The sequence below is a fragment of the Cetorhinus maximus genome, chromosome 4 (assembly GCF_964194155.1).
Source record: "Cetorhinus maximus chromosome 4, sCetMax3.hap1.1, whole genome shotgun sequence".
Lineage (NCBI taxonomy): Eukaryota > Metazoa > Chordata > Chondrichthyes > Lamniformes > Cetorhinidae > Cetorhinus > Cetorhinus maximus.
Window position 1 is genome coordinate 114,769,380 of NC_135882.1, and position 121,896 is coordinate 114,891,275.

The following is a 121,896-nucleotide window of genomic DNA, read 5'->3' on the forward strand; positions in this document are numbered from 1 at the left end:
TGCCATGTGTTCCCCATTCTTAACTAAGTGTACTTTGTAGGTCTGTATAATCTCAGTGTAATCCTAATGTTATAAGTTCATTTGTGACTTCAATAAACCCAATGTTTTTTCTTGCACCAAAATCAGTTGTCTGCTGCACTTTGTCACAACTCCCAAATCAGTCCAAGGTCTAGAACCCAGAGAGTGAGAGCGATTCGGACCGCTCAGAAGTCAGAGGTGAAGCTGACACACACACCACCACCCCCTACAGGGTGTGCGGGAGGATCTGGCAGAGATACATGAAGGAATGTGTGGCATGATCTCCATGATGGAGGTGTCCCATGCGGAACATGAGCAATGCAATGACCCTCATGGCCAAGCACAATGCCTGCTGCATGGAGAAAGTGGCGGCTCTCATGGAGAGGCTCCTCCAGGAGAACAATCAGGGCTTTCTGAGGATTTGCTCGGTACTACAAGCCCTCACACTGGCAATGACCTCAGGTGGTCAGTGTCGGTGTGGGAGATGGATTGGGCACCCAGTATCCCAGGTAAGAGCTAGGCCATCAATGGTGAGCAGGGAGGTCCAAAGCGACCTCACATTGGTGCACGAGCTGCCAGTCATCTCTGCGGGCTCCTCTCAGGGCGCTCTGGATGATGGCAGCAGCTCTGCCACCCCTCTGCCAGTGACCGTGGCATCTGATGAGGCTGCACCAACTATGCCAGCCATGCCCCTGGCAGCTCCCTCCCACTCGGGGCCAGCACAGGCTCCACGGGCCAGAGGACGCCTGCCAAGGTCAGCAAGGCCAACAGGACAGCAGAGTGAGCAGGCTGCCTCCAATGCCGGTGCCAGCAAGGGGGGAGCACCTAGACGTAGCACCCAGAAGCGTAAGCAAAAATCACCTTAGGCACACCACAGGCTTATCATTAGTGGTTTTCTTTTGCTCCACATTTAAGTTGTTTTTAAGTTGGTGTGCTGTTCAACACCTTTAAATGTACTTTGATTTCTATATGCAAGTTGCCAATCATTAAACCTTTTGGTTCTCAGCAAGCCTCTGGGTGCTTCATTGGTTCTGCAGGTGGACGGGAACCCATGATGTTATGAGTGACTTGTTTGTCATTGAGCTTTACTGAAATAGCACATAGTTAATGTTCCTGACCAGCCAAATGTTGCTGTCAGGTATCGAGTGTGGAGTCTGCAGCCCTGGCATGTGTTGGTTGTTCATCTTTGGTCGGCTAGCTAAAGGAACGTTGGATCAAAGCCTCCCAGGTGTCCCTGCCTCCCTGGAGGTTGCCCAGGTCGGCGTCTATCCCCTCAGCGTTCTCCTGAACGTGCTCATCCTCGGACTCACTACTGGACTCATCGTCTACTGCAAGAGCATCTGCGTCTACATCTTCTTCCTCCTCTGCGTCCCCCCTTTCCAGAGCTAGATTGTGGAGAGCGCAGCATGCAACCACTATCAGTGACACACGATCTGAGGGGTATTGGAGTGCGCCCCCTGAATGGTCCAGGCATCGGAAGGGCATCTAGAAGACCGATGGTTCCCTCTAGCACAGTCCTTGTGGCTGTATGGCTCCTATTGTACTGCTGCTCGGCCTTTGTTTTGGATGGCAGAGAGGCGTCATGGGCCACCTTCGGAGGGGATAGCCCATGTCACCCAGCAGCCAACCATCTAGCCGGACTGGAGCACTGAAGAGCCCCGGCACCTGGGAGTGTTTCAGGATGTAAGCGTCATGGGAGCTGCCTGGGTACCTTGCACAGACTTGCAGAATCTGCATCCTATGGTCACACACTATCTGTACGTTCATGGAGTGGAATCCCTTCCTGTTGACAAAGGCACCGGGCTCACCTGCTGGTGCCTTGATGGCCACATGTGTGCAGTCTATTGCATCCTGGACACGGGGGAAGCCAGCAATGGCTGCAAAGGCTCTGGCTTGCTGTGTCTGACTGGCCTCGTCCAAGCTATAGTGAATGAAAGTCAATGCACGCCTGAACAAAGCCTCTGTCACCAGCTTGACACAACTCCACAAAGATCACCCACCGACCCCTGGAAAGAGCTGGAGGCATTGAAGTTGAGGGCAACCGTGAACTTCAGCGCCTCTGGCATGGGATGTCCACCCACACAGTTGGAGCTGATCTCAGGGCTGATCACCTGACAGGTGGAGGTCACTGTCTCCCTTGAGAGATGGAGCCTCCTTCAGCACCGCACCTCAGACATATTGCGGTAGCTGCTTCGCCACCTGTAAACCCAGGCAGCAGGATAGTGGCGTCTTCTGCGGCCCCTTCCGCCTTGGACTTCCCGTTGGCCCTGCCCCGCTTGTGCCTGCGTCTGTCCTCCCGGAGGTGGGTCCCCTGGAGGCTGAATATGGACTCCTGGCCTCCTCTCCCTGCCCCTCTCTTTCTCCTCAGAGGAGGTGCCTTCAACAGAGAGCACAATCCCCATTCCCAGGGAATGGGAAGGCTGTCTGATACCTGGAAGGTCCCAAGTGTTATGATTCCTCCAGAGTCCTGAACTGAAGCCTGTTCTATCTGTTAAAGCAGCTCTGAAGCGAAATGAAGTTTTCCTGTTCACACAAGCAAGTAGCAGTAACTTAAAAACGAAAGTTCTAACAATTCTCATTAGCGAACCCACTCACTCCTCTTATCCCGCCCGTGGATAAGGTTTATACAAATGTGGCCTACCCACTTGCCCATTGCGCCTGTGCAACGCACGGAAAATCACATGGGCTGTGAAAAATCGTATTCAATTGCTGCCTCAAGGACCTTAACTGGCCCATTAATTAATGGTGGGTGCGCCCGGAACTTATAGCGCGCCCGCCTACCAAAATATCGCGGTGACGTCGGGCCGCACGCCCGATGTCACCATGCGCCATTTTACGCGTCGGCGTGTCGGGCCCATCCCCACCCACTGACCTGAAAATTCTGCCCCAGGAAAATTCAGCAGTTACTCAAGCAGGCTCATAGTTGGACTATGCTAGAGTTTTATGAAAATGATGGATAAGCTAGATTTTCTTTTACATTTCACCAGTGAGGCAGCTTTCCTGCATTGGGACAATATGCAGCAGAATTTCTGCAGGGGTTTCCCAATCTCCCACCATGACTTCAGAAGAATATACGGTAAATCCCTATATAAAATACTGGTGTTATGTTTCCATCAAAATACTTCATAGGGGAAGCTGTCTCGAGCACAAAAACAGTGGTTCATTGCAACAGCTTGTATTTTACTGTAGGAAACTGCTGTGGCACATGCTTCCTTAACTGCAAATATTGCACATTCTTTATATTTGCTTTCTTTTGTAATCAAGTCCGTGGTTCTTACAGTTAGAAAGTAGCACTAATGATAAAACCTCAAGTTCCTTCTTGCAAAGATGCCTACTTCAAAAGCATTGCTTCATATTCCACCTAGACAATTGACAATCTGACCTGTAGTAACCTCTTCTTACTTAATTCACTGGCATTGATGCAAGGCAAATATTAAGGCTCCCACACCTTGTAGCTTATGGTTTGCAGTAATTCCTACAAATTCATTTAAATACTTTATTTCTAAATGACCTTTCCCTCAGACATTATTTGCAATAACATATTATTTACTTACGGCTGGCAAAATATAAGCCTTATCAGCATGGTATTGCAGCATTTCAACACTGTAGTAATATTGAGTAACACCACTGTTGGCACTTTGTTTAAATTAGGTCAGAGGTAATGATTGAATATATGGTATTTAAGTTATTCTACCAGCACCAGCACATGACTGATGACTAACAGCTGACTACAAATTTGAAGAACTGTTGTTGTCTCAAGAAGAAAATTCTGTAGGATGCCCTGGATCTGCCACTCACTCCAAGGTGCTGTGCAGGTTGCAACACTGGTGTCCAAGCATGTTTTCCGCCATTCCATGTAAGGTGCTCTGAGTATTCTGAATGGACTGCAGCGTGGTATACAGCCCCTGTGAAGTATGAATCCATTGGTGCGACAACAGTCCCTGCCCCTGAACGCTGACTCCCAGCTTCCTCTTGTTGCTGCTCCTCCTTTGCTCACACTCCACTTTCCCAGTTATGGGCCACTGCATTCATGAAACCTTGAGCCATGTCTGCTGCACATTTTCCATACAAGGAGGGTGTCATCTCAGTCCTAACAATGAGCACCTTCTTCAGTCCCAACTTCTCCAGCAGTACCTCTATATGAGAAAGGGCTAAATGAAAAAATAATCTGTGTCTCTATATAGCAGTAGTTGGTCATTCTAAGACCAATAATGTGATTAAATGCAGCTAAAGCGCCATGGTAATTTAAGCGTTGGGCCACTTATTATCAGGTATCAAGACCCAGATCCTGCTCAGCACCCAATGCCCATGAGACTAGAAAATGTGAGCTACAAGCATATTGACTTTGCCCACTGACTGTGTGGAAGGCCCATTAAGGCCCATTTCAAATGGACATTATTAAAGAATTTCATCTTTTTTAGGATGTTCCTCTTGCTCCTACACACAATCTTCCATCTTTGCTGAATCTCTCATTGTGTGATTTCCAGAGTCTGATCTGAGAATGGGGCAATTCTACTCAAGTCATTTTTGTTGCCCAACCCTCCCCCGATGTGATTGCAGTTTTAAGGGCCTCCAGCAGCTTTCAATAACTCAGCTCTGGGTCATTATGGTAATCCCAGCAAATAATACTGAAGTGTCAGGAGTGCCACATCAGATAAAACAGCCAACCTTGCATTATAGGGAAAGATCAACTGCTTGTCCCTGTTCATATTGTGTGATGCTTCTGATACAGCTGCATTAGGTGGTCCTGTGTTCATACAGTTTAAAGCAGATGGAATATGTTCACATCTGTGCTTCTTCTCACAGACGATTTCCCGTCTATTTTATGTGCAAAGGGTTGTTTCTTTGAGCCTTCTTTGTGGCTGAGATGCTGAGATGTGTACAGACAGGAAACCAAGGCTCCTGTTTTGTGCTGCTTTCAAGTCTGTCATACCCTTTCTTCATAAACTCAGAAATTATGCCACCCATTATTTTCCCATGACTGAATGTAGATTTAATGCCAATCACTAAATATCTGTACAAACACGTTCTTTACTATGAAACTACAGGCAAGATTGTGCCAGTGCTGCTCATTGTATGTATCATTCTTGTATCGGCTGTTGGTCAGGCTGCAAACTTCAGCTCCATAGAGTCACTGGTTTGGGAGCTACAGGAGCTAGGAGAAGGGAAAAATGGTAGCAGGTCTGCTCCTGGCTATGGTGCGGATTTCCTGTGCGTGTGCCAGGAGCATGCAGATTGGGCAGATCATGACGTCAGTTTGATATATGGGGAGCAGATGGGAAAGTGGAGTTGAGGCAAAAGATCATCCATGATTGTATTAAATGGCGGAGCAGGCTCATGGAGCTGTGTGGTCTACTCCTGCTCCTTTTTTATATTCTTATGTTTAGCGCAGGTTTGGCACACAGTCTTCCACTTTGGACCTCCCAGGAGCCTCCTGTTAATGCCCTCTATTAAACATTCATATGTTCAGCTACACGAGGGACAGCCACCACCCCATTACTTCCCCGCACCCCCATCAGCACTATTTAAGAGGATCACCATACAACTTTCAAGTGAGAAGCTTTTAATTTTCTATTGCTGCTGCAGGGTTAGTGGAAGCAGTGGTTTGAATTTCAAAGAGCTCTGAGTCAAAAGTCTGCTCCCAGTCATGTGGTTGCAGTTTCTCTTGACCTGCAGCGTGACAGGGAAATGAAATAGCGGCAGCAGAAAGAAGAAGCTGTTCACAGAGGGAGGAGAAGGAGGGCTCTCAACACCCACCTAGGGTCTTCAGAGAGCACTTCTCCACCGCCACCTCAGCTAGGAGCAGTGTCTGTCGTGGCTATACTTCACCAAGTAGGCGGTCATAAAACTGTGCCACCTCGTTGGTCCAGACATGCAGCCACACGGAAGGGCAAGGATGGCACTGTCAGTGGCCACTAAGATCATGATGACCCTCAATTTGAGTGGGCGCACACCCAAACTGATAGCACGTGAAATTGTGTGAGAAGGCATTTGTTTATTATATTTCACCCTAGACATTTCATCCCGCCCTGGATTGAGGTTGTAGCGAAAACATGAAGGCCGTCTGGCCAATGGGCCAGTCTGCCAACTATAAAAGTGGACAGGCCACATAAAATCACTTTCAATTGACCCCTTAATTGGTTTAATTGCCCACTTAATTGTGGCCTGGCGCGCTGTGCACGCCTACCGAGTGAAATATCACTCGAGTGCGCGATGACTTTGGAACGTGCGCCCAATGCCTTCTCACACAATTTCACGTGCTGTCAGACTGGGTGTGCGCCCACTCAAAAGATGTAAAATTTTGGCCCTGGTTTCTTGATTCAGGTGTATCTGAACCAGATAAGCCAGCCATAAAAATTCACCTAGCAATTGGGAATGAAGGTCTACATGGGCTGAACACATAAGGATTAACAGCAGAAGAGCTAAAGGATCCCCAAAAGATATGGACTACGTTGGATGCAGAGCTTGCAGACAGAATTATTGAGCTGGCGATCACATCCACTCCCATGGAAACATTCCAGAAAGGTCTGCTAGACCAGCTCAAAACATATAGCATTGAAGACTTACTCAAACATGAACGTAAGTATGAAGTGATCCTTGCAGGTCAACAAAGCTTACAGGCCCTAAGTACAACCCCAATTGTTGGCACACTTACTAGAACACGTAAACTTCGCAAGACATGCAGAAGGTGTGGCCTTCTGCATGCACCAAGGAAATGCCCAGCTTTCCAGCAATTCTGCAAGGCATGTGGCAAGAAAGGCCATTGGCAGCAGCAGTGCACCACAGCTAAGGCTGATGCAACTACAAAGAGCTGTGTGCTGATCCAAACAGACTATACACAATGGCTACCTTCATGCAATAAGAACGACCATCTGGTATCCTGTCAGAAACATATACCTGAGGTGATTGACAAACCAAAACATGACAATGATATGCATGATGAGACAAAGAGCAGCGAACACATGTTTTACACCATCAATCTCTTGGAATACATAGATGCCATCTCACCATCCGAAGTGTTTCCCAAGATTCAAATTATCTGCCTCACATTCCTTTTTCAAGCAAATGGGATTACGGAGGAAGAGAAGAGGCAAGCAATTGTTTGGCGAGGACAAGACTATACCACCAATAGCCTCAGCAAGAATACAACAATGGGCTTTAATTCTGGCAGCATATGAATACACTTTCATACATAGGCCTGGCAATCAGTGGAGAGTGCGAGAGTAGGACCCGAGGACAGGCAGCACCTAGAGGATCTAGTCTATCTATAGGATCTAGCATCTAGTCTATATTCAAGTAGGAGTAAGAGCAAAATAAAAGCAAGGGTCTATATTCTATTTAGTTAAGATATGTCTGGGGAGCTCAGTCCCCTGATTTGCACATCCTGCGCTATGTGGGAAATCCTAGACGCTCCTGGTGGTCTGGATGACCATGTGTGCAGGAGGTGCCTCCGACTGGAACAACTTGAGCTCCAGGTTTTGGAGCTTCAGTGGCAGCTGGGGACACTACGGTGCACTCACGAGGCTGAGAGGTTTGTGGATAGTACATTTCAGGATGTGGTCACCCCGCAGCTTAAGGAAGTGCAAGCAGAGAGGGAATAGGTGATCGCCAGACAGAAGAAGAGAACCAGGCAGGTAGTGAGGGAATCACCCGAGTGCATCTCACTTGCAAACCTTTTTTCAGCCTTGGAGCTTAGAGCTAAGGCCATGGCACTGTGGGTGGTCCAACTGTTCGGGGGGTGGTAGGAGGAAGTGTGGAAGGGGAATAGTGGTAGGGGATTCATTATGAGGGGAGTAGACAGGCACTTCTGCGGCCATAGACATGACTCCAGGATGGTATGTTGCCTCCCAGATGCCAGGGTCAAGGATGTCACAGAACAGCTGCAGGGTATTCTGAAGGGGGAGGGCGAACAGCCAGAGGTCGTGGTCCATATTGGGGCCAATGACATCGGAAGGAAGAGAAAAGCGGTCCTGCAAACAGACTTTAGGGAGTTAGGTAGGAAATTGAATAGCAGGACTTCAAAGGAAGTAATCTCCAGATTACTCCCGGTGCCATGCAGTAGTGAATATAGGAACAGGAGGACGGAGTAGATGAGTGCGTGTCTGGAGAAATGGTGCAGGAGGGAGGGCTTTAGATTCCTGGGGCATTGGGACTGTTTCTGGGGGAGGTGGGACCTGTACAATTGGACAGGCTACATCTGAACAGGAAAGGGACCAACATCCTCGCGGGGAGGTTTGCTAATGCTTTTGGGGCGGATTTAAACTAAATTGGCAGGGGGATGGGATCCTGAAAAGTAGTTTGGAGGAGAGAGAGGCTGAGATGGAATTAGAAATTAAAATGCTACCTTGCAGACAAAACTGTGTCAGAGCAGTGGGAGGCATTCAAGGAGAAAATAGCGAGAGTACAGGACAAGTATGTTCCCGTAAAGACAAAGGGGGAGACCAAGTTCGGAGAACCCTGGATGTCAAGGGACATAAATGTTAAGATTAAGATAAAAAAAGAATCTTATGGCAGATACCAAAGGCTCAATACGGCAGAGTCCCTAGAGGAGTATAAAAAGTGCAGTGGGAACTTAAAAAGGAAATAGGAAAGTTGAGAGAGTGCATGAGAAAGCATTGATGGGTAGAGTGAAGGAAATCCCAAAGGGGTTTTTTAAATATACAAAGAGCAAGAGAATAAATAAGGAAAGAGTAGGGCCAAGTAGTGACCATAGAGGTAATCTATGTGTGGACCCAGAAGACGTGAGTACAGCCCTCAATAAATACTTTGTGTCGGTCTTCACAATGGAAAAAGACAACGCAGGTTTAGACATCAGTGTGGAGGACTGTAAAATATTAGAGGAAATTAACATAGATAGAGAGGAGGTACTAGCTGGTTTGGCGGCCTTAAAAGTGGATAAGTCCACAGGCCCAGATTAAACATATCCCAGGCTGTTGAGGGAGGCAAGGGAAGAGATATCAGGGGCCCTGGCAGTAATTTTCAAATCCTCTCTGGCCACAGGTAAGGTGCCAGAGGACTGGAGGCCTGCTAACATTGTCCCATCATTAAAAAAGGGTAGAAGGGTAGGCCAGGAATTTACAGGCCAGTAAGTCCAACCTCGGTGGTGAGGAAGTTGCTAGAAAGAACTCTGAGGGACAGAGTATATCTGCACTGCAGGGACATGGATTCATCAGGAATAGTCAGCATGGATTTGTTAAGGGAAGGACGTGTTTGACAAATTTGATCAAATTTTTTGAGGAGGTAATCAGGAGTGTTGATCAGGGTAATGCATTTGATGTGGTCTACATGGACTTTATTAGCAAGGCTTTTGATAAAGTCCCTCATGGCAGACTGGTCAAGAAAGTAAGAGCCCATGGGATCCAAGGCAAAATGGCACCTTGGATCCAAAATTGGCTGAGAGGCAGGAAGCAGAGGATGATGGTAGAGGGATGTTTCTGTGACTGGAAGCCTATTTCCAATGGGGTTCCGCAGGGCTCGGTGCTGGGGCCCTTGCTGTTTGTGGTGTACATAAGTGATTTGGACTTAAATGTAGGGGTTCAAAAAGTTCGCTAATGAAAATTGGTAGGGTGGTAAATAGTGAAGAGGATAGCCGTAAACTGCAGGAGGATATCAATGGACTGGTCAAGTGGGCAGAGCAGTGGCAAATGGAATTCAACCCAGAAAAATATGAGGTCATGCACTTGGGGAGGGCTAACAAAACAAGGGATTATAATATGAATGGTAGGACCCTGGGAAGTACTGAAGATCAGAGGGACCTTGGTGTACATATCCACAGATCCCTGAAGGTAGCAGGGCAGGTAGATAAGGTGGTTAAGAAGGCATATGGGATACTTGCCTTTATTAGCCGAGGCATCAAATACAATAGCAGGGAGATTAGGCTGGAACTGTTTAAAACGTTGATTAGGCAGGAACTGGAGGGTCTGAGTATGAGGAAAGATTGGATAGGCTGGGATTGTTTTCTTTGGGGCAGCGAAGGTTGAGAAGGGACCTAATAGAGGGACATAGATAGGGTGGATAGGAAGGCACTTTTTTCATTAGTAGAGGGGTCAATAACTCAGGGGCATAGATATAAGGTAAAAGGCAGAAGACTAAGAGAGGAGCTGAGGAGAAATTTTTCAACCAGAGGGCGGTGGGAGTCTGGAACTCATTGCCTGAAGGTTGAGTCAGAAACTCTTGTAACATTTAAGAAGCATTTAGATGTTCACTTGTGTTGCCATAGCCTGCAGAGCTATGGGCCAAGTGCTGGGAAATGGGGTTAGTATGGTCGGATCTTTGTTGGCCGGCAGGGACATGATGGGCCGAATGGCCTCCTTCTGTGCTGTAAATGTCTATGAGTCTATGAGTCTACAATCAAATCGCAAACATCGATGCCCTTACTCATTTGTCTTTACAAGAAAATGATGAGTACATTCCAGTTCCACAGTAAATTGTCTTACTGTTAAATTTCTTAGATTCCTCGCTGGTATGCGCTCGACAGATCAGAGACTGAACAAATTGAGACCCGGTCCTTTTTCAAGTACGAGAACAAGTGCTGCATGTTTGGTCACAGGAGCCCATATCTGATTAAATGAAACTGTACTTCAATAGAAGACATGAAATAACCAGCCAGGATGGCTTCTTATTCTGGGGGGCATGGGTGATAGTTCCAAGGGGGTGGGAGCCACTTTTAATTTAATTATACAGTGCCGATCCAGGAATTTTCCGAATGAAGTCCTTAGCACGCAGCTATTTATGATGGCCTAGGATGGATGGTGAAATAGAGAGTTTAGTAAAACATTGTGTGCAATGTCAGCAACTGCAAAAGTTGCCAGTGTGAGCTCCATTACACCCATGGGAGTGGCCAGGTAGATGCTGGGTGTGGTTACACATTGACTATGTTGGACCTTTCCTGGGAACAATGTTTCTACTCATTGTCAATGCCCATTCAAAATGGTTGGACGTATATAAGGTGAAGTCACCAATGTCGGCTGCTACAATTGAGAAACTACGTCAGAGTTTTGCCATTCGCGGATTACCAGAAGTAGTTGTTTCCGATAACAGCACAGCATTTACTAGTGCTAAGTTTCTACGGTTTATCAGCTTCGACATTATCACTCATGTCAAAATTGCACCGTACCACCCTTCCTCAAACAGACAGGCCAAAAGGGTGGTTCAAACATTCAAGGCAGGCATGAAAATGCTAACTGGCGATTCCTTGGCAACCAAGCTAACACGCTTTCTTTTTCATTGCAGGACTACCCTTCATACAACAACAGGTGTCACACCTGTGGAATTATTGTTGAAACATCGTCTCAGGATGAGATTGAGCTTAATACTGACGAATTTAGAGGGGAAGGTGGAAAGGAGTCAGGGAAGCCAGAAAACCAGACACGACTGGTATATTCGCGAGAAGAAATTTACCGTGGGAGGGACAACATACTTCAGGGAAGAACTTCAGGGAAGGACCAAAGTGGTTACAGGGTGAAATATGTGTGGTGACTGGACCTCTATCTTACCTTGTGGAGGTGGAAGGAAGGATCATCTGTAAACATGTAGACCGTTTAAGGAAGAACCAAGATTTGGTTCCACCAGTGTCTATGACCAGGTCTGCATTTCCTGTTGAGGATACTCAACCCAGGACTGACATGTCTGATATTTCTGTAAGAGTCGAGGATACAGAACTGCAGGAGCCCACCGAAGCACCTGATGTTCAGACAACTCCAGAAAAGGAGGTTCCTGACAAAGAATCTGAAGTTATGAAGCTATGAGGTTCTACATGTACCAGGAAACCACCTGAAAGACTGAACTTATAAATTCCTTGTAAACACAATATATATAGCCAAGTTAAAGGGGGAGGAATGTACTAATTATGGTTTAGTTTAGTGTGCAATGTACCTTTAAGAATAATACTTGATCTGTAGTAACCAATAGGATAATAGTGCGGGCTACCTCAGCAGTCAGTGTAGAGATAGAGTTGGAGTTGAAAGCACATATGTAGTTGCTGCTGAGAACATTGTAAATGAACTTAATGTTTCCACCCAAGAAGTGTCTGCAGATCAACTCTATCATCAATAATAGCAACTCGGCCACTCTTACAACACCAGGTGACAAGGATTTGTTCGGAGCCAAAACCCATTGAAGTCATTACACACAAAGGCACAACTGCGAGGCATAACCAAGGACAAATCAAATCCATTCCGGCTCCTCAAACACTATACTGTCCTATAACATCTAGGACAAGATTCCAAATGCAACCAGGAACAACATTCAAGAATGACAATCTCACAGATCACTGTGAGCAATTAAAGACACCTCCAGACAAGGTTACCATTGAAAGGTTTGTGTGTACCAGCAGATTACCTCTATACTTCAGAGGCTCATAGATTCATCAGTTCTATACACTTATGTAATGGTAACTAAAATGAATTTGTATTGTAAATAGTTATACTTCCTTGGAAGGGGGGAAAGTTTCCTTTAAAAGAAAGTGGGATGTTGTAATATTCCTTTAAGGGATTGCAGATGACATTACTTGAAGGAGGTGTGTCATTCGATCCAGTTTGTTTCATTTTTGCTTTCAGCAGAACACACACACACACACACAGTTCTGCACCTCTGATGACTTCAAGATTTACATCCATGTATATATGTTCACATATGCCTAGTCTTAATAAATGAGCTCACAACATGTTTGCCCAATCATTATGAGTGATTGGTGCCTTGATATCATTATAAAAAAAGTGGCTGCAAGTGTCAGATTGATGCTGCTTCTTTCTTAGAGGCCTGCTTTTCTTCTGGGCCTTTATTCTCAGGTACCACTCACTGACCAAGCAGCATGTAATGATTCTCAGAAAGCATAATGTCCAGGGGGAAGGTTGGGGTGAGGCAGGGAGGGGTGGTGGGTGGAAAGCAAGAGTTGCATGGTTACACAGTCTGCAGCTGATACATCATACCAGATTGCAGTTTGAGAAGGTGCATAAGGCAGGAACATATAGTCATCTTGGATGGCAACAGCAACACCAGTTGGCATGGCTTTAATCATGACCACACCGATATTGCTAAGCACCGGCTCCCCCTGGGGGTGAGGACGTGCATCTTTGCCTACCTCCTGCTGTTTCTTTGTGGCTGTCTCCTGTTATGGGCCATCTTCTCCTGCAAAAGAGAGGAAGAGTGTCAGTGAGCATCTTGCAGTGTGTTTGGCTAAGCCTGTCATAGCTGAGAAGTTGGAAAGTATGTGGAAGCTGTGAGATGTGAATGTGAGTCTTGCAGCTGTGGTAGGTGTAGGGCTTGTCGATGTTAGGCATGAGTCATGATTGCTGGAGATTGTTGGTGAGTGAGTAATGGGGCTATGGTACACTGAGCAGTGTGTGAGGTCATGGTGCGCAGGGTGACTAAACGCCCTAGATTTTATGGGACCGTCCCATAGTTGAGGCAGATGTCTCGTATCCCGGCTCATTTGATGCCTGGACTTTGTCTCATGTTTTCAAATCATCGCTTTGGAGACTGCATCTGACTCTCCACTTCCTGGTTTCCAGATTTCTTTGATTTGGGCACAAGCGCAATATGCACCTATGCAAGGGCATTGTGCTCTCCCCCCAGTGGCCCACTCCCACATTCTGGACAATATCCCCACCCCCTCAATCCTACAGTTCCCCACACTAAATTGTCCTTATTTTTTACCCTGAGAGTTAATCACCCTGGTGGTGTGGTGGGTAAAAGATGCCATTTGAAGGTGCATGAACTGACCTTGAATACGCGTGTGAGGCGATTGAACTTATTCTGTCACTCTATCCAGATCCTCGGGGCCAGACATCTGGCATTGACCTCATAGCTATCTGCCCCCACTGCCTTTGCAGTGAATGTATGGAGAGCCTTCTGGCACCCTGTGGGAAAAAAATGACCTCTCTCCTTCTTCCTACCTCCTACACTAAGTCCTCCAGCACTGCATCTGAGACCCTTGGAGAACACAAGAACACAAGAAATAGGAGCAGGAGTAGACAACATGGCCTGTCGAGCCTGCCCCGCCATTCAATTTGATCGTGGCTGATCTTGGGTTTCAACTCCAATTTCCTGCTCGCTCCCTTTTTCCTTTGATTCCCTGAGAAACAAAAAAGAAACCATCCCAGCCTTAAATGTATTCAATGTTGAAGCATCCACAACCCTCTGGTGTAGAAAATTCCAAAGATTCATAACCCTTTGAGTGAAGTAATTTCTCCTCATCTCAGTCCTAAATGATTGGCCCCTTATCCTGAGACTGTGCCCCTATGTTTTAGATTCCTCAACCAATGAAACAATCTCTCAGTGTCTGCTCTATCAAGCCCTTTCAGAATCTAATGTGCTTCAATGAGATCGTCTTTCATTCTTCTAAACTCCAGAGAATATAAGCCCAATTTACTCAGCCTCTCATCATAGAACAAGCCCCTCATCCCAGGGACCAATTTAGTGAACCTTCGCTGTAGTGCCTCCAATGCAAGTGTATCCTTTCATAACGTGGAGACCAAAACTGTACACAGTGTTCCAGATGTGGTCTCACCTGTACAATTGCAGCAGAACTTCTTTATTCCAGTACTCAATCCCCTTGCAATAAAGGTCAACATGCCATTTGCCTTCCTAATTGCTTGCTGTACTTGAATGCTAACTTTCTGCCTTCCTTGTATGGCCCAATTCTCTTTAAACATCAACACTTACGAGTTTATCACCTTTAAAAAAATATTCCGTTTTTCTATTCTTACGGTCAAAGTGAATAACTTTGCACTTCCATACATTATACTCCATCTACCATCTTGTTGCCCACTCACTTAACCTGTTTATATCTCTTTGTAACCTTTCCATGTCCTTCCCTTGCCTTTCCACCTAGCTTTGTATCATCAGCAAATTTAGATACATTACTCTCCATCTCTTCATCTAAGTCATCAATATAGATTGTAAATAGCTGAGGCCTCAGAGCTGATCCTCAGGGCACTCCATTGTTCACTGCCTGCCAACTTGAAAATGCTCTATTTATGCCCACTTTCTTCCTCCTGTCTGTTAACCAATCCTCTATCCATATAATATGTTACCCCCAACTTCATAATCCTTATTTTGCCTATTAATCTTTTGTGAGGTACCTTATCGAATGCCTTTTGAAAATTCAGGTACAGTATATCTACTGGTTCACCTTTATCTACCTTATTAGTTACATCCTCAAAAATCTCTAATAAATTTGTCAAATAGGATTTCCCTTTAGTAAAACCATGTTGACTTGTTCTAATCATACAATGCTTTTCAAAGTGCTTTGTTCAGATTTCCTTAATAATAGATTCCAGCATTTTCCCAATGACTGATGTGAGGCTAACTGGTCTGAACTTCACTGTTTTCTCTCTTCCACCTTTTTTGAAAAGCAATGTAACATTTCTCAAGGTCCAATCTGATGGGACTGTTCTTGAATCTAAGGAATTTTGGAAAATCATACCTAGTGCAACCACTATCCCTGCAGCTATCTCTATTAGAACCCTAGGGTGTAAGCCATCAAGTCATGGAAATTTGTCGGATTTTAGTTCCTTAAGTTTCTCCAATACTTTTTCTCTGCTGATATTAATTTCTTTAATTTCTACGTTCCTTTTAGTCCCAAAGAGGAGCTCCCTCTCTGGCCTGTTTCTCCATTGATCTGGTTTCTTACTGCTGAGAGAATCGCTCCCATCCACTTCCAGCACCTGCTGTAGCAAGAATCACCTTTAGGAAGTACGGGCTAGCATTAATTGATGCTGAACGTGCAGTCACTCAGCAGCATGCTTAGCATAGGGCTGAACTCTACAATGATAGAGATGAGAGGGTAGTACAAAGTTTGCACACTGCCTGCATCATTTCCATCAGGCATATCCATATCACAACCCTCATGTCCATTCAAGGGCTTCTCCAAATTTCAGCCCATTGTGTTCTGTGGCTATTTTGTTACTGTGTTCTTGCTTCTTTATTGTTGCCGTTTGTTTACTTTTTTGTCACCATGCAACAACTTGCTCACTCTAATCGGCTACTCTCACTGCCACTTTTGGTTAGAGCTGAAAGGGGATTCAGAAATGGCCAAAGGTGACTACCCCATCAGTATACCCTGCCTTCTTCAACCGTCTCCTTCAGTTGTGTACATTCCTGGATATTATGATTAAGTTCAAGATTGGACAACTATTTATTGGTTTACTTATGTCTATTTGTCTTTTCATAATAGATTCATGTAACTCATATATCCCAGTGACCTGCTTTGCTCTAGTTTTTACTCTTTATCTCTAGATTTCTATAATTGGCTCAATAAACTGTAATAAATGAATTGCTGCAATGTATAGCATTGCTAATGTAAGAACGATTCCTTCCCCTAAGAGGCAATTGTTTTTATGTTTGCTTTTGTGGCACTATCTTGCACTAAAATTATGTCATGGGATGCCATTTTATGAATGCTGAATGTTCTGTCTGGAATTTTCTCTTTTATGTAGACAGAATTCCTGAGGAATGCAACAAATAGACAGTTTTGCAACCCTAATGATGTGAAGTTGAGAATGGTTAGCTGTGAGCAGAGAGCAGTGCACTTAGCCAACTGCCTATAATTTCCAGCTCATTTTCATAATTAGCACTTTAGTTTGTTTGCCGAGCAACAGCTCAAATTTAAAGTAATGTATCTACATAAAGGTAAATGGAGTTCAACATGGACTTCTTAACCTCTACCAAAGTGTTGTGCTTGAGGGGAAATTTGCGACCACCATCCAAATAATTTTATCTTGCACTAATCATCAGCACAGCTCTGAAAACTATTACATTTCTATTGTTGCAAAATGGAGTACATGGCACATTGGGTACACAATCCCTGCTCACTGCCAGCAATCCCCCATACTCTCAATGGGCTTATCGCAGGAATACAACAGAAGGACTGTAGTGTTACAGCCCCTATATCTGAGGTTGCCTCTTTTGAAGTTGACATTCGTGGGAGGCGATTTTCTTGTCTCTTTTGCCCTGTTTTCTGCTTTACAACAGGTTGGTAAACAGAACGAAATTGTGTGGCTGATTGATGAGTCAACTTACGTTTAGTCCCCACCTGTTCCAACTTTCATGCGGAGCTTGAGTTAGGCTTTATCGTTCCAAAGTGAGGAACTTCAGTTATGTTGATGGGTTGGAGAAGCTGGGATTATTCTCCCTAGAGAAGAGAACTTTTTAGAGGAGATTTGATAGTGGCATTCAAAAATCATGAGAGTAGATACGGAGAAAGTGTTCCCTTTGGCAAAGGATTGAGAACCAGGGGACAGCGATTTAAGATGAATGGCAAAAGAACCAAAGGTTACATGAGGAAAAACATTTTTACACAGCGTGTGTTTAGGATCTAGAATGCACTGCCTGAGAGTGTGTTGGAAGCAGATTCAAAATGGAATTGGATAATTACATGAAGAGAAAAACTTTGGAAGGGCTACAGGGAAAGGGCATGGATATGAGGGGCCAAATGGCTTGCTTCTGTGCTGTAACCATTCTATAGTTCAATGATTAAGTGAAAACAGGACTGTGCTGATCTCTGTTGCCCTTCATCCTTGAAAGGCGGCCTGGTTGAGATACCAATTGAACTGTTATCTCAGCAAGAGGAGGTGTCTAAAATTGGAATGCTGGAGGGTACGGTTAAGGGAATTGGATAAATACTTGGAGGGAAAAATGTATAAGGCTATGGTGTGTGACTACTTGGATAGCTCTGCCTAATGGCCTCCTTTAGTGCTTTATCTTTTTACTGTATTAGGAGGGTGGATCCTTCTTAAACATATGATGGGATAACAGGTGGGTTTTTTCAAAGTTTTTTTGTAAAACATTTTCAGAAGCAGTAATGTAGGCCAGAATTTCCGGCTGACATGCGGATGGTGTAGCCCACACGTCAGCGCGTAAAATTACGTGTTCTGACATCGCGCGAGTGTGCCGACGTCAGCGCGCGGCATCGCAATATTTTGGTGGGCGGGCGCGCTCAGTTCGCCCGCCATTAATTAAAGGGCTCGTTAAGCCCCTTAACTTGCCAATTGTGTACGATTTTGAGGGGCCCGTGCAAACTTCAGGTCGGCGCACGGGCCCAACGGGAGGGCGGGTAGGAGATTATTTAAGAAAACTTTTGCAATGTGGACTCAGAGGGGTTGTTCTTGTTTTTGACGAAGTTATAATTGATGAAAGTGTTTAAAAGTTGCCTGTGTGATTGTTAGTGGTTCTCATCAATTTCCAAGAGCTTCTTGTGTACTTTGAAACCAGTCTGCAGACAGTAATCTTTCCTGGGCCTGCAAATTTCCGGAGGCCTCCATTTAGCCTGGGGATATGGGTTCTGACCGCTCCACTGGAGGCAGCTCCCCTGTGGAGGAAGGGAGGGATAGAATAAGGAGGAGAACAGGACTGGACAATCAGCCTCCAGGGGAGCCACCTTTGGGAGGCCAGGCACAGGCACAAGGGGTGCAGGGCCAAGATGTTGTCCAAGGTGCAAGGGTCTGCAGAAGATGCCACTATCCTGCTGCCAGGGTATACAGGCGGCGAAGCAGCTCCTTCAATATGACTGAGATGCAGTGCCAAAGGAGGCTCTGACTCTCAAGGGAGATAGTCAACTATATCTGTCAGATGATTGGCCCTGAGATCTCCCCTATCTGTGTGGGTGGACACCCCATGTCAACGACTCTGAAGCTCACAGTTGCCCTTCACTTCTATGCCTCTGGCTCCTTCCAGGGCTCGGTGGGTGATCATTGCGGTGTCTCGCAATCAGCTGTCCACACTTGTGTCAAGCAGGTTACAGATGCTCTGTTCAGACGGGCATCCACCTTCATCCACTTCCGCTGCAACCAGGCAAGTCAGGCACAGCGACCCAGAGGCTTCAACAGCCATTGCTGGCTTCCCCCGCGTCCAGGGTGCTATAGACTGTACACATGTGGCCATCAAGGCGCCAGCAGGTGAACCCGGTGCCTTCGTCAACAGGAAGGGTTTCCACTCCATGAACATGCAGATAGTGTGTGATCACAGGATGCAGATTTTACAAGTCTGTGCAAGGTACCCAGGCAGCTCCCACGACGCCTACATCCTCAAACACTCACAGGTGCCGGGGCTCTTCTGTGCTTTGGCTCAGCTGGATGGTTGGCTGCTGGGTGACAAGGGCTATCCCCTCAGAAGGTGGCTCATGACGCCACTCTGCCGTCCAAGAACAGAAGCTGAGCATCGGTACAATAGGAGCCAGGGCACCACAAGGGCTGTGGTGGAGAGAGCCATCGGTCTTCTCAAAATGCGCTTCTGTTGCCTGGACTGCTCAGGGGCGCACTCCAATACCCCCCAGATCGCATCTCTCTGATAGTGGTAGCATGCTGCGCCCTGCACAATCTTTCGCTGGAAAAGGGGGATGCAGTTGAAGATGAAGACCTTGACGCCCTGGATGAGGCTGCACATGATGAATCCAGCAGTGCCTTAGAGGATGAGGAAGCACAGGGCAATGATGAGGGGCAGCACGCCAACCCACATTTACACCAAGGAGGCAGGGACACCCGGGACAATTTAATCCAAAGAACCTTCAGCTAGCTCCACACACATGGATCAGCAGGAGCAGCATTGCCTGGCACTTCCACACGTGACACTTAGGTGCTACATCTTCCACCTCATCAGCTGCAAATAACGGCTTAGTACAGAAACATCAATGTCCACTCAAACACTCATGATAATTATGTGAAAAAGAAAAATGCACCACAAACAAAAGACCCTCAGCCATGGTTACAAAGGTGGACTTTATTTTGTCCAAAACAAAAACACACACCACTTGTTAGCGATCACAAAAATATGGGTCCCTATTCTAAAGCCAACACAAAATCACCAGTGACATACCCGGGGAGTGCCTAAGGTGCCTTATGCTTACGTTTTCGGGTGCTACGTCTAGGTGCCGACCTATCACTCGGAGTGGCTTGAGAGACAGCCTGCTGACTCTGCTGTCCTATTGGCCTCGATGACCTTGGCAGGCGTCCTCTGGCCCGTGGAGGCTGTGATCGCCCCGCCTGGGAGGGAGTGGCCAGTTCCAGAACTGGCACCTCCCCAGTTGTCGCAGCCTCAACGGAAGCAACTTTGACTGGCAGGGGGGCAGAGGAGTTGCTGCCCTCATCCAGAGCACCATGAGAGGAGCTCGCAGCGACGACAGGCAGCTGCTGCACCGACGTGAGGTCCAAATCTACCCCCTGCTCACCGCAGATGCACAGGCACCGAGTGCCGGTGCTTGTCCACAACATCTCCCACAATGGAAAACACCACCTGTGGCCAGAACCGCTGTGAGGGCTTGCAGGTCAGAGCGTAACCCAATCATATTATGATCCATTTGGTGGAAGCCCCTCTCTATGAGAGTCACCAATCTCTCATTGAAGGAATCCTGATGCTCTGCCCTGAGGGCGGTTTCTTCGCATGCACTCTGCCTCGACTCCTCCGTCGCAGAGAGCAACTGAACCATTCCCTCATGCAACCCTGCCAGATGCAAACGCACTTCCTGCCACTTTTCCTGCAGCTGCTGCATTGGGGACAACTCCAGAGGCACGTCATCAGTGCCGGACTCAGCATGTGCCTCGTCCAGCCATCGGCACTTTCTGCCCCTACCATCTCCTCCAGCGATCGTGATGTGCCCTCTCCACTGTGACCCGGGACACTAGCCGATGGTAAAGTCCCCACCGAGGTGTGTGTGCCTGCGCTGGTGCCTGTCTGGCTGAAATGATGAGCCGCAAGTAGCACATGTTGCCCCTCAGGTGTGGAGGGGGGGGTCGAGGTGCTCTGGTGGTGATGCTGAAATTAACAACAAGGACAGTGCATCAGTTAGCGTGCATTCACTTCAACCTTTCATCCCTTTCCCCCCCACCCTCATAAGTTGCTCACTCTTCAAGACCCTAAGGAGAAGAACATTGATGAGGTGAAAATGAGTCAAGACGAGTCCCAACCATTAAACGCACATGCAGACAGGCTGGTCAGATGGCCTCAGGAATGCCACATGGCATGTTATGTACCATAGGGTTGGGGAGAGTGCAGAGGTACCTGGCCTGGATGCATTGTGGCCTGGATAGTTGCGGGGCTGAGGAAACATCGCAAACACTTGCGACATTTGCCATGAATCACAGGAGATTGAGAGGTCACATTATTGCCCTTCATTTTGTAAGGAGGGGCATAGACCAGGTGGTCAGAAGGCAACATTTCCCCTTGGCGCAGGGATGAGTTACGTGGTGGCATTTATCTAAGTTGAGTGCCATGATGTTCACAGCTGAGGTGCTGAAGACCTTTTGGACAAAGTAATGTGGGACGCACTGGGTGAAAGGGTGGTGGAGGTCCCAAATCCCCTCAGATGAAGTAAGTCTTTGGCTGTGCAGCAGCGATCCAATGGCATGTCAGACCATGGTGATAGTGGTCACAAATGGGATAAGGTGACTTTGGAAGGTGGTGGAGACGCGTTTCCTCAAGGGGACGAGGGTCCCTTCTGTATGACCTACACGTCAGAGTGTTTCAGTCAGTGAATGAGCAGTGTTTCAGCATTAACGATTGCAGCAACCATCAGTGCTTTGGATGGTGTGCAGACAGGGTGGATGGGACTGTGGACCTCAAATACCTGCCCGCTGGACCCCAGCCTCGCTGTCCCCGGCCGCCCTGGCCTCCTGACTCCTGCCCAGCTCCATGGCCTGCTCTTCAAAAGGCGTGAGGCGCTGCAGGAGGGCGCGCCCACCTCCAGTCCTCTGGCGCTCCAGGGCATTATGCTGAGTTTTTGCCTGCAAAACAGAGAAGAGGATTTATTGGGGCCGCTCGCTCATGTAGTCTGCACGCGCATGCCGCACCCCAACCACAGTGGCCCATCTGAGGCTTCCAGCGGTTCCTGTCCACATCACTGGTGATCAATCCCCAGAAGATAGCACGGTTGGTCCCAACCCCCTCCCCCAAATGGCCATCTTGGACACATTCGGCGTCCATCACTTTGAATATCACATGGGTCTTAACGCCCATGGCAAGGAGAAGCAACTAGGTGTGGCGCCGATACCAGCAGATGGCACTTGACCAAAACACCGTGAGGCACCCCTTGCACCATCTCATTCCCATCAATGTGACATGTTTTGGAGTTCTGAGTACGTGTTGTGTGGCCTCCCCTGCAGGTTGCCCCCAGGCTACTCAAATGCCACAAAGACCAACATATGCTGCGGGGAGAACCCTTCTTCTCCTCAATCACTAAGGCTGGTGTAAGCATGGTCAGTACCCATTTGCCCACCCAGTGTGCAACAGATGCCCTACGACAGCAAGACATGGTGGGCTAAGGCTGCCTTCTGAGTCAAATGGCCAAGACCGACATGGTACTCACCCTTCCAGAGCGCAGCAAATCATTGAATCGTTTCCTGCACCGCACATCATCATGGGCGCTTACAGCGTCACCCACCTCCTCCCACGCCTAGCTGGTGACATGGGGGGCCCTCCATCTCCCATCCTCCAGATACAGCAGGTGCCGACGGATGCCCACCTCTTGCAGGAGGACAGCAAGGCATGCATCAGAAAATCGGGGGGGCACAGTGGTTCCCCCATTGGCCTCTCCTGCAGCCTGCCCCCCTCCTCCTGCTCATGCTGCTGTCCACTCACACCTCCCTCCCTCTCTCCCCGAGTGGCCATGGTGCACTGCCTCAAGCAGGCTGCCTGGCCACTCTTTAAACAGGCTGCCGGCTCCCCATTGGAACCAGCAGTCTAAGGCCGCCCGCCCCCGCGACTATTTTCCCGTTCTCCACAGGAGTCACTTACCCGCGGGGTGGGCCTTAATTGGCCCGCCCGCGGAAAATGGCAGCGTGACCCGTTTCTTCAGCGGCAATCGGCTGCCCGCCCACTGCCAAGTCGGTCGGGCCCACCCGACCGGCAAACAGAAAATTCTGGCCATAGTTTTTGTAGAGCTCTGACCTATCGGAGAAAATAAACCACTGAAGAGTTTTCTAAACCAACTGTTATACCTGTTAGAGGTAATAAACCATTAAAGAGTTTTCTGTCAATCTGTGTTAGTTTGTGCTTTGCAAAATCTCTTGATATGTAAGAGTTTTTCTCTTGATTCATGAGACAGTGGGGTCAGCGTTACTGTGGGAGTGTTTCTCTGAGGTTACGTCTAAGTCATATTTTTAGGATGGAATGGGGGAAGTTTTTTTTGCACTTGGTCTATTAAATACTGGACCTGAAAATGATAAATCCTAGGGCTGAAAGACGGAGGGAAAGTAAATATTTCCAGAGCCAGCACTGATGTGTTGATGAAAATTACATTCTTCTGCCTCAAAGAAAAATATAAGTAATTTTGTAAAGAAATGAGTAAAGACTGCTCTGAACCATATTAAACAATGTACAAATGCACATTTCTCAGAAGAGAAAGTAGTATCTTTTCTCAAGAACAAAAATGTAAATTTAAGGTCTCATGACCTCTCTTTAGAACTTTCTGAATTTTGTTCATACATTTTGAAAATAGGATTTCAAAACCAGTCACGTTTGAAATCTGCATTAAGAGCAGTGAGACGCAATTGAAGTGTTGCATTACTGTGCAAAGAACAACTAACAGTTCTGCAACAAGCCAGGAGCTCTTCTCTCTGGAAAAGTCAGGTCATATCTGCCTTGTTTTGTAATTGGCTGCTGATTTTCTCAGTGCCACTGGGGTCAGTTTACATGGTTGTGAGGTGATCATGCTCTGCCTGGATTCCTCCATTCAGAATCCAGCATTATCATCAGACCACTAGGACATTATACAGCATGATAATGAGAAATTGAAAACCCCATTTGCAAGGTTTTGTGAGAGATCAATACCTAATCTGTTTAACAGCTGTCATCTCCTTTGAATGAATGGCTGTGAAGCTTTCTTAAACTATCCCCCTGTTGATTTGCAAAGAATTGTCATTTCTTCCTAACATTGTTTACATCGGAATATGCACTTAACCCGGGAGACCATATTTAGATGAAATACTTCTAGCAATTTTAAGAGTATAGGCACAGATGGCCAAATGTTGTACAGAATAAAGTGGTGTTCCTGTGTTATGAGGGCTATTGACAAACCATCTGTGAAATGCAACTCAGGAAGAGTTGAATTATAAATGTTGTAATATAATAATGTAAGTCATAACATTAGATTGATAGTCTGCTAGGTTATGGAGACGGTAGGGGGTCAGGTAAAAGTTCCAATGAGCATTATCTTTTGAAGAAAATAATGGTGGCTGGTGTAGATCTGAAAGACAGGTTGGCAATTCAGATGAGACTGATCATCAGTCGCAGTCATGGATGTACAGTATATTTATTTAATGTTTATAAGCACTTGAACAATACAATTCTTTTGTAAAATGTTATGATAAATTTTTGAGCAAGAAAATAGGAATTGGAGTAGGCCTGTAAAAGCTTTTACAAATAATATGCTAAGATGTTTGAAATATTAAAGACAGTGCAGGGTATTTAGGATAGGGGTGCAGATTCTTGCACTTAAAGGTAAGCATGATGAGAGGAAGGGCAGGATCTTACCGCGCATTCCGTGACCCCGGCGTTGGAACGGTATGGAGGTCCTGAGCCCGCACTTGCCAGCAGTGAGACCAGCTGGACAATATTCCTGGAGGCTGCCTCCTAATTGGCCACCTCCTCGCTTGCTATCTCATTAAATATGGCAGTCAGGTTCCCAGCCCAATCAGAGGGTTAGCAGCTCTGGAGCCCTGGCAGCTCCACCAGGAGTGATAGGCAATGCTGATGCAGTTAGGAGACCTTTAGGGTGCCTTAGAGCGGTAAAATTAAATTATTAAATCAGAGAGGGAAAGGCAGCATATGCCTCTTGGATCAGAGGGAATACTTTTTTGGAGCTTCGAGGTCTGCATTCATGCATGCAACCCCCTTTTTGGGGCATGGATTCTCCAGCTCCAGTGACTCCCTGGACTGCTGCAGGGAATCCTCCTCCATTAATCTTGTGGGTGCTGTTTGTGGCAGGTTTGGGCGGTGGGGGGTGGTGGGGAGGGGCTGCTCCTCCACTGGCAAAATACCAGTGAGGTCAGAAAATTGTCCTTAATTGAGCCTTTAATTATGGAAATGGCTGCTCGCCTCTGCAGTGCAGTCAGCTGATCTAGATCCCCGCCTGCACCTAGGAAATTGCCCTGATGACAGAAATATCGCTATTTTCCCAACACCTCCCCACCTCCAAGCCTCCCCACCTCCAGGCTGGGAAAATTCAGCCCAAAGTCTCATTCAGGATCAAATCAGCTCCCTATACACATTTTCAACCCCCACTCCTCCTTCCCCCCCTTCGGAAAGAAAGTGTTGACTGTTGGATACAATTCATCTCTCAAGTAGCTACTCCACGTTAAACGAAAATAGCGAATAATGGCAAATTATTCAATCATGGGTGGCATCACATCAGAGCTAAAGCCCATGCTTAGATAGATAGATTTGCATTTATACATGCCTCTCATGACCACCTGGCATCTCAAAGTACTTTACAGCCAAGCCAGTACTCCTATAACAGTGAAGTGTAGTCACTGTTATAATTTAAGAAATATGATGGCTATTTTGCACACAGCAAATAACTCCAAACAGCAATATGATAATGACCTAATAATCTGATTTTTTGTGATGTTGAAACATTGGCCAGGACATCAGGGATAACTCTTTTTTGAAATTGTGCCATGGGATCTTTTACATATTGTGACAATTATAAGGTTTCTCAGATTGTAATGTTTTGAACTGTGTTTTCAATTTAAGGTAAAATGAATGGGGTCATGTGACTTGTTCTGCAGTCTGCCTAAAAGCAAGCCTGGGTGGTTTGATTATTAGAGATGAAAGAGGGCCTGGATTATTTTTCTGGGAAAAGGGGTACAAGATGTTTACGCTTGGAGATAATGGCAGCAGCCTGTATGCTGATAGTGGATAGACTTTGAGTCTCCAAAGTCCCAGAAAAGTGCTGAGAATTTTGGATTGTGCTTTAAACTATCAATTTAAATCCAAGATAAAAGAGATTTGGGGTCTCAAGGATAGCTAATCAAAATTTCTATCTTGATACACTTTTTTTTAAGTGATTCATGTTGCCACAGAGATTGGCTTTGAGTGGATGGGTCTAAGATATCCCTGAGGACTCACTGGCAAGGTTAGTTTGCCAGGATTCTGGAGAGGAGAGCATCTATAGGCAACAAGATGCTGTAGTTCACTACAGGATTGCAGGTGAGAGCTCACACTTGGATTTAAAAGATAAAGTCATGAGGCATTAAAATGAGACTGGTAGATTCACCTAGCTTGCATGAGATGAAAAATCTCCAGGGAGAAAAACTGACTGTGAAAGACAACTCTGAGATTAAAGGTTCACAGGCTGAGAAAGTAAAAGAACAGAACTAACCTCCGGGAGCCAAGAATCACCTTGGGCTGGTTCTGGGAGGATTGAATGTCTACTTAAAGAACAATGTGAAGTATATCAATGAAGTGGATTTTTGTTTGTGCTAAAAGAAAAAGGGGACTATCTTGTTTTGTGGTTTAAAGTATAAGTTGCCTACAAAGATAGTGGCTAGTCAATAGTGCTAACTTAGTCAGTAGTGGTGGAGGTAGGGTCAATTGAAGATTTCAAAAGGGAATTGGATCATTACCTGAAAAGGGAAAAAAATGCAGGACTATGGGGAAAAGGCATGGAAGTGGCATTACATGAACTGTTCCTTCAGAGAACCAGCACACCCACCACAAGCCAAATGGCCTCTGTTTGTTCTGTAACCATTCTAGGATTCTAGGCTTTTTTACAGTGGCTACCACTACTCCCTTCCCCCAACCCCCTCACCACCCCTCCAACACCACCACCCCGACTAGACCTTACCAGCAATGAGTAGCTATTAAATCAGGTTGCACTCTGTGAAATAGACAGTAAAAAGTTCATCTCAATTGTGAGTTTGCTGCATTCACATCCAGAGCGAGTGGGTATTAATAGCAGCAGCACTGAGTGGAGTTTAGTGACTGATGGAGTCCTGCAGGAATCCAAATGGAACCATTGCACTTCACAATCTTTATCAATCATTTGGATGAAGGCATCAGGAGCACCATCTTTAAGTTTCCTTGTGATACCAAGGCATGTGGAGAAGTTAAAGTTTAGACAAACTACAGACTGATTTACACATGAGTCTGGATGGGACAGGTGTCCTTCAATGTGGTTAAATCCAGCCTGATAGATTTTGGATTATTATAATTCCAGGCGTATGTATGGTGTGCAAGGTCACCATCTTAATGCCGTGCAACCGTGAAGGGACCTGGAGGGCATTGTCCAAGGCCAATGCCATAAAACTATGAAGAAAATGACTAAGGAGTTAGGAGGTACTGTTAGGATAGTTAAGTTTAACAATTACCCTGTATAAGAGCTTTGTTTGACGAAATCGAGAATACTGTTATAAGTTTTGGTTGTCTAACATAGTAGGCATATCAAGACTCTTGGAAAGATCGAGTGGGAGGATGCCAGAATGTTATCAACTCTGAAAATTCTTAATATCTGGATAGGCAGGAGGAACTGGAGCTTTTTTCAAAAGTGAAACATAGACTTCCGGGGATAAGATTAATGCTTTTTTAAATAAGAGGAACAGATTCTGTTCATATGGATACTTAATAAAACTGGATAGGGAGGAGAGGACTAGGAGGCATCATTCAAAAGAGCAAAACAGTTAGCTAGATTGGATGCAAGAAATACATGCCACAGATAGTTTTCAACTTACCCTAAAAGGAGAGGTGAAAATATCCTTGAAAGTAAAATATGGGGGACATTTTCAGCATGTCCGGTGGGCCGGTCAAGATTGGGCACGGGTGGGCGCAGAGCCGATCGCCGCCCACAATCGGCTCCGCGCTGCCAGTTTACGAGGGTGGGCCAATTAAGGCCTGCCGAGCGTGAATCGCGGCTCCCTAGAAGAGCAGGGGGGGGCGGGCGGCAGCAGGGCTCCAATGACCGCCAGGTCCAATGGCAACCCGGCGGCCTGTTTAAAAACCGTGCAGGTGGCCTTCCAAAGGCTGGCAACGGTGACGACCAAAAGGGTTCCCAAGCGCGCTCTCAGAGAGCAGGCAGGAGGGCAGGTCAGCGGGGCACTGTGCACCTCGATCTCGGCTAAGTGCCTCGCTGTCCTCCTCGAGGGGGTGGCAGCACGGCGTGAAATCATTGTGCCGAGGGACGGGAGGAGAAGCCCCCCCCCACATGACAAAATGTGCCTGGGAGGAGGTGGTAGAAAGGGTCAGCGCACACGATGTGGTGCGACGCACCTGGGTTCAGTGTCGCAAGCACTTCACCAACCTCTTGCGATCGGGAACGGTGAGCACCATGTTGGCAGAGGTCACTTAGCACAGCAGTTAGGTTGGCCCCCCCTGCCACCACCCCCCACCACCCCATGCAACTCTGAATGTAGTTACTGCATTGAATCTTTCACAGAACGTGACCTTTGCTGAGTGGGCCAGCATTTATTACCCATGCCTAGTTGACCCTGAGAGGGTGGTGCTGAGCTGGCTTCTGTATCTGCTGTATGTGGTGCATTTACGCCTACAGCACTGTTTTGGGGGCGACCTCAAAGATCTGTACCTAGGCGCAGTGCTGGAACGCCGAAACATTTCAAAGTCAGGCTGCTGACTGACTGGGAGGAGAACTTCCAGGTGGCGGGGCAGCCATCCATCTGCTGCCCTTGGCGTTCTACTTGGTAGTGCTTCCTTGCTTTGGAAGGTGACACAGTGTGAGTGGCAAATGTGATGGAGGCAGCATCTGGGCAAGGGGGTCAGCCCTGGCTGCTTGGAGTGAGTGTATGGCGGCTCCAAGGTCATGAATCGGATGAGCCCTGCAATGTTTCACTCAGGTGGGGGTGACAGGGATGTAATGACAATGCAGGTACAGGGTGGACTAATCAATGCTCCTCTCTCCTTTTCAGGAGAAGACTGCACACAATAATGCAGAGCGGATGTGGACTGGCAGAGGGCAGGCACAATTGCTCATTCTCACCAGATACGAGCAGGAGGCTCTCGAGCTGGAGAGGCACCATTCGCCCAGGTCTACCAGCAGCGGTGAGGTTGGGGTGCCAGTGGGAGGTAAGAAAGCCATGCACTTAGGTCACAATGTCTGTCATTACAACCATTCCACGGTTGACTGTTCAGCGAATTTAGTATCCAACATGGGTTTCTCATTGATAAGGGAAGGAGCGCATCCTGATCCGGGTGCCAGGCATGAACATTAACAGTGTCATGACTTCAACTAATCAAATGTCCTTGTTCTTCCTTTCAGGATCACCGGTGCACCGGAGGAGGCACAGGGCCCGCCACTGAGACCTAAGGGCCCTGAAGAGTTACAAGCACCAACATCACACCATCTCAGCCAGGCAGGCACCAGCACAGATACCGGCACCTCAGTGGGGGTAAGATCGTCGGCTAGTGTCCCAGGCTCATTGGTGAGTGCACTTCACACTCACTTGAGGGGCAGGCAGAGGCAGAGAGTGCCGGACACAGTTGGAGGAATGCTGGGGGCCAGGAACATGCTCAGTCGGTGGCTGATGATGGGCCTCTGGAGTCGTCCATGAGGAAGCAGATTCTGGAAATCCAGCAGGGTGTATGGGAGGATCTGGCGGAGATACATGAGGAAATGCATGGTATGGTCTCCGTGATGGAGGAGCATCAGCAAAGCATTGACCCTCATGGCCGAGCACAATGCTTCCTCCATGGAGAGAGTGGCAACTCTCATGCAGAGGCTCCTCCAGGGCTTCCTGGGGATGCACTTGGACCTGCAAGCCCTCACAGCGGCAATGACCTCAACTGGTCAGTGTCAGTGTGGGAGGTGGATTGGGCACCCAGTATCCCAGCTAGGTGCCCATCCATTAATGGTGAGCAGGGAGGTCCGAAGCGACCTCACATTGGCACATGAGCTGCCTGTCATCTCTGCGGGCTCCTCTCAGGGCACTCCAGATGCAGGAAATAGCTCCTCCGCCCCTCTGCCAGTGACCATGGTATCTGATGAGGCTGCGCTGACTGGGGAGATGCCAGCCGTACCATTGGCTGCTCCCTCCCAGGCAGGGCCATCACAGGGTCCGTGGGCCAGAGGATGCCTGCCAAGGTCATCAAGGCCAACAAGACATCAGACTGAGCAGGCCGTCTCCAATGCCGGTGCCAGCAGTGGGGAGAGCACCTAGACGTAGCACCCGAAAACGTAAGCGTAAGACACCTTAGGCACAACATGGGCTTCTCACTGGTGGTTTTCTGTAGCCCCCGTATTAGTTGATTATTAGTCGATGTGCAGCTCAACGCCTGTGAAGCAACTTTCTTTTCTGTTTTGTTTTATGAAAACATTAAACGCTTGAGTTCTGAACAAAGCTCAGGGTGCTTCCTTACTTTTGCAGGTGGACGGGAATCCATGATGTTATGAGTGATTTGTTTGTCATTGAGCTGTATTGACAAGGCAATAGTTAATGTTCCTATCCAGGCAGACGTTGCTCTCAGGTATCAGGTATGGAGTCTGCAGCCCTGGCATGTGTTGGAGGTCCATCTGTGGTTGTCTAGCTGAAGGTATTTGGATTAAAGCCTCCCGGGTGTCTCTACCTCCCTGGAGGTTGCCCGGGTCAGTGTCTACCCCCTCAGCATTACCCTGTGCGTGCTCATCCTTGGACTCACTATTGGGCTCATCGTGTGCAGTCTGTGTCTACATCCTCTTCTTCTACTGCGCGCCCCCTTTCCAGTGCCAGATTTTGGAAAGCGCAGCGACACACAATCTGGAGGGTATTGCAGTACACCCCCTGAACGGTCCAGGCATTGGAAGCGCATCTTGAGAAGACCAATGGTACCGCTGCTCAGCTTCTGTTCTTGGATGGCGGAGAGGCATCATGAGCCACCTTTTGAGGGGATAGCCCTTGTCACCCAGCAGCCATCCAACCAGCCGGGCTGGAGCACTGAACAGCGTCAGCACCTGGGAGTGTCTCAGTATGTATGCGCCATGAGAGCTGCCTGGGTACCTTGCACAGACTTGCAGAATTTGCATCGTATGGTCAGACACTATCACAATGTTCAAGGAGTGGAATCCCTTCCTGTTGACGAAGGCACCTGGCTTACCCGCTGGCGCCTTGATGGCCACATGTGTGTAGTCGATTGCACCCTGGACGCGGGGGAAGCCAGCAATCGCAGCGAAGCCTCTGGCTCACTCTGTCTGGCTAGCCTCATCCCAGCGGTATATGGATGAAAGCTAATGCACGCCTGAACAGAGCATCTGTCATCAGCTTGACACAACTGTGGACAGCTGACTGGGAGACTCTGCAAAGATCACTCACCGACCCCTGGAAAGAGCCAGAGGCATAGAAGTTGAGGGCAGCCGTGACCTTCAACGCCACTGGCATGGGGTGCCCACCCAGACAGTTGGAGCTGATCTCAAGGCTTATCATCTGATAAATGGAGGTCACTGTCTCCTTTGAGAGATGGAGTGTCCTTTGGCACTGCACCTCAGACATATTGAGGTAGCTGCTTCGCCACCTGTAAACCCTGGCAGCAGGATAGTGGCGTCTTCTGCAACCCCTTCCACCTTGCACTTCCTGTTGGCCCTGCACCCCTTGTGCCTGCACCTGTCCTCCCAGAGGTGGTTCCCCTGGAGGCCGAATATGGACTCCTGGCTTCCTCCCCCTTCTGGCCCTCCCCTCCTCCTCAGAGGAGGTGCCTCCAGTGGAGAGCACAACTCCCATTCCCAGGGTAAGGGAAGGTTCCCTGAAACCTGCAAGGCCCCAAGAATGACGTTTGTTCCAGAATCCTGACCTGAAGCCTGTTAATTCCTGTATAAGCAGCTCTGAAGAGATTTGAAGTTCTCCTGTTCACACATGCAAGTAGCAATAAGTTTAAAAATTAAATGTCTACAAATAGCACTCACGAGCCCACTCACCCCTCTTATCCTGCCCGTGGATGAGGTTTTAAAAATGTGACCTACCCGCCTGCCCGTTGTGCCCGTGCGATGCTCTGAAGATCACAATGCCTCAAGGGCCTTAATTGGTCCGTTATTTAATGGTCGGCGCGCATCGGAGGTCATAGTGCGCCTGCCCACCAAAATATCGCAATGGCACACAGTGACGTCAGACACCCCGCGTCATTTTACACGTCGGCATGTCGGGCCTGCCCCCACACACCACCTCAAAATCTGGCCTATGTCTCCAAGTATAGAGATAGGTGAGACCAGCAGTGACTAATGTATCAGCATTGCAAACTCCAGGACCTTGGCTGATTGCCTTCAGGAGGTCAAAGGGGAATTTTGCAGAGTTCTCCTGAAGTTCATTAGCATTTTTTCTCTCTGTTTTGTTGCCTCTCCCAGGACATCGCATGACTGGGAGATGGGGTGAGAGGTTGGGCTGAATGTGCACACAGGCTTCCACATATTTAGATGGGATAGGCTAGATGAACAATTTTTCGTATTTTCAGAACTTCAGAAGACTTATAACTTCTTGTGAAAAATAAAACTAAAAATGTTTTCACAATTAAACTGTTTGGAGAAAAGGAAAATAATTAACTTTCTGGAGGTATTCATTTCATCTTGTGTGTTTAGATTTTTCCTATGCCATGCACTGTCCCCTCACTGACGTAACTGGCATGCACTAACTGATCTGTGCTAATATCCTAATGCTGTTCAAACCGTGCCTTGGCTGTCCTCTCTGGTTTACCCTCTCACCCACTAAAGATGCATCTTTCCTCTGTTCAGCCCCTTTCCCTCCCCAAGTACCATCAGGAACTCACAGCCCGAAGGAGCTGCATAGACAGAAATCCTTGAAGCATTACAAAAAAACATTTGGCAATGCAGTTGAGATGCTGTAATCTGGAGGACAATGGACCAAGAGCTGAAAAGGAGGATAATATAGGATGGTTCCTTTTCAGCTGGTACTGACATGGTGGGCTGAATGGCATCCTTCCATTCTGTAAATGTTTCTGCTTCTATGAGCTTAATGACACTAATTTGCACTCAAACACCCTGGCCACTTTGTCCTTCAAAATCTTCATGTTTTACATATTTTTAAATAAATTGGCATTTTGATGATTCCCTACTTTCAAATAAATATTACAAGTTGTACTTTTCTACATTTTTCCAGAGTAAAAAAGTAAAACAGTAATCATTGAGCTGTGTCCTTTTCACCAATGTTTATCAAAACCCAGAATATTATTCTTTTTATGCCTTATCATATTGACATATCATTGAGCTGATTCACTAACAGAATTTCTATGTTTAGACAAATAGTAAAACTAACAAATGACAAGCAAGCCTTTAAAATAAATTGGCAAAAGGGAGCTAACGGAAATATTTTGATCATGATTAATTGAGACTCCTTTGATGGTTCAACTGGTTAAGCCAGGGAGTTGCTGAAGCAGACAGATTAGGAAGGTCCCAAATTTAAACCCCAGTGTTCTGTTGAGTGAACTCAGAAAACTAGGGGTCCTTCAATTGGCCTCACAAACACTGGGTTAGGAAGGGGAAAGTGACATGAATTTCTAATGTAGTTATTATATTATAAATAGGTCAGAGCTCAACTTTGGCATCACTGCAATTGAATCATTTTCTGCCCTTGGTGTTTTCTTTTGTTTGATGATCATGTTCAGCATTTGGCCTGAATTTCAGGTATCAGTTTTTAGCAGTTGAGACTGCCTACTGGCAACATATAGTCAGAAAATGATTAAGTTTATGCCGCATAGCCAAGCCGAGATACCAGAAAGTGGCCACAGCCCACAGAACTGTACTCTGGTATGAAGTCAATGGAGCAGAAATCCATCTTGTGTGGTAGAGATGTGGATGGTATTGGTAGCCCACCATATACTTTGTCCGATGTTCAGTTCCTTTGCCCACCTCTGGACCTTACTGCTTACATGATGGATAGTATTCCTGCCTCTCCTGTGCCCACATAACGCTGTCTTTGAAGGAGTCTGGAAATTGCTTTCGGAGCAAAAGCAGCTCCCTGGAGAAGGGGGTCGGGCAATCTGTCTCAGGGCAGGTCCTGAGGTCCAGCCCCTTCTAGGCACAACACTCTCCTGCAATAATGCTGGCTGGGAATAAATACTTCACCCCAAAGGCAATGAATACATGCAAAAAGGAGGATAAAAGAGAAATGCAGTCATCTACAGGTACCAGAAATAATTGCACCTTCACCAGCATTTCATCTTATTCAATAATTTCCCAAACCAGGAAGTAGTTGATACATGGGCACTGACTGAATAAGAACCATGTCTGATATCTTACTTCTAACTAGAGCAATTTGAACATTTTTTCTGCTGTGCTATACTGATAAATGACTCTGCAAGTTGCCTTTCTTAGCATAATTTATGCATTTATTTTCGCCTATCCTTGTTTTGCAGATATATGGAGTCAAAATGCGAGCAGGGTGAGATGAGAGAAGCTCACAGGATAGGGCTTCACTAAAATAAGAGAACAAATAGATGGCAGCCTTCCACCAGGGTCTGCAGACCATGCCTTGCCTGGTGATGTATCCGAAGTGGTCTGCTTAAAAGGAAGGTAGGATTCAGGAAGGAGCCGTTGCTCCATATCCTGTTGTTACCAGACCTCCAAACAACTTCCACAGCAAACACTGCGCTGTCTGACTCAGCCCTCAACTGCTATGCCACTTCGCGGTTGCAAATGCTGATTCTGCGACTTCACTCAGTTTGTAGCCCACTGCAGCATGGATGAAGTTACTGACATGCATTTCAGCAGAACATCCCAATTTATGACCATTGGAATATTAGCTCAGGAAAGAAAGCCGACGGCTTTGAATGTGGCAGAATTCCCTGCGGTGCGAGATGATGTAGAGAGCACCCATGCTGTGATATAAGCGGATTTCAGAGTCTCCCAAGCTTTTTAAATCATGACTGATTCCACTCTCTCAGTGTCCAAGTGATATCATGGAAGTCCAGAAACATACAGCACAGAAAGAGACAAATCAGTCAATTGTGCCAGTTTTGGTTCTTTGAAAATGCTTTCCAATTAGTTCACTCCCTGTTCTTACACCGTAGTCCCACAAATAATTCCCCAGCAAATATTTATCCAATTCCTTTTGGAAGGTATTATTCAATCTGTTTCTACCACCCTTTCAGGCAGTGCATTCCCGATCATAACAGCCCATAACAAAAATTCTCCTCATGTTCTTTTGCCAATTGTCTTAAATATGTGCTCTTTGGTTACTGACCCTTCAGCCAATGGAATCAGTTTTCCCTTATTTACTCTGTCAAAACTATTCATGATTTTGCACACCTCTACCAAATCTCCTCTTAACCTCTCTCTGCTAAGGGGAACAATCTCAGTTTCTGTAGCCTCTCCATTTAACAGAAGTCTTTCAGCCCTAGCACTATTCTGTATCTCCTCTGCACCCTCTCTAAGGCCTTGAGTGTAATGCCCAGATTTGGATACAATACATCAACATGCCCGGTCATGTCTTCTAAATATTCTTTTTTTAATTAATTCATAGTATGTGAATATCATTGGCAAGGCCACCATTTATTGCCCATCCCTAATTGCTCTTGAGCCAGCTTCTTGAACCACTGAGTCCATGAAGCCTAGGTACACCCATATAGCTGTGAGGTGGAAGTTCCAGGATTTTGACCCAGTGTGAGGAAGGAATGACAATATTTTTCCAAGTCACATTAGTGTGTGACTTGGAGGGTACATGCAGGTGGTTGTGTTCCCATGTGCCTGCTGCCCTTGTTTTTCTAGGTGGTAGAGGTTACGGGTTTGGAATGAGCAGCTGAACCATGTTAAACTTTATCTTTTGCTTTCAAGTGCTGGGTTCTGCCATCATTTAAGGTGAGGACATTCATGGAGCTTTCTCCACTTCCCACTGATTGTTTGATTGTCCACCACAAGTATGATTGGAGCTGGCAGGACTGCAGAGTTTTATTCTGATCTATTGTTTGTGGGATTGCTTGGCACTCTCTACAGCATGCTATTTCCTCTGTTTAGTATGCATGTAATCCTGTGTTGTAGCTCCATTGGTTGGCACCTCATTTTTCGATATATCTGATGCTGTCCCTGGCGTGCAATTCTACATTCCTGATTGAAAGGGTTGGTCTCCTAACTTGATGGTGAGAGTAGAATGAGGAATATTCTTTGCCATGAGGTTACAGATTGTGTTCGGTACAATCCTGCTGCTGCTGCTGATGGCCCACGGCACCTCATGGATGATTAGTTTTGAGCTGCTAGATACGTTCTGAATCTATCCCATTTAACATGGTGGTTGTGTCTTATAATACAATGGAAGTTGTCCTCAGTGTAAAGATGGGACATTGTCTCTGCAAGGACTCTGTAGTGGTCACTCCCATGAATAATGTCATGGACAGATGCAGCTGCGGCAGGTAGACTGGTGAGGGTGAAGTCAAGTAGGTTTTCTCTAGTATATTCTCACGCCGTCTTCCACAGGGTGGCACTTATGTCCTTCAGTACTTAGCTAGCTTGGTCAGTAGTGGTGCTACCAAGCCATTTTGTTCTCCATCTGGTGTACATTTTGTTCCCTTGCTACCCTTAGATTTCCTTGTTCATGTTTGCCCTAATACCATGACACTTCATAAGGTCAAGAGTCAATATCGAGCATTCCCAGGGTTTCTACCTCCCAACTGTACACTACTGTGCCTGTTGCCTTGTCATTCTCAGTGGTAGAGGCCACTGGTTTTGAAGGTGCTGTTGGAAGACCCTTGGCAAAGTGACTGCAGCGCTTCTTGTAGATGTTACACACTGCTACCGCAGTGTGCGGGTGGTGGAGGGACTGAATGTTTAAGGTGGTGAATAGATTGCCAATCAATTCTGTGGAATTCGCTACCACAAAAAGTAGTTGAGGCCAAAAAATTGTATGTTTTCAAGAAGGAGTTATAGCTTTTGGGGCGAAAGGGATCAAAGGATAGGGGGAGAAAGCAGGAGCAGGCTATTAAGTTGGATAATCAGCCATGATCATAATGAATGGCGGAGCAGGCTTGAAAGGCCGAATGGCCTACTCCTGCTCCTATTTTCTATGTATCTATGCATCAAGTGGGTAACTTTGTCCTGGACTTTGTCAGTCTTCTCAAGCGTGTTGGAGCTGCACTCATCCAGGCAAGTGGAGAGTATTCCATCACACTCCTGACTGGCATCTTGTAGTTGGTAGACATGCTTTGGGGAGTCAAGAGGTGAATTACTCACTATAGAATGCTCAGCCTCTGATCTGCTTGTGTAGCTATAGCATTTATTTTGGATGATCTAGTTAAATTTCCAATGAATGGTGACATCGGGTTTTTGATGGTATGTGAATCAGCAGGGGTCAAATATCAAGGGGAAGTGGCTAAGGCTGTCTGTTGTTGGAGATGATCATTGCCTTGCATTTGTGTGGCATGAATGTTACTGGCCATTTATCAGTACAGACCTGAATGTTGTCCAGGGTTAGCTGCATATGGACATGGATTACTTCATTATCTGAGGAGTTGGGTATGGCACAGAACATTGTGCAATCATCAGCGAACATCTACACTTCTGGCCTTATGATGAAGGAAAGGTTATTGTTTAAGCAGCTGAGGATGGTTGGACACTACCTTGAGTAACTTCTGCAGAGCTGTTTTGGGGCTATGATGATTTGCCTTCAACAACCACAATTATCTTTCTTTGTGCTAGGTATGATTCCAGCCAGTGGAAAGTTCTTCCCCCTGATTCTCATCTTCAACTTTACTTGGGCTTCTTGATGCCACATGCAGTCAAATGAAGCTTTGTTGCCAAAGGCAGTTACTCTCACCTTACCTCTCAGTAATTGTACTGAAGACTTGTGCTCCAGAACTTGCTGCGCCCCTAGCCAAGCTGTTCCAGTACAGCAACAACACTGGCATCAACCCGGCTATGTGGAAAATTGCTCAGGTATGTCCTGTGCGCAAAAAGCAGGACTAATCCAACCCAGCCAATTAGTGCCCCATCAGTCTACTCTTGATCATCAAAGTAATGGAAGGGGTCATCAACAGTGCCATCAAGTGGTACTTACTTAGCAATAACCTGCTCGCTGACACCCAGTTTGGATTCCGCCAGGATCATTCGGCTCCTGACCTCATTACGGCCTTGGTTTAAACAAGGACAAAAGAGCTGAACTCCCGCGGTGAGGTTAGAATGACTGCCCTGGACCTCAAGGCCGCATTTGACCAAGTGTGGGATCAAGGAGCCCTAGCAAAACTGGAGTCAATGGGAATCAGGGGGAAAACTCTCTGCTGGCTGGAGTTATACTTAGCACAAAGGAGATGGTTGTGGTTGTTAGAGGTCAGTCATCTCAGCTCCAGGACAGCTGCAGGAGGTCCTTAGGATAGTGTCCTCGGTCCAACCATCTTCAGTTGCTTCATCAAAGACCTTCCTTCCACCATAAGGTCAGAAGAGGGGGCGTTCGCTGATGATTGCACAATGTTCAGCACCATTTGCGATTCCTCAGATACTGAAGCAGCCCATGTCCAAATGCAGCAAGACCTGGACAATATCTAGGCTTGGGTTGACAAGTGGCAAGTAACATTCGCGCCACACAAGTGTCAGGCAATAACTATTTCCAACAAGAGAGAATCCAACCATCGCTCCTTGATGTTCAATGGCATTACCATCACTGAATCCCCCACTATCAACATCCTGGGGGTTACCATTGACCAGAAACTAAATTGGACTAGCCATATAAATACTGTGGCTACAAGAGCAGGTCAGAGGCTAGGAATCGTGTGACAAGTAACTCATAAGAACATAAGAAATAGGAGCAAGAGAAGGCGATTTGGCCCCTCAAGCCTGCCCCGCCATTCAATAAGATCATGGCTGATCTGCCCCAGGCCTCAACTCCTCTTTCGTGCCAGCTCCTCATAACCCTCAACTCCCGATATTTCAAAAATCTACCTACTTCCTCTTTAAATACATTCAGTGATCTAGCCTCCACAACTCTCGCGGGTAGAGAATTCCAGACATTCACTACCTTCTGAGAGAAGAAATTCCTTCGCATCTCAGCTTTGAATGAGTTAAATGTTCACCCCTCATTCTTCTAATCTCTAATGAATAAAGGCCTAACCTATTTAGCTGTCCTTGATAAGTCAACCCCTTCATCCCTGGAATCAGCCTAATGAATCTCTTTTGAACTGCCTCCAATGCCAGTCTATCCTTTCTTAAATACAGGGACCAAAACTGTACACAGTACCCCAGATGCAGCCTCACCAACACCCTGTACAGTTGTAACAAGGCTTCTCTATTTTTAAATCCAACGCCCTAGCAATACAGGCCAAATTTCCATTTGCCTCTCCATTTAAATAATAGTCTGCCTTTTGATTCTTTCTACCAAAGTGCATGACCTCACACTTTCCTACATTAAACTCCATCTGCCAGGTTTTTGCCCACTCACTCAACCTATCTACATCCCCTTGCAGATTCCTTATATCCTCATCACAACATGCCTTCTCACCTATTTTTGTATCATCAGCAAATTTGGATACATTATACTCTGCCCCCTCCTCCAAGGACTGATCCTTGTGGCACTCCACTAGTTCCGTCTTTCCAACCTGAAAAAGACCCATTAATCCCGACTCTGTTTTCTGTGTGTTAACCAATCCTCAATCCATGCTAATACATTCCTTCCAATACTGTGAGCTCCTATCTTGTGCAATAACTTATTATGTGACACCTTATCAAATGCCTTCTGGAAATCCAAATACACTGCATTTATCAGTTCCCCTTTATCAACTCTGCTTGTTATATCCTCAAAGAGCTCTAGCAAATTTGTCAAACATGATTTCCCTTTCACAAAACCATGTTGACACTGGAGAGGCCTCACTCGCAGTCACACCCTCCAATCCCTGACCACGGTCCAAATTTGATGTAATTAATCTAAGGGGTGCAACTGTCTCCTGAAACACAGTGTCCAGTGCTGCAGACTGCCTGGCTCAGGATTCTCCTTTCACACTCTCCTCTAGGTGCTGCAGACTGCTGGCTCAGGATCCTCCTCTAGCACTCTCCTCTAGGTGCTGCAGACTGCCTGGCTCGGGATCCTCCTCTCACACTCTCCTCTAGGTGCTGCAGACTGCCTGACTCGGGATCCTCCTCTAGCATTTTCCCCCTCCCTGATGTGTTGCAGTGTCTGCAGCTCGGACTCCAACTCTGAGCCAAAGTTCCTCAAGCAGCCAACATTTGCTGCAGATGTGGTCGCCGTGGATTGCACCAGCGTCCACCAGTCCCACATACTACAGCTGCAACACATTGCCTGCCCAGCCATCTTTATTCTAATTAATTAATTAATTTGGATGTTAAATATTTTAAAAGTGAACTTCTTAACTGCACTCTTCAGCTATAATAACGTCTCCTGATTTAAACCACTTGGCCAATCAAAAGTGACACAGAAGAGATACCCACCAATCACCTACCTGTTTTCCTTTGATGTCACACTTCAGTTTTGACAGGTATAAACAAGTTCTTCTCTCGTACTCTCCTCTAGGTGCTGCTGACTGCCTGGCTCGGGATCCTCCTCTCGCACTCTCCTCTAGGTGCTGCTGACTGCCTGGCTCGGGATCCTCCTCTCGCACTCTCCTCTAGGTGCTGCTGACTGCCTGGCTCAGAATCCTCCTCTCTCACTCTCCTCTAGGTGCTGCTGACTGCCTGGCTCAGGATCCTCCTCTCACACTCTCCTCTAGGTGCTGCTGACTGCCTGGCTCAGGATTCTCCTCTCGTACTCTCCTCTAGGTGCTGCTGACTGCCTGGCTCGGGATCCACCTCTCGTACTCTCCTCTAGGTGCTGCTGACTGCCTGGCTCAGGATCCTCCTCTCACACTCTCCTCTAGGTGCTGCTGACTGCCTGGCTCGGGATCCTCCTCTCGTACTCTCCTCTAGGTGCTGCTGACTGCCTGGCTCAGGATCCTCCTCTCACACTCTCCTCTAGGTGCTGCAGACTGCCTGGCTCGGGATCCTCCTCTCGCACTCTCCTCTAGGTGCTGCAGACTGCCTGGCTCGGGATCCTCCTCTCACACATCTCCTCTAGGTGCTGCTGACTGCCTGGCTCAGGATTCTCCTTTCACACTCTCCTCTAGGTGCTGCTGACTGCCTGGCTCAGGATCCTCCTCTAGCACTCTCCTCTAGGTGCTGCAGACTGCCTGACTCGGGATCCTCCTCTAGCATTTTCCCCCTCCCTGATGTGTTGCAGTGTCTGCAGCTCGGACTCCAACTCTGAGCCAAAGTTCCTCAAGCAGCCAACATTTGCTGCAGATGTGGTCGCCGTGGATTGCACCAGCGTCCACCAGTCCCACATACTACAGCTGCAACACATTGCCTGCCCAGCCATCTTTATTCTAATTAATTAATTAATTTGGATGTTAAATATTTTAAAAGTGAACTTCTTAACTGCACTCTTCAGCTATAATAACGTCTCCTGATTTAAACCACTTGGCCAATCAAAAGTGACACAGAAGAGATACCCACCAATCACCTACCTGTTTTCCTTTGATGTCACACTTCAGTTTTGACAGGTATAAACAAGTTCTCCTCTCGTACTCTCCTCTAGGTGCTGCTGACTGCCTGGCTCGGGATCCTCCTCTCGCACTCTCCTCTAGGTGCTGCTGACTGCCTGGCTCGGGATACTCCTCTCACACTCTCCTCTAGGTGCTGCTGACTGCCTGGCTCAGGATTCTCCTCTCACACTCTCCTCTAGGTGCTGCTGACTGCCTGGCTCAGGATCCTCCTCTCACACTCTCCTCTAGGTGCTGCAGACTGCCTGGCTCGGGATCCTCCTCTCACTCTCTCCTCTAGGTGCTGCTGACTGCCTGGCTCAGGATTCTCCTCTCGTACTCTCCTCTAGGTGCTGCTCACTGCCTGGCTCGGGATCCTCCTCTCGTACTCTCCTCTAGGTGCTGCTGACTGCCTGGCTCGGGATCCTCCTCTCGTACTCTCCTCTAGGTACTGCTGACTGCCTGTCCCAGGGTCCTCCTCTCTCACTCTTCTCACCTCCTGGCTCCCCAAAGCCTGCCCACCATCTACAAGGCACAAGTCAGGAGTGTGATGGAATACTCCCCACTTGCCTGGATGAGTGCAGCTCCCACAACACTCAAGAAGCTTGACACCTTCGACACACAGGAAAAAGCAGTCCACTTGATTGGCACCTCATCCACAAACATTCACTCCCTCCACCACTGACACACAGTGGCAGTGGTGTGTACCATCTACAAGGTGCATTGCAGGAATTCAGCAAGGCTCCTTCGACAACACCTTCCAAGCCCATGGCCACTACCATCTAGCAGGACAAGGGCAGCAGATAGATGGGAATGCCCCCACCTGCAAGTTCCCTCCAAGTTACTCACTATCCTGACTTGGAAATATATCGCCATTCCTTCACTGTCGCTGGAACTCCCTTCCTAACAGCACTGTGGGTCTACCTACGCCACTTGGGCTGCAGCGGTTCAAGAAGGCAGCTCACCACCACCTTCTCAAGGGCAACTAGGGGTGGGAAATAAATTCTGGCCCAGCCAGCAAAGCCCACATCCCATGAATATCAGTGAGCAGGTTATTGGTGCGGAAGTGACATTTGATATTGAAACCTTCCACCATTTGCTGATGATTGAGAGTAGGGCAATAAGGTAGGAAATGGGCTGGATTGAATTTGTAATGTTTTTTGTGGATTGGACATACATGTGCTATAATCCGTTTTGTCGGGTACATGCCACTGTTGTAGCTGTACTGGAAAAAGTTGGGTAGGAGCGCAGCTAATTCTGGAGCACAAGTCTTCAACACTACAGCTGGTTAAGTTGTCAGGGACCAGAGACTTTGTTGGATCCAGTGCACTCAGGCATTTTTTGCTGTCACAAGGGATGAATCAAGTTGACTGAAGACTGACATCTGTAATGATGGGGACCTCAAGAGGAGGCCAGGATGGATCTGGCTGAAGATGGCTACAAACACTTCAGCCTTGTCTTTTGCACTGGTGTCTTGGGCTCCCCCATAATTTAGACAGGGATATTCACGGCACCTCCCCCTCTGGTTAGTTATTTTGTTGTCCTCCAGAAATACAACTGGAAATTGTTTTGGACTGCAGAGCTTTGATTTGCTCCATTGGCTGTGGGATTGTTTATCTCTGTCTATAACATGCTGCTTCCATTGTTTAGCTTTCATGGAGTTGTATATTGTAGCTTCACTAGATTGGAATTTCATTGTGTTGTAGGCGGCTAGACAGGGTTTTGGGGATTGTCTATTGTCCCAAAGTGTGCAGCTCGAACAGTTTCTTAAAACCATTACTCTTTATTTACAGCAGGTATTTACACATTTGGACCTCTAGACGAGGTTGGAGCTTCTCCTCCTTCCAGATCTCTCTTTACTTCTCAGTCATGTGATATGACATAATTATTACATCAGCGTCACGTATGTTTCTGATTTTAACCCTTCACAAATCCTTCTCCTCCAAAGCCTTTACCCCTATCATATTTGCATTCCCCCTACAGTTGGCACCTCATTTTTAGGTACGCCTGGTGATGCTCTTGGCATGATCTCCTGCACTGCTCATTGAACAAGGCTTGACCCCCTAGCTTGATGGCAATGGTGGAATGAGGGATATGTTGAATCATGAGGTTATAAATTATGGTGGAATGCAATTCAGTTGCGGATGACCCACTGAGCCTATTGGATGCCCAGTTTTTTGAGCAATTAGGTCTGTTCTGAATCCATCCCATTAATCATGGTGGTAGTGCTACACAATATAATGGAGAATATCCACAGGGGTGAAGACAGGACTTTGTCTCCACAAGGACTGTGTGATGATCACTCTTACGAATACTGTCATGGACAGATGCATCTGGGACAGATAGACTGGTGAGGGCGGTGTCGGGCAGTTTCATTGTCCCTTGCATTGGTTCTCTCACCATCTGTCTGGCAAATATGGACTCAGCCAGCTCAGACAGTGGTGGTGCTATTGAGCCACTCTTGGTGTTGAACATTTAAGTTCCCCACCCAGGCTACAGTCTGTGCCCTTACTACCTTCAGTGCTTCTTCCAAGAGGTGTTCAGGATACTGGAGGGATACTGATACATCTACCTACACCCTAAGGGCGGCAACAGATCAAGGACACAACTCACCATCACCTTCTCAAGAGCAATAAATGCTGGCCTTGCCAGTGATGCCCACATCCCATGAATGAATAAAATAAATTCATTAGCTGAGAGAGGGTCATAGATGCTGATCAGCAGGAGGTTTTCTTGCCTCTGTTTGATCTAATGTTGTAAGACTTTGATGGCATCAAGAGTCAAAGCTGAGGATTCCCACTGCCACTCCATCCCAACTATATACCACTGTACCACAACCTCTGGTGGGTCTGTCATGCCAGTGGGACACAAAAGGTGATGGAGGACAAAAGCAAAATACAGTAGCTGCAGGAAATCTGGAATAAAAACAGAAAATGCTGGAAATGTTCAGCAGGTCAGGCAGCAGGTCAGGCAGATATAGATAGATTAACTGAGTGGGCAAAAAAGTGGCAGATGGAATATAATGTGGGAAAATGTGAGGTTATGCACTTTGGCAGGAAGAATAGCGGAGCTGAATATTATTTAAATGGAGAAAGACTGCAGAAAGCTGCAGTGCAGAGGGATTTGGGAGCCCTTGTGCATGAATCCCAAAAATCTAACATACAAGTTCAACAGGTAATAGAGAAGGCAAACAAAATGTTGGCCTTTATTTCAAAGGAAATGGAGTATAAAATTAGGGAAGTCTTGCTAAAACTATACAAGGCACAAGTTAGACCACACCTAGAATACTATGAACAGCTTTGGTCCTCTTATCTAAAGAAAGACGTACTGTCATTGGAGGCTGTCCATAGGAGGTTCACTAGGTTGATTTGGGTATGGAGGGATTTTCTTATGAGGGGAGGTTGAGTAGGTTGGGCCTGTACTCAGTGTAAAAATGAGAAGCGACCTTATTGAAACATATAATGCAAAAATTGATCTATAATCCCCTGTGGTTGTGGGGATAATGAAAGCTGATCACCATCCCAGCAGAAATCATCTCCTGTGAGTTATATTCCAGCTGTGGACATGATGTAAGTTGAAAGAAAGCAGTTTCTGAGCAAAAGACATGTTTGTTTTTTCCCCTCTGGGAATACACAAGACAAGGGGTTAAAAGCCAACTGCAACCCTGGTCTCTGTGTGCTAGTTTTGATGCTCCAGGCTTCATGTGTGCCAGGGTGTGCTGTGAAGGTCGCAGCTGAGGAACATCAACTAGGCACCCCTGCGCTTGCAGGCCAAAAAGTCCTCTCTCTCTCTCTCATTGCTGGAGGCAAGTCACAAGTCAGCAAAGCCACAGTCAGAAAGGAAACAGGCCAACTCCTTTCAGCTAACCTGCAAAACCAAGAGTCCCCAAACCCACTGCTCAGCTGCCAAAATCAGCTCTATTGGAATCACCCAATTTAACCGCTGCAATGTTTCACCATCTACTCCTTACAGACAAGCCAAAGACTGATTCATATATCTTTTTTTAACCTTTATTTCTGGACTCACTTCTCATTTCTAATCTGTGTGTATGTGTGTTGCACTTTTATTATTTTTTCTCACGTTTTAGTAATTAATAAACTCACTCTTTCTTTGACTCAAGAAAGCTTGGTTAAATTGACTCCTTTTAAAACATAAATACATTTGGACTGGGAAAAGGTATCCATGAGGGAAATTTTCCTTTTTAAATTCATCTTGTTGTAACCAACTGAAAGGGTTGAATAAAGAAGGGGAACCAGTTCATCCCTCCTCACCTGGGAGCATAACAATTTGGGGTACCTCATCTGGGATCATAAATTGGGGGAACCACACTCAGGGTCCAGTCATAACAAATTTTTGCTGCCTGGGAAAAGAGGGCAGTTCTGAGTTCAAACAGACCCCATTTTGGCTGCTGCAGTGTGGGAGTCATGAATTTATGGAGTAGACATAAAGACTGTTGAAGATCAAATAAGGTTTGTTTAGCTGTCATGATTAAGATTTTTAAATCCCCAATACTTTTAATGAACAAAACCGACCTGCAGGTGTTAGTGAGTGCTTTAGCAGTTTCAATAGTTGTTCACTTTTCCCTAAAGGTTCTTTATGAATGCTTCGCTGATTTCCAAAGGGAACAATTATCTCAGCAGGGGGGTTCTGAATTTACGGTATGATTGACAGGTTAAATAGTCAGTAAAAGGATAAGCTTTCATTGATGTGAAGTACGAATAGAAGTTTGTTTATATTAGAGTTTAAGTACTTGAGATTAAAAAATAGCTTTGAATGAGTTTTCAGGAATGGGAGTTTTTCTTAATATAGTAAAAGCTGTGTTGGATTTTTAGAACTTTATTTTATTTCATATCAGCATGGCTCCTGAGATCTGCCCACAGTTGATACTGTGTGAGTTGGCGTGGAGAGTATAAGGAGCCATGGGTGCAGGTTGGGGGAGATGTGTTGCATGAGTTGGCATGGAGTGTGTAAGATGCCATGGGGTTGGGTGGGGGGAAAAGGGGTGACTCTCTGTGGAGAATGTTGTCTCATAAGATTGTTTGCATTGGATAAATAAGATATTAAGAGGAATCGTGCTGGACTGCTGCCCATGGTGGGCAATTATTAAAAATAATCATTTCTATTAATACATTTTTAAAAGATTTTCTTGCAACATGGGTGCCACTGGCAAAGATGCTCTTAGTACTTTTTGGTGAGCGCTAGAGGGCCTAAAATGTCCCCATAAAACTGGGACGTTGTCTCAGAGAACCAAGTTGAGTCTTTTAACAGCCTGTCTCAGCACTCGGCCACCTGTACTCCGCTTCCGGGTGCAGTGGGCCTGATTCCATCCTGCACTTCCCTCCACACCCCGGAGCAAAAACCGTGGAACTCAAGGCAGTCCAGCACGTTTAGAAATTTCCCGATTCTAACTACCCGCTTTGGTAGTGAAAACCCAGGCCTAGTGTCTGGACAGGATGATAGAACTGGCACATTTTTTGAGAAGTGAAATATAGACTTCTAGGGGATATTTGCATTTTGATGATTCCCTACTGTCAAATAAATTTTACAAGTTTACTTTTCTGTGTTTTTCCAGACTGAAAAAGTAAAATAGTAATCATTGGGCTTTGTTCTTTTAACCAATTAACAACATATTATAGAATAATATTATTGTTATGTTTTCTCATATTGGCATATCATTGAGCTGATTAACTAACAGAATTTCTATGTTTAGACAAATAGTAAAACTAACAAATGACAGCTGAAGCCTTTAAAATTATTGGGCAAGAAGGAGCTAATGGAAATATTTTGATCATGATTAACCGAGAGTCCCTCCACGGTTCAGCTGGTTAAACCAGTGAGTAGTGAAGTATACAGATCAGGAAAGACCCAAATTTAATCCCCAATATTCTGTATTAAGTGAAACTCAGAAAACTACAGAAGGAGTCATTCAACTGGCTTCAGGAACCCTGGATTAGGAAGGAGAAAGTGATATAAGTGTAGATATTAGATTATTTGAAGGTCAGGACTCAAGCGTTGTAGGGAAGCCCACAACTGAATAGCTCGTTGAAATTCACAATTTAAAAGTTAACATTTGAGGTGTTATTTTATGCCTTTGTAGTGCCTGTTTAAATTTGATGATTTTGTGCAGTGTTTGGCGTGAATTTTTGTTTTCGGCACTTAAGGCATCCTAGTAGCAATTTGCCAATCCTGCCACCTTTGAAAATATTCTTCAATCGGCAACAAATGTAGGTTCCATCAGCCTGTGAAATCCAATTAAGGATGGCAGGCAAGTTCCTAAGGCGGCAGGCCCAATCAGAGGTCCTCCAGCATTGGCAGGCCAGTAGGCCCACCGGGAGAGGTTGGCACTGTTCAGACAATAAAGAGACCGTGAGGGCACTTCAAAATTGAAGCACCTTTGGAGGCACGCCTTAAAATCAAAACTGATGAAAGCCAAAGCTGGTAGGCCAGTTGGAGTGGAGGTGAAACCATGCCAGGGGAATAATTTCCTGCCCATGGCTCCGGCATTAGCGCATCGAGCTTCCGACGCCAACGGCCACATGGTCTGCTGCTGGAAGGTCACCTCCACTGAGCTATCAGGCGGGTAGCTGCTTCCAGTATTCACCCACCTTCAGCAAGATCATCTGGAGATAGGATAGGTAGATCTACAGATCCGATGCTGACATTTCCCATTTTCCTCCCAGTACCGCCTCTAAAATCGGCTCCAAATGTCTAATAAGCTTCCACCCATGAAGTCAGAAAATTATGAATTTTATGCTTAGCCACAGACGAGGTACCAGACAGTGGCCATAGCCCACAGAACTGTACTTTGGTATGAGGTTAATGGGGTAGAAATTCACCTTGTGCAGTAGTATGAAAATTGGTGTCATACTTAGCACAAAGGAAGATGATTGTGGTTGTTGGAGGTCAATCATGTGAGCCCTGGAACATCACTGCAGGAGTTCCTCAGGGTGGTGTCCTAGGCCCAACCATCTTCAGCTGCTTCATCAATGACCTTCCTTCCATCATAAGGTCAGAAATGGGGATGTTCGCTGATGATTGCACAATGTTCAGCACCATTTGCAACTCCTCAGATGCTGAAACAGTCCGTGTCCATATGCAGCAAGACCTTGACATTATTCAGGCTTGGGCTCATAAGTGACAAGTAACATTCACGCCATACAACTGCCAGGCAATAACCATCTCCAACAAGAGAGAATCTAACCATCACCCCATGACATTCAATGACATTACCATCACTGAGATGCCCACTATCAACATCTGGGGATTACCATTAACCAGAAACTGAACTGGACTAGCCATATAATTAGTGTGGCTACAAGAACAGGTCAGAGGCTGGGAATTCTGCAGAGACTAACTCACCTCCTGACCAACCAAAGCCTGCCCATCATCTACAAGGAACAAGTCAGGAGTGTAATTGAATGTTTTCTACTTGCCTGGATGAGTACAGCTCCAACAGCACTTTACAAGTTTGACACTATCCAGGACAAAGCAGTCCACTTGATTGGCACCCCATCCAACATCTTAAACATTCACTGCCTCCACCACTGATGCACAGTAGCAGCAGTGTGTACCATCTACAAGATGCACTGCAGCAATTCACCAAGTCTCCTTCAACAGCACCATCCAAACCCATAACCTCTACCACCTAGAAGGACAAGGACAGCAGCCACATAAGAGCACCACCACCTGCAAGTTCCCCTCCAAGCCACTCACCATCCTGACTTAGAAATATATCGCCGTTCCTTCACTGTCACTGGGTCAAAATCCTGGAACTCCCTCCCTAACAACACTGTGGGTGTACCTACACCACATGGACTGCAGCGGCTCAAGAAGGCAGCACACCACCACCTTCTCAAGGCAACTGGAGATGGGCAATAAATGCTGGCCCAGCCAGAGATGTCCACATTCCATGAGCGAATACAAAAAAAGTATTAAGTGGATGGTATTGAATTGGTCTCCTGCTTAGGCATCCTGTCCAATATTCAGTTCTATTTCCTATCTCTGGACCTTACTGTTTACATGATAGGCAGTTCTATTTAGAATTCTAGCATCCCCTATGAAACCATAAATCAAACTTTACAGGAGCCTGGAAATTCCACACACATTTTGGAGCAGAATTCGTGGTTTCCTGGTGAAGGCATTAAGTGGTATCCTGGCTCGATACTTGGGGTACGACTGAAATTCCAGAGATTCGCCCCTTCAATATGTATGATAAAATCTGGCAATAATGCTGACAGGGGAAATAAACACACACCCTAATCCCTGCCCCCAACACCCCCGCCATGAAGGCAGTAAAGGTATACAGATAGTAGGATAAGATAGCAATGAAGTCATTTACCAGAAATAATTGTAACTTCACCAGCATTTCATTTGACTTATCCAATGACTGCATGATGTCCCAAACCAGGAAGTGGTTGATTCACAGGCACTAACTGAAACTGTGTCTGATATCTTGTGACTGGAGCAATTTGAACATTATTTTGTGCTGTACTGTGCTGATAACAGACTCTGCAAGTTGCCTTTCTGAAGAGTAAGTTTGGCATTTTATTTCTCCTATTCTTTTTTCCCACATATATCCACAGAAAGCATGCAGCCCAGATCAGAGGAAAAATTCTTAAGGAATGTGTACATTAGTTGACAGTTCCCTTTTTCTCTGGTCATTCAGAAATTGTTTGACACACATTTTTTTTTATTTGTTTGTGAGATGTGGGCATCACTGGCTAGGCCAGCATTTATTGCCCATCCCCAATTGCCCTTGTTCAGATGGCATTTTTAAGAGTCAGCCACATTGCTGTGGGTCTGGAGTCACATGTAGGGCCAGACCAGGTAAGGATGGTGGATTTTCTTCCTTAAAGGACATTAGTGAGCCAGATGGGCTTTTATAGTCATCATCAGCAGACTTTCAATTCCAGATTTTTATTGGATTCAAATTTCATCATCTGCCATGGTGGGATTTGAACCTGGGCCCCAAGAAAATTACCCTGGGTCTCTGGGATAACAGTGCAGTGATAATACCACTATGCCACTACTTCCCCCTATTCCTTTGTTGTTTCTTACTGTTGGAAATAAGCCATCATCCTTCTGGTTGCTAACAAATGGGGTCTGCTAAGCTGAATGATTACCAGCCAGTTGCTCTTAGAGTCAGGAAGTATTGCAAGTGCATTGTTTCAAACTGCCTTTTAGATCTTCTTGTTCCACACATTGATCAGTTACAGTTTGCCTAACAACCTCATAAGTCAGTGGACGATGCTGTCCTGACCTTGGTCCATTTGATCCAACAGTGCTCATATATAGGTTGCTCGCACCACCTTTGCTGATTTCTCTTTAGCTTTTAGTACCATGCAACCATTCAAGTTTATTGAAAAATTAAAAAACCTTGATGTCAGTCCTACTTTGCTACTTTGGAGAGTGACTTCCTTCACAACATGACCCAACGGGTATTAGTTTCCAGGATTTACTCGGAACCCATGTTAACGAATATTGGATCTCCTCAGGGCTGTGCACTGTCGCCTTTATTTTTCATCCCTTATGAGAATGATTGTTAGTCGGAGTACAATGACCTAACAATCTTGAAGTCTGATGATGATACAATGCTTGTGGGTCTCATCAGAAATAATGAAGGAAACTATAAGAGCTTGGTGGAGAAGTTTGTAAAATGGTGCGATAACAATTCGCTGAAGTTGAACGAAAACAAGGCAAAAGAACTAGGTATAGACTTTAGGAAGAAGCCTGTTGATGATATTGTTCCTGTGAAGATTCATGATGTGGACGTTGAAATAGTTACCAACCACAAGTATCTAGGTATCAAAGTAAATGATAAATTGAATTGGAGGGAACAGTGTACAAATGTGGCAGCAAACGGACATACACGATTTCATTACCTCAGAATATTAAAATCATTTTGGATACATCCTATAATCATAAATCACTTCTATATGGCTGTAATTGAGAGTGCTATCCTTTTTGGATGCCTGTCTTTGCATCATTGTCTTAGGAAAGTAGTCTTTAATGGTACAGAGTATTGAACCAGGTAGGAAGGGTATTTAATGAAAAGATCTTTCTTGACAAAATCTGCTCTCAAAGAATATTGACAAAATAAAGGGTGTCATGAACAATAAGAATCACCCTTTGTCTCAGTATTACTGTTGACTGTATCTGGGGAAAAGGCTACAATCACTCAGATGCAGGACAAATCATTCCTGAAATCATTTGTGCCCTTTTCTATAAGAACTTCTTACGGGAATTTGATGTATGGATGGGGATATGCAGTCATGGTGGCACTTGCTGACTAATTATTTTAATGCGTGGGTAGTTTTTAATACATAGTTTAATTAAAGTTAGACCTCTATGAATGGGTATATTTTTCCTTTTTATTGTTTTTATTCATTGTATGTAATTTTTTAATGAATGAGAAATGCACCAAAAATGAATTTCCATATGGACAATGAAGTGAAATTAAATATGGAGGCAAAATTCGACCAGCAAGAAGACAAGATGAGAGAGGCTCACAGGAATGGGGCTACATTAGAGTAAAGGACCAATTAGATAGTATCCTTGCACCATTCTACAGAATTTGGTGACGTATCGTAAGTGATCTGCTTAAGGAAGCTATGATTCAGGAAGGAGCTATTGCAGAAATCCTCGTCCTTTTGCAACCAGAGCTCCAGACATCCTCTACTATACCCACTGCATTCTTTGCAAGATAAAGGTCACCAAAATCCTCAATTATTATGGCACAGGGTCCTCCCTTGCTGCAAGTGCTGACTTCAGCAACTTCAATCAATTTACAGTCCAATGTAGTATGGATGAAGTTCCTGATGTAACTGATTTTGATCAAGTTAAAGAGGAAAGGATGAGTACAAAAGGGAAGGCCTATGATAGAGCAGAGGGCAGGAGAGATTAAATGGGTTTCATAGTGCAATGCCAAAGGGAATGGTAATGGACCAAGTAAAGATAAAAAATGTGGCTGGAGGTAAGTAGCACGAAGTCCTGCTCAACAGAGCACTGCTTCTACAGAAATACTTAATTTAGGGAATTTGGTTAGTGAGGGAATTTGGCAGAGTGAAGGATGAGGTTCTATTCTGGTATTTTACAAATCAAGGACCGGTCCAGGAGAGGAAGCGGGAGACAGTGAAAGCTGACATTTTTTAAAAAATTTATTCATTAACAGGATGTGGGCTTCGCTGGCTGGGCCAGCATTTATTACCCATCCCTAGTTGCCCTTGAGAAGGTGGTGGTGAGCCGCCTTCTTGAACCGCTATAGTCCATGTGGTGTAGGTACACCCACAGCGCTGTTAGGAAGGGAGTTCCAGGATTTTGACCCAGTGACGGTGAAGGAACAGCGATATATTTCCAAGCCAGGGTGGTGAGTGACTTGAAGGGGAACTTGCACGTGGTGGTGTTCCCATCTATCTGCTGCCCTTGTCCTGTTAGATAGTAGTGGTCATGGGCTTGGAAGGTGCTTTGCTGAATTCCTGCAATGCATCATGTAGATGGTACACACTGCTGCTACTGTGCATCAGTGGCGGAGGGACGGAATGTTTGTGGATGTGGTGCCAATCAAGCGGGCTACTTTGTCCTGGACAGTGTCAAGCTTCTTGAGTGTTGTGGGAGCTGCACTCATCCGGGCAACTGGGGAGTATTCCATCACACTACTGACTTGTGCCTTGTAGATGGTACACAGGCTTTGGGAAGTCAGGATGTAAGTTACTCGTCGCCTGATTCCTAGCCTCTGTCCTGCTCTTGTAGTCACAGTATTTATATGGCTAGTCAAGTTCAGTTTCTGATCAATGGTAATGCCCAGGATGTTGATAGTGGGGGATTCAGTGATGGTAATGCCACTGAACATCAAGGGTTGATGGTTGGATTGTCTCTTGTTGGAGGTGGTCATTGCCAGACACTTGTGTAGCGTGAATGTTACTTGCCACTTGTCAACCCAAGCCTGGATATTGTCCAGGTCTTGCTGCATTTAAACATGGACTACTTCAGTATCTGAGGAATCGCGAATAGTGCTGAACATTGTGCAATCATCAGTGAACATCCCCACATCTGACCTTATGATGGAAGGAAGGTCATTGATGAAGCAGCTGAAGATGGTTGGGCCGAGGATACTACCCTGAGGAACTCCTGCAGTGATGTCCTGGAACTGAGATGACTGACCTCCAACAACCACAACCATTCTCCTTTGTGCTAGGTATGACTCCAGCCAACGGAGAGTTTTCCCCCTGATTCCCATTGACTCCAGTTTTGCGAGGGCTCTTTGATGCCACACTCTGTCAAATGCGGCCTTGATGTCCAGGGCAGTCACTCTCAACTCAGCTCAGGAGTCCAGCTCTTTTGTCCATGTTTGAACCAAGGCTGTAATAATGTCAGGAGCTGAGTGGCCCTGGCAGAACCCAAACTGGGCGCCAGTGAGCAGGTTATTGATAAGCAAGTGCCGCTTGATAGCACTGTTGTTGACCCCTACCATTACTTTACTGATGATGGAGAGTAGAATGATGGGGCGGTAATTGGCTGGGTTGGATCTGTCCTGCTTTTTATGTACAAGACATCCATGGGCAATTTTCCACGTAGCTGGGTAGATGTCAGTGTTGTAGCTGTACTGGAACAGCTTGGCTAGGGTCGCGGCAAGGTCTGGAGCACAAGTCTTCAGTATTATTGCCGGAATATTGTCAGGGCCCATAGCCTTTGCAATATCCAGTGCCTTAAGCCGTTTCTTGATATCACGTGGAGTGAATCGAATTGGCTGAAGACTGGCATTTGTGATGCTGGTGACCTCCGGAGGAGGTCAAGATGGATCATCCACTTGGCACTTCTGGCTGAAGATTGTAGCGAATGCTTCAGCCTTATCTTTTGCACTGATGTGCTGGGCTCCTCCATCATTGAATATGAGTATATTTGTGGAGTCTCCTCCTCCAGTGAGTTGTTTAAGTGTCCACCCCCATTCACAACTGGATGTGGCAGGACCGCCGAGCTTAGATCTGATTCGTTGGTTGTGGGATCTCTTAATGCTATCACTTGCTGCTTATGCTGTTTGGCACATAAATAGCCCTGTGTTATAGCTTCACCAGGTTGACACCTCACTGTTAGGTGTGCCTGGTGCTGCTCCTGGGACGCCCTCCTGCACTCTTCATTGAACCAGGGTTGATCCCCTGACTTGATGGTAATGGCAGAGTAGGGGATATGCCAAGCCATGAGGTTACAGATTGTGTATGAGTACAATTCTGCTGCTGCTGATGGCCCACAGTGCCTCATGGATGACCAGTCTTAAGTTGCTAGATCTGTTCAAAAACTAGACCATTTAGCCGGTGGGACAGGACATACCCAGGAATGGTGATGGTGGTGCCTGGCTCTTTATTTGTAAGGTATGATTCCGTGAGGATAACTCTGTCACGCTGTTGCTTGACTAGCCTAATTAATCAATTTTGGCACTAGCTCCCCCCAGATGTTCGTAAGGAGGACTTTGACAGGGTCGATAAAGCTGCGATTGCTGTTGTCATTTCCGCAGCCTAGGTCAATGCCAAGTGAGCCGTCCGGTTTCATTCCTTTTTTGTGACTTATTAGCGGTTCGCTACAACTGAGTGGCTTGCTAGGCCATTTTAGAGGGCATTTAAGAGTCAATCACATTGCTGTGGGTCTGGAGTCACGTGTGGGCTAGACAGATTTCCTTCCTTCAAGGACATTAGGGAACCGGGTTTGAGGTTTAACTAGTTAAACTATTTAATATAACTACAAATATTCACTGAATATTTAACTAATTAAATAAAACAAGGCAATTTTTTAAGATAATGACAGAGCAGATTGTGTGTCTAGTCTGCAGAATGTGGGAGTTTATGGTTGTGAGACTGTCCTGAGCAAATAGGTCCTTTCGACTATTTGCTTCATTCCACCCCTCTCTAAATGGAATGCTTCAAGGACACTAAAACGTAAACCTCAAATAAAGAGACAAGTTTTTAAACACTGGACTTAATTTCAAAGTGTCTTTAATGTAATTTATGTTTACAAATGTTTCCTTTTTAAATGTCCACACTAATATTTATGATAAATGCTTCCTTTTGTCATTGTATTTTCCTTGCAGTCCCTCTCTGCTCTCTTCTTAAATCTTTCCTGGTGGTATTTGATGGTCAGGGAAGCCACTGCTGCTTAGTTGCATTTTGTTATCATGAGTCTTTAGGGAACAATGTGGCCCTTGTCTTAGGGTTTATGAGCCCTGCAAGGCTTCTTCTGCAGGTTGTGTTGCAAGTTCAGTTGCTTGACACAAGAAGCCTTATCTGTATCTGAAGGGGCTGACGGGAAAGCTCACAAAAGTTGGCCAAAAGAATAGGAGCAGCATCAAAATGGTAGACTCTTCTCATGGTACTTGATTTGTCTGACCATTGATCACTGTGAGTGTAGACCAGATGATGAAATTTAGATGTACAGACCTCGAAAGCTGGTGTCTCAAAGTCTCCCCAAACCCCTGATTGGTTTCTCCGAGATTTGAAGACCAATATTCAGTGTCTCCAAGTAGGAGTTACTAGTAGCTCTGAAGGCTATTTTTTACATTATTAATTCACAGGATGTGGGTATCACTGGCAAAGCCAGCAGTTATTGTCTATTTCTAAATGTCCTTGGAAAGGTAGTGGTGAACCAGCTTTGTGAACTCCTGCAGTCTGTGCGGTGAAGATACTTGCACAAGGCTGTTAGGGAGGATGTTCCAGAATATTGTCCCAGTGACAGTGAATAAAGGTATACATTTCCACGTTAGGATGGTGTATGAATGGAGAGTAAATTGCAGGTGATGGTGTGTGAGTGGAGACTAAATTGCAGGTGGTGGTGTTCTCGCATGCTTGCACCTTTATCCTTATAGGGGGTAGTGTTTGCCAGTTTGGGGGTTGCTGTTGAAGAAGGCTTGACAAGTTGCTGCAGTGCATGTAGATGGTGCATACTGCTGACATAGTGATGGAGGGAGTTAATGTTTAAGGTATTAAATGTGCTGGCAGTCAATTGAGTTGCTTTCTCCTGAATGTAATCAAGCTCTTTTAGTATTATCAGAGCTACACTTCATCCAGGCAAGAGGGCATTATTCTGTCACACTCCTGGCTTTTGCCTTGTAGATGGTGAAAAGTTTGTGAAGTCTGAAGGTCAGTCGCTCACTATAGAATATCCAGTCTTTTGTCTGCTCTTGAAGTCACAGTACTTACAAGACTGGTCCAGTTAAGTTTTTGGTTAATGGTAATCCCCCAGGTTGTTGATGATGGGGGATTTGACAATGGTAATGCTGTTGAATGTCAAAGGGTGGTGGTTAGACTCTTAATTGGTGGAGACAGTCATTGCCTGGCACTTGTAAGGCTCAATTGTTACTTGCCACTTACCACCCCAAGCCCGAATGTTGTCCTTGTTGACACAGACTTTGTTATTACCAGCACATCAATCTATTCTCAATCAAAGTGATGGAAGGTGTTGTTGACAGTGCTATTAAGCACAATTTATTTATAAAAAATGTGCTCACAATGCTCAGTTAGGTTCTGCTAAGACCAGAATTCAGACCTCATGCAACCTTGGACGAAACATGGACAAAAGAGCTGAATTCCAGAGATGAGGTGAAAGTGACTGCCCTGACACCAAGGCACTGTTTGACTGAGTGGCATTCTCACCCAGCGATGTTGAAGGAAAGGTAATATATTTTTGTTGTAGTGTGGCCTTGTCGCCCATTTGTAATAGAGTTGATCTGCAGACAACTTTCTAAGTGGAAAGCTTAGGTTTATTTTCAATACAGCCAGCAGCAACTACATGTGTGTATTCAACTTCATCTCTATCTCTACGCTGCCTGTGGAGGTAGCCCGCACTGCTAACACATTGGTTTACACAGATCATATGATCTTACATCACAGGACTATTCTTAAAGGTATAGTCCAACTTTTAACAAAACCATAATTACTACATTCCTCCCCCTCTAACATGGTGTACATATTGTATTTACAAGTATATTTATCACATGACATTATAATATTTACTCAGGTCATGAAATTTTCAAGTTCAGTCTTTCAGGTGGTTTCCTGATTCATGTGGAACATCGCAGCTCCACAACTTCAGATTCTTTTTCAGCAACCACATTCTCTGGAAATGCATGAATATCAGGTGCCTTGGTAGGCACTTGCAGTTCAGTGTCTTCCGCTCTGATAGAGACATCAGACATGTCAGTCCTTGGCTGAGCATCTTCAACAGGAAAACTGGTTCAGTAATGGTTACAGGTGGAAGCATATTGTGTTGTGGTTACTCTCCTTTATTTAAATGGTCCACATGCTTACAGGTGATCTGGCCTTCCACTTCCACATGGTATGATAATGGTCTGGTCACTGAACTTATTTTATTCGGTAACCACTTTGGACCTCCGTCGAAATTCTTTACATATACTGCTTCTACGACAGTAAATTGTCTCTCACAATTATGCAAGTCATGCACAACCTTTTGGTCTCCTTGATTCTTCCCTACCTTCCCCTTCAAATTTGGAAATATAGGCTCAGTCTTGTCCTAAGACGGCGTCTCATCAACAATTCTGCAGATGTTGCTCCTGTCATCATGTGGGGGGTCATTCTGTAGTGGAAAAGAAAACATGCAAGCTGGATCTCCAATGAATCACCTGTAAAATTCTTCATATTTGTCTACAGCATCTAGAATTCTTTCCAGATAAGGCCTTGGAAGTAACTTGTACCTCTTTGATTTAATCTTCAGCATCATCAAGCAGCAGACCATTGTGAGGGACTGGAATAATATCAAAGTAGGCACAGTTCAATAATTTGTTTATTGCCTCCTTCATGTGTTTAAGGTGCTACCGGCCACCATTTTATTGTCTTTTTGGAACCTTGTTCCTTTCTGTCTTCTCCTTTCTACCACAAAGTTAAGTCTCATCCTTCAGTTTGACTTCACTGTTGGCCAGACTTCTCTCAGGTGAAACCTCAGCTTATCTTAGTTCAGTGGCTGAGTCTCCCAAAACTTCATTATCTGCTCGCCTCTTGGAAAGCTCTCTGATTTTTGTTTTCAAATCCTTTTTGACTTCATTAGCTGATTCCTCAGCTCTTCTGTCTCTTTTTCGTATTTGCTGGCTGCCTTCTAGAAACTTGAACATTGATGTGTCTTCTCTGCCAACTGGTTCTTCAGCTTGCTCAGAGAGGTGCTGAATTCTTTCTGTTTCTCTTCATACTGTTCCAGAGGCACAAACTTTGATGTGAGGGATTCTTGTAGTGTGCGAAGGTTTTTCAGTAGGTTTTCCTTTCCTTTGCAAAGGTTACTCACTTTGTCTTGAACTCTGTATTTCAGCAGGGTCTCCTTGAGTTTCTTCTGCTGTTCTTCCATGTTTTTGTTTGAGATAGACTGCATTTCTTCAGGTTGTTAAGCCCTTACACACTCCTTTTTCATCCTGCTGTGGTCCTTGATCTCTCCAGGCTCTTTCTGCCATACTTTGCCTTGTTCCTTTTCCAAGACATGAACTCTTTCAGCTTCCTTTCAAAGTCTCACTGGCCAATCAGTTGATTTCCCTTAACCAGTTTCACCCTAGAAGGCTTGGTCCTCTACCCCTTAATACCACCACTGGTAGCTGCACCGATTGGCTTCTATAAAGGACAGTTACTCTGCTGATACCTTTTACTTGGGTCTCTCCTCCTGTGTATGTTTTCAGCTTGGTAGATGTTTGTTCCAAATTTAATTGATGTTCACCATTATTTAAATATCTGAAAGTGTGTTCTCCAATTACAGTGGTGGAAGCTCCCGTGTCTACTTCCATTTTTACTGGTTTACCATTCACTTGTGCTGTAACAAATATTGGCTCTGTCTTTCCAACTTTCATGTTAAACAATGAATAAATGTCAGAATTTGTTGTTTCAGACTCTTCTACACTGTAGATTTAATTGGGCTTCTTCTGTTGTTTGCAAGCCTGTTTAGTTCTCTGTTTGCAGTGTCTCATTATATGTCCACTTTTGTGACAAAAGTAACATTCTACTTTTTTACACAAAAACAAAAATTGCTGGACAAGCTCAGCAGGTCTGACAGCATCTGTGGAGAAAAATACAGAGTTAACATTTCGAGTCCGTATGACTCTTCTTCAGAACTGGTCATACGGACTCGAAACATTAACTCTGTCTTTCGCTCCACAGATGCTATCCAACCTGCTGAGTTTTTCCAGCAATTTTTGTTTTTGTTTCAGATTTTCAGCATCTGCAGTATTTTGCTTTTATTCTACCTTTTTTTAACTGCCAATCACTAAAAGACTGACTGTTTCCACATAAATTAAAGTTGTTCTTCGATTTAGCTGCTAAATTATTTCTTCTTATTTTTCAGTTAATGGGGGCTGTTTCCCGCTGTGCAGTGGAGTCTCACTTTTTCACGCCGCTTTCGGATGACTGTTCCCGCCCGATTTGGAGTATGGCGCCATTTTGCACCCCTTGTATTGCTTGTGAATCTCTTACAGTGCTTTCCATGGCCAGAGCTATTTCCAACCCGTTCTTAAAATCCAGATTCACTTCAGCTAGCAATCTTCTCTGAATAGTGTCTTCTTTCATACCACACGCTAAATGATCTCTGAGTGTGTCGTTGAGAGTCTCACCAAACTCGCAATGTTCCATTAGTTGCTTCAAATTCACCATGTAGCTAGCAATTGCCTCACCTGGGGCTCTATTTCGTGAATTGAACCCGAACCTCTGCATTGTGACTGAGGTCTTGGTTCTCGAGGTCCACCAATTATCTGAGATTCTTCGAATCTGGGGCACTGGGTGCCATCAAACTTTGCACCAAAATGTAGGCTTTACTCCCACAAGTACTCAAGAGGTTCACTCACCTCTTCTCTTCCCCCATATTTTGTTCGCTTGAAAGAATAACGCGAGACGTTCTATATACTAAGACCAATCGTCTGTGGCTGGCTAAAAGGGATCGATTCTACCAAATTGTGGCATTTTGGATGACTATATTTTATGTTATTTTAAATGGACGCTGATACTCACAATTGCTGGGCGAGGAACAGTACCGATTCAGATTTATCTTGATTTAACCTGATCCCATCCTCATCGCCAGTTTGTTGTAGTGTGGCCTTGTCACCTGTTTCTGATAGAGTTGATTTGCAGACAACTTTCTAAGTGGAAAGATTAGGTTTATTTACAATACAGCCAGCAGCAACTACATGAGTGTATTCAACTCCATCTCTATCTATACACTGCCCGCACTACTAACACATCGATTTACACAGATCATGTGATCTCACATCACAGGACTATTCTTAAAGGTACAGTCCAACATTTAACACAACCATAATGACTACAATTTCCAAGTCTGGATGGTGTGTGACTTGAAAAGGAAATTGAAGAAGAATGGTGTTCCCACAATATTCTCATTATGGTTGTTCTAGCAGTAAAGATCACAATGGAGGGAAGTGCTGTCAAAGCAGCAAGCAAGACAGAAAGTGCAATAGTGATAGGGGGTGCATTGGTTAGGGAAACAGACAGGCACTTCTGTGGCCATAAATGTGACTCCAAGATGGTATGTTGCCTCCCTGGTGCCAAGGTCAAGGATGTCACAGAGCGGCTGCAGGACATTCTTCTCGGGGAGGGTGAACAGCCAGAGGTCGTGATCCACATTGGTACCAATGACTTAGGTAGGAAGGGGATGTGGTCCTGCAATCAGAGTTTAGGTAGAAAATTAGCAGGCAGGACATCAACAGTAGTAATCTCCAGAGTACTCGCAGTGCCATGTGCCACTGAGTACAGAAATAGAAGGATAAGGCAGATGAATGCATGGCTGGAAAGATGGTGCAGGAGTGAGGGTTTTAGATTCCTGAGACACTAGGACTGGCTCTGGGAAAAATAGTACCTGTATAAGCCAGAAGGGTTGTATCTGAACAGAGCTGGGGCTGAGTTCCTTGTGGGGTTTTTTGCTAGTGCTGTTGGGTGTGCTTCAAATTAACTTGGCAGGGGTGTGGGAACCAAGAGAAAATATTAGCGAGGAATACCAGGATGCACAAAATGCTGGGAGGGACAGATGGCGCTAGTATAGTGAACAGTAAGTTAATAGGTGAAGTCGTGGTGAGGGAGAAAGTAACAAAATCTAAATCAGGGTTACTATGCATGTATGTGAATGCACGAAGTATTGTAAATAAGATTGGTGAGCTACAGGTGCTGATTGCCATGTGGAAATATGATGTTGTGGCAATAATAGAGACCTGGATCAAGGAAGGATAGCACTGGGTGTTAAATATTCCCAGGTACAAGTTGTTCAGAAAAGATAGGTAAGGAAGGAAAGGAGGAGGGGTGGCAGCATTGGTTAAGGAGAGCATTGCAGTGCTGGAGAAAGAGGATGTCCCAAAGGGTTCAAGGATAGAATCAATTTGGCTAGAGCTAAGGGACAAATAAGGTTACATTGCTCAGTGTAGTCTATAGACCGCCAACTAGTGAGAAGAACAAATCTGAAGCGAAATTGCAGAGAGATGCAAGCATCATAGAGTAGTTATAATGGGTTTAATTACCCAAATGTAGACTGGGACAGTGGTAGTGTAAAGGGTGGAGAGGGACAAAAGTTCCAAGCCTGTGTTCAGGAAAATTTTCTACAGCAGTATGTGTCCAATCTAACAAGAAAAGACATACTGTTGGATCTGGTTCTTGGAAATGAGGTGGGACAAGTAGATCAAGTGTCAATGACCATAAGACCATAAGACGTAGGAGCAGAAGTAGGCCATTCGGCCCATTGAGTCTGCTCCACCATTCAATGAGATCATGGCTGAACTGATAATCCTCAACTCTGCTTTCCTGCCTTTTCCCCATAACCCTTGATTCCCTTACTGATTAAAAATCTGTCTATCTCAGCCTTGAATATACTTAATGACCCAGCCCTTACAGCCCTCTGCGGCAAAGAATTCCACAGATTGACTACCCTCTGAGAGAAGAAATTCCTCCTCATCTCTGTCTTAAATAGGTGACCCCTTACTCTGAGATTATTCCCTCTGGTCCTAGACACTCCCACAAAAGGAAACAACCTCTCAGCATCTACCCTGTCAAGCCCCCTAAGAATCTAATATGTTTCAATAAGGTCGCCTCTCATTCTTCTAAATTCCAATGCGTACAGGCCCAACCTACTCAACCTCTCCTCATAAGAAAACCCCTTCATACCCGGATCAACATAGTGAACCTTCTCTGGACTGCCTCCAATGCCAGTATATCTTTCCTTAGATAAGAGAACCAAAATTGTTCACAGTATTCTAGGTGTAGTCTAACTAGTGTCTTATATAGTTTTAGCAAGACTTCCCTATTTTTATACTCCATTCCGTTTGAAATAAAGGCCAACGTTCCATTTGCCTTCCCTATTACCTGCTGAACTTGTATGTTAGCTTTTTGGGAATCATGCACAAAGATTCCCAAATCACTCTGTGCTGCAGCTTTCTGCAGTCTTTCTCTATATAAATAATATTCAGCTCCTCTATTCTTCCTGCCAAAGTGCATAACCTCACATTTTCCTACATAGTATTCCATCTGCCAAGTTTTTGCCCACTCACTCAACCTGTCTATATCCCTCTGTAGACTCCTTGTATCATCCTCAACACTTGCCTTCCCATCTATTTTTATGTCATCTGCAAACTTAGCAATAGTACATTCACTTCTCTCATCTAAGTCATTAATATGTATTGTAAATAACTGCAGCCCCAGCACTGATCCCTGTGGCACTCCACTAGTTACATGTTGCCATCCCAAAAATGTCCCCCTTATCCCAACTCTCTGTCGTCTATTAGTTAGCCAATCCCCTATCCATGCAAATACGCTACCCCTAATACCATGGGCTCTTATCTTATTAAGTAGCCTTATGTGCGGTACCTTATCGAACGCCTTTTGGAAATCCAAATATATTACGTCTGCTGGTTCCCCTTTAATTATCCTGCTTGTTACCTCCTCAAGGAATTGTAATCAATTTATTATGCATGATTTCCCCTTCATGAAGCCATGCTGACTCTGCTTGATTAGATTAGTATTTCTAAATGTTCTGCTATTACATCCTTTATAATAAACTCCAACATTTTCCCAATGACAGATGTCAAGCTAACTGGCCTATTGTTACCTGTTTTTTGTCTCCCTCCCTTTTTGAATAAGAATGTTACATTGGCCATTCTCCAATCCTCTGGGACTTTCCAGAATCTAAGGGTTCTTGGAATATTACCACCAGTGCACCCACTGTCTCTGTAGCTACTTCTTTTCATATCCTAGGATGCAGCCCGTCAGGTCCAGGGGACTTATCGGCCTTTAACCCCATTAGTTTCCCTGGTACTTTTTCTCTAATGATAGTTATTGTATTTACTTCCTCCCCTGCTTTTGCCCCTTGATTAGTTAGTATTTTGGAATGCTATTAGTATCTTCTACCGTGAAGACTGAAGCAAAGTATTTATTCAACTCATCTGCCCTTTCCTGGTTCCCCATTATTATTTCCCCAGCCTCATTCTCTAAGGGGCCTATGTTCACTTTGGCCTCTCTCTTCCTTGTTATACATTTAAAGAAGCTCTTACTGTCTACTTTTATATTACTTGCTAGTTTACATTCAAAGTTTATTTTCTCCCTCTTTATTATTTTGTGGTCATCTTTTGTTGGTTTTTAAAACTTTCCTAATTCTCTGGTTTACCACTAATCTTTGCCACATTGTATGCTTTTTCTTTCAATTTGATACTGTCCTTAACTTCCTTGGTTAACCATGGTTGGTTTATCCCCTTCCTTGACTGCTACTTCCTCACTGGGATATATCTTTGTTGAGAGTCATGAGCTATTTTCTTAAACGTCTGCCATTGTTCATCAACTGTCTTTTCTGCTAAACTCCTTTCCCAGTCCACTTCAGCCAATCCTGCCCTCATTCCATTGTAATTACCCTTATTTAAATTTAGCACAGTTGTTTCTGAGCCATGATTCTCACTCTCAAACTGAATGCTAAATTCTACCATATTATGGACACTGTTTCCTAGAGGATCCTTCAAACTGAAATCATTTACTAAACCTGCCTCATTACACATTACCAGATCCAAAATAGCCTGATCCCTTGTTGGATTCACAACATATTGTCCTAAGAAACTGTCCCGAATGCAATCCATGAATTCTTGCTCATGTCTACCTCTGCCAATTTGAATTTCCCAATCTACATAAAGATTAAAGTCACTCATGATTAATGTGCTGCTTTCTTTACATGCCCTCATTATCTCCTGATTTAGTGGAGGAACATTTAGGAGACAGTGATCATTGTATTGTATGTTTTAGGATGATGATAGAAAAGCATGAAAGGCAATCCAGAGTAAGAATAATTAATGGGACGAGACCCAACTTCAATGGGAGAGGAACAGAGCTGAGACAAATAGACTGAAATGAAAGATTGCTGAGAAAAACTGTGGCTGAACAATGGGCTACCTTCAAAATAGAATTGGTTCGGGCACAGTCAAAGTATATTCCATCGAAAGGGAAAGGTAGGGTAAACAAATCAGGAGCTCCCTGGATGAAGAAGAGATAGAAATTAAGATAAAAAAGAAAAGGTGTGCTTATGACAGGTGTCAGGTAGAAAATACAATTGGGAACCAAGAGGCATACATAAGGTTCAAAGGGGAGGTAAAAAAGCATATTAGAGAAGTGAAGAGGGATTATGAGAAAAGAATGGCAGCCAACATAAAGGGGAATTCAAAGTCTTCTATAGGCATTTAAATAGTGAAAGGGTGGTAAAAGGAGGAGTAGGGCCAATTGGATACCTAAAAGGGAATTTACACATGGACGAAGGGGCCATGATTGAGGTATTAAGTGAATATTTATTCCATCTTTCCAAGGGGGTAGATGCTACCCAGGCCATGGTGGCAGAGGAGGAAACTCTGTCACTAGAAGAGTTCAAAATTGATAGTGAGGAAGTGTTGAAATCGCTGTTGGTACTTCAAGCTGACAAGGCACTGCAACTGGATGAGATGCATCCAAGGATATTGAAGGCAGTGAGAGTAGAAATTGCAGGGGCACTGGCCATAATTTTTCTCTAGGCTCAGGGATGTGCCAGAGGACTGGAGAATTGCAAACATTACACTCTTGTTCAAAAAAGGTTGTAAGGATAAGCCCAGCAATTACAGATCAGTCAGTTTAACTTCACTGGTGGGCAAGATTCTAGAAACAATTATTCAGGATAGAATTGGTAGTCACATGGAAAAATATGGGTTGGTAAGGAAGAGCCAGCATGGATTTCTAAAGGGGAAATCATGTTTAACTAACTTGCTGGAGTTTTTTGAAGAGTTACCAGAAAAGGTCAATGGGGGTAATGCCCCCTTGATGTGGTATACGTGGACTTTCAAAAGGCATTTGATACAGTGCCACACAACAGACTTGTGAGAAAAGTTATTGCTCATGAAATAAAAGGGGCAGTAGCAGCGTTGATACAAAATTGGCTGAAAAATAGGAAGCATAAAGTAATGGTCAATGGATATTTTTTGGCTGGTGGAAGTTTTAATGTGGAGTTTCCCAGGGGTCGGTATTGGGACCCTTGCTTTTCCTGACATATATTAATGATCTAGATGTTGGTGTGCAGGGGACAGTTTCAAAGTTTGTGGATGATACGAAGATTGGGATTGTTGTAAACTGTGCCGAGGACAGGGTAGAACTTCAAAGGCAAGACAAGTTGGAATGGGCAGATAGGTGGCAGATGAAGTTCAATGTGGAGAAGTGTGAGGTGATGCATTTTGATTGAAGGACATGGACAAACAATATCAAATAAGGGGTGAAATTTTGAAGGGGGTGCAGGAGCAGAAAGACCTGGGTGTCTATGTATATTGATCATTGAAGGTGGCAGGCCAGGTGGAGAGAGCAGTTATAAAACATAATATCCTGAGCTTTATTAATAGGGGCACAGAGTACGAGAGCAGGAAGGTTATGCTGAGTCTATAGAAGAGACTCGATAGACCTCAGCTGGAATATTGTGTACAGTTCTGGGCACCATATTATAGGAAGGATGTGAACACATTGGAGAGAGTGCAGAAGAGGTTTACAAGAATGGTTCCAGGGATGAGAAACTTCAGTTGTGAAGATAGATTGGAGAGGTTGGGACTGTTCTCCTTGGAGAGAAGAAGGCTGAGAGGAGATTTGATAGAGATGTTCAAAATCATGAGGGGTTTGGACAGAGTAGATAGGGAGAACTCAGCAGGTCTGGCAGCATCGGCGGAGAAGAAAAGAGTTGACGTTTCGAGTCCTCATGACCCTTCAGCAGAACTGAGTAAAGTTAGGAGAGGGGTGAAATATAAGCTGGTTTAAGGTGGGGGAGGGGGGTGGAGGGAGAGAAGTTGGGGGGGGGGGTGGCGGGGTGTGGTAGTAGGGACAAGCAAGCAGTGATAGGAGCAGATAATCAAAAGATGTCACAGACAAAGGAACAAAGACGTGTTAAAGGTGGTGATATTATCTAAGAGAATGTGCTAATTAAGAATGGATGGCAGGACACTCAAGGTACAGCTCTAGTGGGGGGGTGGAAAGACTGACAGGGCATTACAGGTATAGATTTAAAAATAATGGAAATAGGTGGGAAAAGAAAAATCTATATAAATTATTGGAAAAAACAAAAGGGAGGGGGAAGAAACGGAAAGGGGGTGGGGATGGAGGAGGGAGTTCAAGATCTAAAGTTGTTGAATTCAATATTCAGTCCGAAAGGCTGTAAAGTGCCTAGTCGGAAGTTGAGGTGCTGTTCCTCCAGTTTGCGTTGGGCTTCACTGAAACAATGCAGCAAGCCAAGGACAGACATGTGGGCAAGAGAGCAGGGTGGAGTGTTAAAATGGCAAGCGACAGGGAGGTTTGGGTCTTTCTTGCGGACAGACCGCAGGTGTTCTGCAAAGCGGTCGCCCAGTTTACGTTTGGTCTCTCCAATGTAGAGGAGACCGCATTGGGAGCAACGAATGCAGTAGACTAAGTTAGGGGAAATGCAAGTGAAATGCTGCTTCACTTGAAAGGAGTGTTTGGGCCCTTGGGCTTTGAGGAGAGAGGAAGTGAAGGGGCAGGTGTTGCATCTTCTGCGTGGGCATGGGGAGGTGCCATAGGTGGGGGTTGAGGAGTAGGGGGTGATGGAGGAGTGGACCAGGGTGTCCCAGAGGGAACGATCCCTACTGAATGCCACCGGGGGGGTGAAGGGAAGATGTGTTTGGTGGTGGCATCATGCTGGAGTTGGCGGAAATGGCGGAGGATGATCCTTTGAATGCGGAGGCTGGTGGGGTGATAAGTGAGGACAAGGGGGACCCTATCATGTTTCTGGGAGGGAGGAGAAGGCGTGAGGGCGGATGCGTGGGAGATGGGCCGGACACGGTTGAGGCCCCTGTCAACGACCGTGGGTGGAAAACCTCGGTTAAGGAAGAAGGAGGACATGTCAGAGGAACTGTTTTTGAAGGTAGCATCATCAGAACAGATGCGACGGAGGCAAAGGAACTGAGAGAATGGGATGGAGTCCTTACAGGAAGAGGGGTGTGAGGAGCTGTAGTCGAGGTAGCTGTGGGAGTCGGTAGGCTTGTAATGGATATTGGTGGACAGTTTATCACCAGAAATTGAGACAGAGAGGTCAAGGAAGGGAAGGGAAGTGTCAGAGATGGACCATGTGAAAATGATGGAGGGGTGGAGATTGGAAGCAAAATTAATAAATTTTTCCAGGTCCCGACGAGAGCATGAAGCAGCACCGAAGTAATCATCGATGTACCGGAGAAAGAGTTGTGGGATGGGGCCGGAGTAGGACTGGAACAAGGAATGTTCCACATACCCCATAAAGAGACAGGCATAGCTGGGGCCCATGCGGGTACCCATAGCCACACCTTTTATTTGGAGGAAGTGAGAGGAGTTAAAGGAGAAATTGTTCAGTGTGAGAACAAGTTCAGCCAGACGGAGGAGAGTAGTGGTGGATGGGGATTGTTCGGGCCTCTGTTCAAGGAAATAATGTTTGATGCTGCCAGACCTGCTGAGTTTTTCCGGGTTATTCTGTTTTTGTTTTGGATTTCCAGCATCCGCAGTAGTTTTTTGTTTTTAGATAGGGAGAAGCTGTTCCCACTCATAATAGTATCATGATCGGGAGGGCACAGATTTAATGTGATTTGCAAAAGAAGCAAATGTGACGTGAAAAAAAACTTTTTCACACAATGAGTGGTTCAGGTCTGGAATGTACAGCTTGAAGTGTAGTGGAGGCAGGTTCAATCGAGGCATTCACGAGGGCATTAGCTGTTTATTTGAATAGAAACAATGTGCAGGGATACGGGGAAAAGGCAGGGCAATGGCATTAGGTCATAATGCTCTTTGGAGAGCCACTGCAGACACAATGGGCCGAATGGCCTCCTTCTGTGCAGTTAAAATTCTGTGATTCTGTGATTTTGTCAACTTTGTTCAAATAATATTCCCACAGGGCAGCTTGGGCCTTTTTACTGTATTAATGATGCTATATAAATGCAAGTGTTATTGTTGATTTATTGCTGCAGTGCATCCTTTGGATCATACAGACTGCAGCCACAGTTTGTTTTTGATGAAGGATGTGAATATTGAGTCTAGTGGCAGGGGCACCAATTATGTGAATTGTTCTGTCCAGGATGGTGTCAACCTTATAGGTAGGGGCAGAAACCTGGTTGGTGTATGCTTACCGCTGTTACTCTCCATTCCCATACTGAAATTGCACTAGGAAGAATATACAGCTTTTTGAAACATAACTGAAGTTGGGGAAAGTATTGTCATGGCTGTCATGGGCAAGGTGGAAGCTCTGTTCTCCACCTGCTGTAAAGCTGGATCTGCTGGCATGATTAGGACAGTGACCATTCATTGCTCAACGCAGATTAGAAAGTCTATTAAATTGGCATCCACAGGCATGACAATGAATAGAAATGCATTGACTTAAATCTGTCAGCAGTCATAGAAGTTGATTAAATCCTGAATTATAACATTGGAAAATAGTAGCCACTATGAGTAAAGAGCATGGAAAATATGGGTATTGAATAAAGTAAGAGTGAGGAAGAGATCAATCAAAGCCTTCCCTGGAGCATGTGGTTAGTAGCTATATCAAGTGTCCAGTGCAGCCTAACGTGCTACGATATTTTGCTCTGCAAAACACTGGAGGAAATTTCTGTGGTGGTTCCGCTGCTCATCCGTCATAACTTTGGCTGAGGAGTCATAGAAATAGGGCATAAAAAGCCATTTTTCTTCATAGACTTCTTAGGCTTTGCTCAATGGCAGTGCCTTTAAAGTTTAACTCAGAGTCCTAGCTACTTGATTAGATTAGTGTTTGCATGGGTGAGAGGCCTATCACCTGTTTCGCACAGATGCTACAGGTGTCCAAGAATAGGATGACTTTCAAGATGGCAGCAGCTGAAGCATTGATATTGACAGAGTCGTGCATTTATTAACCACATTTTTAGGCCCTAATTGCACTGTTATTGCTAGATTTTGAGAGCTGAAATTAATCCCTCTTTTTGCTAAAATAAAAGCAAAATACTGCGGATCCTGGAAACCTGAAATAAAAACAGAAAATGCTGGTAAAATTCAGCAGGTCTAGCAGCATCTGTGGAGAGAGAAATATGTTAACATTTCAAGTCGGTATGTGTAGCGTTTGGAGGTATAACCTTTCCTACTGCTTTTATAGGTCACATGATTGTACTGACAAATCAGCCTTAAGCATGGGTAATCTTAAGGGCGGAGCTTTCTAGTCATGGACCTAGTTTAAGCATGTGGCTTCTACAAGGGCTCTGTAAATAAAGTTATCTGTTTCAAGTAAGAAACCTATCCAGTACATCAAGCATATTACAATTGATGATGAGGATAAATAGCTCCGCGCTGCACCTCGCCTGGTGAATGTGAGTACATCAATTCTTAAGGAAAGAAAGAAAAGTATACTCACCAGTCATGCCTCTCTTTGGCAGAATTGATCCTTATGACGCGCCCATGGAAGATTGGAGCCGGTACATAGAGCGCTTTGGTTTTTATTTCGTGGCAAATGAAATAACAGCAGATGAGGAGCAGAAAGCAATCCTTTTAAGTGCCAGCGGGAGCAAGACATATAACCTCATCTGTTGTCTGATTGCCCCGAACATGCCCAATTCTAAATCTTTTAATGAGCTGATAGACCTCGTGAAGACACATTTTCAGCTGAAGCCATCGGTAATTATGCAGAGATTTAAGTTCAACTCCAGAGTTAGGGCCCCGGCTGAGTCAATCGCAACTTATACTGCGAAGTTGAAACAGTTGACTGAGCACTGAGACTTCAGAGATACACTCAATGACATGTTACGAGACCATTTCGTTTGCGGCGTACATGATGATGCCATTCAGCGCCATTTACTTGCAGAAGTCGATATTGACTTGAAGCACGGCATGGAAATAGCGCTAGCAATGGAGAGCGCTGAGAGGGACTCGCAGGCTTTGCAGAGTGTGCAACATGGCACCGTTCTTCAGTTGAGACGGGAACCAGCTGCCGGGCGTGGTGCGAAAACCAGAGAGACAGCCGTGAAATGGGAGACAGTCTCTACTGCGCGAAGAATGAAAAGGCATACTGAAAGCATCTCACCAGTGATTCAGAAATTAATTTGCTACCGATGCGGGGGTAACCATGTACCAAAAACCTGCAGATTTAAGGAGGCAGAATGCCACTACTGTCACAAAAAAGGGCACGTAATAAAGTAATGCAGGGCGAAATCAAGACAGCCAATCAGACAGCAGACCAAAAGGATTGAAGTGCACAATATAACTGAACCAGAAGCTGCCGATACTGATATGTATTCCCTATGCAATGTCGAAGCAGTAAAAACTGAACCAATAACCATCATCCTTCAGGTGAATGGGAAGCCTCTGGTCACGGAGGTAGACACAGGAGCACCAACCACAGTGGTGGGAGAACACACATTTAAATACCTAGTGAAGGTACCCAGCCACTGAATCAGGAGCAAACCACAGCTCAGCTGAAGACATACACTGGAGAGTTAATGCAGGTAAAGGGCATCGCCTCTGTGCCTGTGTCCGATAGGCAACATTCAGCCCAGCTTCTAGTGATCGTAGTGACAGGTGAAGGACCTAGTCTTCTGGGCCGAGACTGTTTACAAAAAATTAAGCTCAACTAGTCAGAAATCTTTCAAGTGAGAATAGGAGGAATTCCTAAGCTGTTAAGGAAGTACAACAGCGTATTTTGTGATGAATTGGGGAAGATAAAAGGCCTACAAGCAAAAATATATGTAGATTCGGAGGCGACACCCCGGTTCTTTAAGGTCAGGCCTTATGCCCTAAAGGAGAAGGTGGATGCAGAATTGTGCTGCTTAGAGAATCCAGGCATCATCCAGCCAGCCCAATTTTCCAAAAGGGCAGCGCCCATAGTCCCTGTGATGAAACCAGTTTGCATTTGCGGAGACTACAAATTAACTGTGACCAAGGCTGCTAAATTGGATAAATATCCTGTCCTGATGATTGAGGATCTGTACGCTAAGCTTGCTGGAGGAAAATCCTACACCAAACTAGACATGAGCCATGCATACGAACAGTTAGAGCTGGACAGCACTTCTAGAGGGTATGTAACCATCAACACGCACAAGGGCCTGTACCAATATACACGCCTATCCTTTGATGTATCATCTGCCTGTGCAATCTTCCAAAAGACCATGGAAAGCCTATTGCAAAGACTTCCCCAAGTAGTAGTGTACCTGGATGATGTCCTGATCACAGGGTCAACAGAAGCCAAACATTTGACCAACCTAGAAGAGGTTTTAAGAAGGTTTTTGGAAGCTGGTGTATGATTGAAGAAAGAGAATTGTAAATCCAAGCGACTGAAGTCAGTTGGGTCATCGAGTGGATGCCCAGGGGTTGCATCCAGTAGAGGGGAAAGTCAGAGCAATCAAGGAGGTGCTGTCAGGAGGTACCAGTGTCAATGAACTCAAGTCTTTTTTGGGCATGATAAATTGTTTCTTGCCAAACTTGTCAACAGTGTTAGCACCTTTACATTTAATATTGAAAAAGAACCTTTTTGGTCATGGAATACGCAACAAGAAGTCTCCGTAAAAGTCAAGAAGCTATTACACTCATCATGTCTACTAGTGCACTATGACCCACGAAAAGAATTCATGTTAACCTGTGATGCAACTCCCTGCAATGTTGGAGCGGTGTTGTCACACAGGATGGTAGATGGTTCTGAAAGGCCAATGGGCTATCTCTCCAGAACCCTCTCTGCAGCTGAGAAAGGTTATTCACAATTCCTTCAAAAAGGAAGGTTTATCAGTAATATTTGGAGTCATGAAATTCCATCTCTGGACATGTTTTAGTGTACGTGGCCTACCAGAAGTCATTGTTTTGGTTTCACTAGTATGGAACTCTAGAGATTTATGAGTTTACAACTCTTTTTTGCTTTCCTTCACTACCTCTCATACTCCTCTTTCACATTTGGTGCATCGGGAGTGTGTGGGCAGATGGAGCAGACAGCTGCGAATGTAGCTTGTACACAGGTGTGCTATTCTAGACAGGTGAGTGAAGAAGAAAAACAGTAAGCACTTGGGTTGGTGGATAAGCAAGCAGACAAGGAAGATATCAGCCCAGTCCATACTCATCTGAGGCAAATTTGTTGCAAGCCCGACGTTTGTTTTAAAGCTTCACTCTTGAAGTATGGGCTTCATGAGCAGTTTTGGTGCTAATCCTTAATTGTACTAGAGGACTTTCTTTGGCTAGTAGACTAACCACATGTGGAATTGACTGTGGCAGTTCCTGCAGTTAATTGAAAGTGTTTTATGTGAGAGACTGTTGCACCACTCTGAAAGATTGGCTGTTTATTAGGAAAGTATTTTCAGATTATTTGTTATCTCCAACAATTAGTTGATGCTACGTGTTAAAACATTACTCTGGCAGGTAAATTTTCAAGTAATTGAAAAATTCAAGATAGTGGCTTAAGATAACTTCACAAAGTTATCTAAGCATACTGACTGCTTCTTACTACTTGCCAGTTTAGGATTCATAGTTTTCAAAACAAAACTGAGTGATTTGATTGCTCAACTCTTTACCCCTTATTCATTAATAATTGGTACCTCCTAACTGAATCAAATTGCTTGTATTTTGTTCAGGTTTATCAACTTAAAATATAAGTCCTCATTTCTGGCTTTGGAAGATGCTGTTGAAGAAGCCTTCATGAGTTGCTTCTGTGCATCTTTTAGATGGTGCACACTTCAGATACAGTGCGCCAATAGTGAAGGAAGTAAATGTTTAGGGTGGTGGATGGGATGTCAATCAACAGGCTACTTGGTCTTGGGTCGTGTCAGGTTTATTGAGTGTTATTGGAGTGACACGTGCCCTGGAAAATGAGGAGTACTCCATCACACTCCTGACTTGTAGCTAGTAGATAATGGAAAGGTTTTGGAGAGTCAAGAGGTGAGTCACTCACCACAAATTCATTGCAGCTTGACGTCTCTCACATAAAACACTTTCAGTTAACTGCATGAACTGCCACAGTCAATTCCACATGTGTTTAGTCTACTAGCCAAGCAGAGTCTTTACCCAAGTGGCTGTTCCAGTTAGGTTTCTGATCATTGATGCCCTCCAGGGTGTTGATGGTGGGGATTCGAAAATAGTAATGCAATTGAATGTCAAGGGGAGATAGTTTAATCCTTTCCTGTTGGAGATGGCTGATAAGTGGCATGTAACATTGATATCTGACACCTGTGTGACGTGAATGTTTCATGAATGCCACTTGCCAGCCCAAGTCTGAATGTTGTCCAGGTCTTGCTGTATGCTGGCATGGACTGCTTCATAATCTGAGGAGTTTCTTTTCATTCACTGGATATGGGCATTATTGTTATCCAACCCTCACTGACTGAATGGCTGGTTAGACCATTTCAGAGGGCTGTTAAAAGTCATCCGCATGAGTATGGGTCTGGAGTCACATTAGGGCCAGACCATTGAAGGACAGCTGATTTTCTTCCCAAAACTGTATGAGTGAACCAGATGAGTTTTATGATAATCCAATATGACATGGTTACCATTACTGATGCTAGCTTTTTATTCATTAAATGAAATTAAATTCCATAACTCATATCTCTGGATTACTAATCCAATAGCATAAGCACTATGCTATCATTCCCTAATTGCAAATATCATGCCCTTGATGTGAATGGCCAAGTAGTTTGGTTAGTTTAAATCCTGCCATAATGTTCAGTAAGTCTGAGGACTGTCTTAAGTCTTAGTATATAACAGACAGAAGAGTTCCCTTTGAGCAGCAAAGGCCAACTTCCGCATTTAACTAAAGCAACCAAAAATTCTAACTGTCACAAAAGAGAAATTTTATGGTTAGATTGCAAAAGAACAAGGGAAATAGTTGCTGAGTCTTGAAACGAAAAGACAAAAAGGGGAAAAGACATTAAATTTACAATGCCTTACAGTCCTTTCAAATGATGTTTTCCCTATTACAGTTGTGCATTCTGCTTAATTTTATATGGCTTTTCTACTACATTGGCAGGTTTTTAAACTTAAATTTGACTGTGCAGTACCCAGTGTCCCTAAACAGCTTTCAAAATGGTGGGCAGGAAGTGCTCACTCAGGAAATGCATAATCACTATATCGGTAAAGACAAAAAAAAAAATCACTGTGCAGTGATAATACTGGAAACAGATGTAATGGCCTTTACATATGCAAGGGGCCTAATACCGGTTTTGAGATCTCTGCTGCTAGTCTGATTTGACTAGAGAGAGGCATGTGGTTTAACAAGCTCCCCTTAAAGGGAAAGTCTGATAGGTGGCAACCAACAAAAGTGAATGTTCTAATTTCTCACTGGCGGGGAACTTACTTTGGCAGAGGAACTTAATTCCTTCAAGGTGGCCTTTTAATGAGCATGCTTGATGTCCTAATGCATGCAAAAGGGCTTCCTGACATTGTTTCCCGACATCAGCCCTTAAAGTCCAGAGAACAGAATTCCAAAAGTTCATCCCCACATCAGAAAACTGGTTTTTGGCCTCACACCAGGTTAAGTTCCCCTGCCCACCACGCTTCCCACTGTTGGTGGGACCGGAAGATTCCGCGCTAGGATTGAGAGCCCAGTTTAGCTAATTTACTTGTAAAAGAATCATTTGATGTTGATCTTTAAAAAAAGATGAATCTGTACTTACCGAAAAATGTGCTGCTGAGTGAGTTTTTCCCTGGATATGCTGATTCATGATCTATAGTTTAAGTTATGCACAGTAGGCAAGATTTCCAGTTTCAATTCTCTCAAATTGGTCAAGGTCAGTAAATGAACATCTCCCACTGAACAAACCACCAACCTCGCAAAGTGCTGAATACACCTCTCAAAACCGGCAATCAGGACACATGTCAAATATTGAGATGCTGCACCTCACTCTAACACACTTGCCAATGCAACCAGCCTCACACCCAAAGAGCTGTGTTTATTTGCATATAATGTGCATATTTGCCTATGATCCTTATGCAAGCAGACATAGTTATTCATTGGTAACGTTTTCTTCTCCTCGGAGGGAGACCCTCGGGATTGAAGATAACTTGCTTCCACTTCAGTTCAGTGGGTTCTGATATAGCTGATCAGTCCAATGCAGATTCTGCCACATGTTGGGCAGGTGGTACTTGAAGGGTTGGCTAGATGAGTTTTTTGGAAGTTTAAGCGCTCCTGTAATACTTGGACTTCGTCCCTTCATGTTCCCGACGAAGTCTCTTAATGTGTTTTGTGCCTTCCTGAATGAATCTTCCCAATTTTGTTCAGTCACGAGTTAGGGACTCCCATGAGTTGGTTGGGTTGCTTGGCCTCTTCAGGGATACTTTGAGGACATCAATAAAACATTTCCACTGTCTTTCTGGGAGACTCTTGCTGCGACTGAGTTCCTAGTAGAGCAGTTGCTTTGGGAGTCTGGTGTCAGGCATGTGGCTGATATATCTGCCCAACAGCTTTGAGTGATTAGCACCTCAATATTGGGCATGTTGGCTTGGAAGTGGACATTACTATTGGACCACCTTTCTTCCTATCAGATTGGTAGGGTCTTGTGAAGGCACCGCTTTAAATGCTCTCACTGCTTAAATAGTAAAAGAAAATTGAAATGAGGATTCATGGGGGCTCAGTGAGGACTCAATAGGAGAATGCAGTGGCATAGTGGTGTTGTTACTGGACTAGTGACTCAGGGTAATGCTCTGGGGACCGGGTTCGAATTCTACCGTGGCAGACAGTGGAATTTGAATTCAATAAAATATCTGGAATGAAAAGTCTAATCATGACCACGAAACCATTGTCAATTGTTGTAAAACCCCATCTGATTCACTAATACCCCTTTAGGGAAGGAAATCTGCTATCCTTACCTGGTCTACATGTGACTCCAGACTTACAGCAATGTGGTTGACTCTTAAATGCCCTCTGAAATAGCCTAGCTAGCCACTCGGTTGCAGCAAACAAGCCTAAAAGGAATGAAACTGGACAGACCAACCAGCATTGACCTAAGCACCAGAAATTACAATGAAATACTGAGCCCTGTAGACCCTGCAAAGTATCCCTTCTTAATATCTGGGGGTTTGTGCCAAAACTGGGAGAGCTATCTCACAGATGAGTCAAGCAACAGCCTGACAAAGTCAGCCTCACGGCACAGTCCTGCCACATCCAGTCACGAAAGGTGGTGGACAATTTAAAAACTCACTAGAGGAGGAGACTCCACAAATATCTCCATCCTCAATGATGGGGGAGCCCAGCACATCAGTGCAAAAGATAAGGCATTTATTATGAAACAATCTTCAGCCAGAAGTGCTGAATGGATGATCCATGTCGGCCTCCTCCAGAGGTCACCAGCATCACAGATGCCAATCTTCAGCCAATTTTATTCACTCCACATGATATCAAGAAATGGTTGTAAGCACTGGATACTACAAAAGCTATGGGCCCTGACAATATTCCTGCAATAGCACTGAAGACTTGTGCTCCAGAACTTGCCGTGCCCCTAGCCAAGCTGTTCCAGTACAGCTACAACATTGGCATCTACCCGGCTATGTGGAAAATTGCCCAGGTATGTCCTGTACACAAAAAACAGAACAAATCCAACCTGGCCAATTACCGCCCCATCAGTCTACTCTCAATCATCAGTAAAATGATGGAAGGGGTCATCAACAATGCTATCAAGCAGCACTTGCTTAGAAATAAGCTGCTCACTGATGCTCAGCTTGGGTACTGCCAGGGCCACTCAGCTCCTTACCTTATTACAGCCTTTGCTCAAACATGGATAAAAGAGCTGAACTCCCGAGGTGAAGTGAGAGTGACTGCCCTTGACATCAATACAGCATTTGACCAAGTGTGGCATCAGGGAGCCCTAGCAAAACTGGAGTCAATGGGATTCAGGAGGAAAACTCTAGGCTAGTTGGTGTCATACCTAACACAAAGGAAGATGGTTGTGGTTGTTGGAAGCCAATCATCTCAGCTCCAGGACATCACTGCAAGAGTTCTTCAGGGTAGTGTCCTCGGCCTAACCATCTTCAGCTGCATCATCAATGACCTTCCTTCCATCATATGGTCAGGAGTGGGGATGTTCACTGATGATTGCACAATGTTCAGCACCATTCGCGACTCCTCAGAGTCCATGTCTAAATACAGCAAGACCTGGACAATATCCAAGCTTGAGCTGCCAAGTGGCAAGTAACATTTATGCCACACATGTGCCACTTGCCAGGCAATGACCATCTCAAACAATAGAGAATTTAACCAATGACCCTTGACAGTCAATGGCATTACTATCATTGAATCCCCCACTATCAACATCCTGGGGGTTACCATTGACCAGGAGTTGAACTGGACTAGCTATAAGAATACTATGGCTACAAGAGGAGGTCATAGGCTAGGAATCCTGTGGCAAGTAACTTACCTCCTGACTCCCCAAAGCCTGTCCACCATCTACAAGGCACTGGCTAGGAGTGTGATTGAATACTCTCCAATTGCCTGGATGAGTGCAACTCCAACAACATTGAAGAAACTTGACACCGTCCAGGACAAGGCAGCCTACTTGATTGGCACCCCATCCACAAACATTCACTCCCTCCACCACTGATGCACTGTGGCAGCAGTGTGTACTATCTTCAAGATGCACTGCAGCAATTCACAAAGGCTCCTTCGACAGCACCTTCCAAATCCATGCATGCTACCTCCTAGAAGGACAAGGGCAACAGTTGCATGAGACCACCACCTGGAGATTTCCCTTCAAGCCACACACCATCCTGACTTGGAAATATATTGTTGATCCTTCACTGTCGCTGGGTCAAAATCCTGGAACTCACTCCCTAACAGCACTGTGGGTGTACCTACACCACAGGAACTGCAGCAGTTCAAGAAGGCAGCTCACCACCACCTTCTTGAGGGCATTTAGGGATGGGCAATAAATTCTGGCCTAGCCAGTGACACAAACAAAAACAACTTCTATCTGTATAGCACCTTTAATGTAATGAAATTTCCCAAGCTGCTTCACAGGAGCTTTATAAAAGAAAGTATGACATCGAGTCACATAAGCTGACATTAGGTCAGATGGCCAAAAGCTAGATCAAAGAAGTAGGTTTATGAATTTCTTAAAGGAGAAAAGCGAGGTGGAGAAGCAGGAGGGAATTCCAGAGTAGAGTCATGAATGAAGTGCAGAGCGAGTAACCCTTGTCTCCAAGCAGCCAGCCTCTGGTTCATTGTGATGGCTCAAAGATGACAAGAGCGGCAGACTGATAGGTGCAGGATGAATGCACCATGGCTGTTGACAGGATAGCAGGCATCCATTGACAGGATGTTCTATGCATGTTTGCACACTCACTGGACACTCAGAGAATAGTACCCCTTGCGGTTACAAAACATCTCTGCATTCATATATGGCACATGCAGAGGAGTATGCATATACTTGATGGCTCCCTGCACCATTGGGAGTCTAAAGAGCATGGGAAAGCCATGTGCCTACTCTTCCTGTTTCTCTGTGGTTGGAGAGGAAAATATGCAGCCCTCTCTCCTAACACCTACCTGATGAAGCAATACACAATGAACTATGTTGACAATGTTGCTGAGTACTGCCCACTAGGGTCCATTTGCATAGAAATTGAGGATAATAGTGATCTTCATGCCCAGCAGTAACATCCTCATCTTGCTGTGTGGCTGCAGGCCCATTGGAGGAGGTGGTACAGTTCAGTGAACGCCTCTTTAGTGAATTGTAGCTGCCTCAGACACTGCTCCTGGCTGAAGTGGAGTTAGGAAAAGTGCTTCCTGAAGACCGTTGATGGGTACAGCCTTCAATTGGGAGCCCTTCTCCTTCTCCCATCTTTCCCATTCTGTTGCCTGTGCTCCATCTCCCTGTCATGTTGTAGGCCTAGAGGAACAGAAACAATAACAGCCATTATTGAAAGCAGGCTTTCTGCTGACGGGCCTTCAAACACCTCTGGCCTCCTTGGCAAAGTTCAGCACCACCCGCTTCTGACTCCAACAACTTCTCAGAACTCCTCCAACAGCACACTACACAGGGCTTCCACTCACTCTGCAGCAGCAAATGAAGCACCTCACCTGACAGACCCATGGTGATCCCTATTAATGACACAAGTGGGGGAATCCCTCATGCAGATAAACAGATGTCATGATCTGACCCCACTGGTTGTTTCTGGCACGTAGGCTGCACCAGAATTGGGCAGCTAGAAGTGGTTTGGCTGCCATTTTCCAATATCTGGGATTCCATAGCATCGATGCTAGCAGCACAACAGTCGAATTTTGCCACCTAGGACTCCAATTTGTTTTCCTATTCAGTGCAGGTGAGATCGGTGGACTTAACAGAGCAGAAGATGAACCTACATTCTTGCAGTCTGAGGGCATCTAGCTTCACCAACTGAACTGAAATTATCTGACTGAGTGCCTTTGGTAATAGGCAAAGCCAATTTGATCTGAACATACTGGGCTGCCTTAAACTCCTCCTTAAATGCTGTGCATGCCTGTAGTACAGAGAACTGAACTGGCACATTGCATGCAATGAACATGCATGAGACAAGAACCATGATATTGAATGGGAGCAGCTCTTAAAGATGTGCTGACTGCTCTTAAAATTCATATTGAAAGAGTGATTCAGCAAGACAAAGGCAATGGCATAAAATTGGATATAGCAGATCACTTCACCATTGCATACCAGTCAATTTTCCTTTCCATAGTGCATATTGTTTGATATTCCTTTGAAAACATATGTCTCTATAATATCTGCCTTTAGGAGAAAATTGCAAATAACAGGCACTAGTGCATACATTTCGCTTGAATGGCTGTCCAATCAACATCTTAAACAGCCATTTTCTCCTTCACTGGTGTACAGTGGCGTTAGGACGTATTATCGATAAGGCTTGTATAACCTTTTTGCTCGGGGTGGGGGAGGCGGGCACATTTGCATTTTTTTTCTCACTCAAGGAGCCGATGAACAAATTTCGGGAAGATAAGGTTTGGTGCAACAATAACTGAATTTCAAAAAAAAAGTTGAAGTATTAAGAAAAGAAACAATTCCTGAGCAAAAGTAAAACAATGTCATAACAATAAATCGTTATGTTAAAAAAGATTAATTAATAAAAATGACCAGAGTGTGAAAGGGTCAGTGTGTGTGTGTCCGACTCACTCCCAGCTTCAGGGTACTCACTCACTCACCCTCACCCACTGTGAGTGGCCGTGTGCGTATATGTGTTGGTGTGTGGTGGTGCCAGTGAGTGCTAACCCTGAGACTGGGAGTAAGCCAGACACTCACTCACTCTCTCATTCATCCCCCCACCACCCCGCTCACACACACACACACACGTACGCACACACACACACACAAACACTCTATCTTGCTTCCCCACACACTCACTAGGGCAACTTTGTGCTCCCCGGGCTCCAGCCCTCACCGTACCTTGGCCACCCGGGCTGCAGCCTCACCGCACCTTGGCCACCTGGGCTGCAGCCTCACTGCACCTTGGCCGCCTAGGCTGCAGCCTCACCGCACCTTCACTTCCCTTGGGCCCGGCTGCCCTCAGCACACTCATAGCTGCCACTGTTCACTGCTCCTCCAATCAAAGACTGTTTCTCTCCCAACTGATAGGCTCAATAATGAAGGTTTCAGCAGCAGATGAGCTGAGTTGGGTGATGTCACTGAGGTTGAAATAAGTGGTCTTAGAGATGCCTTGAGTATGTGATTGGAAGTTCATCTCAGGGTCAAATATGACACCAAATTTATGAACAATCTGGTTAGGCTCAGATCATTGCCATGGAGAGGGCTGGATTGGGAATTTGGTGTTGACTGATATAATGCATATAATTCCACTAATTCGCTATTTCATACCAGCTTGGAAATAATCAAATGAATAGTAATATTTATTGTTTGCAAATTGCATTTTGGACTGGTGATGCACTGCTGTTAGATTACATCTTCACACTAAATTTGCAACAGATATAAGTTCAAAATTTGACAAAGCTGTGCTGAAGCACAGAGCTTCCCTGGGGCAAGTTGGGCAACAGGCCATACATCCAATTTCCAGCATGTTACAACAGGCCATACATCCAATTTCCAGCATGTTACAACAGGCCATACATCCAATTTCCAGCATGTTACATTTTGCAGCTGGGATATTCTTTCAGTCTTCATCAAGCTTTAAGGTGAATTTTAAATGTTTGTCCAGAAAGGATTGTCTGGACCTGTAAAGGTGTGTCCTGACTAAGGCTGGTGTCCACATAATGTATGAAATACAGTTGTACCTGGGTCTTCTGGCTTTGTTTTCATTTAAAATTATGTTGTGACACTGTGAATGGCCGGACTTATAAGAGGCTTCTTCAAGATAAGATTATTTTCTTAACATTTTGTTTCGCCTATTGTATAGCTTTATTGACACTTTAATTGTAGTTTTAATTTTCATCTCCATTTACTTGCAACAACCAAGTGGACAGGATGGAAACTCCTTTAGCATACTAGATTTGGAGGAGAAAGAGTAAAGATTTCTGCAATTATATCACACAATTTATGTACATCCCCCAACTTAGTCAGGACAGAAATTTATTGAACCATATGATAAATATTTAAAATACCATTTGAAGTTTTATCAAGGCTGAACGAATATTTACTCCAAAATGAAGCCTTTAAATGCAGTTACACCTTTAAATTTGATTTACCACATGTCCAATTGGGCTGACTATGGTTGCAAGGTCAGATGTGTACTGAGGACTCAGGCTAATCGTTCAAATGACTGAAATTGCAAAATGTGACACCATGCTCAGTGCACCATGAGGTACCTAGATCCTGGCAGACAGCAATTCCTTGCATAGATTTTGCAGGCAGTGCAAAATTGGGGCTTGCAGTAAAAATGCTTTTGTGTGAGAAAAATACACAACATTACTAATGAACAGAACAGGAAACACTCAGCAATTATTAACATATGTGCAGTATTGGAAAAATTAACCTTGGTGATACTGTTTGTGTTTCATAACAAAAATGCTTTTATCTCTCTAAAGGAAATGCTATCAGCTGGCATCAATTAATTCACAGTAATCCCAGTTTCAGCATGATAGTTCTTGGCCGTGTGCTGCAGAACTTTGCTTTGTAACAGGGGCAATACATGGAGCTACCAATGTTTGAGGATCTTCAGCTTGATGAAGGTGATGACACTCATGAGAGAGAATGGTGAGGAAGGATGAAGCATACCTCCTGCCAGAGGTCTCCAGCAGCAGCCCATTGAAGAACAGTTCAATTGAACATTTCCTGCTCCTTTAAGTTAACAGTCATGTTCAAAATGTGGCAGTCATTCCATGCTTGTGTAAACTGCTTGATTCCCAAGACAAGTGTTGAAATTCATGTCACTTAGGCTTGTAGTGTCAGCAGCTACTACAAAAATTATCTCTGCACAAAAAGTCCATAATGATTATAATTTCCATACTTGACAGTGCCATATTACTAATTATCTCCCTCTAGCTAGGTGGAAATGTATGTTGTAAGGAGAACACAGAGAGGCTGCAAAGATATATAGACAGGTCAAGTGGGTGGGCAACAAGATTGCAGATGGGGTATAATGTGGGAAAGCGTGAGGTTATTCACCATGTCCATGCATTGCACCTTTTTTAACTAAACAAAAGTTTGGGGGACAGCCATTCCCTGGTTCATTCCTGATGGCAATGGCTTGACCAATCAGAGTCGACCTGCCTTGTTTGAATTTGAATAATAGCTTGGCAATGAACTGCATTCGCCATGGCATCATCTCTACCAATCAGAGTCCACTTGCCAACCAATCAGAACTGACTCAAAATGTCGACTCTTTTCTTCTCCACCGATGCTGCCAGACCTGCTGAGTTTTTCCAGGTAATTCTGTTTTTGTATCAGAACTGACTGTTCATGCAGTATAAATTATGTGTTCCCTTTACAGTTGGTAATATTGTGACCTGTCCTGATGAATGTAAGGCAAAAATCTTAAATAGCATGTCTCTTTTTCTCAGCAATACTCAAGTTATGTACTACCAAACAACATTTAACTTCCTTTAATCTTTTATAAAAACAAGCATTGGACTTCAAAAAGCGTATAACCGTTTGGAGCTGTTAATCAAACTGTGAAGCAATCAAACTGTGAACTGAGAGGCACCACAGTGTGATAATGGGAGGTTGCAAAATCAGACATGCAGCACTAATCCAATAATGATAACCCTCAGGCTTATGTCAATAGAGTGAAATAACAAGCACTAACTTTTTTAACACCGCAGAAGTTTTTTATTCAAATAATTAAAGGGCAGGAGCTTTAAATGCCTTGACAGCTTGACAGTTCCTTCTGGCAGTTCCAATGAGCTTGACAGTTCCAATGAATTTGTGCACTTTTTACGCACATTCGGGTCTAATTTTAACAATCCCAAAGGGCACTTGACCTCTCCTAAAGGACACCTGACTTCCCACAAAGGTGACCCGGGACCATTTCCAAAAGAGTACCATATCTCTCCAAAAGGGTACCCCACCTATCTAAGCAATTCCACAAAGTTTAAACCTGCCTCTAGCAGGTTTAATATACACATTTCTTGTTTCCCACTCCTAGCTGATCCTGTTTTCAATGGGCAGCTACCTCTATGAACCATGGATGTGCATTTTGGAACCAGCCTCCATTCCCCGCCCACCACCACCACCCACCCCAAAAATGGTAGGTGTCATATTTGGGTGAGTGGGGGGTACTTTCGGATCCATGCCTCCGCAGTCATTTTCGTAATGACGGAAAGGTTCTCTGCCTTTATGAAGATTCAGGCCGTAGTATCTGCACATGTACGGGAAGTGCTCCCCCTAATGTTGTAACACAAATAAACACAGCCCAGTATTTAATCAGCCCTGTCTTCCACTCTTCATAGATTTTCCTATTTTTGTTCTTTCTCTCTCTCTCTCTCCTTTCCATGCCTTGTGCTTGTTTACAAATTGTTACAGCTCTAACTTGTTCCAGTTCTGACATCGAACTGAAACACGAGTCTCATCTCTCTCTCTCTCTCCACAGATGTTGTCTGAGCTGTTATTTCCAATATTTTATGCTCTTACATAAGCTTACCAGAAAACATCACCTCTACAATCTATCTGTGCCCCTGCAGTTATCAAACTCCTCCCACCACAATCAGTCCCATCCCAGAGCACCAGCTGCTCCTCCTGAGCACCTTCTGCTCTCCCCAGCCACCATCTTCCCCTCCCCCTCCACCACCCTCTGATTGAACAACTAGTCTGTCAATCTGGCTGGCTGTGGGCAGGAAGTCTATGGAGGCCCTGTAGTTAGAAACTGCAGGGCATTCAGGAAACCCATACTTCCCTCTATAGCACTCATAAATTCACTTCCCACATCACACACACTTCAGAGGTGAGATCGGACCAAAGTCCTGGAGTGAAGCCGTGAGCCCACAATTTCCTGATCCAGCAAAAGTGCCACAACTCAGCCAAGCTGCTACACCACTTGTATCTAGTGTGCACGATGCTCAGAAGTTCAATATAATGTCACAGTACCATCAGCAGATGGAGGTCTCTGAGAGTGCTGTTGCTGAACTAAGTTGCTGATGCTTGTTCTCGGTATTGTTAGTGTTTGAAAGGGGCTGTTAAAGAAAGCAGCAATAACCATACCCCAGTTCCAAGCCATTTCAAAGAGGAATTTTAAAGTATAAAGAACATCAAAAAATGTTTTAGAATTCAAAGTTACACTGCCTTAAGAAAAATGAAAGTAAAGTCAGCATCCTAAAATTTACCCTTCCATTTCTCACAGGCTGATGTCCAAGTCCTACTATTCTGTTATAAACAAACCAAACACTGGGGATGGGAGTATTATCATCAATTTCTTCAGTCTTCTACAGTTATCATTCCTATCATGAAAACACTACCTGGGTTATGGTTCCACTGCAGCCATCTGGTATCTCACTCAGGAGAACATGCCTCAAATGTGATCATTGGTAATTGTGCTATTTGACTATGGAGGTCATTACAGATAAGTTTTTTTATTCATTCATAGGATGTGGGCATTGTTGGCATTTATTGCCCATCCTTAATTGTCCTTGATAAAAGGTTGGTGAGCTGACTTCTTAAACCACTGTAGTCCATGTGGTGTAGGTACACCCAAAGTGCTGTTAGGGAGGGAGATCCAGGATTTTGACCCAGTTATAGCAAAGGAATGGCGACATATTTCCAAGTCAGGATGGTGAGTGGCTTGGAGGGGAAAGGAACTTGCCCTGTGTCTGCTGCCCTTGTCCTTCTAGATGGTAGCCGTCGTGGGTTTGGAAGGTGCTGCCGAAGGAGCCTTGCTGAGTTCCTGCAGTGCATCTTGTAGATGATACATACTGCTGCCACTCTGCGTCAGTGGCGGAGGGTGTGAATGTTTGTGAAAGGGATGCCAATCAAGTGGGCTGCTTTGTCCTGATGGTGTCGCGCTTCTTGAGTGTTGGTGAAGCCGCACTTATCCAAGCAAGTGGAGAGTCTCCCATCACACTCCTGATTTGTGCCTTGTAGATGGTGAACAGGCTTTGGAGAATCTGGAGGTGAGTTACTCACCACAGGATTCCCAGTCTCTGACTTGCTCTTGCAGCCACAGTAATTACGTGGCTAGTCCAGTTCAGTTTCTGGTCAATAGTAACCCCCAGGATGTTGATAGTGGGGGGTTCAGCGATGGTAATGCCATTGAATATCAAGGGGAAATGGTTAGATTCTCTCTTGTTGGAGATGGTCATTTCCTGGGCCTTCTGTGGTACAAATGTTACTTGCCACTTGTCACCGAAGCCTGGATGTTTTCCAGTTCTCACTGCATTTGGACATGGACTGCTTTAGTATCTGAGGAGTCGTGAATGGTGCTGAACATTGTGCAATCATCAGCGAACATCCCCACTTCTGACCTTATGATGGAAGGAAGGTCATTGATGAAACAGCTGAAGGTGATTGGGGCTAGGACTCTGCCCTGAGGAGCTCTTGCAGTGATGTCCTGGAATGGAGATGACTGACCTCCAAAAAAACAATCATCTTCCTTTTTGCTAGGTATGACTCCAAACAGTGGAGAGTTTTCCACAGTTTCCCATTGACTCCAGTTTTGCCAGGGCTCCTGATGCCACACTTGGTCAAATGCTGCCTTGATGTCAAGGGCAGTCACTCTCACCTCTCCTCTGGAGTTCTGCTCTTTTGTCTATGTTTGAACCAAGGTTGCAATGAGGTCAGGAGCTGTGACCCTGGAGGAACACAAATGGAGCATCAGTGAGCTGGTTATTGCCAAGCAAATGCTGCTTGATAGCACTGTTGATGACCCCTTCCATCACTTTACTGATGATCGAGAGTAGACTGATGAGGCAGTTAATGGTTGGGTTGGATTTCTCCTGCTTTTTCTGTACAGGACATACCTGAGCAAATTTCCAGATGCTAGTGTTGTAGCTAGACTGGTACAGCTGGGCTAGGGGCGCGGCAAGTTCTGGAGCACAAGTCTTAGGTTATTCAACCCCTCAAAGCTGTTCTACCATTCAGTTCGATCATGCCTGAAATGTATCTTAACTCCTTTTACCCACTTTGTACTATAACCTTAAATACCTTTGCCTAACAAAAACCTATCAATTATCTGACTGCAGAAAGGGTGGAAGTGACATTATAAGCCTCAGTGCTGGGCAAGGGGGATAATTGAACTGTGTTCTTACTCTGCAGTAATCGCTGACAAAAAAAGTACACCTGTGTGGGCATTAGGCAAAGGCATGCTTAGACTTGGGCTTTGCCAAAATTGGAAGAGCTGCCTCACAGACTAGTCAAACAATAGCCTGACATAGTCATACTCACTGAATCATACCTTACCGATAATGAACCCAAACTTACCTGGATTACCACTCCAATTCCAGTTATTTACCTGAAATCCTGTCTCGCCCGATCTTCCGGCTCAGGCCGGGCGAGATCCGGTTACTGCAGCGTATCAAACGGGTCCCAGCGTTGAGTGCAGCTCTGTCGAAGGGAGGAAAGCCACAGTCCTTTTTTATGGCACTAGCTGGTGGAGGAAGACCCCTGGGCTTTGAGGGGCTGAGGGAGTCCCGTGGTGAGGCGGGGTGGAGAGAGACCCCTGGAGGTTCCATGGAGAGTCCTTTGGTGGGGTCGGTGTGGGTCTGTGCGATAGTTATTCAGAAGTTAGAAAGAGGTTTTAATTCTTCCAACCTTTTCTAGGTAACTATTGATGTAACCCAGTTGGAACAACCAAAGTTTACGATTTAAATTGAATTTTTCAGATGGTTCCACGTGCAGGGCAATCGCCAGAGGAAGCTTGCACTTCCGGGCAATTACAATGCAAACCTTATCTGGGAAACTCTGAAGGGGATTCCCCAGTGCATCGTTGGGGTACCATTCCTCCCCCCCGCCACCCCAGCCACCCCACACTACGACGCATACTGAGGAACTTGGAAATTATGGCCCAATCTCCCAGATACCACTATCACCATCCCTGGGTACGTCCTGCCCAACAGGAGTAAGCACTGAGGGTGGCAAGGGTGTAGAATGTATTCTGAGTTCATCACCAAGAGTGGCTCGCTAATACCACTGCTGACCGAGCTGGCCAAGTCCAAAAGGACGTAACTGCTAGACTGAGTCTGCGGCAGGTGGTGAAGGAATCAACAAGAGGGAGAAACATACTTGACCTTATTCTCACCAACCTGCCTGCCGCAGATGCATCTGTCCATGACAGTATCGGTAGGAGTGACCACCACACAGTCCTTGTGGAGACAAAGTCCCATCTTCATATTGAAGATACCCGCCATTGTGTTGTGTGGCACTACCACCAAGCTAAATTGGATAGATTTCGAACAGATCTAGAAATTCAAAACTGGGTATCCATGAGGTACTGTGGGCCATCAGCAGCAGAATTGTATTCAACCTCAATCTGTAACCTCATGGCCTGGCATATCCTCCACTCTCTCTCCAAGCCAGGGGATCAACCCTTGTTCAATGAAGAGTGCAGGAGGGCATGCCAGGAGCAGCACCAGGCATACCTAAAAATGAGGTGTCAACCTGGTGAAGCTACAACACAGGACTACTAGAATGCTAAACAGCATAAGCAGCAAGTAATAGACACAACTAAGCGATTCCAGCATCTATGGATCAGATCTAAGTTTTGCAGCCCTGCCACATCCAGTCGTGAAAGGTGGTTGTCAATTAAGCAACTCACTGGAGGAGGAGGCTCTGCATATATCCCCATCCTCAATGATGGGGGAACCCGGTGCAAAGGATAAGGTTGAAGCATTTGCACCAATCTTCAGCCAGAAATGCTGAGTGGATGATCTATCTCGGCCTCCTCCAGAGGACCCCAGAATCACAGATGCCAGTCTTCAGCCAATTCGATTCACTCACGTGCTATCAAGAAACGGCTGAAGACACTGGATACTGCAAAGGCTATGGGCCCTGACAATAATCTGGAAATAGGTTCCTATATTCTTATGTAACTCAGCACAGACTAGAGACTAAAATATTAGCGTAATATGGTGGTGGTATATAGTAGCTCTATCTTCCAAGTATCTGAGTCATGATGTGCCCACTCCCCATGTGACAGCTCAAGGTTATTGCTGCATTCTGCAGCTTGATATGAACTATTCTATGTTTCTTTAATTGATTTTCCACAAATGATGGTCAGAACTCCAACGCGCTTATTGCTTGCTTCCTCTGCTCACAGCTGTTAAACTTAACTCATAAAATACTCAAAAACGTTACATGTAATCAAGTTAATTTGTTAGTTGAAAAGTAATTTGAATTAGATCCAAAATTCCTATTCCAATAAAAATTTGGAGATTACAAGCTTCTCAAACATTTGTGTTTTTAGATAATGTTTGCTTGTCCACATTCACCATTCCTGCCTCCTCCCCACAATGCCATTACTAACATATCTCCTCAGTCCCCAAACTCTTCCTCCCCTTTGGGCTAGTCTCAGTCCCTCCTGCTGAATTAATCCTGAACACTATGGTTGGGAATTACAGATCTTGAGAGCTCCTGTTCACAATGTGCAATGATGTTCAATCTCCTGGACAGCATCAAGAGGTTGGGTCTATGAACCGCGGTAAGGAGAGGATGGAGGAGAGCTCCAGCATGAACTGGTGATGGAGAGGGGCAACATAGACTGAAGGGATGGAGAGTGCCTATTGAACTGCGAGTTCTGGAAAGGGGAAGTAGGGCAAAGAGGACGGGGCCTTGATCCTATGGGCAGCCCACCCTGGCCAGCTAAGTGCCTAATTACACATAAATGGTGTCAGGCCTTCTGGAGAGAAGCGACATGTGGCTCCCACCAGTACTCCAAACAATGGTGGGAGGGTGGTGGTGGTGGTGGGGGGTGGGGGGGCGGGGAGGCGGTGGTGGTGGGGCCCCTCATCGCACAAACTAAATTCCACCCATTTTTGCAGAATGCTAATCTGAATACATTCAAGAAATTCATTAACTTTTCTGACATGAGCTCATCTGCTTATCCCAAACTATATGGATCTTAAAATCTCCCATTAAAATTACATTGCATGGTGTCTAATCTCAGCACTGATATGTTCTGCCAATTCACAACTGATACCAGGCCTATACACAACTCCCACTAGAGTCTTAAATCCTTTTCTATTTTGTATTTCTACCCATAAAAGTTACTTGTTTATCTCTCATTATATCATCTCTTATCTGATCATAGAAGTATTGTCATCCTTAATAATTAATGCTACTTCGTCCACTCTATCAGATTCCCTGTCCTTCCTGTAGACCTTTTAGCCTGGTATTCACATTTCACAATTCTACCTGTCTTGCAGCCATGCCTCTGTAATGATTACTATGTTGTAAGTCTAAGTTGAATTTGCACCTACAATTCATGATGCAATTTGCAACTTCTACTGCAGTCATGGCAGTTTCCCAGAGTGCCAAACAGCTTTGACTGAACAACACACTGCTGTAGTGGAAGCCCAAATAGCTCCCATTGCACTAATGGCATCTTCCATGAAACAGAAAAGTGTTTTAATGGAAGCTCAGGCACCTCCCGTGGCTGCTTTGGGCTCTTGGATGAAAGGAGTTTGCAGGGTGTCTCAGCTGCCCAGAGATCTGTCCTCCAGCAGTTACCTTGAGGTAGAGGAGAGTTGTCCAATAAATGGCCTGTGGGCCAGAGTCCAGCCCACTAAAGGTTTTTATCCGGTTTTTATTAAACAGTGTTCAAAATACAAATGGAAATGACAGATTCAGCAAGGAGCTGTCCCTCCAATTAATTTGTTTCTCATTTCTAATGTAAACAGGGGACAGAAAGAGTCTGTGAGTGGAGGAGCAGTGAGCAGTGGGAAGGTGGGTAGCGGTACTCAGCCAGAGGCCTAAGCAGTGGAGTGGTGGCAGTGAGATAGGCTGCAAGGCAGTGGAGGCTCTGAGGGAGAAGCTGTCTGCTGTCAATATTCAGCAAGGTTCAATATCCCTGAGTAGCAAGGCTCACCAAGTAGATATCCTGAGAAGTTTACAGGTAATACCATACCCACAGTCAGAACACCAAAGACCATGAGGAAGCCAATGATATGGCACTGTAAAATCAAGTAACAGGCATCCTCACCACATTTCTCTCTGATTTCTTAATTCCTGAACCAAAGTGGAAAGCAACACAGGTGATGGATTCTGTCTGTGAGCTGAAATCAAAATGCTTTCACTGCCTAGAATGGGGTCATGGGGTATGCCAATAACTGCCAGCCCAAGTATTTCAGAGAGGGAATGCCAGGAAAATTGGAGGCTTATCCCATGCTTCTCTCGAGCATCCCAGGAAGTGGCTTCAGAGCAAAACAACCAGTGGGTCTGAAATTTGATTGGAACGGGGGCACTGTTGGGGATAGAAAAAATCTGAAAGAGTGGCTATAGAACACAAGGAATAAACTGGTGTCAGATAAGTGGAAGGCAAATGTCAGGTATGCAGTTAGGGAAGATCATAAGATGGTAAAAAAAAATGCAAATGCACCAAGCTTATAACAAAAAACAAAGGAGAGCTACATACCTTACTTGTGATTTTGCCAATTGAATAATTTCCTTCAGCCACAAATCAAAGATTTAATTCAGTAGCTTCTACTGTATTTTCACTCGTATATAACATCTTAAGTTATGTCTGATGAATTGCAATTTAAAAAATTTTCAGTGAACATAGTTACTGCTGAATGAGACTGATAGCAATTGATCGGACAACGTAGGATGCAAATATATAACTACAGTAATTTTAAAATGAAAGGGTTTGATGGGGTAGGGAAGCTTTGTTCTCTGGTGGGGGAACCCAGAAAAAGGTGGCATGATTTTTAAATTAGATCAAGACTGTTCAGGAGTGAAATTGGGAAGCACTTTTTCACACAAAGGGTAGTTGAAATCTGGAACTCACTCTCCCAAACATCTGTGGATGCTAAGGGACAATTGGAGCCTTCAAGACTGAGGTGCACATTTTTTTTTCACTAGGGAAAAGCATCATGGGATATGAATTGTGGTACAGATCAGCTTAGATGTAAATGAATAAAAGAACAGGCTCGAGGAGCTGAATGGCCAACTTGTGTTCATGTATTTGTGCAAGCAAAGACAATGCCAGATCTCGCACTAAATGAGCATTTGATATAGTGACAAAAAGGTAAATTAATAAATTAGTCTTCCCATTTGCAACTTGTTCATAAAAATGTATATTTTTTGTTGTTTTGATTAATGGCAAGAAAAGTTCCTAATGCCTTATCTTTCCAAAATTTGCTCACCAACGCAGTGAGTGAGAAAAAAATTGAAATGTGGCCCCTCATGTGAAAAGGCTGGACATTCCTGAGCTAGAAGTATGGGAATCATAGAGCAGGAGTCCACTGGTCTCTCTCTGGATGGCAGCATTCCTGCTCTCTGATCCGTCACTGCATTATTGTCTCTGCACTTGTCTATCAGCCAGGCAACCCAGACTGCTCAAACCTATGCTGAGATGGTACAGTCTATGGTGGGCCTTTTTGGCCCAAGACCTCATGATGGCATTGCCGCCCTCTTCAGATTCTCAGCAGTCATTCGCCATTCATGCTGCTGTCATTAAGGCTGCACTTCAAAGAAGCACCAGAGCAGGCAAGAGTACTTTTAGATAAAAACAAAATACTGCAATGTTGGAAATCTGAAATAACTCTACAAAAATTAACATGTCTGGCAGCAACTGTGGAGAGAGAAACAGAGTTAATGTCTCGAGTCTGTATGACTCTGCTTCAGAGCTGAAGAGAGGTAGAATTGTGATGGGTTTTATACTGTTGAAGAGAGGGGATAGAGCAGGTGGAGCAAATAGAAGATCAGGGATAGGTAGGAGCTCAGGGGGGGATTTGACAAAGACGTCATGGATGCAAGACAAAGGGAATGTTAATGATAGTTTTTAGGATAGTACAAGAGTACTTTTAGGATAGCCACTGTGGGTAAGGGCCAGGATGAATATTTTAATCTTTGTAAGTGCTGTTGGTTGTGTCATGTTTACATTGTTTGCTTTACATTCCTTAGAAGGGTGCTGTGATTGTGCTAAACACTAACCTTTTGATGCTGAATCAGGAAGTATGGTCTTTGGATTTCCATTTGTGATCATAGTTTTCGATGTATATAAATAGTGACAATGATATTTGGGTAGTGGTGGAATTGGTGGCCTTTTTTATTTTTAGGGGAACTCCTCAGAGAATTTCCAAAATGAACGCAGGTGAACTGCTGGTGAAGTCTTGATAAAGCGTCTCAGAAAGTCTTCCAACATAGATCAAAAGTCCTTTTCAAGCACAGTGTAGTCAACCAATCTGAAACAAGCAAGTAAACTGTGAAGGCTGAGCATGGCTTTATGTACTGCTCGCAATCTACACCAATGACATCTTTACTCTCTTTTAGCTGGTCACTGATAGGCAAGGTTGGTATTTTCAGCATTAATCAGCCAAATTTTGTGCAACTTCTTATAATGAGCAGTAGGAGCCAATTTATTTGGCAAATGCAGGCTTAATCAGCCTTCGGGCAGCCGTTCATAGCTCACATTTTAACTACTTTAACAAGGTGATGTCCTGCACTAAAGGCAGGCTTAAACAGGCGTTGAAGCTTAGGTCTTCATTTTGGCCACTTTGGACACTCCTTAACACCTATATACTTGACCCTATATCAGAGAAAACAGACTCCTTGGAAGGGTGCTGTGATTGTGCTAAACACTAACATTTTGACACAATCAGAGAGCATGGTCTCTGGATTTCCATTTGTGATCATAGCTTCCACCATTTAATGGAAGATTCACTGATTGGAAAAGGAATATTGCCGATTGAATTGCACTGTTATGAATTTTAAGGTAGGCATTGGCAACAGCCGTCTTGGAGCAGGTCCCTTAGTAGTTCTCCTAGATTAGGAATGGAGTTCTCAATTGTGATTCGGTATGATTCGTCACCTTGGGAACAGAGGGGATATTACTGAAGAGATTTTTTTTTAAATGGCCAAACTAGAGCAAAAATGTTTTCATGCATGGAGTAGTGATTATCAGTGCATTAAAATGTTTAAAGCATTTCCACTGGCATGAGTTGCATTGAGCTAAATGGCATTCTTCATGTCTAAGCTTATTTGTGTGTTGGCAAGGTATTCAACTGTGAAGTAGTTTACAGTTGAGCCCAATCCTATCTTCACCTTTGCCAACGCAATAGTCACTAGATCGTGATCACATAACCTGTCTGGATTTTCTCCTCCCTCACTAAGATAATTGTAAACAATTATTGTTACTCTAACTGAGATCCACGGTTAGTGTGGCTCAGTGCCACACTGGGTGGAGCATTTATCCAAAAGGCCTTCATTATGTCTATCTATTGTTTGGTAAACCTCAGAACTATGAGTTATCAATAAAATAGATTCATTTTCAATACAAGAGCTGCTTGATAATGGGCAATAATAAATTCTGCGAACTGCATTTCTTATCATTTATATTTGAAATAACCAACCTGTAACATGGTTTACTGTGCTAGAATTTCAGGAAGTGATTTTTGTTTGCAAACTAATATCAGCCTATAGAGAAATACACTAAATAAACAAATCAAGCCAAACCACATCAATGTAACAAAGGCAGAAATGCAAACACAAGTTGAAACTAAATTGTTGTCTTTGTGCACTTGCACAAGGTGTTGCACAACATTACTGAACATTAACAAAAATACCTGGAAAAACTCAACAGGTTTGACAGCATCTGTGGAGAGTTAACGTTTCGAGTCCATATGACTCTTCAACAGAACTAAGGAAAGATAGAAAAGAGGTGAACATTTATGTTCGTCTAATGTAAAACACAACCGATTGCTCGACTAGAGTTCTCATTGCCCCTCCAGTCAGAGTTGACCACCAAGGCACAAACCAACGTTTCATGAAACAGAAGGTTGCCAAAGAGGGTGTTCATTGTCTCTCGTACAGTTCATGGAATATCTAAGAGAAATGCAGAATGACTGGTGGAATGCAAAAGCTGATAACCTGGCTGAGCTTTTACAATATGAAGACTATATGGCCCACTACAGCCTTTGCTCCTATTCTAACAGCTGATGGAAATGAACTAATCATTGATAAGGCAGCTGCATTGGAGAGTTGGTGTGAGCACTTTGTCAAGCTCCTCAACAGAGACTACCACATCTCAGCAGATTCTTTACATCATTGAACAATAGCCTGTAAAGAAAAGCCTCTCTTTCTCCTTCCGTTGAAGAGGTGATTAGGGAAATCAAATCAACCAAACATGGCAAAGTCCCTGGTCTAGATAGCATTCTAGCAGAGATTTTCAAGTGTAATAGTACACAGTTTGTTAACAAACTTACAGCCATCTTCAAGAGTATATGGAATCAGCAAAATGTTCCATGGGACCTCAAGGATGCCAACATAGCCAAAATGTGTGCAGCAACAATAGAGGATTAAGCTTTCTTTCAATTGCAGGAAGGACCTTCACGAGGCAGCTACGTAGATTATGCCCTCCCAAAATCATAGTGCGGTTTTTAGCTTAACTGTGGGACAGCCAATATGGTGTTTGCAGCAAGACAAGTACAAGAAAAGTGCAGAGAGCAACATCAGGATCTAGATCTGCTGTTCAGAGGCTTACTAAAATTTTTGACTGTGTGTCAGCTTAGCCTATGGAACCTGCTCTCCAAGCGAAGATGTCTGAACAAATTGTCAAAATCCTGCACTTACTGCATGATGACATGTGTTACAACTGGTCCACGGGTGAGGTTCCCCAATTTGTTAACTTCCCGAATGGGACTCCAATTTTGTTATGCTCCCAGGTGAGGAGGAATGAGCTGGCTCCCTTTATTCATTCAGCCCCCTCAGTTGGTCACAAGGTTAATTTAAAAGGGATCCCTTCCCCTGTGTATACATTTCCCAATCCAAATGTATTTTTTTTTAAAGGAGCCAATTTAACCAGGCTTTCTTGAGTCAAAGAAAGAGTAAGTTTATTAGCTACTAAAAACCTGAGAAAATATTATAAAATGCAACACACATACAAACAGATCAGAAATAAGAAGTAAAGAGCCCAAATAAAAGTTTAAAAAGATACACAAAACCAGTCTTTGGCTTGTCCGGACAAGGCATAGATGGCAAAACGTTGCAGCCATTAAGTTGGGGGATTCGGTAGAGCTGACTTTGGCAATTTCGCAGTTGGTTTGGAAACATTTGGTTCTGCAGGATAGCTAAAGAAGCTATCCTATTTCCTTTTTGAATGTGGCTTCTGCTGAGCCTTGCTTCCAGCAACAGAGAGAGAGAGACTTTGCCTGCAACTGCATGGGTGACTCGTTGGTCTTCTTCTTGCTGTCACATAGAGCGCACCAGCCTTTTAACTGATTTTTCCTTGTGTATTCTGGAAGAAAAAAATTATGACTCACACCCAGAGTCCATGTTCTTTTCATCTCAGAGCATTTACATGTTGTGAGATATAAATCAGCAGGAGATAGATTTCGGATGTCTGTGAGATGAGCAAATCAGTCTTTGTCTCTGCAATCACAGGAAATTAAAGTTCAGTCTTTTACATCTGTCCAAGTGTCTCTGCTTGAAGAAGGCATGATACCTTTTCAGGTGCAACATTCCATGTTCTCTCAGGACACATCTGTCAGTATAATCCCCATAGGATTTTTCCAGAAAATGTTCACGGTACATTATCAGCCATCTTTTGCTCAGTGTCCTTGCTTGTATTTCTTTGAAAACACACAAGTCTCCGTTTAAAAGTTTGATATGCCCATAAGTAGTTTGTGGCTGTAATTGGCTTTTCATGACACATTGTTGGACATGTTCGTGCCTGTGCTGAGATGTCTATGTCTTTACAGTAACCAACAATGTAAAGCAAGGATGTGCTGCAGCTTCCCAACTCTTCAACCTCTTCTTTACTGCAATGCTTAAGGAAGTCACCAGAGATATGCCTACAGGCATCAATATTAGGTTCATCCAAGGGCACTCGTCATTCTCTCCAGATTGTGTGCTTGCACCAAAGTCAAAGAAGCAATAATCAGGGAACGTTTTATGCAGATGGTTGTGTCCTAGCTGCCCACAACGTGGAAGACATCCAGACTCTGGTAAGCAAATTCTCGAGTGCTGCCAAACGTTGGTCTTCAAATCAGTGTCTCCAAGATCGAGGTTATGTTTCAACCAGCAATGTGTACATGCACAACCAGTCTCAAGGCTGTCGGAAAAATACACAGACCTTGGTAATGTGCTCTCTAGAGATGCCACCATTGATATGACATTGAAATGACATATCAGTGCATGCACCCAGAAAACAAGTTCTTCCTAAGGTCGACTCCATGGTCGTGGTCGGAAGTAGCATGACATTAAGCTGAAGTTTAAAATCAAACTCAACTAGGCCATTGCACTTACCACTCTTCCATATGGCACAGAATCTTGGGTCTGCTATAGGTTCCATATAAAAGCTCTGGAACGCTTCCACCAATGATACCTAAGTTCCATCTTGAGAATTCAATAGCAGGACAAGATCACAACAATGAGATCCTTCATTGTCTGGGCTCAACAGCATGAAGACCACCCTCCAGATAATTCAATTTATATGGGCAGGCCATGTCTCCTGCATGGATGACCACAGAATCCCCAAGCAGGTTTTCTATGGGGAACTGTCTCAGGGCAAATGACATCAAGGTGGTCAATATAGGTAATATAAGACACTCTAAAAAAGAGTCTTACAAACTTCTGCATTGCAGACTACCTCTTTTAGGAAACCACTGAAGCCAACCAGCTTATGTGAAGACAAGCACTGGAATTTGGTTTAGCATGTTTCAAGGATCATATATGCCAAACTCACAACATCTGAAGTACCCACAGGAAGGCCAGAGGAGGCACAACTGCAGAAGTTCCTCCAATAACCAACAGCATGAACTGCCAGTTCTTTAGACATCTATGCTAATCATGCATCAGAATTTTAATCATGAGAGGACCCATTGAAGAAAATGAAATGTCCAACAAAAGTAATCTCCATGGATAAACAAAAACTCAACAAGAAAGAGCCATCCATGGTTCACTCAGTAAGTTAGGGATAGTATTAGATTAAAAGAAGAAACTTACAATATTGCAAAAAAAAGTTACAAGTCTGAGGATTGGGAGTGATTGGGAGGATTAGAAATGAAAGGGTGGTAGAGGCAGAAACACTCATAACATTTAAGAAGTATTTGGATGTGCACTTGCGATGCCATGGCATACAAGGCTATAGGCCTAGTGCTAGAAAATAGGATTAGAATAGTTAGGTACTTGTTTGACCGGTGCAGACTCGATGGGCTGAAGGGCTTTTTTCTGTGCTGTAGACCTCTATGACTCTATGACTATAACAGTTGATAAAAAGGAAATAAAATTGAGAGTAAACTAGTCAGTAATATAAAAAGATTGTAAGAGCTTTTATAAATATATAAAAAAGAAGAGAGTAGCTAAAGTTAATGTTGATCCGTTAGAATCAGACACTTGGGAAATTATCTTGGGGAATGAGGAAATAGCAGCGGGCATTAAACAAATATTTTGTTTCTGTCTTCATAGTAGAAGGCACAAATTCCATTCCAGAAATAGACAGTAAACTCGAGGGCTAAAAAGAGTGAGGAAAGTAATATCGACAGAGCAAAGGTATTGGAGAAACTTGGGACTAAAACCTGACAGATCTCTGGGACCTGATGGCCTACACCCTAGGTTTCTAAAGGTGATAGTTGCAGAGGTACTGGATGCGCTAGCTGATTTCCCAGAATTAATTCGTTTTGGGAACAGTCCCATCATATTGGAAGTTGGCAAATATTACTCCAGAAAGGAGGTAGAGAGAAAACAGGGAACTATGGGTCAGTTAGCCTAACATCAGTTGTTGGGAAATGCTAGAATCTATTATTAAGGAAATGTTAACAATGAACTTACAAAAGCATAGTATGATTAGAACAAGTAAACATGGTTTTACTAAAGGGAAAGGCTGGCTAACAAATTTATCAGAACTTTTTTGAGGATGTAACTAGTAAGGTAGATAAAGGGGAACCAGTAGATGTAGTATACTTGGGTTTCTAAAAGGCTTTCGACAAGGTGCCACACAAAGGTTAATAGGCAGGATAAGCGCGCATGGAGTTGGAAGTAATATATTGTCATGGCTGAGGATTGGTTAACAGATAGGAAGTAAAGGGTGGCCATTAATAGGACTTTTTCAAGTTGGCAAATAATGAATATTGGAGTACCACAAAGGTCAGCGCTGGGCCCTCAACTATTTACAATCTATATTAATGACTTAGATGAAGAGACAGAGAGCAATGCATCTAAGTTTGCAGATGATACAAAGCTAGGTAAGCTGTGGGGAGCACATAGAGAGGCTGCAAAGAGATATAGACAGGTTAAGTGAGTGGGCAACAAGATGGTAGATGGAGTATAATGTAGGGAAGTGTGAAGTTATTCACTTTGGTTTAGAAAAAGAAAAGCAGAATTTTTTTTTTAAAGTGTGAAACTTGTACATGTTGATGATCAAAAAGACTTGGGTGTGCTGTTACAAGGAACACAAAAGTTAACATACTGATAATATCTGGAGTACTGTGTGTAGTTTTGGTCTCCACATTTAAGAAAAGATGTAATTGCATTGGAGGCAGGACAGCGAAGATTCACTACATTGGTCCCTGTGATGAGGGGGCTGTCCTATGAAGAGAGTCTAAGCAAGTTGTATCTATTTTCCCTGTCGTTTAGAAGAATGAGAGGTGATCTCATTGAAACATACAAGATTCTGCTGGAGTTTGATCAGGTAGACACAGAGAGATGCTTCCACTGGACGGGGAATCTGATCAGAAAACACAGGGCCACAGTCTCAGGATAAGGGACTGATCATTTAGGACTAAGATGAGGGGAGATTACTTCATTCAAAGGGTTGTAAATCTTTGGAATTTCCTGCCCCAGAGGGTTGTAGATGCTCCATCATTGAATACATTTAAGGATGTGGATAGACAGATTTAAGGAATCAAGGGATACGGGGAGTGGGCAAGGAAGTGGAATTGAAGTCAAAATCAGCCATAGTCATATTGAATGGCAGAGCAGGCTTGACAGCCATATGGTCTATTCCTGCTCCTATTTCTTGTGTTCTGGAAATCATTTATACCTTGGACAAAACTTGAACAATAAGGAATCTACCACTACTTTATCATCTATTTGCGCTGTTAATAGGAGTTTAGTGAAAATACACAAGTCATATCTTTTTAAAATACCTTTCCAAAAGTATTCCAAAGTTTGAAAAATGTATTTAAGATATTAGATTGTACGTAAATCAAGCATTTTACACACTTGCTGCTTACTGGGTCTCTGCTTCAATGTATTTTACTTCAGGAATGTGAACAAGCAAATGACCTTTGTAATAATCATCTGATGTTTCTATTAGATTACCTGTAACAAAAGTTTATACATGTCAATAAATGCTCAATATTGTGCTCTCAATGCATGTCAATGGGTTTCTTTGTAAGACACAGATATTGTCTTTCTTTTAGATCATGATATTTGGGCATAGCCCATTAAGTATACTTCTGGTGGGGGCTTTTGATGGACACAGAAAGATGCCTACCCAATTTTCCAATGTTCATGTGTCTAACACTAGCTCATTGACAGAGAGTGCTGGTGAGAAGCGACTGAAGCATTCTGGGAGAAGTCGCCACAGACACCGCGACTCAGGAGGGAATCAAGGAGGACCCACAGTCAAAGAACGGAATAGCCCCAAACATTACATTGCTGTAGTGTTTCCATCCCTGCCTCCTCCTCAAACCAAAAAAAAAAGAGAGAGGAAGAGGCAGTGCCTTCAGGAGTGCACCAGACCTGCGAGTGACACTCTTCTGAAAGTGGATTTTAAAGAAAAAGCAGCTGATTGGTGAGTAAATCCTGGGAGCAGACTTGGAGGGAGGAGCACCGGAGCGGTGAGTATAAATCTAGCTTACCTCGGGGATTTGTGGCCTTGTCTCCAGGTAGCGGACTCAGAGGGAGGAGCACCGGAGCGGTGAGTATAAATCTAGCTTACCTCGGAGATTCGTGGCCTTGTCTCCAGGGAGCAGACTCGGAGGGAGGAGCATCGGAGCAGTGAGTATAAATCTAGCTTACCTCAGGGATTCGCGGTCTTGTCTCCAGGGAGCAGACTCGGAGGGAGGAGCACCGGAGCGGTGACCTCAGGGCGCAGAGTAACTGAAGCAAAAACTGAAAATGTGACATCACAGGAAAGCCGTGACCTGATTGGTTGGTAGGAAATCTGCACCAAATTTGAAAAAAAAACACTGCAAAGCTAATTAATAATTTAATTAACTAAGTCGAGATGGCTGGGCAGGTGATGTGCTATAGCTGTATGATGTGGGAGCTGGCAGATCCCATTGCGAGCCGCAGTGACCACATCTGCAGCAAGTGTTGGTTGCTGGAGGAACTCCGGCTAGAATTGATGAGCTGGAGTCCGAGCTCCGGACGCTGTGGCACATCTGGGAGGGGGAGAGTTACCTGGATGCTTTGTTTCAGGAGGCGGTCACACCCGGTAGATTAAGTACCTCAAATTCAGTCAGTGGTCAGGGTCAGCAGGGTGTGACTGCAAGTGAGGCAGGTAGAGGGATCCTGTGTTCAGGAACATAGAAGCCTCAGCTCTTGACCTTGTCCAACAGGAACGAGGTACTTGCTCCCTGTGTGGATGAGGAACAGGGCTGTAGGGAGGATGAGCCAGCTGACCATGGCACCATGGCACAGTAGACCATTCAAGAAGGGGGAGTAAAAAGACAAGTGGTAGTTGTAGGGGATTCTATAATTAGGGGAATTGATAGCATCCTTTGTAAGCAGGATCGAGAGTCCTGCATGGTATGTTGTCTGCCCGGTCCCAGGGTGAGGGACATCTCTGACCGGCTTGAAAGGATATTGGAGAGGGTGGGGGAAGATCCAGTTGTTGTGGTCCACGTCGGGACAAATAACATAGGTAAGACTAGGAAAGAGGACCTGTTTGGGGATTATCAGGAACTAGGAACTAAATTAAAGAACAGGTCCTCAAGGGTTATAATCTCCGGATTACTACCCGAGCCACGTGCAAATTGGCATAGGGACGCGAGAATAAGGGAAGTAAACACGTGACTAAAGGAGTGGTGCGGGAAAGAGGGGTTCCGTTTCGTGGGGCATTGGCATCAGTATTGGAACAGGAGGGATCTGTACCGTTGGGACGGTCTCCACCTGAACCGATCTGGAACCAATGTTCTAGCGAAAAGGGTAAATAGGGTGGTCAACAGGACTTTAAACTAGAAAGTGGGGGGGAAGGGAAGGTTAAAACTCCAAGAAGTATGACTAATGGGAAACAAAGCAGTTGGTTAGCGTGTCGGGGGGTGGATTCAACTTCATGGAAAATTATGAAAAAACTGAAAAGAAAGGAGAGCCCAGGACAGGCTATTAAATTCTCCAAAACACAAAATAGGACAGAGTGTTTGGAAAGAGCTAGGAATCTAACTTCAAGCACATCAGATAAAGGGACGACAATGAGAAAGGGGACAGGAAATACAGGACTGAACGTGATGTATCTGAATGCACACAGTATACGAAATAAGGTAAATGAGTTTGTGGAGCAGATTGAAATTGACAGGTATGATGTGGTGGGCATCACGGAGACATGGTTGCAAGGGGATCAGGACTGGGAGCTAAATATCCAAGGATATACACCCTATCGAAAAGATAGGCAGGTTGGCAGAGGGGGTGGGGTTGCTTTGTTAGTAAGAAATGAAATTAAATCGATAGCAAGAAACAACATAGGGTCAGATGATGTAGAATCGATGTGGGTAGAGTTGAGGAATCGCAAAGGTAAAAAAACCATAATGGGAGTTATGTCCAGGCCTCCAAACAGTAGTCAGGATGTGGGGCACAAGATACACCAGGAGATAGAAAAGGCGTGTAAGAAATGCAAGGTTACAGTGATCATGGGGGATTTCAATATGCAGGTAGACTGGGGAAATCTGGTTGGTAGTGGATCCCAAGAAAAGGAATTTGTGGAATGTCTACGAGATGGCTTTTTGGAGCAGCTTGTGGTGGAGCCCACTAGGGAACAGGCAATTCTAGATTTAGTGATGTGTAATGAGGCAGATTTGATAAGGGAGCTTAAGGTGAAGGAACCCTTAGGAGGAAGTGACCATAATATGATAGAATTTACCCTGCAGTTTGAGAGGAAAAAGCTGGAATCAGATGTAACGGTATTACAGTTGAATAAAGGCAACTACAGAGGCATGAGGGAGGAGTTGGCCAGAATTGACTGGGAGGTGAGCCTAGCAGGAAAGACAGTGGAACAACAATGGCAGGAGTTTCTGGGAGTAATTTGGGAGACACAGCAAAAATTCATCCCTAGGAAGAAGAAGCATACTAAAGGGAGGACGAGGCAACCATGGCTGACAAGGGAAGTCAGGGACAGCATAAAAGCTAAAGAGAAAGCATACAATGCAGCAAAGAGCAGTGGGAAACCAGGGGATTAGGAAGCCTACAAAGACCAACAGAGGACAACTAAAAAAGAAATAAGGAGGGAGAAGATTAAATATGAGGGTAAACTAGCCAGTAATATAAAAGAAGATTGCAAGAGTTTTTAGATATATAAAGGGTAAGAGAGAGGCAAAAGTGGACATTGGGCCGCTGGAAAATGACGCTGGAGAAGTAGTAGTGGGGAACAAAGAAATGGCGGAGGAATTGAATAGGTATTTTGCGTCAGTCTTCAAGGTGGAAGACACGAGTAACATCCCCAAAGTTCAAAAGAGTCGGGGGGGGCAGAGGTGAGTATGCTGGCCATTACCAAGGAGAAGGTGCTAGGAAAACTGAAAGGCCTGAAGGTGGATAAATCACCTGGACCAGATGGATTACACCCCAGAGTTCTGAAGGAGATAGCTGAAGAGATAGTGGAGGCGTTAGTAGTGATCTTTCAGGAATCACTTGAGTCAGGGAGGATCCCAGAGGACTGGAAAATCGCTAATGTAACCCCCTTGTTTAAGAAGGGAGCGAGGCAAAAGACGGGAAATTACAGGCCGATTAGCCTGACCTCAGTCGTTGATAAGATTTTAGAGTCCATTATTAAGGGTGAGATTTCAGAATACTTGGAAGTGCATGGTAAAATAGGGCAAAGTCAGCATGGTTTCATCAAGGGGAGGTCATGGCTGACAAATCTGTTAGAATTCTTTGAGGAGGTAATGAGTAGGTTAGACAAAGGAGAGCCAATGGATGTTATCTACTTGGACTTCCAGAAGGCCTTTGACAAGGTGCTGCACAGGAGGCTGCTCAGTAAGATAAGAGCCCATGGTGTTAGAGGCAAGGTACTAGCATGGATAGAAGATTGGCTGTCTGGCAGGACGCAGAGAGTGGGGATAAGGGAGTCCTTCTCAGGATGGCGGCCGGTGACTAGTGGAGTTCCGCAGGGGTCAGTGTTGGGACCACAACTTTTCACTTTATACATTAATGATCTAGATGAAGGAACTGAGGACATTCTGGCTAAGTTTGCAGATGATACAAAGATAGGTGGGGGGACAGGTAGTATTGAGGAGGCGGGGAGGCTGCAGAAGGATTGGACAGGTTAGGAGAATGGGCAAAGAAGTGGCACATGGAATACAACGTGGGGAAGTGTGAGGTCATGCACTTTGGTAGGAAGAATAGAGGTATAGACTATTTTCTAAATGGGGAGAGAATTCAGAAATCTGGAGTGCAAAGGGTCTTGGGAGCCCTAGTCCAGGATTCTCTTAAGGTTAACTTTCAGGTTGAGTCAGTAGTTAGGAAGGCAAATGCAACGTTGGCATTTATTTCGAGAGGACTAGAATATAAAAGCAGGGATGTGCTGCTGAGGCTTTATAAGGCTCTGTCAGACCACATTTAGAACATTGTGAGCAATTTTGGGCCCCGTATCTCAGGAAGGATGTGCTGGCCCTGGAGAGGGTCCAGAGGAGGTTCACGGGAACGATCCCAGGAATGAAAGGCTTAACATATGAGGAACGTTTGACGACTCTTTTTCTATACTCGATGGAATTTAGAAGGATGACGGGGGATCTGATTGAAACTTACAGAATACTGAAAGGCCTGGATAGAGTGGACGTGGGGAAGATGTTTCCATTAGTAGGAGAGACTAGGACCCGAGGGCACAGCCTCAGACTAAAGGGAAAACCTTTTAGAACAGAGATGAGGAGAAACTTCTTTAGCCAGAGAGTAGTGCATCTATGGAATTCATTGCCACAGAATGCTGTGGAGGTCAGGTCATTGAGTGTATTTAAGACCGAGATAGATAGGTTCTTGATTGGTAAGGGGATCAAAGGTTACGGGGAGAAGGTGGGAGAATGGGGTTGAGAAACTTATCAGCCATGATTGAACGGTGGAGCAGACTCGATGTGCCGAATAGCCCAATTTCTGCTCCTATGTCTTATGGTCTTATGGTCTTGACATGCCATATAAAATGTATACCTACAGTAACCAGGAACTTAGATGTACATGGAAGTCCCTGTAAACTGCCCTTTTCGCAACTTTTCAATCCATTTCTCAAACACCTTCTTTGGTTCTTTTGTCATGCTGGTAATTAGGTGTTCAGGAGCCTTTGTGACTATTGAGACACAATCATTTCTTTCTCAACAGTTGCAACAGTATCACTACATGCTTCCCCCTGGGAACCCTCCTATTGTATCTGTGCTTTTTCCAAGGTAAGAAAGATCAAGAGAGGAATTATAGGTATGTTAGGCTGCACCCAAGGCATTCTGCGCCTACCTGTTAGTACTTTTGCATTCAAATTTACAAACTGAGATGGACATACTGGGTTTGGTTTAATTGTGCCACTTGCTGCAAAGTGATATGAAGCCAAATTCATGTGCATGCATGAATCTAAAAGGCTGTGAGGAAAACAACAATTTTTAATTTCTAAGCCTCCAGACCATTTTAAAGTAGCAATTACAGCACACCTTCCTTTACATGAACAGAGAATTTTATCCACTTTTTAAGGTCTGGGGCTATTCTTTGCACTCATTGCAAAATAACATTACCTACACAAATCAAAAAGGATTTCAGTCTCTGAATGCTAGGTTCATTTACAACCGCTCAGAAGCTGGATCAATGCCTTCATCTTAAGACATACCATGGCCAAACCAATAAATGTGACCTAGAATGGAAATTGCAGTTCCCAGGTAATCATGAGACCTCAAGGACATTAGCAGAATACTTGGCAACCACCTGTGTGATCATTGAGAAAATCGTTTGTATGTTGGAATAGTGTTTCATAAGGATATCAATAAGGGGGCAGGGGGCAGGAATAGGCCATGGAGTCCCTCGAGCCTGCTCCGCCATAAAATATCATGGTTGATCTTTGATCTCACTCCACTTTCCCACACAATTCTCATATCCCTCGACTCTCTTAGCATCCAAAAATCTATTGATCTCTACTTTGATGATACTCAAGGCCTGAGCCTCCACAACCTTCTGGGTTGAGAACTCCAAAGATTCACAACCCTCTGAAGGAAAATATTGCTCCTTATTTCTGTCGTAAACAACCATTTCCTTATCCTGAGACTATGCCCCATAGTTCTAGAATCTTCAACCTCTCAGCATCTACTCTGTCAAGCCCTCACGGAATTAGATCACCTCTCCTTCTTCCAAAATACAAGGAATATAGGCCTATTCAATCTCTCCTTAGCATGTTATGGACAAAGAAATAGACAAGTTGCAAAAAAATGTTTTGGATTAGGGGAGAGCGGATTGTATTAAAATAAGGCAGGATCTGGCCAAGGTAGACTAGGAACAGCTACTTGTGGGGAAATCTACAGAAGAGTAGTGGGTGGCATTCAAAAAGGAAATACAGGCTCAACATGTTCCCTCTAGGTTGATAGGAAGGACTGCCAAGCCCAGAGAACCATAGATGACCATGGATATTCAGGATACAATGAAAAGGAAAAGAGAAGCTTTTAGCAGGTACATGGGGAGCAAATCAGCAGAGGCATTAGTGGAGTACAGAAAGTGCAGGGTGGAGCTTAACAAAGCAATTAGGAGAGCAAAGAGGGGATGTGAGAAAGCTCTGGCTGGTAAAAGTAGGGAAAATCCCAAGACATTCTATAAGTATATCAATGGGAAGAGGATAACCAGGGAAAGAATAGGGCCCATTAGGGACCAAGGGAGCAATCTATGGGTGGAGCCAGAGGACATCGGTAGAGTGTTGAACGAATAGTTCACATCCGTCTTCACCCAAGAGAATGAGGATGAAGGTATGGAACTTGGGGAGAGAGACTCCAAGGCTCTTGAGCAAATTGATATAGGGAGTGACAAGGTATTGGAGGTGTTGGCAGGCTTAAAAGTGGACAAATCTCCAGGTCCAGATGATCTGTGTCCCAGACTGCTGAGGGAGGCAAGGGAGAAGATCGCAGGGCCTCTGACCCAAATTTTTAATTGCTCACTGGCCACGGGAGATGTGCCAAAGGACCAGAGAACAGCTAATGTGGTTCCGCTATATAAGAAGGGTTGTGGAGATAAGCCAGGGAACTACAGGCCAGTGAGTCTCATGTCAGTGGTAGGGAAACTATTGGAGAAAATTCTGAAGGAGAGAATCTATCTCCACTTAGAGAGGCAAGGTTTGATCAGGGATAGTCAACATGGCTTTGTCAGAGGGAGGTCATGCCTAACAAATTTGATTAAATTTTTTGAGGAGGTGACCAGGTGTGTAGATGAGGGTAGTGCAGTTGATGTAGTTTATATGGATTTCAACAAAGCCTTTGACAAGATCCCACATGGGAGACTTATAAAGAAGGCAAATACACATGGTATAACAAGTTAATTTGATAAGGTGGATTCAAAATTGGCTTAATTGTAGGAGACAGAGGGTGATGACAGAAGGCTGCTTTAGTGACTGGAAGCCCGTGTCCAGTACCACAGGGATCTTTGCTGGGTCCCCTATTATTCGTCATTTATATAATCAACATAGATGACTATGTGGGGGGTAGGATTCGTAAGTTTGCAGATGATACAAAGATTGGCCGCGTGATTAACAGTGAGGTTGAATGTCTTGGGCTACAGGAAGATATAGATGGGATGGTCAAATGGGAAGATAAGCGGCAGATGGAATTTAACCCTGAAAAGTGTGAGGTGATACACTTTGGAAGGAGTAATTTGACAAGGAAGTATTCAATGAACGGCATGACACTAGGAAGATCTGAGGAACAAAGTGACCTTGGCATATATGTCCATAGATCTCTGAAGGTGGAGGGGCATGTTAGTGGGGTGGTGAAAAAGGCATATGGGACAGTTGCTTTTATCAATCGAGGCATAGATTACAAAAGTAGGAAGGTCATGTTGGAGTTGTAAAGAACCTTGGTGAGGCCACAGCTGGAGTACTGTGTGCAGTTCTGTTCGCCACTTTATAGGCAGGATGTGATTGCACTGGAGGGGGTGCAGAGGATATTCACCAGGATGTTGCCTAGAATGAAACATTTAAGTTATGAAAAGAGGTTGGATAGGCTTGGGTTGTTTTCGTTGGAGCAGAGAAGACTGAGGGGCGACCTGATCAAGGTGAACAAGATTATGAGGGGCATGGACAGGGTGGATAGGGAGCAGCTGTTCCCCTTAGTTGAAGGGTCAGTCACGAGGGGACACGGGTTCAAGGTGAGGAGCAGGAGGTTTAGGGGGGATGTGAGGAAAAGCGTTTTTACCCAGAGGGTGGTGTCAGTCTGGAATGTGCTGCCTGGGAGGGTGGTGGAGGCGGGTTGCCTTACATCCTTTAAAAAGTACCTGATGAGCACTTGGCATGTCATAACATTCAAGGCTATGGGCCAAGTGCTGGAAATGGGATTAGGTAGGTAGGTCAGGTGTTTCTCACATGTCGGTGCAGGCTCGATGGGCCAAAGGGCCTCTTCTGCACTGTGTGATTCTGTGATTATAGGACAACCCTCTCATCCCAGAAATCAATCTAGTGAACTTTTGTTAAACCCCCTCTAAGGCAAGTATATCCATCCTTAGGAACGCAGAACAAAACTGTACACAGTACACCAGGCTTAATATTTCCACACCAGGAGTCAAACCAGGGTAGCTGGGTGAAAACCAGGAATCCAAACTATTAGATCCTGTGGGGACTGTGCCTAGACAAACCTGGAGGCATCCTGGCATCTCTGTATTCTGCATTATCCTAGAGAAGTAAGATATCACGCTGCAAGAAATGTAGTACCATCAAAAGCAGAAAGACCTTGAAACCAACTTCCCTTTCTTGGTCCTGCCTCCAGCCAGGGGCAACAACCTCTCAGCATCTGCAGCATCAGGCTCTCAAAGAATTTCACATAAGATCACCTGTCATTCTTCTAAACTCCAGAGAATATAGGTCCATTATACTTAATGTCTCCTCATAGGACAGTTCTCTATCTAAGGAATCAATTTAGTTCACTCTGAGTTTATTGTTCTTTACTCCTCCCTTAATTTCTGCCTCCTCTACCCTTATGCACAGCTGCCCCTTACCATACCATATCATGTGGCGTGTTATTCACATCATATCACTCATAGATAAGGCCATCTCTGATCACTTCTTCGTATCACCCTCCATCCAATCCCCCCTTCCCCCTCCCAACCCTGCTTCCTTCTGTGTCCACCCCTTGAAAACAAACTCTGCCCCAACTCATTTATATCTGCACTTTTCAAAACAGTCTAACCTTTGCCTTCCACTCACCGCAACATTTCTGCAATTATCCATCTGCTAAACTTCAATGCCCTCTGAGGAAGTGATACAGATTCGAACGTCAACTGTTTTTCTCTCTCCACAGATGCTGCCAGACCTGCTGAGTTTTTCCAGTTTTTATTTCAATGCCCTAATCCCCATTAAAGACATTAAAAGTGTCAGCCATAGGTGGCACAGTTGGGCGCACTCTTGATTCTGAGTCAGATGATTGTGTTCAGAAGTTTAGATTGACACTCTAGTGCATTAATGAAGAAGTGCTGCAATGTTGGAGGTGCTGTCTTTTGGATATGATGTTAAACCTAGGCCCTATCAGTCCTGTCAGATGGGAGTGAAAGATCCCATGGCTGTATTTTGAAGAAAGCAGGGGAGTTATCCCCAGTATCCTACCAATATTTATGCCTCAATCAGCATCACAAGTACAGATTATCTATTCATTATCATATTGCTATTTGTAGGAACTTGCTGAGCGCATTACATACAATAGTGATTGGGCTTCAAAAGTGCTTCATTGGCCGTAAAGCACTTGAAGATTTCCAGTGTCGGAAAAGTGCTATTTAAATGCAAATCTATTTTTTTTCCTCTCTTGTCTTTAGGTAAGGTGACCAAAACTATACACAATAGTCCGAGGGCAGGAGGATCATCAACTCGGTGAAAGATGCTCTCTGGTCTGCCCGAAACTTGTTGGCCTTCCAGTGCAAAGAGTTGTCCCCAACCAAGTGTTGCAGACTGGCACATTCCAAGGTCCAGGACTACGTGCTGAGGGATGCACTAAAGCTTGAGGCAGCTGCCGCAAAGGCACAATGGGGAAAGGTCGCTGTCTAAGACCTTTCTGCCATAGTGCACCGAGGGGCTGGGAATTGTGTAGACCCCTCGGGCTGTATGACTCACAATGAATGTATGTAGTGAATACTAAATGTATTATAATTATATTGAAGCACCTCAGAGTGCAACATGATGTATGTCGATAACTTCAATACCATTGCACTGACTGTCCGTAATGACCATATTGAAATAACTGTATTTTTCATTGATTGTATTGAATCACCTCATGATCCATGTGTAAAAGTTGAATATGATTGCACTTTTTGTGATGGGCATGTAGAAACGTTTTGTAATGTTCTTTCAGATATTTTATGAATAAAGTATTTTTTTTAAATTATCGCCATAGAGGGAGTGCAATGAAAGTTCACCAGACTTGTTCCAGAGATGGTGGGACTGCCTTATGAAGAGAGATTGGGGAAACTGGGCCTGCATTCTCTAGAGTTTCGAAGAATGAGAGGTGACCTCATTAAGACCTACAAAATACTTAAAGAATTAGACAGGGTAGATGCAGGTAAGATGTTTCCCCTGGTTGGGGAGTCTAGAACCAGGGAACACAATTTCAAAATAAGGGGGAAGTCGTTTAGGACTGAGATGAGGAGAAATTTCTTTACTCAGCGGGTTGTAAATCTTTGGAAGTGTTTGATCAGCTGTGATTGTATTGAATGGCGGAGCAGGCTCGATGGGTTGAATGGCCTTCTCCTATTCCTATGCTCCTATGGAGTCTGATTAGTAGAATCCAACAAACCTACCACTCAGCACTCTCTTCTCATATAGTATAAAGTTGTTGCTTCCCCTGGCATTGGTATTCTTGCAATTATTCTGATAAGTGCAAGATGAAAAGCTTTGACAAAACGTCTTTTTTCAGCAATACTCAAGTTCTGTACAACCAGATGACTATTTGTTCAAATATCAATCAAGACCTTATAAAAAATACTCTTGCAAAGAGTTTAGTTGCAGCACTTTGTGTGTACCTATACCACATGGACTGCAGTGGTTCAAGAAGGCAGCTCACCACCAACTTCCCAAGGGAAATTTGGGATGGGCAATAAATGCTGCCCTGCTAGTGATGCCCACATCCCACGAATGAATAAAAGAAAACAATCATTTTATTGCATTACATGTGATATGTGCTGATACCAACTGCTCTGATCACCAATGCTTTCCCTCAACTCCAAGTGTTTCACCTTCCTGCACTCTTAGGGGGGAGGCTGCTATGTATCTACAGAGTCTATTGGGAATGAAGTGATCCTGCACCTCCAGTGGCTGGATGCTGATCTTGGCCAGTTTCCGGTTCTGCCAGTCCTGCAATTGGATAATTGGCGTAACTCTGTAAGCATTCTGGCATCGGCAATATGAAGGTGAGATAGTACAGATGTTTTACTATTCTGAAAAATAGCACTATCATCCATGTCCACTTCTGCCATGGCTTGATTGGAAAATTAAGACCCCTGTGTCACATGCAATAGTGTAGCATGGAAGTTGGGCTGCTGGTATGTCCCTAAGGCTTTGCAAAAACTGTTGTGTAATTGCAAATAGAAAATATAGAAATGTGACTTATGCTTCCTCTTTTCATTTCTTGTTACTTGCCACCTCTCCCTTATAGCGTGATAATGAAGTCACATAACAAGGAATTATGCATCAGGTTCAAATGTGGTATACCACTACGCAACTGGTAGATTTAAGAGATGCCAAATTCTTAACTTTTAATTTCATGAAATGAACTTTAAAATGGGAACGTTCTTAAAATGCATTTAAAATTGGTCACTAAACACCAGGCATTAAATATGAATTTACAGCTTTCATAGAAATGCAAGCTCCAAAGCACCAGTAAAATTCCAGAAATTTCCTAATCCCAATTAATAAAAATAGGATTTGAACTATACAGTCACCTTACAGCAGTAACCACCGCCCCCCCCCACCCCCACCCCCAACCAAAAGCTTAAACAGCTCACCTCTTCCCCAACTACAATTTTGCTGATCTCTCAATCTTTATATTTGAGGTTTCAAATATTTGCCTTCCATCTGCGGGTACCTGTCCTTTTGTACGGTTTTCACTAGACTTTATATACCTCCGTTGTACTTCTTGCACAGCCATCCACATTGAGTATAATGCAGCTCTATAGGCTCTTTAAAACAAATTTCAATATCCTCAGATTTCTTCCCTTTTAGTTAAAAATGGATTAAAGTCCAATGTTGTGGGAGTTCATGTGACTGAAGTAATTTTTCTTTCACAGTGATAAATAGATCACAGGGTAAATACTGTATGTTCCAAGAGTTGACACAATGCAATAATGCGTTGGCTGCTGTGTGGTGAATACATGCCAGCTGATTCAGCAGTTAAGAATTAGGGTAAAGGTCATAAATTCCATTACCATTAGCTCTTTAAGTGCATTTTAGAGTACAGGAATACGGTCTGGGGGACTCTCATTTACATTACTTTCTGAAAATAATCTCATCTGAAAATAATATTGATTCACAATCTGTGTCGGGTTGAAAAGACGGGGAGTGAGCCGGTTCATCATATTTGCAATCTCTGTCTGGAGTGAATTTCCTCGGTGCTTCTCTGCTCCAATCACTATAACTTCTACTGAAGGGGGTCATTTTTAACTCGGGGTGGGATCAAACATTGGGCGCACGAAATGGGCAGCGCACCAGCTAGTCTCACCAGGAGAGTATTGCATTACCATAGAACCATAGAACACTACAGCACAGAAAAACAGGCCATTCGGCACTTCTAGAATGTGCTGAAATATGGTGCAATCAGGTGCAATCCCCACCGTTTATGCAGCTTCCCCACGTCTCTCGAAAGAGTAGATGAGTAAGATTTAATTGATTTAAATGTATTTCCATCCATTGTTTTATCTCTACCCTTTAGCCTATTTCGATCCCTTCCCTTCACCCACCCCTACTGGGGCTACCTGTACCTTGCTTGTCCTGCTTTCTACCCTTAATTAGCACATTCCTTAGATAATATCACCACCTTCAACACCTCTTTGTCCTTTTGTCTATGACATCTTTTGGTTATCTCCACCTATCACTGGCCCTCTATCCAGCTCCACCCCACCCCCCCTTAAACCAGCTTATATTTCACCTCTTTTCTATTTTTACTTAGTTCTGTTGTTGAGTCATATGGACTCGAAACGTTAACTGTGTTCCTCTCCGCAGATGCTGCCAGACCTGCTGAGTTTTTCCAAGTATTTTTATTTTTGTTTAAGATTCAATTGTGCCTTGGTGATTCAGTGACAGATTCTAGTGTGTCTGTCATAGGGTGAATCCGAGCTCAATTCCCGATCCGAACAGTGTATCAACCTTAAGATAAAAGCAAAAAACTGCGGATGCTGGAAATCCAAAACAAAAACAAAAATAAAAATACCTGGAAAAACTCAGCAGGTCTGACAGCATCTGCAGAGAGGAACATAGTTAACCTTTCGAGTCCGTATGACTCTTCAACCTTTGCAGACACACAGAAAGAAGGGAACACACTGTTGACTGGATTCCAATTCCCTTCCTGCAGTTACTCCTTGATTACCTAATTAATTAGAACAATTGTAGTGCAGTTTCTTCTCCTCTATTGTTTTTTTGAACAGATATTGAATGAACCGGGACTGTCGACACACCCTTTTAAACAGGTACAGGCACTGGACCAAATAGCCGGCATGCTGAGCACCTTATAAGCACCGACTCCTACGGCCAGTCAAATGGCTAACAGCATTTACTTGACATAGGCAGCTGTCTGAGATAAGCATGGACAGTGTAAGTAGTGGGGACTGCACAACATTTCTCCACCATATTAACAGGCATATTTAACATTGGTTGAGCGCTGGATTTCCAGTTCTGCAGTACTATATGTTTCAAACAAACATGAGCTCCAGGAACGGTAATTTCCAATTTGTCTCTCTATGTTCTAAACTCCGAGACATTCTGTAATTCGATTCCCAATATTCAGTATTCTGTGGGCATCTCTCCATAACAGTTCTCCATTCACCATCTGCTGATGATTCTATTTTCACCCACCTATCAGGCACCACCAACGTAAGTTAAAATCACCTACTCATTGGTGCAACAATCTCCTGATCAACAACTTCAAGTGCCAATATGAAGAGGACTAACTAAGAACTAAAATAGCAGCAACCATGACCTGAGCTCCACTACAATTGGCACCAGCTTCACTGCCTGCAAGGCAAGCTGCTCTAAATTCATATAAGCTAAAAGCAAAATACTGCAGATGCCAGAAAATGCTGGAAAAACTCAGCAGATCTGACAGCATCTGTGGAGAAACAGAGTTAACGTTTGGAGTCCATATGACTCTTCTTCAGAGCCCTGCTTCAGCTTCAGCTCCGAAGAAGTCGCATCGACTCGAAATGCTAACACTGTTTCTCCCTCCACAGATGCTGTCAGACCTGCTGAGTTTTTTCAGCATTTTCTGTTTTTATTGGCCCTAAATTCATCTCCATAGGCAGCTGTCCAAATAATATTAATGAGGCCCAAGGACCAATTGCAGGCTGATTTCAGGTTCAGCGTGCCTGCTCCTTTGCAATGCACCCATTTCAGGGCCCCCCAAAAAAGCAAGTTCTGCCCCATTAAACTCTATAACTTATTTAAATTATTGGGAATCTTTGAACAGAGTGATCAACAGAGTTGTCAAGTGACACTTACTCATCAATAACCTGCCCAACAATGTTCAGTTTGGGTACCACCAACTCCACTCAGCTCCTAACCTGATTTCAGCCTTGGTCAGACATTTACAACTCCTCAGGTGATGAAGCAATCTACGCCCACATGGAGCAAACTTGGACCACATTCCAGCTTGGGCTGGTAAGTGACAAGTTTCCACCATCTACAAAGCACAAGTTAGGATGTGACGGAATCATCTGCACTTGTCTGGATGATTACAGGTTCTACAACACTCAAGAAGCTCAATACTGTGCAGAACAAAGCAGACCGCTTGACTGGAACCCCATTCACCAATTTAAACATTCATTTATTTCACCTTTGGCACCCTGTGGCTGCAGTGTGTACCATCTACAAGATGGGCTGCAGCATCTTGCCGAGTCTTTTTCAACACCACCTCCTGAACCAGGGTCTTCTACTGCCTAGAAGGACAATGACAGTAGGTGCTTGGATAAATCACCACTTGCAAGTTCCCCTCCAAGCAGGGGCGGATTTACAATGAAACACACCATTCCGTGGCACGTGGCCCCCCAAATGACAGGGGGCGGGGGGGTGGGGGCATCACTATATGATAAATATTGTCACAGAATTCTCAGAAGAGTACAATAAGAAATTTATTCTGAAGTTAGGGACTACTGCTGCAGGCCTGTTGACATTTATGTAATTATGGGGAGAATTTTCTCCCCGTCAGGGGGGTTGGGTGGGGCTGGGCGCGGGTGTGCACGCAGCCATTTTACGTGGGTGGGCCAATTAAGGCCCACCCAGCGTGGCACGCACCCAGGCGTACTGGGCGCTCCCTGTGTGAGCGGAGGGGGGTTGCCGGAGTTGGGGCCTGCGCTCTTTCGCATATGCGTGCAGAAGAGCGCAGAAATCTCCCGGAGGCACAGAGCTGTCTCAGGGAGATTAGTTTGTGCAGAAAAATTTAATAAAGGCAAAAAAAAAAAAATTTAAGACATATCCCCTCATGTGAAACTGTCACATGAGCTGGAACATGTCTATTAACTGTATTAAAAATTTTTACACCATTTTAAAAACCTTCATGAAACCTCATCCCGTCTGTGGATAAGGTTCCATTAAAAATGCAAAGGCCGCCTGGGCTCTTCGCCTGCCCGCCAACCTTAAGGTTGGATAGGCAGCTCAGTTTATTGATTTAATTGAGAGTTAACTGGCTTTAATAGGCCTATGACAGTTTGGCGGCTGCACAGCCAACTTGGGTATGCGCCCGCCGAACTGAAAATCTGAATGATGTGCGGTGACGTCGGGACACACGCCCGATGTCACCACGTGTCATTTTATGCTTTGGCGAGCAGGCCCCGAGCCGAAGATTCTGCCCTATGTAAAACCTGCTGCTGAGCTTATAAATCGAAAGAAATCAGCTGACACAAACCGAATGGGAAATATCAGTCAATATCTCAGGATTTTGTTTTTCATTTAATCTTTCATGTTTCTCTTTCCATCTATAACATATTTTTGAAATTCAATATGAAAGTGTTGGGAAATCATCCTATGGAAAGTCTAATCTTCATAGTTTCTGTTTAACTGAATTGTTCATTTTAATAGGACACCAAACATGAAACTTGTTTCATGACCCCGGTGAAGCGAGTGCTGTTTTGGCAATTGTTTTTCCTTCAAGTCATGTGGTCCTTGCACCCTATCTCATTCTGCATCTCCCTGCCTCTGATTGAATTATTAACTAAAACTGGATTTATACTTAAGAGATCCGTCCATTCTATCAATCCTGGATTCATGTTACTTTTCAATTTTCTACGTTACTAGATAAAAACTTTCAGGCCAGACGCAGTTCTGTTTTTTTTTTAAAAACGAAGCATTTTTCAATCTCTTTTTGTGCTGCAGACAGAAGTGTAGCTGCCAACCATTTAATCAGAGATAAAAACAAAAAGCTAAAAGCTACTGCGGATGCTGGAAATCCAAAACAAAAACAGAATTACCTGGAAAAACTCAGCAGGTCTGGCAGCATCGGCGGAGAAGAAATCAGTTAACGTTTCGAGCCTTCATGGCCCTTCGGCAGAACTGAAGCATAGTTAGGAGAAGGGAGAAATATAAACTGGTTTAAGGTGGGTTGGGGTGGGGGGGGGGGGGGGGGAAGAGAGACGTTGAGGGTGTGGTGATTGTGGAGATAAGCAGTGATAGGCACAGACAAAAGGGTCAAAGAGGTGTTGAAGGTGGTGATATTTGTCTAAGAAAAGTGCTAATTAAGAATGGAAGACAGGATATTCAAAGTACAGCTCTAGTGGGGGTGGGGTGGACAGACTAACAAGGTTTTAGTTTTAGATTTAAAAATAATGGAAATAGGTGGGGAAAGAAGAAAAAAAATTGTGTTTTGGAGCATGCTTAAAAAGAAACACCATGGTTTTGTCTGTACGTAATATTGTCAAATCATTGCTTATTTAACAGGCCTGTTAAAACAACTGTTGCTTGTGGCCACTGCCTATTCCTCAAAGTCACAAGAAACCCGGTCTTCATTCAAGTGTCAGCAGTTCGCCATCAATATGAATCGATTGTCCTCCTGCATTTGGAAGTGCCCATCCGTAAGATGTGTCAATAACAGTAAAGGCACTGAAATACCGCTACAAAGCAAACACTGCACTATTGCATTGCAAAGGCCAAGTACCATACTGAGTAGTTATTTGAATGCCTCATTTGCACTTCACCACTTTCCCATAAACATTTTAGGGCCATAAGGAACAATTTTAAATTATGTCATGTGACCCAAACAGGTTTACATGACACATTCCGTCTTTTAATGACTGACAATGTGGCCAGCATGTGATTATACAGCAAATATTATATATTTTCTAGTTATGTGTGCAAATAGTGAAATATATAAATGAGTTTTCAGCTACACTAGGCACTTATCTTCATTTGTGGGTGGTAGGAAAATGGGAGACAGATTCAAGTTTACTAGAAGTCAAATCTAAAAGCAGCAAGTTTTGTGATACCTCCCAGAGTGATATATGCCTTGGTTAATTATTTGCAAGGTGTCAGTGAATGTGCATTGAGATCCCTTGCAGAACCCATAAAAATAGCAGGTATCAATCCTACTTTTTACACATGACCAGCATCCCATGCTAATGGCAATATGGACTGCAAACTTTGCCCCGTACCTCAGCTCGTACAGGGTAAGAGACTAGCAGAAAACATTCTAAACAGATCACGTTAATTACAATCTAATTTGATCCATCCACCCGCTGAAGAAAAGTGAATGCTTCAATTGTTGCAAAATGTATGTGTGAGCACAGCGTAAATCACCGTCACAGGTTTACAGTAACATGGGGGAGAGAAGCAGAGGATCAGTACAAACTGCATGTGTTAGATAGGTGCGGTAAGATTCCATACAGAGCAATAGCATGCAGGCAGAGTCTGCTCAAAACACCAACCTCAATCTCCAACCAACCATTTCTGAAATTAAATGCGACAGAAAGAATGACTATAATATGGTAGAATTTAGCATTCAGATTGAAAGTGAGAAACTTGAGTTGGAAACAACTGTGCTAAACTTAACTAAGGGTAATTACAAAGGAATAAGGGCAGCGTTGGCTGGAGTGGACTGGGAAAGGAGTTTAGCAGAAAAGACAGTTAATGAACAATGGCAGATGTTTAAGAAAATATTTAATGAAGCACAACAAAGATATATCCCAGTGAGGAAGAAGGATTCTAGGAAGGGGTAAACTAACCATGGAAGTTAAAGATAGTATAAAATTGAAAGAAAAAACATACAATGTGGCAAAGATTAGTGGTAAGCCAGAGGATTGAGAAAGTTTTAAAAACCAACGAAAGATGACCGTAAAAAAAGATTAAAAGGAGGGAGAAAATAAACTTTGAGGGTAAACTAGCAAGTAATATAAAAACAGAGAGTAAGAGCCTCTTTAAATATATAAAAAGGAAGAGAGAGACCAGAGTGAACATAGGTCCTCTTAGAAAATGAGCCTGGGGAAATAATAATGGGGAACAGGAAATGGCAGAGGACTTGAATAAGTACTTTGCGTCAATCTTCACGGGAGAAGACATTAACAGCATTCCAAAAATACTAAAGAATCAAGGGGCAAAAGGTGGGGAGGAAATAAATACAATAACTATCACTAGAGAAAAAGTACTAGGGAAACTAATGGGGCTAAAGGCCAATAGGTCCCCTGGACCTGATGTGTTGCATCCTAGGATACAAGTATCTACACAAATAGTGGATGCACTGGTTGTAATCTTCCAAGAATCCTTAGATTCTGGCAAAGTCCCAGAGGATTGGAAAACTGTCAATATAACACCTTTATTCAAAACGTGAGGGAGACAAAAAACAGGTAACTATAGGGCAGTTGGCTTAACATCTGTCATTGGGAAAATCTTAGAGTCTATTATAAAGGATGTAATAGCAGAGCATTCAGAATTATATAATCTACTCAAGCAGAGTCAGCATGGCTTCATGAAGTGGAAATGATGCCTGACAAATTTATTAGAATTCTTTGTGGAGTTAACAAGCTGGAGAGCTGGGTGGCAGAATGAGCTGTGAGGAGGATGCAGAGATGCTTCAGTATGATTTGGACAAGCTGAGTGAGTGGGCAAATGCATGGCAGATGCAGTATAATGTGGGTAAATGTGAAGTTATCCACTTTGGTAGCAAAAACAGGAAGGCAGATTATTATCTGAATGGCTATAAATTGAGAGAGTGGAATGTGCAACGAGACCTGGGTGCAGTTTTGGTCTCCTTATCTGAGGAAGGATGTTCTTGCTATAGAGGGAGTGCAGCGAAGGTTTACCAAACTGATTCCTGGGATGGCGGGACTGACATATGAGGAAAGATTGAGTCGGTTAGGATTATATTCACTGGAGTTCAGAAGAATGAGGGGGATCTCATAGAAGCTTATAAAATTCTAACAGGACTAGACGGTGTAGATGCAGGAAGGATGTTCCCAATGGTGGCGGAGTCCAAAACCAGGGGTCACAGTTTGAGGATACGGGGTAGACCATTTAGGACCGAGATGAGAGGAAATTTCTTCACCCAGAGAGTGGTGAGCCTGTGGAATTCATGACCACAGAAAGTAGTTGAGGCCAAAACATTATATGTTTTCAAGAAGGAGTTAGTTATAGCTCTTGGAGCGAAAGGGATCAAAGGATATGGGGAGAAAGCAGGAGCAGGCTATTGAGTTGGATGATTAGCCATGATCATAATGAATGGCGGAGCAGGCTCGAAGGGCCGAATGGCCTACTCCTGCTCCTATTTTCTATGTATGTTTCTATAAAAGGGAACCAGTAGATGTAACATTTTTGGATTTCCAAAAGGCGTTCGTTAAGGTACCGGACATAAGGCTACTCCATAAGATAAGAGCCCATGGTGTTGGGGATAGCATATTAGCATGGGTAGAGGATTGGCTAATTAATAGAAGATAGAAAGTTGGGATAAGGGGGGCATTTTCAGGATGGCAACCTGTAACTAGTAGAGTGCCACAGGGATCAGTGCTGGGGCCACAGTTATTTACAATACGTATTAATGACTTGGATGGGGGAAGTGAATGTGCTATCGCCAAGTTTGTGGATGATACAAAAATAGGTGGGAAGGCAAATGGTGAGGACGACATAAAGAGTCTACAAAGGGATATAAACAGGTTAAGTAAGTGGGCAAAAACTTGGTAAATGGAATATAATGTGGGAAAATGTGAGGTTATGCGCTGTGACAGGAAGAATAGAGGAGCTGAATATTATTTAAATGGAGAAAGACTGCAGAAAGCTGCAGCACAGGTGGATTTGGGGGTCCTTGTGCATGAATCCCAAAAAGCAAACATACAAGTTCAGCAGGTATTAGGGAAGGCAAATGGGGTGTTGGCCTTTATTTCAAAGGGGATGGAGTACAAAAATAGGGAAGTCTTGCTAAAACTATACAAGGCAATGTTGGACCACACCTGGAATACTGTGAACAGTTTTGGTCCCCTTATCTAAAGAAATATATACTGGCATTGGAGGCAGTCCAGAGAAGGTTCACTAGGTTGATCCCAGGTATGGGGGGGGTTTTCTTATGAAGAGAGGTTGACTAGGTTAGGCCTGTACTTATTGGAGTTTAGAAGAATGAGAGGCGATGTATGGCACAGCCGATGGTAAATGCTGAGCCGCTCAAATCCCTAAGGGAAACTTGACACAACTGCCACAACTATGTTGCAATTTGTATAATTATTTCAAGATGCATGCCTTGAATTCGGTAGTAATAAGTCCACTGAGCCTTAGAGGGTTTTACAAAACTAAATTAAACATTTATTAATAAAATAAATAATTTTAAGCACATACATAGGTCTACAAGTTACTACCATGATAACTCCTAGATCGCCTGATTAATCTAACTCACAGTTACACCTCTCCTAAGGCAACAGTAAAAACACAGATTTTAAAAGACCCAGGCAAAGTAATACAATACACTGAACAGTTGAATTCAAAGTGAGTTTTCTTAATTTCAATTTTTGCAGACAGCAGTTTGGGCACAGAGGCTGGAAGCTTTTTACACTTGTACAATTGTTTATGTTTGCTGCTT

General features: G+C 44.4%; 1 long non-coding RNA gene across 2 annotated transcripts; it reads right to left on the reverse strand.

Moving 5' to 3' along the window:
- Window positions 1–59,604: 59,604 nt before the first annotated feature.
- LOC144679826 (uncharacterized) lies at window positions 59,605–112,905 on the reverse strand. 2 transcript variants are annotated; one of them, XR_013576429.1, is made up of 4 exons: window positions 112,766–112,863; window positions 101,312–101,404; window positions 93,284–93,534; window positions 59,605–60,481 (listed from the first exon to the last, which is right to left on the reverse strand). It is a non-coding gene; the product is annotated as an uncharacterized LOC144679826 (long non-coding RNA). The 2 variants fall into 2 exon arrangements; XR_013576430.1 differs by lacking the exon at window positions 101,312–101,404 and having other exon boundaries at window positions 112,649–112,905.
- Window positions 112,906–121,896: the final 8,991 nt, after the last annotated feature.